The sequence below is a fragment of the Phaseolus vulgaris genome, chromosome 4 (genome assembly GCF_051622355.1).
Source record: "Phaseolus vulgaris cultivar YP4 chromosome 4, ASM5162235v1, whole genome shotgun sequence".
NCBI classification, from domain to species: Eukaryota; Viridiplantae; Streptophyta; class Magnoliopsida; order Fabales; family Fabaceae; genus Phaseolus; species Phaseolus vulgaris.
Window position 1 is genome coordinate 2,987,495 of NC_143501.1, and position 140,348 is coordinate 3,127,842.

At 32.1% G+C, this 140,348-nt stretch overlaps 18 protein-coding genes and 2 pseudogenes across 30 annotated transcripts; 4 read left to right on the forward strand and 16 right to left on the reverse strand.

Annotated features, from left to right (window-relative positions):
• The first annotated feature begins 414 nt into the window (after positions 1–414).
• AO (L-aspartate oxidase) lies at positions 415–5,705 on the forward strand. Of its 4 annotated transcripts, none has more exons than XM_068645464.2 (8): positions 415–534; positions 1,297–1,448; positions 2,021–2,360; positions 2,812–3,054; positions 3,235–3,291; positions 3,383–3,463; positions 4,026–4,087; positions 4,502–5,705. In XM_068645464.2, exons 2-8 carry the CDS (start codon positions 1,315–1,317, stop codon positions 5,550–5,552), a joined length of 1,968 nt encoding a protein of 655 aa, XP_068501565.1. In that variant the 5' UTR covers positions 415–534; positions 1,297–1,314; the 3' UTR covers positions 5,553–5,705. The 4 variants fall into 4 exon arrangements, with proteins under 4 accessions (XP_068501565.1, XP_090157445.1, XP_068501566.1 ...); XM_090301319.1 differs by having other exon boundaries at positions 420–534; positions 3,376–3,463; XM_068645465.2 differs by lacking the exon at positions 415–534 and adding an exon at positions 539–673.
• Positions 5,706–9,258: 3,553 nt separating this feature from the next.
• LOC137836746 (GDSL-like Lipase/Acylhydrolase superfamily protein) lies at positions 9,259–12,632 on the forward strand. The gene is made up of 5 exons (XM_068645467.2): positions 9,259–9,731; positions 10,436–10,636; positions 11,111–11,283; positions 11,377–11,647; positions 12,097–12,632. Exons 1-5 carry the CDS (start codon positions 9,473–9,475, stop codon positions 12,330–12,332), a joined length of 1,140 nt encoding a protein of 379 aa, XP_068501568.2. The 5' UTR covers positions 9,259–9,472; the 3' UTR covers positions 12,333–12,632.
• Positions 12,633–16,005: 3,373 nt separating this feature from the next.
• On the reverse strand, positions 16,006–19,875 carry KLCR2 (Tetratricopeptide repeat (TPR)-like superfamily protein). Of its 3 annotated transcripts, none has more exons than XM_068645460.2 (3): positions 19,543–19,875; positions 16,962–18,908; positions 16,006–16,409 (listed from the first exon to the last, which is right to left on the reverse strand). In XM_068645460.2, the coding sequence occupies exons 2-3, from the start codon at positions 18,878–18,880 to the stop codon at positions 16,193–16,195; spliced, it is 2,136 nt and encodes a 711-aa protein (XP_068501561.2). In that variant the 5' UTR covers positions 18,881–18,908; positions 19,543–19,875; the 3' UTR covers positions 16,006–16,192. The 3 variants fall into 3 exon arrangements, with proteins under 3 accessions (XP_068501561.2, XP_068501563.2, XP_068501562.2); XM_068645462.2 differs by lacking the exon at positions 19,543–19,875 and adding an exon at positions 19,353–19,534; XM_068645461.2 differs by lacking the exon at positions 19,543–19,875 and adding an exon at positions 19,001–19,131.
• An 8,322-nt stretch (positions 19,876–28,197) lies between these two features.
• On the reverse strand, positions 28,198–31,229 carry LOC137836748 (2-methylene-furan-3-one reductase). The gene is made up of 4 exons (XM_068645468.2): positions 30,797–31,229; positions 29,777–30,100; positions 29,208–29,367; positions 28,198–28,664 (listed from the first exon to the last, which is right to left on the reverse strand). Exons 1-4 carry the CDS (start codon positions 31,022–31,024, stop codon positions 28,399–28,401), a joined length of 978 nt encoding a protein of 325 aa, XP_068501569.2. The 5' UTR covers positions 31,025–31,229; the 3' UTR covers positions 28,198–28,398.
• A 1,502-nt stretch (positions 31,230–32,731) lies between these two features.
• LOC137836750 (2-methylene-furan-3-one reductase) lies at positions 32,732–35,046 on the reverse strand. The gene is made up of 4 exons (XM_068645472.2): positions 34,730–35,046; positions 34,247–34,570; positions 33,596–33,755; positions 32,732–33,174 (listed from the first exon to the last, which is right to left on the reverse strand). The coding sequence occupies exons 1-4, from the start codon at positions 34,940–34,942 to the stop codon at positions 32,906–32,908; spliced, it is 966 nt and encodes a 321-aa protein (XP_068501573.2). The 5' UTR covers positions 34,943–35,046; the 3' UTR covers positions 32,732–32,905.
• A 1,880-nt stretch (positions 35,047–36,926) lies between these two features.
• On the reverse strand, positions 36,927–41,217 carry LOC137836749 (senescence/dehydration-associated protein At4g35985, chloroplastic). 3 transcript variants are annotated; one of them, XM_068645469.2, is made up of 5 exons: positions 40,550–41,217; positions 39,080–39,192; positions 38,758–38,924; positions 38,324–38,408; positions 36,927–37,913 (listed from the first exon to the last, which is right to left on the reverse strand). In XM_068645469.2, exons 1-5 carry the CDS (start codon positions 41,090–41,092, stop codon positions 37,736–37,738), a joined length of 1,086 nt encoding a protein of 361 aa, XP_068501570.2. In that variant the 5' UTR covers positions 41,093–41,217; the 3' UTR covers positions 36,927–37,735. The 3 variants fall into 3 exon arrangements, 2 of the variants coding, with proteins under 2 accessions (XP_068501570.2, XP_068501571.2); XM_068645470.2 differs by lacking the exon at positions 38,324–38,408 and having other exon boundaries at positions 40,550–41,188; XR_016520695.1 differs by lacking the exons at positions 38,324–38,408; positions 39,080–39,192 and having other exon boundaries at positions 37,777–37,913; positions 40,550–41,186.
• Positions 41,218–42,445: 1,228 nt separating this feature from the next.
• On the reverse strand, positions 42,446–45,539 carry LOC137836751 (CASP-like protein N24). Its single transcript, XM_068645473.2, has 3 exons — positions 44,906–45,539; positions 43,638–43,773; positions 42,446–42,751 (listed from the first exon to the last, which is right to left on the reverse strand). Exons 1-3 carry the CDS (start codon positions 45,472–45,474, stop codon positions 42,569–42,571), a joined length of 888 nt encoding a protein of 295 aa, XP_068501574.2. The 5' UTR covers positions 45,475–45,539; the 3' UTR covers positions 42,446–42,568.
• Positions 45,540–50,772: 5,233 nt separating this feature from the next.
• ERA1 (Prenyltransferase family protein) lies at positions 50,773–57,090 on the reverse strand. 4 transcript variants are annotated; one of them, XM_068645475.2, is made up of 15 exons: positions 56,892–57,089; positions 56,714–56,800; positions 56,517–56,622; positions 55,141–55,176; positions 54,676–54,758; positions 54,500–54,553; positions 54,039–54,090; positions 53,670–53,734; positions 52,647–52,703; positions 52,481–52,553; positions 52,280–52,366; positions 52,068–52,209; positions 51,854–51,978; positions 51,265–51,396; positions 50,773–51,059 (listed from the first exon to the last, which is right to left on the reverse strand). In XM_068645475.2, the coding sequence occupies exons 1-15, from the start codon at positions 57,053–57,055 to the stop codon at positions 51,027–51,029; spliced, it is 1,296 nt and encodes a 431-aa protein (XP_068501576.2). In that variant the 5' UTR covers positions 57,056–57,089; the 3' UTR covers positions 50,773–51,026. The 4 variants fall into 4 exon arrangements, 3 of the variants coding, with proteins under 3 accessions (XP_068501576.2, XP_068501575.2, XP_090157756.1); XM_068645474.2 differs by having other exon boundaries at positions 50,911–51,396; positions 56,892–57,088; XR_016520531.1 differs by lacking the exon at positions 50,773–51,059 and having other exon boundaries at positions 51,369–51,396; positions 52,068–52,183; positions 56,892–57,090.
• Positions 57,091–57,778: 688 nt separating this feature from the next.
• On the reverse strand, positions 57,779–60,218 carry LOC137836753 (formate dehydrogenase, mitochondrial). The gene is made up of 6 exons (XM_068645476.2): positions 59,947–60,218; positions 59,562–59,733; positions 58,847–59,387; positions 58,507–58,631; positions 58,257–58,369; positions 57,779–58,174 (listed from the first exon to the last, which is right to left on the reverse strand). Exons 1-6 carry the CDS (start codon positions 60,187–60,189, stop codon positions 58,061–58,063), a joined length of 1,308 nt encoding a protein of 435 aa, XP_068501577.2. The 5' UTR covers positions 60,190–60,218; the 3' UTR covers positions 57,779–58,060.
• Positions 60,219–63,495: 3,277 nt separating this feature from the next.
• Positions 63,496–65,992, forward strand: LOC137836754 (formate dehydrogenase, mitochondrial-like). The gene is made up of 7 exons (XM_090301775.1): positions 63,496–63,643; positions 63,804–63,899; positions 64,033–64,204; positions 64,378–64,918; positions 65,172–65,296; positions 65,469–65,581; positions 65,663–65,992. The coding sequence occupies exons 2-7, from the start codon at positions 63,819–63,821 to the stop codon at positions 65,774–65,776; spliced, it is 1,146 nt and encodes a 381-aa protein (XP_090157901.1). The 5' UTR covers positions 63,496–63,643; positions 63,804–63,818; the 3' UTR covers positions 65,777–65,992.
• A 755-nt stretch (positions 65,993–66,747) lies between these two features.
• On the forward strand, positions 66,748–71,006 carry LOC137836755 (formate dehydrogenase 1, mitochondrial). 2 transcript variants are annotated; one of them, XM_068645478.2, is made up of 7 exons: positions 66,748–66,898; positions 67,049–67,133; positions 68,703–68,895; positions 69,176–69,716; positions 69,971–70,095; positions 70,440–70,552; positions 70,655–71,006. In XM_068645478.2, the coding sequence occupies exons 2-7, from the start codon at positions 67,059–67,061 to the stop codon at positions 70,766–70,768; spliced, it is 1,161 nt and encodes a 386-aa protein (XP_068501579.2). In that variant the 5' UTR covers positions 66,748–66,898; positions 67,049–67,058; the 3' UTR covers positions 70,769–71,006. The 2 variants fall into 2 exon arrangements, with proteins under 2 accessions (XP_068501579.2, XP_068501578.1); XM_068645477.2 differs by lacking the exons at positions 66,748–66,898; positions 67,049–67,133 and adding an exon at positions 68,257–68,558.
• Positions 71,007–75,645: 4,639 nt separating this feature from the next.
• On the reverse strand, positions 75,646–76,753 carry LOC137836577 (basic blue protein pseudogene; annotated as a pseudogene).
• A 2,756-nt stretch (positions 76,754–79,509) lies between these two features.
• On the reverse strand, positions 79,510–79,995 carry LOC137836578 (basic blue protein). Its single transcript, XM_068645241.2, has 2 exons — positions 79,833–79,995; positions 79,510–79,712 (listed from the first exon to the last, which is right to left on the reverse strand). The coding sequence occupies exons 1-2, from the start codon at positions 79,993–79,995 to the stop codon at positions 79,510–79,512; spliced, it is 366 nt and encodes a 121-aa protein (XP_068501342.2).
• Positions 79,996–83,486: 3,491 nt separating this feature from the next.
• On the reverse strand, positions 83,487–85,902 carry LOC137836580 (F-box/FBD/LRR-repeat protein At1g78750). Its single transcript, XM_090301501.1, has 3 exons — positions 85,228–85,902; positions 84,988–85,134; positions 83,487–83,969 (listed from the first exon to the last, which is right to left on the reverse strand). The coding sequence occupies exons 1-3, from the start codon at positions 85,900–85,902 to the stop codon at positions 83,487–83,489; spliced, it is 1,305 nt and encodes a 434-aa protein (XP_090157627.1).
• A 1,446-nt stretch (positions 85,903–87,348) lies between these two features.
• On the reverse strand, positions 87,349–88,528 carry LOC150027787 (F-box/FBD/LRR-repeat protein At5g53840-like). Its single transcript, XM_090301502.1, is given in 4 exon segments — positions 87,349–87,648; positions 87,736–87,882; positions 87,978–88,426; positions 88,429–88,528. Coding segments are annotated over 4 exon segments (996 nt in total).
• Positions 88,529–94,933: 6,405 nt separating this feature from the next.
• Positions 94,934–96,255, reverse strand: LOC137836589 (F-box/FBD/LRR-repeat protein At5g56420). Its single transcript, XM_090301503.1, is given in 4 exon segments — positions 94,934–95,245; positions 95,339–95,479; positions 95,574–95,988; positions 95,990–96,255. Coding segments are annotated over 4 exon segments (1,134 nt in total).
• A 22,280-nt stretch (positions 96,256–118,535) lies between these two features.
• On the reverse strand, positions 118,536–119,732 carry LOC137836582 (F-box/FBD/LRR-repeat protein At5g56420). Its single transcript, XM_090301504.1, has 2 exons — positions 119,052–119,732; positions 118,536–118,958 (listed from the first exon to the last, which is right to left on the reverse strand). Exons 1-2 carry the CDS (start codon positions 119,730–119,732, stop codon positions 118,536–118,538), a joined length of 1,104 nt encoding a protein of 367 aa, XP_090157630.1.
• A 1,591-nt stretch (positions 119,733–121,323) lies between these two features.
• LOC150027788 (putative disease resistance RPP13-like protein 1) lies at positions 121,324–122,874 on the reverse strand (annotated as a pseudogene). The gene has a single exon (XR_016520474.1). The product of XR_016520474.1 is annotated as a putative disease resistance RPP13-like protein 1 (transcript).
• On the reverse strand, positions 121,324–126,359 carry LOC137836758 (putative disease resistance RPP13-like protein 1). The gene is made up of 2 exons (XM_068645483.2): positions 122,859–126,359; positions 121,324–122,417 (listed from the first exon to the last, which is right to left on the reverse strand). Exon 1 carries the CDS (start codon positions 126,270–126,272, stop codon positions 122,901–122,903), a length of 3,372 nt encoding a protein of 1,123 aa, XP_068501584.2. The 5' UTR covers positions 126,273–126,359; the 3' UTR covers positions 121,324–122,417; positions 122,859–122,900.
• A 3,657-nt stretch (positions 126,360–130,016) lies between these two features.
• LOC137838288 (uncharacterized) lies at positions 130,017–131,964 on the reverse strand. The gene is made up of 4 exons (XM_090301505.1): positions 131,812–131,964; positions 131,312–131,724; positions 131,116–131,162; positions 130,017–130,171 (listed from the first exon to the last, which is right to left on the reverse strand). Exons 1-4 carry the CDS (start codon positions 131,962–131,964, stop codon positions 130,017–130,019), a joined length of 768 nt encoding a protein of 255 aa, XP_090157631.1.
• Positions 131,965–140,348: the final 8,384 nt, after the last annotated feature.

Sequence of the window (140,348 nt, forward strand, 5' to 3'; positions counted from 1 at the left end):
AAATAGCAGGTTTCTATATATAAGTGATTTTTTGTTTTGAATATCTAATATTTTATAAAAAAATTAGGTATCCAATAAACTATTAAGTTTTTGGTTGAAGTTCAAAATAATATTTATTTATATTTTATTTTTATTATTATATGGACTCTTTTAATTTATTCAAAATATTTTTAGAATTTTTTTCACTTTGTAGTTTATTATAACAAATGTTTGGCATCATATTATAACTTATATTCTATATGTAATTAATATAGTTAATCCAAGAGAGAGGGAACTCTTATTTAATTCTGTAATTGTTTAATGTCTACATGGAATTTAATGAATAAAAAAATAGAAAAAGTTAAAAGAAACAAAAAAAAAAAGGACCACAAAGTGAGGACTCATTTATTTATTCTATATTTTTATTCTTCAGTTAAGGAAAAACTCAGATTCTAGAAGTACTTTGAGTTTGTTTTGTGTATATTTATTTCTTATTTTCTGCAAAACAACACCACCCAGATTGTACTTTTCCTGTTTTCTTCTGTCTCTAACAAGGTACACTGATATGCTATGACTCTAAGTTAACAGTTAAATTTCACTATGATCACGAAAACGTGAACACTAGCTGCTGTGTTATCTTTGGTTTTCTCCCTCTTTGTCTTGTTTGTCAAATAAACAATTTCTTATCCCAAAGGTTGTGTTTTTTTGTGTGTTCTTTTGGTGGGATCATTTGTTTTTTTGTGTGCTGCTAACCCATTTCTCTCTTTTAGCCTCGCCCTCCAACCTTGTATGAAAAATTTGTTCTTGGTTGTTTCTGAAATCTGAATTTGTCTTACTCTGTTGGAAGTTCTGTGTCATATTTAACTTTTTTCCTGACTCCTACCATCTGGGGTGAGGGAAAGAAAGAGGGGACTTCTAGTTTGTTTTTTGAGTGGATTTTCCACATTTTACATTATTTTTAATCGTTTATTTACTATGTAAGGGTTTGCATGTGCTAAGGTTAGAATTTGGTTCTGCATGTATATCTCGTGGTTGCTAATAAATTTGAAGCATGATCAGTTTTTACATTGAGTTAGAATGTTAAAGATGGTGCTGTTTTATGCCTTTGTTAACTTTGTTCTGTAGTGTCGATGTTTTTTACCAACTGTTGCTAATTTATACTGTTTCATCATCTGATCACATTTTCCTCTCTCAAAGGAAAGTGTTCATTCTGTACTGATTAGTGCAGCAAATGTGTTTAACACCTAAAGTGAAGAGTGAAGACTTTGATGTTTGTAGTTTTCTTTAATTTTATATCTTTCTGATTTTCATATGCAGTCGCCTACTTGTATTGCAATGGCGACTTGGATACCTGCTGGAAGTGGCACACTGCAATTTAGAGTGACAAACTGCAAGGGACACAGTTGTAGAAGGACTGCTTTGGTTTCTGATGCCCCAATCGCGAGATTCTTACGAAAAGATCTTTCATGGTAAAGATTTTATTAATCCAGTATTTGTATTAATAATTTTTGAAGTCTAAAAATACAGTTCCTGTTTGCTTCTCTAGTGCTAATTGTTGGATGAAGTTTTATTTGTTAACATATCATGGTACAATTTTATAATGTTTACTTTTTGTTTTTCTCAAGGTATGTTTAGAAGATTTTGATCCAGGAATCATACTAGTAGTGTTGTCGTGTGATTGAATACCTAAACAGAAACACTTATGTTATTTGACAGAGTCTAAATTTGTTTTTGATGAAATTTTACCTGTTTGGACAAGATCATTTGATCAAGTTATCATCACGTTTTGTACTTTGTAGCACTTGCACATTTTTACTTAAATGTTTGAAGCCAAAAGTTGTGGGAGCTGGCTAGAAACCTCTCTATCAGTAAAGAAAAGAGTTGTACTAGTATATACATTAATTAGCTATTTATACTTAACTGTTTTGAAGTAGCCTCTGGAAGTTTGTTCATGAAGACTCAATAAAAATTAATGTTCACTTTCTGCTTCATTCTTAGCTGAATTAATGATTTTCCATTGTTTTGGGGTGAAAAATTTTAGGTCTAAAGCAGTATCCAAACACGTTTGTGCATTTTCTGCACCTCCACTTCAAAAGAATCAGAAACTCTTCAAAATCGTTTCCTCTTGCAAGATAGATAGTCTCACACAGTGCTTTGACTTTTCCATTATTGGGAGTGGGATTGCTGGTCTCCGCTATGCGCTTGAAGTTGCAAAATATGGATCTGTTGCAGTGATAACCAAGGCTGAGTCTCACGAATGCAATACTAATTATGCTCAAGGTGGTGTTAGTGCTGTGCTAGGCCCTTCAGATTCTGTGGAGAGTCACATGAAGGACACCATTGTAGCTGGGGCATATCTTTGTGATGAGGAAAGCGTCCGAGTATGTTCTGGTCCTATTAAGTTTACATTGTGAATCATTCTTACAACCTGATCTGTGTCGTGGTTGGTTGAACATTAAGCCAATTACATCTGAAATTCTGAATAGGCTTTAAGGAGAACGGTTCTTATAAGTTGTTTTGTGAACTGAATTTTTTGTTTTTCCCTAGTATATTTCCATTTGCTGACAGTGATTGTTCTGTACTAACAAAATTACACAATCTGGGCATTTCCAATTTAAATTTGAACTGCAATCAATTTACTTGGTTCTTTTTTAGCAATTGCTAAGCACTGAATTCTAGTGATTCCTTAAGTTATGTAACTAATCAAGATTCTGCTTGATTTCCTGGGATTTGAACATGTAAGAATTGTCATGTTTAGGTGTTCGATAATGAATTACTATGTTCTATGACTACTGTATTGAACAATTTATTAACTTTGAATCTCTCTTCTAGGTTGTCTGTACTGAAGGACCTGAAAGAGTCAGAGAATTAATTGCTATGGGTGCATCATTTGACCATGGGGAAGATGGTAACTTGCATCTTATGAGGGAGGGAGGTCATTCACATCATAGAATTGTTCATGCTGCTGATATGACTGGAAAGGAGATTGAACGTGCTCTACTGAAGGCAGTTATCAACAATCCTAATATTTTTGTGTTTGAACACCATTTTGCTATTGATCTTCTTACTTGTCAGGTTTGTTATTTCTGGGATTATATCATCTTTCCTTACATTAAATGTTTTGTATCATTTGAAAATTTAAAATTTTAGGGGGTTTTGTTCTTATGAAATTTTCATATCCAATTTTGATATTTAGAGAATTTTGAATGTTTTGATGTCTTCACTGACTAAAACATTCCACTGGTGCTGCTGCAGGATGAATCTGACATAATTTGTCTTGGTGTTGACACGCTGAACACTAAAACCCTAGAGGTGGGAACAGCAGTTATATGTGATCTTTTGAGAATAAAATCACTGCCATCAATGAATATGTTTTCTAAGATTTCATTTTTTTAGCTTCTAGGTGATAAGATTTCTTTCAAAGGCGACTTTACTTGCATCTGGTGGAGCAGGGCATATTTATCCCAAAACTACAAATCCTCTGGTAGTCCTCTTTCTTAAGGGATTGAATTCTCCTTTCTATTCTACAATTTGCTGCTTGGTTCATTTTCTATTTTAAGTATTTAAGAACACAATCATGGTGAAAATTGAAATATTTTGGCATGAGTTGATAATGCAGTTTTATTTTAACATCTAAACTCATAATGATTATAAAACAGTATTACCTCGAAGTATAAAGAATTGAAAGTAAAAGACTCCTTATTATAGTTACTAACTCATTCATAATGTCATCAATTTACTTGGACGATACACTATAATTTTATATGGATGATTAAGGTATAAATAAAAATCAATGGACAACAATACAGTCTACTTGAAACTAAAAGTTGTGTTTTTAAATTATCTGATCTACCTATTTTTTTTATATAAAAACTTTCATGTTAGACATCACTAGGCATCACTGATCTACCTATTTTAATAGTGTTCATGGTATTGTAATGAATCATCTCATTTTTGCACCCTATATGTGTCGACCTGTTTGCTGCGTAACCTGTACTATAAGGATACTCTTATTTGCATGTTAATTTGACTTTTTCTAATCACAGGTAGCCACTGGAGATGGAATTGCCATGGCTCATCGAGCTCAAGCTTTGATTTCCAACATGGAGTGAGTAGATTATTTCAAAACTGTGAATATTTACTGTTTAATGAATAACTCACGCCAATCTAGGAAATAAACAAAATGTGCCGCATGTTTAGGATATCTATGACAAGTCTTAGTGTAATTTGGATGATATTATGAGGTCCTTCATAATCATAATCAATGTAGTTACTCCTCAGTTAGAATTATATGAGCAACATAACTGCCTTCAGTGCAAAAAGTCATTTAGATAATTGCTTTGGATTTCTAGTGCCACTGAAGTATTCTTTTAAATGAATGTAAATAAGCAATATAGTTAACAATGCTTTGAAGTTAATGATCTTTGTAGTGTTCTATTATAAGCTGCACATTATCTGGCCGTGTGTACGATGGAGCTTATCAGCTTTGTATATCCTATTTCATTCAATCATTATTGTGCAGGTTTGTTCAGTTCCATCCAACTGCCTTAGCTGATGAAGGGCTTCCTATCAAACAAACCAAGCCTAGGGAAAAAGCATTTCTGATATCCGAAGCGGTTAGAGGTGATGGGGGCATCCTTTATAATTTAGGCATGGAAAGATTCATGCCCTTGTATGATGAGAGGGCAGAGCTTGCTCCAAGGGATGTTGTGGCTAGAAGCATAGATGACCAACTTAAAAAGCGTGATGAGAAGTATGTTCTTCTTGATATAAGTCACAAGCCGAAGGAGGAAATCCTCTCCCATTTTCCCAACATTTCATCTACGTGTCTCAAGTATGGTTTGGACATAACTCGTCACCCGATCCCAGTTGTTCCAGCTGCTCATTACATGTGTGGAGGAGTTCAAGCTGGTCTTCAAGGAGAGACCAATGTGAAAGGTCTGTATGTAGCTGGTGAGGTAGCATGCACAGGTTTGCACGGAGCAAACAGACTTGCTAGCAACTCATTGCTTGAGGCACTCGTTTTTGCAAGAAGAGCTGTGCAGCCCTCAGTTGATTGGATGAAGAGCTCTAGCCTTGATCTGACTGCATCAAACTTGTGGCCTCGACCTGCTGCTGCGCCTTTGTCGCTCGAAAGTAATGTCACTGACAAGATTCTGTCAATGACAAAGGAATCGAGGACAGAACTGCAATCCATCATGTGGAACTATGTAGGAATTGTTCGGTCGACGATGAGACTAGAGACAGCAAAGCAAAACATTTGCAACTTGGAGGCTAAATGGGAGGAGTGCTTGTTTGAGCATGGATGGAAGCCAACAATGGCAGGTCCTGAGATCTGTGAGATGAGAAACCTCTTTTGCTGCGCAAAGCTGGTGATCAGCAGTGCTCTTTCGAGGCACGAGAGTCGAGGACTGCATTACACAGTTGATTTTCCTCATCTTGAGGAAAGCAAGAGACTTCCAACAATCATTTTTCCAAGTTCAACTGTAAACAGTACATGGAGTTCTCGACAATTACACAAGCAGCCCATGTACCAGGAAGGCATCAAATTGTGTCACAATACATATAAATAGGTAGGTCTAATTGAAATGTAGCAAAATAAGAACCTCAAGTGAATGTCTTTTCTCTCACTTGCAGGTTTCTGATTTTTACATACACTCATTGTTTAACTATAGCAAGAGATTTATTTCCTACAATCATATACATCAGTTTCACTTGCAGTCAAATCTCAGAAATTCTAAATACTTTTGTTTTGCTTCTTATATGCTATCATGATTCTCTGCATACTTTGATGTTCATGTTTGTTAGAAATTCCACATCGACTAGAGATTAAGACATTTCATAATATATAAGTGGGTGTAACCTTGATTTTATGAGATTGAATTAGGCTTAAAGTCCAAAATGTTCATTCGCAATAAACATTAGCTCAAGAAACATTAGCAGGAGACTGATACAAGACATACTTGGCCAGCAGATAATAGGGTTTACACCATTAATAAGTGGCTTAAATAACTTTCATGATCCTAGTATATGTTTTTTTTTTTTGTTTTGAGTGAAAAATAAATTGTTTTTTGTATAAAATTTTAGTTTAAGTTCTTAAAATAGTATTTATTTTAATTTGGTCTGTACTGTTATGTTGACTTCTTTTAATTGAATCCTTAAAAGTATTTTTAGATTTTTGGTTTCTCAACTTATGCTTGATCATATAATGATGACTATATTCTATTAGTAAAAGTAATTAAAGAGGTTTAATGCATATCATTCTTCAACCATTCAAATTACATGTGGATACTAAAACTGACTTAGGTAGCACAAAAAAGTTAAAATGTTTAATTTATTAGGTACCAAAATTGAAAAAAAAAATACTTATTGGAGACTTGAAGTTTGTCAAAGTTTTCATAATCTGATTGTAAAAAACGAAACTTTTATTAATCAAAATCTCATAACTTAATGATAAATTACAAATAAATCAATTAAAAAGTTTAACTTTTCATACGGAGATAAAAAAAAATTAAAAAAAAAAACTAAGTCTAAAATGTTTTTATTAATTATTTCACTTACTACAACAATTGGTATCACCTACAAACTAATATTCCATCTACAAATATTTAGGTTAGAAAATGATAGTGTTACCTTTTTCTGTGTTCTTCTTTTTTCCTAGATTTTTCAATATTCTCTTCCACCATTCTCTTCAAAGTTCAGGTAGCCCCCATTTTCACTATTTTAATCTGAGGTTTTTCTTCTTGCACCCTTACATTTTCTTCATGCACTCCTACATTTTTCGAAATATATAAATTATCCTTAATATTTTTGGGTGATTTCGAAATAGAGAGTACTCTATAAGAAAATTTGGAAGAAGAAAAATCATTTTGAAATATCCTTTTTATAACATATTTTTTGACTTGTAAAATGATAAATTCAGAATTCGTGTTCCAAAAAGTATGTTTGGGAAATATTTCAAAAAGAATGATCTGTAAGTCATTTTTAAAAAAAAGTTTTTTTTCAAAAATAATGGAGTGTGGGGAGAAACTTGTTGGGGGTGCAGGAAGAAACACCTCCAAAATTTGATGTCCTTTCTCTCCTTTTTAATTCATTGGATCACATGATTCTTCACTCAAAAGGTAAAATAGATTGAATATAATCCTTATATAATTTTGCATTTTCTTTTGCATATAACCAATGAATTTCCAAGTGACACCCCTGCATGTAATTCGAGATAATTATAAAGCAAGGTTGTTTTATTACTAACATAATCATAAAGTGGGTAAAATTTTAAAAACATGATGATAACATATGTAAAAAAAATGAATAGTAAAATATTTGTAAATTAAAAACTTGATAGTAAACTGTGTGAAATTTTTTTTTGCTAAAGATAATATTTGAGTAATGATATGTATGAAAAAAATAAATAAGAAAATATGTTAAAAGTATTAATAGAGTAGTAAAATGTGTTTAGTAGAGTAAAATTTATAATTGAGCTTTTTTTTGTTAGATGTTGGAAACTACAGAACATTTTGTGTAGTTTTGTAGAACTCCTGAACAATTATGGTATTTCTTCTGCTTTATATAATGGACTATATTAAGCAATTTAAAATAATTTAAGCAATACATTTTCCAGAGCAGATAATCTAAAATAGATTTATTTTAATTATGCATGTAACCAAAAACTGTGTAAATTTTTTGAATTATATAGTTTAAAATATTATTCTAGATCATTGAAGCTATATTGTAGATTACATAATCTGTTTTCTTTAACATAATTCTCTTTCAGATTATATAATATCAAAATATTATTCTAAATTATGTAATTTAGAATTATATAATTTAAATATTTTTGAATTATTTAGTTTAAAATATATTATAAAAAAGGGTATATTATTTTTTTTATATATCATGAGAATGAGAAGGAAATATGAAGGTGAGGAAGAAAATATCATTTCCTCAGTGAACTGATGCATAGAATCTCTGAGCACCATTGATGCTGCTGTCTCACACTTCACCTTCAATCATTCATTCTTATCCTTCACTCTCAAGTTCTGAATCAATTTGATCATACAAGAATTAATAATTAGGTTCAATTATTTATTTGATCTTTATAATTACTTTAATTTAAATTTCAGGCCACGGTATTAAAAATAAATTTATTCTTTATATAATAAGAAAATTATAAGTTTGAATCTTTTACACAATAACAAGTGTAAGTTTCATATATACAAAAGATTATTTTTTTTCTATATATAGTGTTTAATTTAAAATATATTATTTGGATATCTGATAATTATAATACAATATTAATTTTTTAAAAATTTAAATTTATTATATAAATTTTTATTATGATTATAAAAAGTAAGAAATAATTTTTTTAATAGATAAAAAACATATTTTTATAAAAAAAAATCAAAAATACATTTACACACAAATCTTTATTAGCAATTTATATAATTTATAATTATATAATTTTGTATTCCCATAATTTATATTTTTGAAAGTTATACGTGTTGAAATTTTTATATTCGTATCGTATGAATGTTTGTATTAGTATTTGTAATTACTAATATTATATGCCATTTTCTGACCTATTACAAAAACAGTGAAAAAACTCATAACTATTTGTATAAAACATATAAAATGGGGTGACTAAATAGACCAAAAAATTGATAATTCAATCTTAAAGCTGTATAATAAACCTCAAATGCTTTGCAATGATGAAACTTAAAAAATCATTCATTTTGACACTAATATATATCACAAAAGTAAGAAGTGTAATGAAGATACTTATAGACTGATTAAAAATGTAACTTCTAATTCAAGAATCTGTATATATATATATATATATATATATATATCCTCGCATTCATAAAAAGTCACTCCCTTACCGAGGTTGCTTGTGGATTTTGTTTTCATTTCAGCAATCATAAAAAAGGAAAAAAAAATCCATTTTTCTACAAGCAAGACAGAGAGCATGAATTATGTACTTGATGAATAGAAAGGAAATAAAAATAATACAATAAGGTTTATACATTGACATAATAAAATAATTTAGGTTTGAAAGAGTTTATATCTCACTGAGTTTTATTTTGAACACTTTATACAGATTTTCTTTAAACCAATAATTTACTCTATTTTCCAAATATAAACTACCACACATGATCAAATCATATGAAATAGTACGATAAAAAAATTAGAAGTAATGAACAATATTTTTAATGAGAATTAGTTATTAATAAAGTTGACAATCTTTTCATATTTATAGAATAACTGCTATGATAAAAATGTACTGACTGCATATACTTACTGTCATGCTACAAATTTATGTGCAGATAACTTTATTGAGAAAATATTGTCGGTGATATAAATCTCTGTTGTTCAGAGTTATCATGGAATAGTCATTGCCTCACTGAGTCTGAGAAGGGCACTTCATGATCCTATTTATTGAGTTGTAAAGGACCACTTTTCTGAAACAAGTTAGAGAGATTGTTACCACAGCAAAACCATGAATTGTAGGAATCTGATTTATGCATTTGGGTGGTTCAATCTGTGTGTGGCATGTACGTTCATTCAAGTTTCATCTGGGAAAGCCTCCAACTTCAGCAAATGTTGGTTCCCAGCAATTTACAACTTTGGGGACTCAAATTCAGACACAGGAGCTGTTTCTGCAGCATTCACAGGGGTGAAGCCTCCCAATGGCATAAGCTTCTTTGGAAGCCTCTCTGGAAGGGCTTCTGATGGCCGTCTCATCATAGATTACATGAGTAAGCAAAGCATAGTCCACATTCTATATTTTTCCTCACATATTCACAACATGATAGATAATGCATTTAACCCTTTGTTTGGATACCTCTAAAAATAATTTTGATTTTGAGATATTAAAAAGTGTACTTTAAAGCTTAACTCAACTTCATAAAACTAACTTATGAGATAAAGATTGTACTTATATACTATGAAATACTTTAATTTTTAGTCGATGTGGAATTTTCAACACACCAAGAGTGACAGCTCATGAGACAATATATTATGAGTTGTCTGATAAGATAACCACCCGATAGCAAGTGGTCTGATAAGCCTAACAATCACTTGTTAGGATAAACTCGAGAATGACTCTGATAGGCAAAGGATACGAGGAATACTTCTCTTTGTCATGTTGTCTGCTACACAGTTGAAGGGTGTTTAACATTTGTTGAAAAGTTTCCTAGAAGTGTTGGTGTCCCACAAATGTATGTCTTGTTAATACGTTATTCTACAGAAGTGTTAGTGTTTCATATCTTTAAGCTTTATACCAACATACTCTTACTTATATGTGCTTTTTATTTAGTTTGTATCAATTAATAGCCACCCTTTTCACTCATCTTTGATGAGATCATTCTAGTCCTATTGGCCACTCATTTATTGGACTATTGAAGTTCTACATTTCTTATGTGCATCTCTTTTTTGTGGGGATGTGTGTGGATGTATGTAGCTGAAGAGTTGAAGCTGCCATACCTGAGTGCATATTTGGACTCAGTTGGATCAAATTACAGGCATGGTGCAAACTTTGCAGTAGGAGGCTCCTCTATTCGGCCTGGTGGCTATAGTCCATTCCCTCTTGGCCTTCAAGTAGATCAGTTTCTGCAGTTCAAGTCTCGCACAAACATTCTCTTCAATCAGCTTTCTGACAACAGTTGGTTTCTTTTCCCCTCTGCATTTTCTTTCACTTTTATGCCATTTTGTGAGCATGCTAGATGAATGTCTATAGATATTGTTTCCAAGTTCAAACTAGAATTGTGAACATCGTGAAGCATAATCAGAATTTAATACACAACATCATTAACCTCAGTTGAAAACTAAATCTTCAGAGATATTATTTAGTAAGAAATCTTTCTTAAAACCTCCTCCAATTGGTCTCATTGTCCCTCTCTATAAACCATACAATCTATTTTCATCATAGTGCTTCCAAAAACCTTCTTGTGCACACATTGAAACTATCTTAACCAATGTTTTTACATCTTTTCTTCAGTTGGTGCCATACCAATATTTCTTCATGTACAATCTTTTTTATTGTAGCCACACATTCATCTTAATGTTTCTGACTGCTCCCACCTTAATAATGTTGATACTTGGTGACATTGAAACTTAACCCTTGTGATGTTTCCAGGGATAGAGCCACCTTTCAAAAGTACTCTTCCAAGGCCTGAGGACTTTTCCAGGGCTATATACACCTTTGATATTGGACAAAATGATCTTGCCTTTGGTCTTCAGCACACTTCACAGGAACAAGTTATTCAGTCAATTCCTGACATTTTGAGCCAGTTCTTCCAAGCAGTGCAGGTAAGCAGCCCCCAAAGCATTGTTGACATTACCATATACAACAGAGCAATAAAAGTGGTTCTGGAACTAACACTTGTAATGGCTACATTTCAGCAACTATACGATGAAGGGGCAAGAGTGTTCTGGATTCATAACACTGGTCCAATTGGGTGCTTGCCCTACAGCTACATTTATTATGAGCCCAAGAAGGGTAACATAGATGCAAATGGCTGTGTGAAACCTCACAATGATCTTGCTCAGGAATTTAACAGGCAGCTCAAGGACCAAGTGTTTCAGCTAAGGACAAAGTTCCCACTTGCCAAATTTACTTATGTTGATGTTTACAGTGCTAAATATGAACTAGTCAACAATGCAAGGAGCCAAGGTAATCTTCAAGTCTTCTAAGTCTCACAGAATTTTAGGGAAATGCAATGTTTTGAATGTTGAATTTAGGATACACTAAAATATATTTTTGATCATGATCTTACTTTTTATTCCAATTTGGTTTCTTTCAGAACTTTTCACTATAGTTCTTAAAATGTTTCTGTTAGATCAAGTTGGTCCTTCTATCAATTTACCATAGTAACATGGTCAACTAGGTGACATATGATGTGTCACTCTATATCTGTCTGTCACATTAGTCCAATATAATGTTACTGCAAAAAACTGATGGAAATACCAATTTGGTTTAACATAAACACTTTAAGGAACTAAACTAAAACCTTTGAAACAAATTGAAAAGAAAAGAAAAGTTGAGAGACCCAAAATGTATTTTAGCCTTTTTGTTCTCAACTTATCATTGTTCAATCATCTTCTATGCTTGATTTATGACAGGTTTTATGAGTCCATTGGAATTCTGTTGTGGCAGTTACTATGGCTACCACATAAATTGTGGGAAGAAAGCCATAGTGAATGGAACAGTATATGGCAATCCATGCAAAAATCCTTCTCAACATGTTAGTTGGGATGGCATACACTACTCTCAAGCAGCAAATCAATGGGTTGCTAAGAGAATTCTCTATGGCTCCTTCTCTGATCCACCAATTCCAATTGGGCAAGCATGTTTCTGAGCACAGTTCATGTGTTACTAGCTAGCCACTCATATTGAGATAGAGAAAAATACATTATTGGGAGCTTCACTCTTCACATTGTTATTTCAATAAACAAGGAAATTAGTGTAAGAACAATTGGGATGGCATGCACATAACATTGCCTAATTTATGCTGTGACAAAAACTAGTGTAGCTTAGTTTCATGTGAGGTCACACTGTAACGGCTCAACTACCAGAAAATGACCATATAACTAAAGGATTGGAATTTGGAAGAGATAGTTTATTGCTCAGTGAACTTATATATTTGGATTTTAGTGCAGTGCAGGTTCCTCTTACAGTTCAGTCCAAAAGCCTTTTTTCTTCAACTGTTTCATCATTTCACTAAGTTACTCCTAAGTGATATATATTGATTAAAGAATTTGTTCTTCAAATATATTATTTTATGGATAAACCAAATAGCATATCTAATGTGACAAATACAAATATAGTGTGGCACATGATATTGATATATTTAGAAGTGTATATGGAAAAATGTTAGTTTAAAAAAATATGATTATATTTCAAAGAATAAAAAATATGTAAGCCTATAATGTATCTTATTAAAAGGATTAAAAACATGTTCAATTTTTAATTTTGTTTTGTTTTATTGTGTCCTTCCTTTTTTATTTTTAGGCAATTTCTTCCTGCACCCAATCCATTGTGATTGGCACTCGACGAACATTCTAAAAAATTCAATTATATCCTTGTCATGTTTATTTTGAAAAAGCTTGTAGGGTGCGTTGATGCCCTCATACCTTCGCGCAACAATGGACGACCTTCGCGCTCCTGGCTTCATCTTTGTTCAAGGGGTCCTTCCACTCAACACTATGCTGCCGGAGAAATGTCAACCAAGATGCGAGGATGCGAATGTAACATGTTTTCTGATAAGATTTCTAGAAAAAAATTTCTGGAACACATGATATATATTTTGGAATAAGCTGATTTTGAGAATAAAATTTCTATAATGTATATAATACATTCTGAAATGCATTTTGCATAATGAATTTTGTGAAACAAGCTTTATATACATCCAGGAAAAAACTTTCCAAAACGATAATTTTTTAGCATTCTCCTTCTCTTCGTGATGGTGCAATGGTGGCGGCAGCGGTGATGGGGTGCAATGAAGAAAAAGAAAGAATAATTCAGTCATTTCACTCAATTGTGAGGGTGCAGAAAGTAATTTCTTTGGGCTTGGCCTAATTTTCATCTGATCTACCTTTTTGGACTTTCATACAGGCCATCCCTCACCTCACAGGCAAATTCTTCCTACACCCAACATTTTTCAACCTGCACCCAACTAAATTTTGAAAATTCCAAAATAACCTTTATTCCGAAAATGAAAATCCAAAATAGAAAATAATACATTCCGGAAAAATATATCCCAAAGAAATTTTTATAATCAAAATCCTATTCCGAATAAGAAAATCCGTAATATAAAAAATAATAGATTAAGGGTATTTTTGTCTTTTTATTATAATTGGGTGCAGTGATATGGTGCAGGAAGCAATTACCCACCTCACAGGATTCGGCCCAGTTAGGCACATGTCTTTTTATTTTTATTTTAATTAAAATATCTATAACAATTAATAAAAAAGTGAGATTTTTTAATGTATTTTCTAAGATTTTATTCTTGATGTTGTACTAATTTTTTTTTATCAGCTGTGATAATTATTTTTTGAGTGTGTTAACTATGTTTGCGTTGGACAATATAAATATATTTTAACTAACGTATGTGCTTTTTAGAATAATTATATTGAAATTTATACTTAAAGTAGTTTTTAATTTTTTGATATTATAAAATATCTTAAAATTTCTAAAAAAAGGTTTTACTAAAAGGTGCAAAACCTTGTTCAAATTTTTCGAAAAAAAATAGTCCAATTGTTTTATTCCATGCATAAACATCCTAATACTACTTAATTGATGAATATAGTGATTTTTAAGCATTGTTTTTTACCTTCACAATTCACTTTCTCTTGTTCTCAACACTACCATGAAAACAAAGCATGCATATGGTAACTTGCTTCCTTTATTGATTCCAAGTTAAAGTTTCTTAATTTTTTTTCTCTGTTTCTGTCTTCAATAACCCTATTGTGTGTGCTTAGTGGAGGGCATGTTAGTGAGAAGGAAATGTAAGTGCTAGAAGACAATGTCACTTGCCACATTCTTCATTTTATTTTATTGTGTGCCACCATCACTTTCTCATGCACTAAATTTAATAGAAAGAATCACATTAATTAATTTTAAATAAAATTAAGATTAAATTGTGAATTTTTAAAATCTAGAGACTGCATAAAAAAATATATTATAATATAGAGGCCACAAAGCCTATTTAGCCTTAAAATTTATCATAACAATATAATTTTACACTTCTTAACAAAAACTTTTCACTTTTAAAAAACTTTTACTTTAAATTTTTTAACTAATATGTCTTTATTAATAATTACTAAGGGTTGATGCGTTCTATTTTGACTTGTCAAGATTAGTGTGAGGTGTGGTAATCTATATAAAATTTATGAATTAATGGGTTTAGCTCACCTTACATAATTGTAAGTTTAAGAGCCTCTCCACGACTTCACACATTTAAACAAAATTGTAAGAAAATTAACAATAAATGAACCATTAAATATTTTAAATTTACAAAACAAAAAGTAAAGCTTAAAAAAAGCTCCCTTCAAGATTAATATGAAAAAAAAAACTCTCTTCAAAACTAATTACATATTAGTAAAGATTATTAGTTTGTTCAATTACATTAATAATTAATGGATTCAAACAAAAATAAACGGAATTAAAATTATTATAATAAGACTATCATTTTTTTATTATACTAAAAACAAAATATAGAAATACTTATTATTATACCGAAGCTACTTATTCAAAATATATATATATTGAAGTGGACCATAAAATAAAATCTAGAATTATACATATAAATGAAATAATAAATAAAACTATTTAATTATATTTAATATAAACAATATTACATAATAATAAAATATTTTTAAAAAATAAGATGAGTTGGAGGATGAGATGAGCTAGTCGCATACACTTTGACCTGCTACCTGTGAAACCGATCTATGTAGACTACCGAACTTATCCTTATACACCATTTCCAAAATTAATAGTTTAGATAAGAGTTCAATTATCTGATCCAAAGGTCAATTTAACTTTTTTAATTATCCATAACATTTATCTGATACCATATTAAAAATATTAAAAAGTGAAGTTTGATCCACTTATATACTATAAAATATTATATAAAATATCTTAATTTTTTTATATGAGAATTCCAGTTAATAGTTCAGAAAATCTTTAGATAATGTTACAATTATCTAAATCCTAAGAACTTTTGTAGACGTGCATTACAAGGTAAGCATAAGATTTTGACATAAGATGTCACCTACAACAACGCTTCTGCTGTCTGCACTGTCATATTCATGGCTGTCACCTTCATTACACCCTTGACTACAACATTGGAACCTAAAAAGATGGTTGCATTGAATCTAAAACGTGGTTAGAAGCAACTCAGTTTTCTAATGGGACGTTTGATGTAGCAGCAGCACCACCACCGAAAATTAAGTTTCAACATCCATTTGTATGTATAGAATTTTCAATTTTCAATTTCCACCATTATGAACTCAATTGTACAAACAAAATTATGAATAACCCAAATTTCTCCTTTTCACTATAGAAAATAGCATACATGAAGTAACTTCTGTGAACATCCTTTGGTAACAAACAATTGGACAGTGGAACCTACTTCCACTTTGTTATTGTTTCCTTGCCACATTAGAAAACGATGATCAAAATGAACAATTGTGTTTTATATACAGACACACGGGTTTATAGGACCTTGATGCCACTGTTTTTTATGATCTGAGAGTTGGTCTCAAGAAGGGTTTCCAATGATCTTCTTGATCTTCTGTTCCTGGCCCTCCCTGCTTCTTTCAACAACTCTTCCAACCTTCGTTTCTCATCATCCACATCAGGGTTTGCTGTTCCAAGCTTCTCTTCTCTCATGCCAACCACATACTCCAAAATTTCAATGGCATCATCCACTCTGCAAAACATCACCAAATAAACAAGAAATTTAGCAATAAACAAGTGTTCTTGTAATGCAATAAGTAGGAAAGAAAGGAGAAGAAGAAAGTAAAAATGACAATTCACAAAGTAAAAGTGATAATTCACAAATTCCATCATGTTATTTGGACATGAGCTAGTACTTGGAGAGAATTTTTAAACTGTTATCCAATAAAAAAACTGTCATATATGGTATAGTAAGTATTAAGAAGTAAACTTTAATACCTAACTCAATCTCATAAAACTGGTTTATAAGGTTTATATGGTTTATAAGGTTTATAAGGTTTATAAGATTTATAAGGTTTATAAGGTGAGGTTTGTACCCACTTATGAAATATTCCAATCTCATAATCTCATTGACGTGGGATCTCCAACAGTAAGTTTGTGAAATTTTGCTTAAACCACCTTAAAAATCATGCAGACGAATACTTCTGATTGATTGATAGTGTAAAATATTTTGAACTAACAAAGCATAAAAATGAAACTCTTGTCAAATCAGAACAAGAAGAGCAATAGAGAGTGAATATGTTACCTTCCCATTGCATCATAGGTTCCTGCTAGATTGCTACAGACTCCTAAGGTGTCTGGATGATATGGACCATACTCTTTTTCCAATATAGTCTTGGCCTCTTCAAACAGATCTGCTGCCTCATTTATAGCATAACACTGCACACAGGCTAGGCCCATTTGGTTCAAAGCAATCCCAAACAAAGCATTTTTCTTCTCTCCACTGGCACGAAATTTGGCAATGGCACTTTTGAAGATGTCGTAAGAGTCAGAAAAGTTCCCCAGCATGTAATACATAACCCCCATCTGGGCCTCAATTCCTGCAACAGTGCTTTGTTGACCAGGAGCATTCACATATATCTTCAAGGCCTTTTTGAGCAACTTCAACCCCTTTTGCAAATCATTCATGGATTGATAGATGGCAGCAACATCTATTAGACCACTAGCAATCTCTTCTAAGGAGATCCCTGGCTTGATCTTCCCAAAAATTCTGAGTGCATTTTCACAGTAAGACTTAGCCTCCTTGAACTTCCCTATCTTGTTGTAGAGATCAGCCAACCTGACATAGACTGAAGCAACTGTTGGATGATTCTCTCCTTTGGTTGATTTGAACACAGTGAGTGCTTTCTGATAAGAAAACACTGCCTCATCATAGCGAGATAATGCCAAATAGGCATCACCAATGCTGCAATCCACTGAAGCCACATCTGCTTCATGGCCATTTGCAGCCATAGCCATACTTGCCAACACATAATGCTCTAGAGCAGCTTCATAATCACCCTTTGAGTCACAGATAAGCCCCATTAGTCTCCTATCTGCTGCTTCCTCAATGGAAGCAGGCTCCCCATTTCCCCTGTGAATATCAAGAGCCACTTGACACAGCTTTTCAGCATCATCAAACTGCAGTGCCTGAACATGTGCCTCAGCCACATACCGACACGTCTCACCAAATCTTGGGTCTGTTTCCCCCAAGACCTGCCCTTGAATCTCAAGACCTGCAGTGTAAAACAGTAGAGAATTCTCAATCTGCCCCATCATTGCATAAGTGTCACCCAATTGCATGCACCCTGCAAACTTTGCCAGTGCATGATCTTGGCCATCCTCCAACACAGGAATATCAATGGAACGCTCAAGAATGGGAATGGCCTCATTGTACTGTCCTAAATTACTGTATATTGTTGCCAAAACATGCAGGCACATGACCATGTCTAAATTTGGTTTTCCATCTGCACAAATCTCGAATGATTTCAAAGCTCTAAGAGCCAAATCGCGAGCTTTTCGTGGATTCTCACCTGAAGAGATCATATCTCTTGTTTGCTTGAGCAAAAATGGTCCCAAGTCAGGATTGTCTAACCCTGCAGCAATACGCTCCTCAATCTCCTTCATACCAGGGTTCCTCCTATGCTTCCTGATGTGGTAAACACCATTTGCTTTTCTGACACCCTTTTCATTCTTCCTTGGAGTTGGCTTGGATGATCCTTCAATCACCCTGGTAGTTGGAGAAGATTGGCTGTTATTTGAAGGTTCCTTGCCACGTGACACAACACCTTTCTCAGGTGTTGTGCCACTAGCATTGGCATTGAAGTCCTCTTTGTTCTCTGTAACCACCACCTCCTTTGTAATCTCCAAATCCACAATATCTCCAACTAGATGGCCCAGTTCTGAATCAATCCTAGACTCACCGTCATAGGAGTAGAAACTAGCCCTTGAAGGTGAGTGATCTGAGCTTCTCATTTCACACACATTGTGATACAATTGCTCAATTGAGGTATCCACCACCCCATCAATAGCCAAATCAATTGAATCACTCTGAGTGCTTCTTGGACTCAGTGTACTCCTTGGTGATGCTTGTTGAGCAAAGTAATCCTTATGGGGGGTATAACTCCCACTAGGTTCCTCTGCTGCACTATTTACATTGAATTCATCCATAGCAAAACCAGGCATTGAATGAACACAATAACCAGCACCCCACCTGAAATTAATAAGCCAAAAGAAGAAGAAAGTTAGAAATTGTTCAAAACAAAAATCAAAGTCTGCAATGCAACAATGTTTGGGGTCTCGTACAAAATCAAGAGCCAATTTTCACTTTTCAGGTGCAGACCCCAAAGCCAATGATGAGTTCACGGGTGCTAATAATATTTCAGTAAAAAGAATGCTCAGAAACAGAAAAAAAATAACCAAAAGCAAAAGGGAAATGAATCAAACTTTATAACCCATTACAGCAAACCAAAAAGAGAATAAAGAAAAGCCAAAAGCATCTAACTATATTCCATCTGATTGATTGCGTGACATTGCTTCTTCCCAGATGCTACATATGCACATCACATCACAATTCACAACACAGCACAAAAATCAAAATTCCATCAATGTAAGTGATCAAACTCAGCACAACAAAAAGTAATGTGAAAGAACCAACCCAATCAAGAATCAAGCCCTTTGTTGTAAATATCAGACAGCAATAAAAATTCAGCACCAAACTTCTCTTTGAGGAGAACATACACACAACAAAAGGGTGTGCCATGTCTGATGTAAGGCATTAAATACAGAACCAAAAGCAAAACAACAGAATTGAGAGACAATGAATTGGGTGTTTGTGTTACTGTTACCTATAGTACTCTCCAAAGAATATAAGCCAAAACTTTCCAAAGTCCCTTGTATGGGTGCTATGTTGTTGTGTACAGATGAAGAGATATGGGTCAACATAGCTGTACCATTTGTATTGGCATGCATTTATATATGTGCATGTGGGGTGTGGAACAAGAGGGGTGTCAGGGAATGGAATTTTGAGTAGCTTTGAAGGGCAAAATTGGATTGGAATTGAGTTGAAATTATTGAGATTTTGTAGATAATATGCATTATGATGTGTAAGAGTTGTACTTGCTCCTCAAAGTTGGAATGTTGAAGCAAAACCAAGAAGGTGACCTCTCTCCCACTCTTTTCCTTCATCTTCAACTTCAACTGCTTTATTATTCTCATAAAAGAATCCATAACTTTTCAAAGTATCAATTAAGGATTTTGCCAGATAGATAGATATCAATGCATTCTCTATTATCAATTATCAATCATGAATTAATTATTATTCATTGGTTTTTCTTAGGTCAAAAGAAATAGCTTAATTAGCAGGATCCAGACCCAAATTACACATCAAAAATAAATAATATGAATCATTGTTCCTTAAGCCTAAATTGATTACCACCATGTTTGGCATCAAAGTCAACTATATTATTCATCACACTGAGTAAATTCCAAATATTTATTGTAAGAATAAATGCTCAATAAATATTTCATAATTTACACCCAGAAAAAAAAATGCATTCTTTATATCAAATCAATAAACATAAAAACGTCTCCCACCACCAAGTATACAAATCAATTCAATTATAATGAAAATTTTCTAACTTTTACCAGTTTTAAATACAAGTCTTTGATATATTATATCTTTAAAATGAGAATTTTATTTTATACAGTAATTTAATCAACTTTAAAAACTTGGTCCTTATTTTTTTTTCTCGGATCTTAATCTCCATATTTCTTCTATTTTCTTTTACATTTTAAATAACATTTGAAAGTAGCTTAAACTATTTTGCATGGCCCTTGAAAAAATTATTTTAGAGTCAAATGTTATGGAAACTGTTAGAATTTCCTCTTTTTTTTATTTTAAGAAAATATTGTTTGGTTGACTTTTTTATTAGATAGGGATTTTCTGTTTATTTTTTTTATGGATATTTCCTATCCGTATTTCGTTATCGTTAAAAAATGAAAAAAAAAATGTTTAAGTTATTTATTTATGGGTTATAATATATATATCTATATATATATTAATTAATTAATTTATTTAACTATAGGAGTTGCAGTTGAAACGTAAGAAGCATAGGTGGAGGTATTAACGGCTTTTGGAAGCGAAAAGACCAGGGACAGCGGGGAATGGTAAAATCACTGAGCGGTTTCGTTTTACGGGGTGAAAGTTGGACCTGAAATAGCCACGTGGAGAAATTGAAAGCAATGATTGGTTGGTTTTGGAGGACTGTGAACGTCCACGTGGACCACATATCCAGCTGGTAACTGGTAAGTAGCAGTGATGGACCCCCCATACCAAGCCGCCAACATGGGCCGGGCCCGGGCCCACGGGCCCACTACCTAAAAGTTACATATTCCCTGATGAATATGACTTTTTGTTTTTGTATTTCATCCAATTTGAACACAACAAGATTGCATTATTATTACAATTTAATTTGTTTTGATTCATTTTTATAGAATATTATTAATAAATTATTTTTTAACCAAAAATAGTACATGTTAAAAGTTATTGAGATAAAATATTTTTCTCTATCATTAGGATTGGAGAAGATGGGTACCTACAATAATTATTCTTTCCTCCAATCACTAATTAATTTGGTGAGATTTAATTGAGTGAACAAAAAATTATGATTAAAGTATTAAGAATAATTTTTGAAAAATTAATATAAATTAATGGCAAATTTAATGTCAAATCAAATTAATGACTTTTCTTTAAATGATGTAGACAAGTTTTTTAAAGTATTTAGTAGCTGATGACTAATTTTTATATGAAGACCTAGTTGTTTAGTGGAGTCTCTCTTTTTCAAACACTTTTTGTCTGTGAATATTTAATGTACTGCATATTTAGGATTTGAATGTATATTTAATACAAAAAATATTATATTATAGGTTATAATGCATAGTGATTTTTTTTTAATTTTTATGATGAAACTAAATAATACATTGATATCATAAAAAGTTTTAACTGTTATCACTAGAAAATGGTCATAAAATTTAATTTTTATGATAATGATATATTACAAATAGTATAGAATGATTTTTGCTAATTAATAGTGTATTTTTTAAAAAAAAATTGAAATACATGACTATTAAACTCTTATTTTATATTTTACTCTTGATTAACAGTGTAAAATTATTTAAACTCAAAATTTATTTATACTGTTGACTAAGTTAGAATTATCTTTTAGCAATGGATCTTACACATTTGATAGTGATATAATTGGGTTAATCTTTATTTTCAGTCCTTAAAATTGTAAAAATCGATTTATTTTCCTAATTTCATATTCTATTTTAAGCTATCAATTTATAAAAAATACTTTATTTTTAATTTTAAAAATATGCTAATATAAACAAAACTTTGCAAAATCTGTTAATAAAAATACTTTTTTTGAAAGTTAAATATAAAAACGAGCCTATAATTACTTCATAAATTAAAATTACCAAGAGTTTACATGTAATTTCACTTTCAGTAAAAATTTATCAAACAACCATGATCATTAATAAGATTATCTATAGCCTAAAATATTAGCATAAATAATATTTTTAATTACATTTTTTATTTAGGAGATTCCAACTTAAATCTTATTTAAAATTGTTGGACCCAGTTGTGTTGGTACTAAATTAACCATTTATAAGTATTTAATATGATTTTTTATACATGCAAATGGGAAAAATGAGAAAAAAGAATATAAAAATTTTAGGTGAGAATTGTTGAAAAGGATGAAAGAATTTGTGTTGACAGGTAGATAACGTGTGTTTGAACATATTTTGTAATAGTTTGTGTTTCTTGCATTTCAAATTTTCAATGACATTAAAGTTTACAATTATGTAAGACTGTAACAAGGTGGACCTTTTTTGTTTATGATTTGTAAAAGGAAAAAAGTTTTATGGAACCTACATACATAAAGAGACAACTAGATTATTCACTTCCAATTTTATGCTGTTTTTTTAGATAAAATTTATTATTCAAATTATTATTGTGATAGTTTCAGTTTTGAAAAAGTAAAAAAAAAAGTTTATCTAAACTTTTGTCTGAATAATGTTATAAATGTACTATTTTAGTTTTACCTATTGCGGCAAATGGATAAGTATTATTGTAATTATGTAGATAAAGTGGGTTTATATAATATTTGGAATTGGTTGAACAATTGTTGAGATGTCGATCGATCAATCATTTTTTGATATTCTAAAACTTCTTCTTTAATTTACTGACACTGAGTTGGGGTTGATTCGCAAAAGGTACTCTGAAGATCAAGTAAGTAAGTATTCAGAGTGTATATTAAGAACTGATCCAAAACATACCTTACTCCTTTGTAAAGAGTTTATATATAATGTTTGGTCATGAATCATCTCTTATAATAGGTCGAATCTATCTTATATCAATGTTAGCTTATTTTTCGGGACGTTACTCAAATTTGGTGGGACGTGTCCCTTATTCTTAGAGAGTTTTTGCAACTGCTTTAACTGCTATTTCATTGTAACTACTTTTTAAATGTGTATTCAACTACAGTTAATAAAACTGAGTGACATGACTTGTTCGATACCCACAATATAATTATAAATGTATTTACTTGTTTGAATATGACTTGAATCATGTTATCTTAATAAAATTGAAAACCAGTAATCTCACTTCAAAAAAAATACAAAAAAGTTTTTTTTCAAGTGGAATCGAGAATTATCGCTCAAGCTATTAACTCAAGTGTTTTTCTTTTGTTTCTCTAAACATGCCTTAATTGAAATTAATTTATCCAAAGTTAGTTAATAAATACTTATTCATTTTATTATGCATAAATATGATGTAAGTTTGAGAATGTTTTGACGTAAAACCATAGAGTATGATGCGATATTTTTAAAATAACCGAAGTGGTATTATTGAGGTGAAAAGAAGTATGTTGTGTGAATAATAATTAAGAAAAAAAAATACTTAATTGATGATGTATAATGTGAGTATTATGATAGGAGATTAAATAATATTTTAAATCTAAGTTCTAGTAATACATTAATAGTAATACATTAAGTCATATAAAAAGATATCAAATAACGAGAGATGATGAAAATTTATAACATTATGTGAATATTTATGTTAAACATGGGATATAAACTAATAGGTATAATAAAATCTGACAATATCGAATAATAAAAAGACAAAATTCGTGAAAACATGGATACTAAATTTCCAAAATGATGACAATAAAGAAACTAAAACTAGAATTAAGTAATATTCTTTTTCATAAAATAATACCAAGTATTTAACTTGGATTTTAATTCTCAATAGATTTGATTTTGTTATATTATATATATTTTTTTAGTTCATTAAATGATAAACCAATCTCACACATATTATTAAATTTCAACTATTACTTAAAACACTAAATACCATGACAAAAAAATAAGTTATCTTTGTACTAATAGCAATTTGAGTGTTCCAAAAATGATGTGTCTTATACACATGGCTAAGAAAAAAAACTTCCCAACTAAGAAATAAAAGTAACTAAATAAAGAGAAATTGAAAAGGGTGTTCATTAAAAGCTATGCACAAAATGCACATTAATTATTGAAATGATGAGTGCAAATCATACACTAAAATAGGAGCTAATCTCAAATGTATGAATGACTAAACCACCTAATTGACCTAATTCACCAATATACATTACATTCCACAATGCTCCAAACCATATTATAAAAAAAGAAAGAAAAAATATTTTTCAAACCAAACATTTATAGCAACCTTGTGCTCAATTATAGAAACCATTGATATTTTATTTATTTATTTCATTATATTATATGATTAGTTGATAAGGGAGTGGACCATGCAAAGTCAAAGGAACCAAATCAAGACAAAATTGGGAAAACACCAACCCTTGTGACCCTAAGACAATTTTTTACAATAATATATTTGAGTAAAGTGTATATTATATATCTCCTTTAATATTCCATTCAAATAGTTTTTATTTTTTCAAAAGGATTATTTTAATCATCTTATTATTTTACAATAAGTGAATATATAAGCCTCTCACACTAACATTTCTCTTAAATTTTATAAAGAGGGCAAAAATTCACCTGTTCACAGATTTATTCCTTTTATTTTTTGAATTCTCTCAACTAAGAATTAAAAAAAATATAATAAAAGTCAAGGATTTATTTAAGTGACTAATCTTTTCAACAAATATTATTTACAAGCATATATATAAATATCAAATACCTAATTACATGTTAAAGAATAAAATTACCAATCAAATACAGTGTAAGATGTTTCCAAAATCATTATATATAATAATAATACAATATCAATCCAAACACTAAAAAAATTATTAAATAAAAATTAATTTTAATGACTAAAAATACTATATTAACTAAATTAGATATTATTTTAAAAAAATATTGATATTAAATTAATTTATATTATTAATACATAGTTTTTAAATTAATATTTAATTAATTACTAAAACTTTAACTACATTTTATAGTTATTAATTATTTCTATCTTTAAATTAATTTTTATTTAATAATTTTATTAGAGTAAAATTAGTTTTTTAGCATATATTTTTTCTTCTTCTCACTTCACATACTTTATCTTTATCATCCATGATCTAGGAACAAATTAAAGATAAAATTAATCATCAATACTTTCGAAAAAACAGTTATTTTTTGAAAATTTAAAACAAACAATGATTATGAGACTAAAACAACCCACAAGTTGAAATCAAATTTAACTAAAAATGAGAAACCTAAGCACATTTTACTCATTCTTTTATACACACACTGATTAGGACTACTAATTAGTGGATAATTAAGAAAGATCACAAGTTTATTAGTAAAAAAATTACAAAAGCACTTTGAAGTGGCCCCCATTAGGGTTATGTCACAGATATGAATGTTAATTGAAGTTAAATAAAGACAAGAAAACACCCACCAGACATGAAAGGAATCTTCTGCTACTTTTATTTTTTTATTTATTTCATAATAGTATTTTTTTTTCTTCTTCTTTTTGAATGAGTTGTGATCTTAAAGAAATAAACAAAGGGTATGAAGAAGCAAAGAAATTGTTGTGTTTTGATGAGGAAGAAGACGTAGGATCCACCAATTCCACAGGGAATCTTAAAAATGATACACCAACAAACAATCTTTCATTATTTTCTTGTTCATATTTAACCTAATTTCTTTTAATGTCTTTAATGGGATGCTTCCTCCATAACCACTACCAAACAAGCCTTTACCTACTATTTTGCAACACAAACTTAGCAATGAAATCTTTGCAAAAATATATTAATATGTGTATACTTTTGTAGTACTAGATAATATTTTGGGGTAGAGCTTTGTCGTGATACTAATTTTATATCACTCAAATAATATTATATTAAAAAATTATTAAATAGAATTTAATTTTAAAGAGAAAAATAATTATTATATTGATTAAATTAGATATTATTTTTAAAGATTACACAAAATTATTATTGGTATATTAGTTTTTATTATTGATTAATATTTTTTAATTGGTATCTAAATTATTATTTGATAGTTAAAATATTAGTAACTAATTAGATATCAATTTAAAAATTATTAATTAATAATATAAATTAATTTAAATATCAATAATTTTTTTAGTATTGATTAGGTTAATATAATAATTAAATATTTTTATTTTTAAAATTAATTTTTATTCAATAATTTTCTAGTAATGGTATTTTTAATTGAAAAATATGTGGTTTATAAAAAAATAGTTGTGTACAAAATTCTTCAATGATACAACTATTTATAATATGAAAAGAGCTTCTTAAAACTTTTTGAGGGATAAGAAATTGATTAAATCAAACCATGTATTTGTTTTGATTACCAAAAATTTATAATAATTTTCTTAAGATATATAAAAAATAAAAAATAAATATTATGTATTTAAAATAATTTAATTAAAAAGTATATGCGTTTCCCATTCATGATATTAGATTGTGACATATATATATATATATATATATTTGACCATCATAATCAGTCAAACTTCTAGACCTGTCATAAGAAAATAAACACTTCAATTTCTCCAAACATAGAAATGACAACAAAATTATTAGGTCATTTTTACTATTTTAATCAACAATTTAAAGAATGACAATGATTGATCCACAGATCTTTGTGGAGCGTTAAACTTCATTTATACAAAAGAAAATAAATAAAAATTATCAAAATAGAAGGAAAAAATGACGAATTTAGTTTTTAAAATCCTACAAGTTCTTAAAATTATTATTATTTATTTTATTTCTTAATACGAAGACTTATATAATTATAATTATAATAATAATAATAACATATGCTTAAAAATCAAATAAATAGTGACATAAATTTTAAAAATATAAACCAAATTTGAAAGAGTTTTAGTGATTATATGAAGCCTTTTTAGGCGTAAAAAATTAACATGACAGTGAAAATGTATTGAAAACAATATGATACGTTGGAATACAATTTTAGGAACTAATTGACCATTTATTCTTTATTATGATTACTCAATAAATCGACTTACCATTTATCGGCCTTAAGCCCAACTAGGCCCATTTTAATGTATTATAGGCCGAAAACCTTTTTCAATTTTTTTGTTTTTTTCTGCATGATTGCGATTTTTTTTATTAGGCCTAGTTTACAGTAGGCCCTAAATGGAGTTATTTTTGCTAAATATTGCATGATACAATTCAAAGCAAACACTTTCTTTTTGAGAAAATTAACCCTAATACATTAATTCAAAATTGATATTTTATGATTTATTTTGTTTTTTAACCAATATTTTTAAAAAATAGAAACAAAATTCATGAGACCAATAATTGAAGTAGGTTTACCTCACACTACAATAAAATTATTAAATAAAAATAAATTTTAGATATTGACTAAACTATTTATTACACTACAAGAAAATCATGAAATAGAAACAAATTTTTAGAGACCAAAATAATTAGTTGCAATAGTAACTAAATTAGAGACAATTTTAAAACTAACAAAAAAATTGGTTTCTAAATTAGTTTCTATTATTGTTAAATAGTTTATAAATTGGTATCTAATTAGCCACCAAGATTTTTGCTACCAAATAGATACTAAATAATTGGTAATTAAAACTTTGGTTGCTAGATACCAATTTAGAAACTATTTAACAATGATAGAAACTAATTTAGAAACCATTTTTTTTTAGTTTTTAAAATGATCTCTAATTTAGTTACTATTGCAACTGATTATTTTGGTTTCTAAAAATTAGTTTCTATTTCATGATTTTCTTATAGTATTATTAGAAAAACTAAAAAAGATATCAGTATCTAATTTTTTATTAATAATAAAAACTAATTTTGAAACAAATTATTTTTTAGTCTTTAAAATAGTATCCAATTTAATTAATATATAGTGATTAATTATTATTTTTATTTAAAATTAATTTTTATTTAACATTTTTCTTGTAGTATAATCTAATATACAAAAACAAAGTCATTCTCTTTAAACATAACCAGAAAGATCTAATCTAATATTAAAGAAACTATAGACATGCATTATCAATCTTTATTTTTCTGCAGCAAGGTTACTTTGCATACATAATCACAGTAATGCAAAACTTAACTAACTTAGCACACAGTTGAAAATGTTCATCACTGTTATCATTAACCATAGCTAGATGATGAGTTTATGATATGATATGATCAGGGTATGGGATAAATAACCACTTTCCCTGTGGCTCTTGAAGTTTCTAAGTAGGAAATGGCTTCAACAAGCTGAGAAAATGGCAATGGAGTCTTGGCATCAAGTATTGGCTTCACTTGACCACTCTCAAAGTAAGGTCTCAATTTCTCTAAGATTGATCCTTTGGAAGTTAACACAAAAGTGATTGCTGGTGGATATCCAGGTGGTACTATTGTCACAACTTTTCCATCTTCTTTGATGGCCTTGAAGGCTCTATCAGCTTGCCCTATAATGTACAAAAGTATTTGTTTTTGGTAAGCAATAATTAGGGTTTCATGAGAAGGAATCAAGATAATAGATCATCATTTTTTAAGAGAGTAAAGTATTTTTAGTTTTTCATTGTTTTTATATATGTGTGTGTGTGTATATGTGAAATTTCAAAAATAAAATTTTCCAAATAAGAATAGGAAAGTTAGTAAAGAATTCAATTAAACCTATTTTTTTATTAGTTAATATGATTTAATGACATATCTTAACACCAAACTATTATCATTTTTCTAATTTTAAATTAAGTTTTTTTTTTCAAAACTAACCTTTTGAGTTTTCACATATTCTAATACAATATGTAGACAAGTTTTAAAAAATAAAGTAATAAAAATAAATTTTGGTCAATAATTTTGTCACATATTTTATTAATAATTTCGATTACTATTCAAAAAATCTTAGTGTTATAAATATTAGCCTAAGCAAAAATATATTGTATCTCATTTCTTTTTATATTATACAGTAGTTTAAACCAAATATAAGTTCATTGGCTCAAAAGTCTCACCTACTGTATCATACACAAGATCATATTTTTCTGGAAGTTCTTCAAAGTTGTGCTTTGTATAATCAATAGCCAAGTCAACTCCTAACTCCCTTAAAACTTCAAGTTTTCCAGTGCTTGCTGTTGCTGCTATCACAGATGCCTTATAAACATGTTTGGCTAGCTGCAACCAAAACATAAGCAATTCATCTCAGTAAAGATGTTCATATAAGTTTTCTGACAGAGATTAATCATAAAGTAACAGATATTTTACACTAATGTCATGTTAATGAAAAAATGATAACAAATATAAACATGTTTGGCTAGTTGCAACCAAAACATACACACATAACAATTCATCGTGTCTGTTAAAAATATAATTTAAGTTTAACTCAACCTCGTAAAACTAGTTAAATGAAATTTACATTCACTAGTGAATATAAAATGTTCTAATTTTTAATTCATAAGATATCTTTAACAATAAAGATGATCACATAAGTCTTTTTGACAGATTAATAAGTAACAGACACTAATGTCATGATAATGAAAAATGATAAGAAAATCCCTTTGAACTGATTCATATGTTGATGTACCTGAATGGCATAGCTTCCAACTCCACCAGCTCCTCCCAAAACAAGGATAGATTTGGCAGCAGAAAACTGAGCATGCTCAAAACCTTCAAAGGCAGTCTCAAGTGCCAAAGGAATGCTAGCAGCTTCAATGAAGCTTAAATTGGATGGTTTGTGAGCCAATAGTCTCTCTTCTGCAACAGTATACTCTGACAAAGTCCCAAGAATCTTAAGATTCGACAACCCTTGCTCGTTGATATCACCATACACTTCATCTCCAACATTAAATTTCCTTACTTCTCCTCCCACTCTCACCACTATGCCAGCAACATCAAAACCAGGCACAATCTTCTCACACCATTCAAAATGTTTTAGATTCAGATATTAGTCTTTCAGTTCCATTATATGTATAAAGACAGTAAGTTTTAAAATTTAAAAGTGATATATTTCAGAAACTAAACTCAAATTTAAAGAATTTATTTGATATTTTTTTTAAATAAAGTTTTCATGTTCGACATTGCTATGTAATTTGACATTTCAGTTATGTTGACACTTCAAGTAACAACAATAATCTGTCATCACATGAAAAAAATATAATTAAAAAAAATATTTTTTTTTTGAAAAATTAGACCAAAATTCATATATTAACAAAAACGATGCATTAATAGATTATACGTATTTATAAAGAATTCTAAAAACAGACTAAAAAGAAGTCTATTATATCACTGAAATGATTCTCCATGAATAAATAATAAATTAGTCAACTTATCAGTACACACATCCTCTTCACGAAAAATGAGTAAACATAAACCTGATTTTGCCACAGTAATTAAAACAAGTATGTCATCAATTACGAAACATGCACAATATATTACTCCTATCAATAAATGCAACACAAACCAAAGCAGAATCACATTCAAGCCATCCACTAGTAAGCTTCATCATTCTATTTGATATTCTGAATCTTAGAATCTTTTATAAGGAGGAATGAAATGAATTATTATAAAAAAAAGAGAGAGAGTAATAGAGGTGTTTTGTACATACAGGTAGATAAGGGTCTGTGTCCTTGAACACCCCATGTATCCTCTTGTAATCAACAGGATTAAGGGATACTGCTATGACCTTGATGAGCACTTGATCATCTTTGAGCTGTGGTAAGGGCCAATTGGGATCAAACTTTAGAACATCACCTGGTCTACCATGTTCAGAGTAGTACCAAGCTTTTGTGTGGGTTGGAATAGTAGAATCAGTGCTTGATGCAGCTTCTGCCATATATTAGATGTTTGCAGTGATTAGTAAGAGACTAGGAAGAGATTAAGAGAACAAGGAGGGATGGAGATGAAGTGCATAAAGGCAAACTTTATAGGTTCTATTTTGATTGAAAATTAGGAAATCATCATATATATATATATATATATATATAATTCATGAATATTCCTATTGGAGAATTTGTTTTCTCTTGTATTTGATATTTTGTGATTTTTCTTGTAGTAATCATTATTATTTATGAGTTAACTAGCTTAGTATTTGATTGTTAAAAAAATATTTGTTCAATGATCTTGTAGGAATCCACAAAAGAATAATTACGCGACAGTGAAAGTTGCAATGAATATTTTTAACTAGTTTTTTTATTTATTAATACTTTTACTTCTTAAATATTAATGTATTCATTTTTTAAAATATGAAAAACTTTATGGTGGATGATCATATTTTAGTTAATTTAATATATAGCAGCCGGATTAAAAGATATAATAATCTCTGTAGTGCCTGTAATCTACCTACCCATTTTTATTATAGTAATCCTAGCCACCACATTATTTAATTAGTAAATACTTTAATGCGTGACTAATAGTTAATTTTTTTAATAAAAGAAGTTTGCCACAAACCCTTAAAAAAAATTAGAAAATTTTATAAGGATTTTGTGATGATGTAGTTGTCAACAAAATTTGTAATAAAAAATAAGATCAAACTTATTATTACACAGACTGATTTTTATGTCACAAAAATATTGGAAAAGATCCTAACATTTCACATCGTTGTTAATTATGATGAGAAGCTTTATCACAAAATATTCGTTAAAAGGAGTGTTTAATGGGACTCTACTTGAGACAAAAATATTTTTATTTAACATTTTTTTTCAATAAAAAGCATAACCAATAGTTATTTTTTAAAATGTTAATTAAGTAAAAAAGTATTCATTTTTAGTTTCAAAAAACTTGTCATTGAAGTGACCAAAATTGGCATTATTATAAATATTTTATAAGTAATATATATTTGTAAGATAATTTTTCTTTATGTAATATATTGAGTATATATGTCTATTAGTGTATTTTTTTCATTATTATATACAATGATATCTACTGATTTTTTTTTGCAACTTTAAAAGCACAGGTCAAAGGAGTGGTAATTGAAAAAGGGTCATAGCATCATGAACCTTGCCAACAAAACCTCTACATGCATGCTGAAAAATTAGTGACCAAGAAGAAAGTCAAAATTGCATTACAGATAAAATAAAAAATAAAACTATAAAGTAGGTACCAGATTTCATGTCCAATCTCTGTTCTTCTGAATATAATTCATAGAATCAGGACATACATAACCTTCCTTGTGAGCTCTGCTTACAGCATGTAGTTTTAGCTTTTTCCTTGTCTTCACTATGTAAGAATTACTGTACATTATTAATTTTTATAGAAAATTAATAAGAAAAACTCTATTACATGCATATATTATTTATATTGCAATCAGTGTTGTCAAGATCGCGATCTAGATTGTCCATAAAACAAGTCAGATCGTGAGGTGGATCAGTATATAATCAGATCGGAGCTATCCGACGATTCATGAGTCAGATGGGAAGATCTCTATGTTATGTATAGTAGTAACTCGAATAGTAATTGTTCTGAATGGAGTTACAATCTTCAAGTTATGAGCTTTCATACTCTTTCCTATTCTTTTCCTGAATTACGAGTTTAACAACATTGATTGCAACCAAAACACAGCCAAAATATCTTATTCTCACAACCACATTTCTGAAATATTTATCATCAAATTCCACATTTTCTCTAATCTAACACACCAACAACTTGTACAGTTGAGGAGTTCAGTACATTTCTTCAGAAGTTTGGTTGAGTTCATCAATTTTGTGGACTTTTATCCTCATGGGATGGGATGTATGACCACTTTTCCAATGGCTCTATTAGTCTTCAAGTGTGCAAATGCCTCCACAGTCTGAGAAAACGAAAAGGGACTCTTAGGGTCAAGTATTGGCTTCACCTTCCCACTCTCTAAGTAAGGTTGTAGTTTCTCCAACACACCACCATCTGAAATGCGTTTTACAAAGATAGCTGAAGTTCCAATTGCTGCTACTGTCACAACTTTCCCACTTTCTTTAACAGCCTTCGATGCTCTCTCAATCTCACCCCGCCCTGATTTTGGAAAAGCAAAATATACAAGTTTTCAATAGAATGTTATACACATGAAATAATTTATACAACATTGTTTTTTGGTTTATAATGTGCAGAAGAAAGATATAAAAAAATTGTTGTTATACATGTAACATTTACTGTATAATTGCACACAGTTGAATCAGAGGTTTAAGGTTTAGACCGTCTAACAGGTTTTGTTGAATCAGAGGTTTAGACCGTCCTATAAGGGTCTTTGTATATCCATGAGGATTAAGCTTTCTGTTTTTCAGTAAATCAAGTTTATCCAAAATTCATGTATTATCTATATAAGTTTCGTGTGTTGCCTACAACATAAAAAATATTTTGAAAGCTACAACTTGCTGTGGTACAAGCATAAAATACAATGCAGAACAAAAATATAGGTTCAGTTTCAAAATCTCACCTACTGTATCGTACACTACATCAAACTTTTCTTCCAGCTCTTCAAACTTCTCCTTTGTATAATCAATGGCTAAGTCTGCTCCCAAGTTCCTCAACAAATCCAGTTTCCCAGTACTGGCTGTGGCTGCAACCTTTGATGCCCCAAAAACGTGTTTGGCGAGCTACATCATCAAAAACATGCATTACAAATCATTTGGGCATGCTCTGAATTTATTTATGTGGATAATGTGCAATGATATATTGTTTCACTATCCCTTTTGACTTCATCAATTGGAGTTTTGAACTTAATAAAGGTTAAATAGTAGACATGGTTAAATCTAAGAGAGAGCATTTCCGATTCTCTTTTTATGATTAGTCTATTAATTGTGTAGCTTGTCTTCACTTATCTTTCTAATTAGCTATGCAAGATGCAAGATTTCTTTAGATGGATTAGAATATCCAATTCTCTGTTTGATTGATAAAGGTTTTACCAAAGAAGACCAAAGATGATTAAACATATAATGCACTTTGAAAGAATGAGATGTATTAAGGGTTTAGACTCACTTATATACTATGAAATGTCTTAATCTCTCTGGTCATGTTTGATCTACAACAAAATGAAATAAAAAATATCACTTGGCAAACAAACCAAGAGAGATGGAATGTATCAAACCTGAATAACAAGGGATCCAACTCCACCAGCACCTCCAAGAACAAGTACAGATTGGCCAGCAGAAAACTCAACTCTTTCTAGTCCTTGATAAGCAGTGATGATGGCTAAAGGAAGGGAAGCAGCTTCAACTAAGCTCAAATTGGAAGGTTTGTGAGCCAATAACTTTTCTTCAACAGCAGTATACTCTGCCAAAGATCCAACAGTTTTTGGATTGTCCAGAGGATCCTCATTGATATCACCATAAACCTCATCCCCAACCTTGAACTTTCTCACTTGACTTCCCACACTCACCACCACACCAGCAACATCATACCCCGGAACAGTCTTAGTTCCCAGCAGCACCAGATACAAGATTTATCAACACAAAACAAAAAATAAAAGACATTTTTAGATGGTACAAAATGAAAAATCTGTCTATAATCCCATGCAAATGAGGTCTTAAAACCATGCATACAACTAAAGAGAATAAAATCATATTCTTACAGGCAAGGGAGAGTCAGTGTTCTTGAAAAAGCCAAGAGCCCTCTTATAATCTATAGGATTAAGGGCTGCAGCCACAACCTTGATGAGCACATGGTCTTCCTTGATCTGTGGTATAGGTATGTTTGATTCAAATTTGAGAATGTCTTCTGTGTTTCCATATTCAGAATAAACCCAAGCTTTTATGTGTGATGGAATGCTTGGAGTAGTTGCCATTGTGAGAGTGGCTTGAAGGGAAAAGAGTAAGAGGATGTTAGAATTAATTCCTAGGTTTTAGGTGAAATCAGTTCTGTGGATACTATGATGCTGCAACACCAACCATTCACTTATGTACCATCATAAATTTACTATTTTTTTTTAAATAAAAAAAATATAATTTATATAATTCTTGATGTAATAAATTTAAAAATAAATATATATAATAAAAATAAATTTGTAATTAAATAAAAAAATATTAAAATAATAGTATTAGATGTTGTAATGTATTTGTATAAAAGAATTGAAGTTGTCGATGTATATTTAAAAAAAAAATTTGTCAAATTATAATTTTTCTTCATTTATGTAGAGAAAAGATGGAATCACTTGGTTTTCTTTCATTGAGAAAAATTTTGTTAACACTATAAACAATCAATAACATACATTTGAAACTGTTTATAATAATATAATAATATTTTAAAATTAAAAAATATTAATTTATTAAGATATGAAATATATGTTTTTACTATTAGAAACTTTTTCATTTCCTTCTTTGTCAATGGCTAATAATTTTCTTGCCAAACTCTGCAGGAGTTCATGATGACAATTTTCTGGCAAGATTCATTCTGTAATGTATAACATCTTCAATCCATGGCTATATTCATCATTTTGTAAGAAACTTTTTGTTGAAATATATTGATGTGATAGGTTTGAGTTATAAATACAATTTTGAATATTAAAACTAAAAAGTATCTTTTAAATTTAATAAAATAATTAAATTAATGTTTTAAATTTTTAAAATTTGAAAGGAAAAATAAAATATAGATTTTTTTTACACCTTTGTAATAAAATAAAACTTGTAAGATGGTTTTAAAAATTATGTAAATAAGTGATATCTATTTAGAGTAAATAAGATTTCTTGAATATGTTTATGGGTTTGGATTTTTTAACATATTTTTTAATTCTGATAATCTTTATTTAGAATGCATTTTCAGATTTTGTGTTTTGAATTATTTTTTAAAATGTATTTTTTACATTATGGATTTACTTTTTTGGAGTGCAGTTTTGATTTTCAAATTATATTTTTTTAAATCTGAAAAAATCTAAAATAAAAGATAATTTTGAAAATTTTGAAAGGTGATAGGGTTCACATTCAAATTCTTATGCTAATTTGTCTCAAATGTATATGCTACCTAACACTTAATCCTCCTTTATTTGACCCATTAATTATTTTTTACTTTAAGTTTAAACCATGGGGGAAAAAAATTTAATGAGAGAAAACGATGGTTGATCAATAATGCTGTATCTGAACGGATTCAAGGTTCTATACATAGAAAAAATTGAAAAACATGAAAGTGCGTTTACACACCTAAGTAAAATTCTGCAGATAAAATTGTTTTTTCAATCGCAGGGAAGCAATAGTAATGCCTTCATAAATTTTAAACGTATATAAGATAAATAATTTTTTAAAGATAATTTTGTTCTATATAAAAAAAAATAGATCACTAAAATTAATTCCTGAACTAGTTAGTGAAAATATAATACGTTATCACAGTATCTATATGAATGTGTATGACATAAAACACAGTAATAAATTGTGCTTGTGTGTGTGACAAACAAGTGTTTCTTTAATTTATGCCTCTAGTAATAAAACGAGTGTTCCCTCTAATTGTTGTGCCAAATAACAATTGTTAAAATGGTTTCTGTCTTGGGTTTATTAGCTGTTTCTGTTTTGGGGCTTTTCTGGCTTGGCCCATTCCCTTTTTTGTTATTTCTTTTTGGCTAATTCTCCTTGCACCACATCAATTGTGATCAGCACTCATTTTTTGTTTTTTAAAACTCCAAATTGCCTTGCCACCTTTGATGGATTTTCTCATCAAAAATGAGAAAAAAAAGCTTTCAGATCTTAGCGTCCAGAAGGTATGTGCTGTGGATGGTCATATCCGAAAAACACATCAGAATTTGCATATCCAGAACTTCCTTATTTTTGTTACGGAAATGGATATCCAAAAATGTAAAACTAAAATATACATTTTTTGTGTAGATGTTGAGTACAAATCACAATTGATCTGGTGTGTACAAATACCTAGCCAAATGACAAAACAATAAAACTTACAAATAATAGCCAAACAACAAAGCAATAAAGGTAACAAATAAAGAACAAAAAAGATAAAAAAATAAATAAAAAATACATAATTACTGTGCAAACTGAATATCTCTTCACTCAAGACCTTGTATAATCCAACCCTTCAGAATGAAGTGTGAAATTTCCAACTTGATCCAATGGTGAACAAATCTGTAGTAGCAGTTTTACAGTTGCAGCACTGTGAAACTTCAAGAATGACTTTCTCTCAAAAAAAATGCTAGTGTTTTGAGTGACTTCAGAGCTTTTCTCTTACTCTCTTCCTGACTTCAAACCCCTTTCTACTTAGTTAAATGAAACATCAAGTGAGCTTCTCAATTTAGACTTTTTCTCTACATAGGAAAGGAGTCCAATACCCAACACACAGAGCCATATTAAATTAATAACTGACATCAAGTTACTACAATAGTCCTATAAACTTTAGAATGATTTTACTATAACGCTCTCTTACTTACATTTGGGAGTTTTTTCATGTAAACACTTCACATAGTTTGGTTCTTCTATGGTTTGCCTACGGATGACCAATTGATACAACAATATTTGTGTCTTTTATCAGAACAACAATACTTATATAACAACTAAAAAGATTACATATATATATATATATATATATATAGTTATGTTTGGTTTTCACTTCACCTATGTGAAACAGAAAGCAACATGGTTAGATTTTATAATGAAGCCTTTCTTCTTTTCTTGACAGAATTTTTTAGTGCACCAGCAGCATTTGCAGAAGAGGCTGCAGGATTGATGACTTTCCAAATCTTAGAGACATTCCTAGCAGTGTTAACAGCTTGTCCTGCACTTGCCAACACATGCTCAGTAGCCTCTCCCGCTTCTTCCCCAAACCTGTTGCCAAACCATCCATTTTAGCTAAGCTTACATTTATGTATCCACAACATAGGTGTTAAACATGGTGTGTGTTTATTTTTCCATTTAAAGTGTTCAAAACTAAAAGCTTAAAAGTGTAGTTTCTCTCACAACTGTGCTTTAGTAAGTGTGCACCATGGAAGCAAATCATATCCAATGACGCAGATAGTTTTTAACACTATTTTCAATGCACACTTTTCGGTTGGTTGAAATTAATGCAGATAATCTATTAGTTTGGGAATGACACTCACTTAGTATTGTCATCATCAGAATGGAGAAAAAGTGTTGTCCAAGTTACTTAGAGTTCACTTTCAGGCATAAATTGTCAATGCCTGGTTCAACTATAAATTTCGGGTATATAAGCAATATAATAATAATAACACTATTACCTGTTGGAAACCATTCTGGTTGCAGCTTTGGAGGTGGCAGAAAAGGTTTGTTTTTCAGCAGCTTCAGCTGCTTCAAAAACTCTATCTGTGCATTAAACACAGAAATCAAGTTGATGGTGCTTGTTTAAAAGAATGAGATTAGCTTATGGTGCTTATTTAGGTATCCAACATAACAACAATAAGATTGGTATATGAGTTTTTAAAGACCAAGTAGTGTATGCACCATTAATGTAGTTTTACATTTATATTCAATTGTGACATAAGAAAAATGTCTTGGACTTTTATAATAATTATCTTTCACACTATATTTGTACTACTTATATGATTTTTGACAATGCAAAACATTTTCTTAAAATGTCAGAAAATTTGATAATGAGGAACGTGCTATCCTTATAGGATCTTAAACTTTGGTTTGTTTGAGAAGTGTTACTTACTGACTGCATCAAGGGAAGCCAATAGCACCTCTCCAGGGAGCATCTTTAGGAATGTCTGTCCTGGTTGGGATTTAATAACACGAGCCATCACTGATCCACTCATTGTTCCAACACCATCATGCAACGAATTGGTTAACTTTTCTGTCATATTTGTCAGTTTTCTCACACTAGATTGCAAACATGGAAAAAAATCCAAGTTAGTTTGTAATTGTACATATCCTCTTAAAAGTTAAGACAATGTATGAAAATGAAAAATTCTTATAGTCAATAATCTAGTCCTTAAACATGAACTCAAATTCAATCTCATCACATGTTTCAATACCGTTTGAGGTTTTCATTCATTCCACTGTTCTTTGTGGCATCATTCCTGTTGTTCATGTTAGCATTGTTCTTTTCTGCAGCACTATTTAGGATCGCTTCCCCTCCTTTTTGGATCTGCTTTTCATAACAGGTTTTTGATGAAAAGCATAATGATTTATTTGTTTCTTTTCAAATGAGGGGGAAAAACTAAAAAGAGAAAGCATGACTCAAATTTTATTATGTTAGATTATAAAATAAGATACAATCACATAATTTTGATGTGTTTATCTATCTTTATCACTATTTGCACTCATTTATATACTATGAAATGTCCTTGTCTATAGTCGAGATAGGGTCCGATCAAGGATGACCTAATAAGACCAACAAACTCTCGCTAGGATATATTCTACATGGTTATGATACCATAGTACAAATGAGACTTTAAACCTAACTCAACCTTATAAAATTAGTTTATGTTGCACCCATTTATATATTATGAAATGTCCATATATCTAATCGACGTGGTGGGATCTCCAACAATCTCTTTATTTATTACATTTCAAATTTTTTACTCCGTTTTCTTTCTTAACTATATAAATTGTTCGATGATAAACATTTCTCTTATAAAGGCTTTTCTTATAAGAGGAACAAACCGTTCAGTAACTCAAGCATCTCATGCCAGAAAGTTTCTCTTTTTTGACAATAATCTGTAAGCCAAGCTGTTGACTGAGAATCTCATACATATTTTTTTCATATATAAGACCTTGATGCACCATACTCACAACTCAGAAGTCTGACATTGCAATTTGACTTTAAGACAACATAGTCAATGTTTCAATCTCACTCAATTTTCCCAACATCAAGATTTCATATTGTAAGAACTAAAGAGTAATATAAGAGAATTTGTTTATTCATGTTGGATTATTAATAATCACGTTATAGTATCAACTACTGAATTGATTCTAAATCTAAATTGGTTTCACATGTATGATCCGTTTCATCATAAACTGGTAAGAATATATAGATATATATTAGTTATTGCTGAGTAAAATTGATTTTGCCTTCAATCCTCAATTTGACCAAACGGGATATTCACTGAATTCAAAAATTTACAATAAATTTTACATCGAACTTACTTTCAAGGTAAGAAAATTCAAAAGATAATTCCCTTGACTTCATAATTTTTTAACCAAAACTAGTAGTTCATTCAAAATCAGTTTTTCAAATATTTTTCCAAAGCCCCACTTGAGCTGTTTTTTTTCATTGAATGAAAAAACTATACTGAATTATGCTATTAACCTACTTTTAAACTAAACCCATTTAAACATAAATCATTTCAATTCAAAATCAATTTTAACCCTAATGATGTATTGATAACTTGAAAGAAAGCAAACCAATGGAACTTTAAACCTAACTTAATGAGATTAGCAACCACTTATTAATTATTAATTGATGTGATAATGTTAGATCTCCAACATAAACCAAACTAAACCTGGTTAGTGTAAGCATTGCTGCAAATGAAGATACCCTTAACAATCTGACCAGTCCCTCCTGCAATGGCCCTGGCAATAAAGTGGTTGTAATCCTCAACCCGTGGGGCAAAGTCCTCCCAATCAAGGTCACTCTTCTTGCTCCTTTCCAACCCAGAAAAGCAACAGTGCTCCTTCAGAAAAGAATCCAGCATCCCCATGTTCCCATCACACTCTTCTGGAAAGGTCACACCATAGCTAAGAGGGTCACCACCATTTTTGACAGGCAGAGAGAAGAGGTAGTGAAGAGCATCCACCTTCACCACTGGCTCGTCCTTTGTCAAGGGCCACTGAACACTGCTTCCAACTTTTACGACTGTTGCCAGTGCCACATTCTGGTCCATGACCCTCGTGATTGTGAAATGCCCTTGAGCCAGTTGAAGGGCTTCTCCTTGTTCCATGAGATGAAGTTTGCATCCTGGGATCTGCAGCAGAAGCTGTTGTGTGGGAGTTTTGGGTTTTTGCAAGTGTTGAAAACCCATCTCTGATTTTGCTCTGTTTGCCATGTTCTTTCTTTGGGGTGTTAATGGAGATAGATCGATCAACAACACAAAGGTTTTTGCATACAGTTTAACCCTTCATCTTCCGAATTTTTGTTTTAATTTTTTTTAAAAAAAAGATGAGTTTTAATATTATTCATTTCGTTTGTCCGTTGGATTAAAAACAAGAGCAAGCTGATGTCACATCATCAAAAAGCACTATAACTTAATTATAAAAAAATTCCACGTAAGTGCTATGCAATTCTAGTATATTGAAGTATGGTTCTTTTTAATTAAGTGGGGGCAATTCTTTCCCTTTCTTTTAATAAAAAAATTATGAATTTGAATTATTCCTAAGTGGGTTTAATTCTTTCCCTTTCTTTTTAATAAAAAAATTATGAATTTGAATTAATCGTACAAAATATGATTTTAATGTAATAAAATTGTATTATGGTGAGACGATTTTTGAGTAAACTTAATACGATTTTTATCATGTCAAAATCGTATTAAGTTTACTCAACTTTTATATTGAAAATATAGTTATGTAATTACTATAACTTTTCTTTTTAACTAGAGTTATATCTAGTGACATGATTTTCAATTCAAACCATGTTACACTGAAGTTAGTCATGTCATCCTTAGACAACTTATGTATAACATGTTTTAAACTGAAGTCATATCACATTGGTATGACTTTTGTTGTTCTATAAAATGAGACTTGTTTTGCAATTTCTTTTGGTTAGTTAATGTTCATTTTTATGTAATGGGTAAGACATCAATTTCCCAAAATAATATATTGTTCAATTTGAATTTTTTTTTTCTATTAGACTCAATATAATATTATAAACTCTATAAAACGTCCTATCTTCAACACTTCTCTCACGCTGAAGTTATCAATTTGTATGTGGAACTATATATTACGAGTGATCGAATGACTTGATAAACCCAAAAAATACTTGTTAGGATAGATTTTAAATAACTCTAATACTATGTCAAGAAATGGTAAACCTAACTTAACCTCATAAAACTCTAGTCGATATGAGATTTTCAACCATATACATTCATACCAAAATTCAATACTCACACAGTTTGCATGTAGTTAATTTTATAAAGTTAATTTCAATTAGAAATAATATATATATATATATATAACTAGTTAAATTTATAATTAATTTTACTTTTAAAATCAATTTTTCAATGGAAAACTAAACATATGAACATATTTACTTTAAATCATGTTAATGAAAAACTTGTGTGTTCCTCTGTCTCCCATATACAAAATTGAAACGTGTAGTAAAATTTCATTTTCTTCTTAAGCCAGAAAGCAGAAAAAAACATCTCATCATAACGAATCTTGCTTTTGAAAATCTGAGCAGTTGATAATCAAGAAGTGATAAAACTTCATCAATGTTCACAGATATGCAGCTTATTTTTTGTGTACTTGACACTACATGATAATATATAATGTTATTGAAGAATGTTGCATAGATAGATAAAGACAAACTAGTTGAATCTGCAGAAAGCTGAAACAAGAGAAGAAGATGCAAAGGCCAGAAACGCTACGAAGGATAAAGCAACAGATGCTTTGGCAATTTCCATGAACTTGTCTTCTAAAAGAACAATTGACAAATTATGAGTTGTGGTGGCAGCTGAAGATGATGCTGATATTAGAAGATATGCCATGACCTGAAATTTTTCAAGCCATCAAACACCTTGCTTAGTATGCAATATATAAAATATATGCCATGATGCATGAATTAGGTTATTTATATTATTTTTGTCCATAAAAAAATCGTCATGTCGATATGTTAAAAGGCCAAAAAGTCGAAAGAAGAAAAGAATAAAAATGACGTAAGTGGAAATCTTAAGTGAAAAGACATGTTAAAAGGCCAAAAAGTCGAAAGAAGAAAAGAATAAAAATGACGTAAGTGGAAATCTTAAGTGAAAAGACATACATGTGTCAGTTTTAATAAGAGACGCGTATAAAAGACAGATAGAGTTAGTTAAGTATTAAAGACAGAATTATAAAATAGAAAATCAATTAATAAAGGATAAATATAAGATTCAATATGATGTGACAGATCCAATAGACTCATTAACAAGTATTATAAATAGATGAGTATTTAATTCAGTAGTTTAGTTTTTTTTAAGAGTGATTAACACACAAAGACTAATTTAAGCTTTGAAGAATTCCTGCAGGTATAACACCTGATACGAAAAACCGAAAGGTAATTCCAGAAACACAAATGATTGAGAGAAGAAATTGCCAGAGAAAAGGACAAACAAGAAGGACAAGACAATGACGAATTTTTGAAAACACTCGTAAAATTTATGTACAAATTAAAAACTAAACATATATAGGTACCTTTTCAGCCAATGGGAACTGAGGTGGAAGAATATCACTAACATGCATGCATTACCACAATAGGCATCAGAACTTTTTCCATGATTAAGATATAGGAGATTTATTAAACAACTAATGACATGAATAATGAATAAAACTATGTACTAAATTTGTTTATTGTATATATAACTGATAGAATGAAAATCCCTGAAGTGTGAAAAAGTTTACCTGATCCATAGCAAAGTTGAAGTAACCACGTAGTTTGGGATTCACTGTGTGTCTTTTAGTAATGAAATATTTGACCAGATCAAATATTTGCAATGCCGAATACACAAATCCAATCACATTCACTGAGAAACAGTACCTGAACAATAACACCCAAAGCATTACCAAGACCTTCACAAATGCTAGTAAACAATGGCAGTTGCACCAAGCAGAAGCAATGATAATAAAATTATGTGAAAATTTTCATTGGATAATCTCAAAAGCCCCATTATTTGATTAATGTGATAAAAGAAGAATAGTTTAGGAAAAAAATTGTTGTTCTGCATGAAAAAGCAATTCCAAATTAAACTATTTTTATGCACTTTTCTAGTAGTTAATAGTTAAATAGGTTGAAGCATATATATCACATTTATAATAGTTAAGTGATTTTCTTAAATAAATAATTAAAAAAATTAAAAAATAAATTAAGGAAATGAAATAAAATTACTTTATAAATTAAAATCAATCAAGTACTTGCTCAACTATTTTATAAGTTTTTTATTTTAACTTCTAAATATCTCAACTTTATTTACCTTACAGAACCCCTTAGCAAAAGAATTCTACAATTGAAAAGCTACAATAACCTAGAAGTTGAAAGTTTGGACTTAAGTTTTATTTTCTTTTTTTATTTCAAAAATGTAAATTTATCTCCACTTTACTTTTTTATGTTTTTACATTTTTTGTGCAAAGAACACTGAAAATGTTTTTTTACTATTTTTTTTTCACTATTTCCTACATTAAAAATAAGAAACAAAGTAAGAACTCGAAAATAGAGGATTTGTTCTTCAAAAAGGAGTTTAGGTGATTCTAAACTATATGACTCAAACAATGTGTTACTAGGCACATTAAAAGATAGAAATAGAAGATAAATCATATATAAATATGATAATTAAATACATATATATATATATATATATATGGTTTCATATTAAATTAAATCATGTAGAATATCAGGTTGAAATATCAGTTGAAGTAGGTTTAGATAAATTTTCATCATATTCTCATTTCTTGCTGAAAAATTGATTCAGCATCCAAAATCGATGCCAAATGAAGCAATTTTAAGTATTTTCTGTGTTGGAAAAGTTTACAAAGATTCACTACTAATTTGTCTTTGTAATAAAAACAACCAAACATAACTTATATAACTTCAAAATCAATGTCACATAAACTAAGTTTTTCAATGCTATAAACAAAAATATATGAATGGGAGAGAGATAGTAAGTGCAACTTACTTGAATTCCTGTAAGTAATACCAATGAATTTGAAAGTCTTGTAGAGATGATGCTTCATCGTGGGAAACAACCCAATTTGATTCATAGTCGGAACCAATCCAATTTGGTGATGCTTCATGCAGTTTTTCCCTTCTATCAGAAGCCAACACAGAGAATGCAATCATGCAAAACACAAAAGCAGCAATTCTCAGACTCAGCACAACAATGTGCCAATTACTCACTTTCTTGGACACTCCATCACGTGCCCCTTCTTCAACATCTTCCACATCCATCACTGTCACACTCTTCTTGTTCACTTCCTTGATGGCACCATCGCTGATGGACTGAGAGTGGCTGGCCACCACCCTCTGAAGGTCCCCTTCGCTCACAGAGTGGTGGCTGTGAGAGTTGTTGAACGAGTCTCGAAGGGTTGGAGCTGAAGGAGGTTTTGAAATTGGGTGGTGGTGGTGGCTTTGTTCTTTCTCCTTTGAGGGTTTTAGTTCTTCTTCTTCTTCTGTCTTCTCTGAGTGCTTTTTCATTCTGTCACCTTTCTTTTCTTGAGATGGAGTTTCAGTTTTGGTTGTGGTCATGGTGAATGTGTGATCAAGAGTTCTTTTGAATTAGATGCACTACAACACTGAAAATGCTGTTGTTTGATGCATGATAAATATATCACTTGTGAATGCTACTTGATAATTATTTAATTCATCAATAATAATAATAATAATAATAATATAATATATATATATATATATATATATATATATATATGACGTTGACAATCATATATCATACACTAAAAAAATAATGAAATGAAAACTAATATTAGATAAAAAAATAATAATGAAATGAAAATTAATTTTAGAGAAAAAAATAATTAGTAATTAGAGAATATTTTAGAAATAAAAAAAATTGGTTTCTAAATTAGTTTTCATTATTAAATAGTTTTTAAATTAGTATCTAATTAGTTTAGCAAAGTTTTAACTACCAATTATTTGATTTTTAAATTTGGTAGTAAAAACTTTGATAACTAATTAGATACTAATTTAGAAACCATTTAACAATAATAAAAATTAATTTAGAAACTATTTTTTTTTAGTCTCTGGTATCTAATTTAGTCACCAACTAATTATTTTGGTATCTAAAATTAGTTTTTATTTCATGATTTTCTTGTAATGATATTACAACTACCATAAAATTTATGAAATTTTACTGAAATTAAGCAAATCAAAGTTATAAGATATAATTCAATTTATAAACTTGTGAAAGTAACATATATATATATATAATTTGGTGAATAGCTAAGTAATTTGAAAAGGTTAATTTTATATGACTTTAAATCTTACTAGCAAGTTTCATGAGATTGATCCAATATAAGTTATTGATCTTGAAAATGTTAAATAATCAAAGAGAAATGATTTTGTAGTTTATATATAATGGTACTTTTCTGCTCAAGTTTTTATTTGAAATTACTGTTAGCTTGATGGTTTAATTGTGTGATTATAATATTTATTTTGATGATAATAATAATAATTGGTGAATGGAAAGAAATAAAAATTGATTAAATCGTTCTTGTTTCATTAAGCATATACAAATTTATCTCAAAATCAAATTTAAAATTTTAGAACAAAGAAAGAATGAGATAAAAAGTTTTTTTTTCAAATTTTTTTATCAGAAAAATAAAATAATATATATATATATATATAAATTATCAATTTTATTTATTATGATTAATTATAAAATAAAATATGCAACTATACATTTTAACATTATTTTAGAAATTTAGCCACTTTATGTTTATTTCTCACACATAATAATTATATTTTCAATTTTACGTATTTGAACTCTTTTATTATTAAGTTCCTCTTCAGAATTTCATAATAGTGAAATCACAAAATTAATAATAGCCGATTAATATAATACGGAATTAAACTTAAACAAATATGAAGTTCAATATTTTTTTCTTACAAAATTAATATATAATTAAGTGCTATGAATCAATCTTTCTATGAAAAGTTTTTTAGGAAGTTTTTTTAAACTAATAAAATCTAACTTAATTTTTAATTTTACTCATTCTATATTTTTTTAGTGAAACTACAAGAGAGCAAAGTAATCCATTAACACTAATCACCATTAACAATTAATCTTCTGATCTGACCTTTGGAATAAGTGAAATTGCTTAAAAGCAATGCATGCCATTTTTGCATAAAATACAGATCCTGGGAGCTTCTGGTTCATATGTAATCACACTGCAAATTATTGGTTAAACTTAAATTAAATCATTAATATGCCCTTCTCTTCCATTAAAATGTTATTTCTACCTTTAACAAGTAATTAAAAAAATAATGATGCTTTGCTTTTTTTTTTCTTCTTCTTCACATTCTTTGTAAATAAAACAACATTTCACAGATATATCTATATACCTTTACACGGTTTTAACATATATTTTTATCACTTTAAGTTCATGTAAGTTTCCTATAGTAAAATTCATTTATGATAACAATACATATTATTATTTTTTTAATATTTTAATCTCTAGTAATGTAAGATTTTTAAGGATATTCATTTACAAGAGTCGTAATTTTGTGTCCAAATCTTTTGCTAAATGTACACCAATTATTGCAACAATTTCTATGATAACTATTGGTCATAAGTAAGAGACAAAATCAGCAATTGACATCATGATGAAGCCAACAAAATTGTGATTGAGAGAAATGTGTTTTTTGATCATGGCTTTTCTTCTGCTTCAAACAGTGAAGTTTCAAACTGATGGTTTCTACGAAATGTTAGTTTATTATTGATTCTAAACAACCTTTTCTAGCACAACTATAAGCCACAAGCAAGGGACCAAATTTTTTGTTTATGCCATGAACTCTATAAGATTGAACCACTATAGGTAAACTATCTAATACTATCTAATACAACTGTGTTTTGGCAAAGTAAAACACACACTACAATAAAATAAAATAGAAATTAATTTTAGATAAAAAATAATTAGTTATTATAGTAACTAAACTAAAGATCATTTTAAAGATTAAAAAAAATATTAATTTTTAAATTAGTTTTTATTATTGTTATCTAATTAGCTATCAAGATTTTAACTACCAATTATTTAAATTTTAAATTTGGTAACAAACTAATTAGATACCAATTTAAAAACCATTTAACAATAATTAGGAATGGCAAAGTAGGGCGCGCCGCGGCACGCGCTAAAAACACGGGACGGGCTGACGTTTTCAACCCACTGACCCGCATTAGCCCACCCCGCATAACCCGCGGCCCGCACGGGCCAGCATGGAACGGGCTGGCCCGCTAGCCCAAAAAAATACAAAAATACAAAAATTAATTGACTTGACAGCAATTGTCCAGTAGGAGAGTAGGAGTGACAGCTTGAGTGAAAGAAAATTAGGTTTTCATTCAAAACACAACGCAGTTACGTTGTTCCAAAAATCGCACATAACACACAACGCACTCTCCTTTGCAGCATCGCTCGCTCCGCTTGCGACTCCGCCTGCAACGGTTGCGCGCTGCTGCCGCTCCAATGCTGCACACCGCTATTGCCTCCACTCATCCTTTACGTTCAAAAAAAAAAAAACAAACCAACCCACATGTAAGGCGGGTCATGAAAACCAGCCTCCATTTTGTATGCAGGGTGGGCCTATGCGGTGTGGAGCGGCCTGCTTTGCCACCCCTAACAATAATAGAAACTAATTTAACAACCAAAATTTTTTTTAGTCTCTAAAATGGTCTCTAATTTAGTCAATATAGTAACTAATTATTTTATGTCTTTATAATTAGTTTATATTTAATAATTTTCTACATGTTTTCTACATGTATCAACAAGTCAAGCAGCCAAACCTTAATATCAATAGGGTGGACTATATTTTTTTTTTTTGGGAGAACTGTGTAGTTAAGCTATGATGGCAAGTTAGTTGTCCTAAGGACATTATTTTGTAGGGTAATTTTTTTGAAGGGTCTACCTTTCCCATATTGGGAAAGCTTTCCACAATATATACACGATTTTGTAATTGGATTGGGATATCATGTACTCCTTTTATTTTTTTTTTTTTTTTCTGATTACAAAAAATATTAATAAAATTCAATCTACATACATGACTAAAGTTTGCTATACAACTGATATTATAATTCAAAGTTCACAACTTTAAGTTAAATAATATGTCGATAGAAAGTCTTATATATAAAGAAACTCCTATGAGAGAGTTTATATCTCTTCATTAAACACATATAAATACCTCATTGTAATTGGTATTTTCAAGATAAGAAAATTTAAATTCTCTCTTTTTCTTCTCACCCCTTCCTTTAATAGAGGAACAACAATCTTGATTTATCATACAATCTTCAATTATCATACAATATCATACATTAGTATTATTGAATCAATCTTCACATATTATATATTGAAAAAGATTTGGTGATGATTCTTTTTTTCTTGTAAAGTCCCACAAGTTGCATGTTTTTGAGTGGGCTAACGGTGATGTGAATGTGGAATATGCAAGTGAGGACACATACGATGAAAGCCAACTTCTAGTGCACAGAAATAAGCAAAAGATGAATATCTTTATTTCAATATAAGTCCTAAACTCTAAACCTATAAATAAAATCAATTTATAATATATAACAGAAATAAAATCAATTTAAAACATATTAGTAAGAGCAAACTTAAAGTAAAGTTTAGCCCCACTTATCATAAATTGACTTTATTTGTATCAATATAAGTTCTCTAACCCGAACTAAAGAAGAAACTTTGTACTCACAAGGAAATGCATTTTTATAGATGAGTCTTATGGTTACTTGTGGGTCAATGTTAGGGATAATGGTTGTCATATTGGACTGTTTCTTCCTGCACCTTCATAGATTCTTCTGGCACTCCATACACAACGTAAAAATACCTTTTTAACCTTCTTGTGCCACTCCCATAAAGTAATTTTCAGATTATGTAATCCAGACACACATTTCAAAAAAGACTTCCAAATTATGTAATTGAGTGTGAGAGTCAAATGAATCTAAAGATTCATGTTGGGTTCGGGAAGAGATCATAGACATTTTTAAATGGATGAAAAAAGAGTCTACTTTTATTAAGTAATTTATTAGATAATCGAAAATAGAAAATATGGAGAACTATTCAAAACTCAGAAGAATTACAGGAAGGGACCATTGAACGGATTACATAATCTGAAAACTAATCATGTATCTGTAAAAAAGGCTTCGAGATAGCTTCCAGATTATGTAATCCGAAAGCTAATTACAAATTTGAAAAAAGACTTATGGATTACATAATCCAGAATATTACAAAGGTTATTTTTGGAAATATGAAATGTATGGAGGTGAGGGAAGAATATATGGAGGTGCAGGAAGAAGTGATTTGTCTCAGTCTTGTTCATTACTTTTAGAGTTTGTAATTTGTTTTATATGCTAAGTCGTGTTATGAATTTATCTAAATGATTGCCATTTTCAGTGAAAAAAAGGGAGCATTTGGGTGTTCACATGTTATAAGGATGAATCACCATTGAGAACACTAAATTTAGTATTAGTGGATATTTAATAGCAAAATTAGGGACACAATGAAAACAAATATGGAAACAACCCTTTTGTTCTATCATAATTTGACATAGAAGAAACCACATTATACCGAAGTGATCATCTCAATCTGTTTGGCAAATACTATGCATCAAAAGAAATAAAGGGGTCACACCACAAAATTGTTTGCATCAATCAGCCAATTTAATTCACTCTCACATAAAATTTAGGACAGGTTTGCGTATATGCTTAATTATTAAAAAAAAAAGTGCTTATTGAATTTCTTACTCAGTCTCAACCAACTTTTAAATAAGAAATAATTGGAACTATCAATAAATGAGAAAAAAAAATCAATAAAACTCAGTCACGTAACAATAGATTGAAGAGTTCACAATACTCTTAGACCATATGATGATTTCTTCTTTTGAACGTAACAGAGTAGACATCTTTCTGTTCTATGAAAGATATCCAATCCATACCAAATCATCAAAACCCAGACACAAAATCCGAGCAATCCAGTGCTCTTTTACACTTAAATATGCAATGTTCCAGTGAATTTATTTTACATTGATATCAAGTGCTGATGATCCAAAATGGGGGGAAGTCAATATTCCACAATCACGGATCCCAGAAATTCCTACGCAACAGCACTGGTAAGGTAGCTATTTAACAACACTGATTTTACATTATACAGATAAATAAGCTGTTGGTAGCTAAAGACCAGATCAGTGGTCATGACTCTCAGTAAAGAAGAATTCATAAGCTTCACGATATCGTTCCAAGACAACATTAAAGAGAGGATGAATAGGTTCTAGTAGATTAGAGTAGGGGCCCAACACTACCTTAGGAAGAGGTGGAGAATCTGGGTGCTTTGACAAGCTATATTGACACAATGAGAGCCCACTTAAACAGTAACATGTGTGATAGTGATCTCTACGTTTACCTGGTTTGTCTCTCAGTCCACCTTCTTGCTCCTACATCAAGTAAAATAGTAATGCAAATTTCAAAAAGAATGAAGCTAATGATGGAAGTGCAAAGGTAGAATTTGTTTAACAAAGGATATCAATCAAATGTCAAAAAATGGAGGATGCTCTAATCAGGAAAAAATATCAGTTACCAAAAGCTTAAACTTCATTTTTCGACCATCCGAAATGAAGTCAACCCCTTTTTGTTTTGGCAAAAAGTCAAATGATTCAATTAAGATTTTGATTATGTTAAAGTTCACACAGATATTTAAAATCTTTAATTGTCATACGTCTTTGTAAACGTTTACAAAGACGGATCAAAATTTCAAATGTTCAAATTAATGGAGATGAAAACATACAAAACTGAATTTTCATTTAAAGCTTTCAGGGAATTGACAAGGTATATCTAAGCGAGAAATTAGAAATATGAGGATTAAGATATGAAACAAGAAAATAAACTGCAGACCTGGGCACACAAGAGAATATACTGCTGTAAAGCAATACTGTGAAAAAGTGGTTCTTGTGCTCTCCACTCATTAATGAATTTATAAGCAATGCTTTTAATATCAGTTGAACCAGATTCAATAGTGCCTGCGAGAATTAGAATTTAAAGAAGTATTAATATCATGAGAAATGAAATTAGCTATATGGAATATAGATATTAAAGTCAACACATGTACCATGGTGAGTAGCATGACTAGACATTCCATCCAAACTTTCTTTATCTTCAGATACATTAGATATCGTAAAAATCTGTGAGGTCTCTTCCATTTGTTTGTCGACAATAGAATATAATCTTTGCAATAGTGCAACAGCACCTCCCTGATTACATTCAAGTTTCAATCCAACTATATTACAAAGATTGATTTAGAAAATGTAAATTTTCAATCACCTGCCAAAAGGAATAGCATCCATCCACTAACTTATTTGTTCTTCCCTGGAATCCACATTCCTTACCTTGCCGAAATACCACCCAGTCCTAATATAAAGCCACAGATAATTAAATCATTCATATAGCATCAACTGTGGGAACCTTCAAAAGTTCATAGGAATAATTGGAAGCTAATAAACGGGAAAGAAACAATTCTCTTACAATTAAACGGGGCAGATCCAAGCGATTAGCCTCACCAATCAGAATCATTGCAGCTAATCCACAGAAGGTGTACCTGATATACAAATTGTCAAAAATAAGAATGCTTCGCATACCTCCTTTTTGTTTTAATTCCACCTATCTTGGTGAAGAGTATGATGATACATACCCACCATGAGCCTCAGAACCAGGCTCACCTCCAATGCCACCCTCATATGTTTGACAGCTGCAGAAAAGCACCAGATTATAAAAATGTATTTACATAACTTTTCATAACAATTACATAAGAAGTAATTAATTATGGAGAACATTAACAATTGTCAATCTAAAGTAAAAATTTGTATGGATAGTGTTACCAGTGCCCTACTACAATGATTTCCGATGAAACCCACCATGATTTTCAATAAAATTCCATTTATAGATTATGGATAATGTTAATAACAATTGCATTTAAGACTTCGGTTAAAAAATCAAAAGTATAAAATTATTGATAGGTGTGTTACCAATGAGCTACTACTGTGATTTCCAATGTACCCCACCATGAATTTGAACAAAAATTTATGTCTTGATTCCTTAACCAGTACTCAGAAGACATTCAACAGTAGAACCCATTAATTATTTCATTTTTAGCTGACCATGGAACTGATAATGCCATCAGATAGATGGATGAGTAACCCATCTAAACAATGTCTAATATAAAAATTGCCAAAGGAATTTTAAAGCATTAAAATATGGAGAGAATTTCGTAACCATGGCATAACATACCACTGTCATCATTGTGACTACTGGGACTTTCATGTTTCAAAAAATACAAGTGGCAATCCCATTTAAGGGAAGTGACACTTAAAGAAGCAATCATAAAAGAGTTTTCATTAATGCTAAAAGACATTGAGAGAACCAACAGAACAGAAAAAATGGAGAAAATTCAGTAATAACATTTTGACCAATGCAGCTTTCAATTATTACCAGTGGCTGTACTTGAAGTCACATGTGAGACCACACATAATTAATGAAGATATAACAAAAACAGTTTGCTTCAATGCAAGCATATTTTGAATGCTTGCAAATTGATCTTAAGGAAACCAAAGTCATGACTTTAAGTTGTAAGATGTTTCTATGCTATACATTGCCCTCCAAGCTGGAAGCATACAGTTTAGTGCCAAAATTGATGTTATTGCTTCGTGACGCTAACCTTAAAATGTAGTCTCCAACATTCTGGATCAGCTCATCATCCAAAATGTTCAAAATACTTGCAACCTGTATCCAACAAGATGATTTCTGTTACGCATACATACTGTTTTATATTATACCAGTTCTAACAATAAAACGCCCCTCCCACGATAAAGATAATGTATGCCATGATGGCAGTAAAAAAGGTCTTATTAGCCAGCAGCTTGTTTTTTAACACCCAGTCATTATTACTTAATAATATACTATATAAGCCATATCTAATAAAATGAAATGTCCGTCGACATAAGAACTATTAGTTATACTTATATACAGAGTAAAGTGTGGCATTCACACACACAAGCACATGTGAAATAGAGAGATACCAACTTACAGAGATTGCAGTGTAGCAAGCTCGAATATCAATTTCTCCATCATCATGCATCCTGAATAAAGTATTTGATGATTGAAAAGAAAAGATTGATTAGAAAAATAAGGTTTCCCAAACAACTCTAACAACAAAGAGAATAGACCGCATCAAAGAAATGTTTTCAACACAGCAGATGAATTTACACCCTTCAGACAAGTGTGCAGTGGCAGATTGATTTCTGCACACAGGGGCTCCCCAAGCACAAGAAAACAAAATCTGTCACCATTCATAGTGTGAATGGTGGTGCATTGCATTTGGGAACAGAGTGCAAATAGATGGATTTGTAAGCATAACCACAAAAAGTTATCCATTACTTTATAAAAACTTTAGAGAATAGCTATCAGAGACAATTAAAAATGGGTACACGATATCAGTATAATTTCTTATTGTTAATTGATGTAACAGAGATGAATAAGATATCAAACCTGAATCCCCCATTTGACTGTTTCATCCGTCGCAGAAACCCATGCAATTTATCTCTGAGAATAATATGTTCAATGTACCAAACCAATCAGTCCCACACAAATGAAAACTAGCTCTGTCAAATAATTAATGGAACATAATATGATAAAAACTTAAGTTGAGCACATAAACTGACCACCTATTAATTGATGCCAGGGATTTCTGACCACCCAAAGTAATAAGTGTATTAACTGCAGCATATGTTGTGGCAATATGAGGCATCTGTGGAGAACATTCCAAGGATATAAATAATTCATTATGCTTCTCCAACACTAAAGAATAGAAGTACAACGTAAACCTAAAATTATTCAACTTATTTGTTCCAACTCAAACAGTTCAAGTGTACCACACAACCCCCTTTGACATGTTCTCTCTACCTTTGTAAAAGCAGAAGGAATATACTAGACATAATTATAGAAGCATATTTTACATCATAACAAACCAAAGAATTAGTTTTCTATTTGTACGCATTAGAGTTGCAGCAAGAGACACCATAAGATGAAGTTTTAGAAAGAGGAGAAGGAGAAGGTAAGAATAAAACTCAATGAAACCATATTCAGTAATCAAGTAGAAATCAACAAAAGAATTAAGAATAGTCACTTACTTGGCCTGGTCCTCCAGCATATCCACCATCTGGATCCTGTTAGTGTACAGAGAAGAAATCTATAAACGGGATGGGATGGGAAAAAATGGTCAAGCAAGAAATCCAGTCATAAATCACATAAAACATGATATTTTTGTTAGTTTATCTTTCTGTTTTAAATTAAATAAAACCCTATTTCTCAGGGTAGAACTAGTTTAGCAGTTAGCTATTTTTTAGGTGTGCATAGGTGTACGTGTCCTACTTTGTAGCCATAGCCATGTACTAGAATTAGTTTTCAACTTCATGTAAAGGACTTATAAAAGTCTGGTTGCTTCAATTGAATAAACATGCAGTATTTTCACTTTCACATATACTACACAAGTACTATTTTAAGTTTTATAACAATTTTTGGGTTGCCAAACAACAACAAATGGTTTAAACTCAGTAATACAGTGTTTTATAGTGCATAATTGTAATTTTTAAGCTATAAATTATACATATATGATATATCCAGCATCCAACGTATGCAGGCAATGAAATGGGTAGACATAGTGTCAATACTGAAGACAAAACAAGAAAACGTATTAATAGCGTACATCAAACTCATCTATCTAAGATCAAGGTTTTATTGTTCTAGGAAATTAATACTATGATTCTGTTGTAAATTTGTAATTATTAGCAAAAACATAACTGGAATATGAAAGCAAATAATAAGCCAAACACCAGCTCAATTTTTACATCAACTATCTACTCCTATATTATAAATTAGAATTAGAATACACCAGTTGGAAAGTAAAGTTCTCACACTCCGGATTCTCTCAAATAGACATTATCAATACTTTCTCACTTCTCTCCGTTGGAAATGAATTTCACACACTACTCTCCTTCTAAACCATGTCAAACTACTCCCAACGGCACAAACAACTCTCCCTCAATTTATTCTCATTTTATATGTATATCCTATATTCAATATTTTTAACCATATCTCCCCTTTAATCTATGGTCTTTTTCTGTCTGCATAGAATTCAATACTTTCATAAAAGAAATGGTAACTCGTTCAAAACAACTTCATATTTATTTATTATGAATTTTGATTGTAATATGATTTATATAGAAAGAAAACAGTTTGAAATCGTTATCCAATCACAAATCACTGGAAGCCTACTGAATTTTACAATTGATATCTTCGGAGTCGTACCAACCCTGATTTCAGATTGGCTGACAGTACCCAACTCATTTATATATTCAAAATTATTTACTTGTGATGAAATTAGTTATATGCAAAACAATTATACTTAAGGTCAGCTAAAATACTAGTTTACAACAAATACTGGAAGAGAGAGAGAAAAAAAAAAAGCAATGCAAGGAAAATAAGAATTAGAATCACAATCAAAAACCTGACAACGGCTAAGAAATTCGATAGTGTTATCTTCGAGTTCATCTTCGACGGATTCTCCCAATAAAGCAATGGAATGGAAGATCCAGTAGCACAGCCACGGTCGACTGCGTAACCACAAAGTTTAACTCAATCGGAACACAACAACAGAAATTGCGATTTAAACAACAACAACAAAACACACACACACAGAGTTACTTTGAGTCCAATACAGAAAACGCGGAACTGAGGTGACGAAGTCCTTTGGAGATAAACTGCATGTGATTCTCGCGTTGCAGCTCCAACCTGCAAAGAGAAGAAGAAAAAACTTTTGAGAAGAAGAAATTCAAAAAGGAGAATGAAGAAAATAGAACAGGCGTTGAAGTGAATGACATACATGAGCGTTTGGGCGTTGGGAGGAATGGTGGCGAAGAGGTGATAAATCTGAAACACCTGTGATTCTACCATCCATTGGTCCCGCTGCGTCACCGTCGGACACGGTGGCGCCGCCTCGGTCGCCGGCGGATTCGTCTTTTTTTTTTTTTCGCTCACGTCACTCATGGTGTCGCCAGAAACTGCTAGAAGTGACGGAAAGCAGAGCTCCTTCATTTTGCATTTTTTGTATTGGGCTTCCTGGCCCGTAACTGGTTAGTATTTTAGCCCAAACTTACACGGATCAAAGCCCAAATAACCTCGCCTCAAGTAGCTTCTTTTTGTCACCTAAACATTTTTCTCTCAAACTAAATATAATATTTTGTTATCAGAAAATAATATTAATAGAACAAGCACTCTAAATTGTCATTTGTTTTGTAAATTTTTGTTTTCACATATGAATTTAAAAACTGATGATTTGATTTTTTTTTTTTAAATAAATATTTTAAAGACTAAATTGAAGAGATAATTGAATTTACATTTTTTTTTCTAAAGTTGAAAGATCAAATCATCATATATCATAAGTTGGAAAAACTTCTAAATTTTAGTGAAAACTGTACTAAAATTTTTAAGGAATAGCATGATTTTAGTTGATTTAAACCAAACTTCAATATCTCAACTAACTTTTATAAAGGTTAAAGTATATATTTATGTATACCTTGTTTAAAAAGGTTAAAGTATATATTTATGTATACCTTGTTTAAAGTAAATCTTATATGAAAATAGCTTTTTAAAAAATATCACTTCATGCAAATATTATGCTAGTTCTTTTCTGTTTTTTGATTGGTTTAGTACAAAAATATTGCTATTCCAACGTAAGATTGATGAATTTAAAAATAATGTTAATAAGAATTGATCATCAAAGCTTGGTCAATTTTTTATTCATTAATTTGCAATAACTTTTTTGTTAACAACACATACTAAGTTTCTTGGGCATTACAAGTAGCACATTCAAATTTGAAAACTCAAAATGGAACATTGAGAGTGTTCCTTACATTCTTATTTCTTTTATCAATCAAAAACAACTTCAAAGACAACAAAACACATACATAAGAAAAGTGTTCTCTGGATCATTATTTGTTCATATGTTGGTCTTAAATGGAAGTTCCTAAGACCACATTAATGCAGAGTACTTCAACGATATTGGGGTGCAAGTTGACCCTCCTTCACAATGTAGTTTTGTTCTGGAAAATCTTCACCCCTGAAGTGCCTATCCAACATGTCTTTCACACCAGCAGCATAACGTAACTGAACAAGTTTCATTATTATGAACATTAGCGTTACACAGAGTGAAACAAACAACCTAAGTTACTATCAAAACTCATAATACCTGTGCATCTATGGTGGTCCCAGAAATATGAGGAGTCATGGCATGGTTTGGCATGAACCGCCATGGATGATCCTTTGGAGCTGGTTGTACAGGCCAAACATCCCCACCATAACCTACAAAACATCAATTGTTCATCACAAAATCATTAGTTGGTTGCATTTCAAGAGTCAGATGTTGAGAGAATCATCAATTGCTGTTATGAACACATGGGTGGTGGAAACAACTTTCTGTGAATTGGTTTTAGAATTACCTGCAACATGACCACTGGTGCATGCATCAGCAATTGCCTGTGTGTCCATAATTGCCCCTCGAGCATTGTTAACAATCACCACACCTTTCTTGCACTTAGCAATTCTGTTCTTGTCAAATAATCCTCTGAAACACAATAACCTTTGGTCACTACTCATCTCTAGGCTCAAAGAATCTGAATATTAATGCATAATTTATACTACACAAACCATGGAATATACTTATGCATAGTGCATAATACAAACCAAAAGACCTATCATTCTTAAGTTCTATTAGTTATCAATTAATCCCTTGTGATAGTTACAGAAATTATGCATACCATGAGATTTCAAAATATATACCTTGTCTGCTCAGTGAGAGGCATGTTGATAACAATTACATCACACTTAGGAAGCATTGCATCAAGATCCTCCTCAAACTTTGCTCCAATCTCTTTCTCCAATTCAGGATTCATCTTAAGGCGATCATAGTACAAAAGATTGCAGTTAAAAGGCTTCAACCTCTGTAGTAAAAGCTTCCCAATTCGTCCAGCACCAACAGTTCCTATTGTCTTGCCTTCAAGATCATAAGCTCTGTGTGCAATGCCAGCAACATTCCATTCTCCATTAACAGCTTGATGGTACCCTGGCAAGAAATTCCTCACTAGAACAAGGATTCTCAGGAGTTCATCCTCAGCAACCGACACCACATTGCTTCCAGTTATCTCTGCCACTGTTAAACCAGCTTCAGCCGCAGCCTTGAGATCAACATGATCAGAACCAATGCCAGCAGTCAAAAGCAGTTCTAGATTCTTGGCCTTCTTTATTCTTTCAGCAGTGACATAGGCAGGATGAAATGGAGTGGAAATGAGGACATGTGCATCAGGTAGGTGTTTATCAAGTTCTGCATCAAGGTAACACACAAATACAACCATTTAGAACTATTCTCATATTTTTTTCATGACTTCACTGTGATGATGATTATTCTGATACCCTTGTTTGGAACATTACTTAGAACATGTTTTCTTATAATAATATTATATAAATTTAGATAATTTCAACATAGTAAGACACTAACCAGAATTGGAGCCTTCTTTGTCATCAGTAACAATATATTGATGACCCTTTGATTCCAACCACTCACGAATACCCAATGCTCCTTCAACACATCCCACGAAATTGGGATTCAGTTTAGCATACTCATTCCCTTTGTAGAACACTCCCACAATCTTCTTCCTCTCAGCTGGAGCCTATTCTCAACCATAAGAAAAAACATATATTCACAATCATCATAATCCAATGTTGAAGAACTAAATATTATCCATGATCTTTCCAAAGAAAAATTAATCATGGTCATCATCTGAATGAATAATTTAGTATTTTCACTGCACATTTTTATTTTGATGCAAAAGTAAAACTGTGTGGGTGATTAAAATTGATGGTAAGCTTGAAAGCCTACTTACATGAAGGTTTCTGGAGAAGGTGGAAGAAGAGGAAGAAAGCAGAGAACGAGTTGCAGAGGAAGCAGCACGTTTCATGGCCATGGTGATGATGGAAACGTAATTCACCAAACAGAACTGAAATTGTAAGAACAGAGAACAAAGAGAGGAAGAGAAGTGTGTGAAGAAATAGAGGAGTGTGTGAGGCTTACATAGAACAAAATAAAGAAAGAAAATGAGAGAGATAAATAAAATATCCGCAGACATAACAGAATGAAGATGAAACCATACAGCCCGAGACAGAGCATCTAGGGAAGGAAAGAACTAACGTAAGTAGCCGCCATTATGTTCTGTCCTCATACACGTATATTTTGTTTTATGGTAATTTTTAAAAAAATATATATATATATTTATGTACAATTTTTTTTAAAATTTTGAATCTCAAGTCAAGAAAAATTCAAGAAATGTAAGTTTGATTTTTCTAAAATATATTATTTGTACTTCTTTTAATAAGAACTATAAGCAGACTTTTAGATAAAATTATATATCTTTTTCTAAAAACAAATTTTTTAACATGGGGATCGATTTATTCAAACTAAAAATTTTAATCTAGTTCTTAGGAATTAATTTAAGTCTTCTTTAATAACATCATCTTATATTTTTGGAAATTTCTAATTTATTATATCACATATCGTAATATATAAGTGGACTTAATTTTATTATTTTCATAAATTAATATTTATAAGATTGAGATAGAGTTAAAAAATCACTTTTTAATACCATATATGTCGTTGCTTGCTCGTAGTTCTTCCCCTCCTATCATCAACATATAGTGATGTTTGAAGATATACTACTTCATTGCAAATAGAGTTAGATCTATAAAAGTTAGGACAAACGAAAAATGAATCATATTATGTTGCCAATATAAAAGCATACAAAAATTATTACATCATTTATACTTCACTTGTCATTAACTTAATTAAATTTCTTATAAAGATTTTGATAGAATTTCCTATGATACAGAGAAAAAAAAAATCATATTTTAAATATTTAAAGTGTCATATTTTTTCAAAAGTTAATATTTCTTAGTTATTAATAATGAAATTGATTCTCTTAAAGGAGATAAAACTTTTTTTAACTAATATTTCTCTTAGTTGTAAAAGTATAAACACTAAATGGGTTTTTAAGAAAACATTAAGAATTGGTGGATATATAGATAAATTTAACATCAACCTTATTGATGTTGGTTGCTAAGAAATAGGTGTACATTGCTTTTATATATATCCACCAAATTCTAAAGTTATTGTTGTTAGAATTTTAATTGTTTATGTTTTTATTTTTAACTTAGAAATTTATCAAATGAAATTCATTTAAATAGTTATCATATTACTCATGTCAGAATTTATTGACATTCACATTAAGCGTAATTGTTTGTGTATTGATTCGAATTTAGAGATTTGCACATGTCATACTATAAACATAACTATGTGATATCAAATCACCTCATATGACAAGTTAATTCATATGACTTGCCAATGAATATCTTCATCTATATGATTCAAATATATTAGTAGAGTCAAGATATCTTCTTTTAGATGAATCTCTAATCAATGCACATCCTAACCAATTTCAACATGATATTTCATTTTCTAAGAATATTATGACACATCCTAACCAATAGTAGACTCATTTTAAAACCTATTTTTTTAAGTAAAAATCAAGCTTAAACTTCATAATTCATACTGCAATCAATTTAAATCATCACTCACTTATCCAATTGTTTTAAATTTTCAATAATTTTCATAAATTAACATTTATTTCAAACAAATCCCACCCTGCAAATTTTTTTTGAAACTTGTGATTACGTCACCTTCCCATTTAGATCTTCTAACCTAAAGTTCAATTGAAAGAGAATATGAACTTCTTTTACCTAAAATTCTTTCTCTCCATAACGACCTCCCAAAATCTAAGTAAAAAATGCTATAGATAATCTATGGACCTCAAACAAATTATCCAAACATCATCGAAATTCAATACAAGGTTAATAAGATTAAGAGTAACACTTTTCTCAACTAATTTCTATCTAGATTGATAATAAAATTATAGAAAAAACTAAAAATAAATAAATCTTAAGGGTTAAAAGAAACTTATTTATTTTGAAATTCTGATAAGATAAGATTAATTCCTAATTCATGAGCTATGATTCTCACGGTAAATGAGATTCGGAAAAAAGTAGATTAAAAAAAAGGAAAAGAGTTTAAAAAGGAGAGAGAGAAGAGAGGGGAGTTCTTGGTTCTTGTTTAGTGTTTAAAAAGTAAATTGAACAAATTGCTCATTAGTGTTAAAAATTACGCTTGTAAAAAATAATTGGATAATATTATAATACCAATTGAAGATTCATTGTTTCAAAGAAGAAACAAATTGAAGATTTGACTGTAATGGTGACTAAAATATCATTATTTTAGTCCAGATGAATTAGCTTTAAATAAAATAATACTTGTTAAATTAAACTTGAGATTAAAAACAGGATTATATGGTGACAGATGAGTAATTATCGAAGTTTAATTAAATATATAAAGTCAAAATAAAAAGAATGGCACCTGGGAATTGAAAGGCACACTTCATAATTTAAAACTTTTAAATCGGATTTTAAGAAAACGAAATTTGAATTTATAAATTTTTATTGCTTTTCAAATTTCTCAAAAAGAATTCACAACTAAATTTTATTTACGAGAAATGAAAATTTTAGATTTTGACACTGAATTTAAATCTTAATTTAATCTTCTCAATAATTAGTAAAATATAAAAATATATCCAAAAAGTGATGCAGTAATCAAGCACGTCTCTGTCACATCAAGGAACACCACTAGAGGACTCAACTCAGCCACCGACAGCATCATTTGCTTTTAAAACCTACCATTTCTAACTATCATCTACATAAAAATTAAAATAAATAATTTAATAATTATTTTTTTATTTTCTAAAACCCGAAACAGGTTTTTATTCTTTAAATTTTAAAAAATATTATAATTTCTCAAACTTTAAAAATACAACTTATAATCACCAAATACTAAATTTAAAGGACAAAGTTTGTTTTAGACTCTAATAATAGAAAATAACTATTCTACAACTTTTTTAAGAATACAATCTTATATTATAATAAAAGAATAATTTATATAAATTTCAAGAATATAAAATGGTGTAAAATATAATTAAATTTAAAAGACTGAAATAATCTTAGACTTTTAAAAACTTAAACCATATTACTCTAAAATAGAGGCATTAATCGATTTTCTAAAATCTGGAATATTAAAAATCAATTCATTTTGAACTTTATGAATGTGGTGACAATGACTATAAGAATTATAAATTTAATTGTTTATTACTTTGCTGGTTTCATGAACCACATTATTATTTTGAAGGAGAAAACATGTGTTACTTCTTTTTGTAGTAAATATGTGAGTGTGGGGTTACAGAGCTTATCATGATGAAGACTTTGATGATATCAATTCATGGAGAAAAGATTTGATGCAGCAGTGATGCTTTTTATGATGTTCTTCTACTCTGCAATTCAGTGTACAATGGCTTATCATCTAACATAACTACAATTTAAAATGAAAGCAAAGGTGGCACGTAGTTGAAAGCACACACGTGTATGAGGGACAGAACATAATGGCGGCTACTTACGTTAGTTCTTCCCTTCCCTAGATGCTCTGTCTCGGTATGTATGGTTTCATCTTCCTACTACTGTTATGTCTGCGGATATTTTATTTATCTCTATCAGTTTCTTTGTTTATTTTATTCTATATAAGCCTCACACACTGCACTATTTCTTCACACACTTCTCTTTCTCTCTTTGTTCTCTGTTCGTACAATTTCAGTTCTTTTTCGTCACCATGGCCATGAAACGTGCTGCTTCCTCTGTAACTCGTTCTCTGCTTTCTTCCTCTTCTTCCACCTTCTCCAGAAACCTTCATGTAAGTAGGCTTCCAAATATCTTCATCTTCCTTTTCTCATTTTAATCACTCTTTTTTGTTTAAAATTTTTAGCAGTTCTTCAACTTTGAATTATGCATGACCGTGATTAATATTGTTTTTTCCTTGAGAATAGGCTCCAGCTGAGAGGAAGAAGATTGTGGGAGTGTTCTACAAAGGGAATGAGTATGCTAAACTGAATCCCAATTTTGTGGGATGTGTTGAAGGAGCATTGGGTATTCGTGAGTGGTTGGAATCAAAGGGTCATCAATATATTGTTACTGATGACAAAGAAGGCTCCAATTCTGGTTAGTTTCTTACTATGTTGAAATTATCTAAATTTAGATAATATTATTCTAAGAAAACATGCTCTAAGTAATCTTCCAAACAAGGGTATCAGAATAATCATCATCACAGTAAAATCATGAAAAGATAGGAGAATAGTTCTAAATGGTTGTGTTTGTGTGTTACCTTGATGCAGAACTTGATAAACACCTACCTGATGCACATGTCCTCATTTCCACTCCATTTCATCCTGCGTATGTCACTGCTGAAAGAATAAAGAAGGCCAAGAATCTAGAACTGCTTTTGACTGCTGGCATTGGTTCTGATCATGTTGATCTCAAGGCTGCGGCTGAAGCTGGTTTAACAGTGGCAGAGATAACTGGAAGCAATGTGGTGTCGGTTGCTGAGGATGAACTCCTGAGAATCCTTGTTCTAGTGAGGAATTTCTTGCCAGGGTACCATCAAGCTGTTAATGGGGAATGGAATGTTGCTGGCATTGCACACAGAGCTTATGATCTTGAAGGCAAGACAATAGGAACTGTTGGTGCTGGACGAATTGGGAAGCTTTTACTGCAGAGGTTGAAGCCTTTTAACTGTAATCTTTTGTACTATGATCGCCTCAAGATGAATCCTGAATTGGAGAAAGAGATTGGAGCAAAGTTTGAGGAGGATCTTGATGCAATGCTTCCTAAGTGTGATGTAATTGTTATCAACATGCCTCTCACTGAGCAGACAAGGTATATATACTTAGTATCTATATCAGTCAAAATTCTCATTTTATTTTACACTTGAAATCTCATGGTATGCATAATCTAACTCTCAGAAGGGATTAATTGATAAGTAAAAGAACTTAAGAATGATAGGTGTTTTGGTTTGCATTATGCACTATGCATAAGTATATTCCATGGTTTGTGTTGTATAAGTTATGCATTAATATTCAGATTCTTTGAGCCTAGAGATGAGTAGTGACCAAAGGTTATTGTGTTTCAGAGGATTATTTGACAAGAACAGAATTGCTAAGTGCAAGAAAGGTGTGGTGATTGTTAACAATGCTCGAGGGGCAATTATGGACACACAGGCAATTGCTGATGCATGCACTAGTGGCCATGTTGCAGGTAATTCTAGAACCAATTCACAGAAAGTTGTTTCCACCACCAAAACATGAAACTAAGGATGATTACTTATGATGCATGTGTTCATAACAGCAATTGATGATTCTCTCAACATCTGACATTCTGAAATGCAACCAACTAATGATTTTGTGATGAACAATTGATATTTGTGTAGGTTATGGTGGGGATGTTTGGCCTGTACAACCAGCTCCAAAGGATCATCCATGGCGGTTCATGCCAAACCATGCCATGACTCCTCATATTTCTGGGACCACCATAGATGCACAGGTATTATGAGTTTTGATAGTACTTAGGTTGTTTGTTTCACTCTGTGTAACACTAATGTTCATAATAATGAAACTTGTGCAGTTACGTTATGCTGCTGGTGTGAAAGACATGTTGGATAGGCACTTCAGGGGTGAAGATTTTCCAGAACAAAACTACATTGTGAAGGAGGGTCAACTTGCACCCCAATATCGTTGAAGAATCAATTCAGTGTTAGAAACTTCCATTTTCAAGGCCAACAAATGAGCAAATAAACATCTAATGGGAACTTTAATGATATCAAGTACTTGCTTTGTAGAATTTGAACTAAATCTTATTAAGAAATAAAATACTCCATGATCCATTTTATGGAGTCTTTGTACTACTTATCATGCAAGAAAATTATAATGTAAGGTTGAGAAATTTATGTGCAAAGTATTTTGATTTTATATTTTAGATTTTAGATTTTAAAGTGAAGTAAAAATTATTAAGTGGTGTAATTGGGAAGCCATTCAAATAAACATTAAAATTTGAATTTAATTAAGATCAAGAGATGAGCAATTGCATCATTTATAGCATTAAAAGATAAAATCAAATCACTAAAACTAAAGAGCAAGTAATCAATGTACATAATGGATTATAAAAGAGTTTGATAAATTAAAACTTCAATCCAACAAAATTGAAGATCAGAAGCTCATAGTGGTGAGAGCAACCTCAAGCATAAGATCAAGAACAAAAAATGCTGAAAAAAATAAAAATATTTTTTTTACAACTTATTATAATAATAATATTTTAAATTAAAAAATAAAACAAATATAACACAAATGTTAATTCTAGAAATCTTCTATTTCTTTCCTATTCTTTTTTTATTTGCTAGTTTGAAAAAAATGGTATAACTTCAAATTTCTAATTTAGCTTTGGATAATTGTCTTTATCCAATTTCATCCATAATTTTGCATAGTAGATTTCCAAATGTAATAAATTAATTTTTGTTTTTTTTCACTCCTTTAAAAATTTTACTCTCATACCACAATCAAAATATTTAGTATCAAGCACAAAAACTAACCATTCTAATATCTAACATATTTTTTTATTTTTTTTTACTTTCAAACTAAACAAAACTTTAAGAAAATTAATTTAAAATCACATATTTTCTAAAACAAATATGATAAGGACAAATAACTAGGGTTGAACCTTGGGAAGATAAGGGAGAAAGTACAAAGATAAGAGAAAAATAAAATAGTGGCACGTGGGAATGTAAGAGGCACACGTGTGTAACAGTGAACAAATTGAGAAAGAAAGCGAACAGGCATAGAGAGAGTCGAGCAAAGGTCGCAACTGGTGATTGCTTCATCCCTTCCCAACTTCTAACCTTTTTACTCTTTCATCTTCCATTTTCTTCTTCTTTTCTTCTTATTCTTATTTATTTTATTATTATAATAATAATTAGTTGCAATTTTAATCTTATTTTGGTGAATCGAATTTTCACAGACAAATCACCATGGCTATGAAACGTGCTGCGGCTTCCTCTGCGTTTCGCTCTCTGCTTTCTTCCACCTTCTTCCGAAACCTTCATGTAAGTCGGATTAATTTTTATCTCTGATGCACGTGATTCTGCGTTAAGTGTGTTGTTTTGGCATTTTTGTTCTTGTTCTTGCATAGATGGAGGTGAGATCTGGCTTTGTTGTTGTTTGTGTGTGTTGCATGCGTGATCCGTCACCATCACGTGATGCTAAAGTTTGTTTCTCACTCTGCTATGTGCGTTTCTGATCACTTCCCTTGTCATCTTTGTGCTCGATGGATTTTTCCACAGTCGCCACGAATAGTTTTTGAGAAATATTTTCTCTGTTCATCATTTTCTTAGTTTTGGAATATTATATATATATAATATATATATATATATATTAAATATTAAAATTAATTTAATTAAATAAAAAATTATATGCTTTTTTAGATGATATAAGTATATAGTAATATTATAATTTAAAGAATAATACTTATTAATTAAATTTTAATTATTAATTATTAATAATAATTAAGTCATTTAATATATCTTAAATTATATAATTAATGATATTAATTAATTAGTTAATTAAATTTATTTTTTTAAAACTGCACATATTTTTAAATGTGAAAAACTGATTGTATGAGATGAGTCTCTCCTGTACTTGATTGTTGTATTTGGTGGACCAGAGACCAAGAACAACAAGGATTGACATCATTTGTAGCCCCACCTCTTCTCATCTAGATGTTAAAATAAATAACTTTTATATTTTAGGAAAATTAGATTACAACAAAGTAGAAAAGGAAGATAGAAAGTAGTTTGATCATTTTTTGAAGTTTACATTATCATGCAACTTTTACTGAAATTTTTTTATATTCTCAACCCACTAATAAAATAAATATTTAAAATAGGAAATTAATTAAAAATAATGTAAAACTTTGGAAAATTATGGGTAAAAAACAGATAATATAAAGACAAAAATAAAGGGGTCCAAACCAAGAATTATAGTGTGACAAAGTCGGTAAAAAATTTATTAAATAAAAAGATGAATTCCCATATTTTTGTACTTTTTAATAAATATCACTCAATAACAGTTGTATTAATTAAAGATATTATTCTCATTTGTCTTGATTATCTATGTCAGCAATTTTAATTTTGTTGATGTATTTTGCTGAGGCCAAGCTGAAACTTGTTCATCATGCAGAGGCCTAGACACCGTGTATGATCTACGTGTCTTAACCAAGCAACCCCACTTTTCTATATAATACACTCTTCTCTTCTCTCTCACACACACCAGCAGCAAATCTTTCACTTGCATCTCTTCTTAGTTCTCCCTTGCATCATTTGTTTGTTATCCTGTTTTAAACTTCTCTCTCAACCATGAGTGATAACACACAAGAATACCTTGTTCAAGTCCACACAACAACAACTCAAAATACCATTGTTACCCCACTCGAAGAAGTTGTTACCCCACTCGACAACACATCCTCAAAAAATGTGTGTTAGTGAATGTTTAATTATTTATGCTGCTGACCACGATTAATTTTGCTCATGCAACACCATGATTAATATTGCATTCTTCAACTCTGTTTATGCATGATTGTGATTCATTTGTTTATTTTTCCCTGTGATTGAGAATAGGTGTCTGGTGAAGGGCGCAAGGTTGTCAGTGAAAAGAAGAAGATTGTGGGGGTGTTCTACAAAGGGAATGAGTATGCAAAACTGAATCCTGATTTTGTGGGGTGTGTCGAAGGAGCATTGGGTATACGCGAGTGGCTGGAATCGCAGGGTCATCAGTATATTGTCACTGATGACAAAGAAGGACCAGATTCTGGTTAATAACTTGCTTACTCGATTCAAGTTTATATAATATTATCTATCTTGAAATTTGAGTATAGGTTAATGAATTAGTCCTGGCCAATTTCCATATAACAAGTTATTAATTTCTTTTTTATTAAAATGTGGTTATGTATCAGTGAAGATAAGTAGGTCTCATAATTTTTTCTCAAACATCATGGTAATCAACACCATAATATCATGGAAGGTAGATCTAGTTATCTCTTCAAGTTTTTAATTGGTTGAACTCATGGCTATTTGTTGTTTTTCTGTTGTAGAACTTGAGAGAAATCTTCCTGATGCACATGTTGTCATATCTACTCCATTTCACCCTGCCTATGTCACTGCTGAAAGAATAAAGAAAGCAAAAAATTTAGAGCTGCTTTTGACTGCTGGCATTGGTTCAGATCACATTGATCTCAAGGCTGCATCTGCAGCTGGTATAACTGTGGCAGAGGTCACTGGAAGCAATGTGGTGTCAGTTGCTGAGGATGAACTCATGAGAATCCTAATTCTAATTAGGAATTTCCTTCCAGGGTACCATCAGTCTGTTAATGGGGAATGGAATGTTGCTGGCATTGCTCACCGAGCTTATGATCTTGAAGGCAAGACAGTAGGAACCGTAGGTGCGGGACGAATTGGGAAACTTTTACTCCAAAGGTTGAAACCTTTCAACTGTAATCTTCTGTATTTTGATCGAATTAGGATGGATCCTGGATTAGAGAAAGAGATTGGAGCAAATTTTGAGGAGGACCTTGATGCCATGCTTCCAAAGTGTGATGTTATTGTTATCAACACGCCTCTTACTGAGCAGACAAGGTATACTCTCAATATCTCAGTCAATACAAAAAATCATTTCATTCTTGAAGTTTCAAGCCATGTATTAATTTCCAAAGCTTTTATGATAAGAATTTATCACAATAAATTAATTCATAATCCAACTTAGTAATGACAAATATTTGGTTTATATAAAGTATATGTATATTGCATGCTAACATAAGTTCTGTATGAATATTGAAATTCTTTAAGCATTTTATAGTGAGGAGTAGTGACCAATGTTTTTTGTGATACAGGGGATTGTTTGACAAAGATAAAATTTCCAAGTGCAAGAAAGGTGTCTTGATTGTTAACAATGCTAGAGGGGCTATTATGGATACCCAAGCAGTTGCTGATGCTTGCTCAAATGGCCATGTGGCAGGTAATTCTAAAACCAGCTCACAAAAAATTGTTTACACTAGCTAAACATGAAAAATAGTACTGTAAGTTGATGATATTTTTACACATTCATGGTTCTAATATGTGTATATAATATCAAAATATCAACTGCTGATTTTTTTACCAAAACCAAAAGTACTATGTTACTCTGGAAAATGGAAAGTAAGCTGTTCTGTTATGTCTCTAAGTGACAACTTCTGGAGATAGTTATTCATGACAATACTATCTGAGAATAGACAATTTAGACTGTGGTTGGTTATTATTCCTTGTTGAATTGTCCTTGCTAATTAAACTTTCAACCTCTTTCCAAATATCTTAATTGTATAGGTTACAGTGGTGATGTTTGGTTCCCACAACCAGCTCCAAAGGATCATCCATGGCGCTACATGCCAAACCATGCCATGACTCCTCATGTTTCTGGCACTACCATAGATGCACAGGTATTTTAACTTTTGTCTATAGCATTAGCTTATCCTTTTGTGTCTAAGTCTGAGTTCTTTCACTTCGATAACCCTAAATGATAATAAACCAAACTTGTTCAGTTACGTTATGCTGCTGGTGTGAAAGACATGCTTGATAGGCACTTTAGGGGTGAAGACTTCCCAGAACAGAACTACATTGTGAAGGAGGGTCAACTTGCAAGCCAATATAGGTGAAGGGTATCAATGTGTTCTTAGAAACTTTCATTTCTAAGGCTATAATGGAAGAACAGAGAAAAATAAAGATTTAGAGGGCACTCTAATTTTGCTATGTACTTGTTTTGTTGAATGTACTTGTTTTGTTGAATGAGAACTCCTTTAGTTAATCTCAGAAATAAAATTGTAAGGACTCTATGTTCCATGCATGGATCTTGTGTTTTTGGAATTTAAATGTATTACTTGAAATTAGGACTTATTTGCATGATCTACACATGAGAGGATGCAATAGAACCAAAATTCTAGTTGTCTTTTATGTTTATTTTTTATTATCTTAAACTTAATTTTTTTACTATATTTTTGTTTTGAAGTTTCAAATAAGCTTTTAAATATACTCTCAGGCTTTACCGGTCAAAATCATTAATTATAAAACATCAGTATGACAAAAATAGACATAGAGAGAATTATCATTATAATTAACTACGGGAACACAGGCACTCACGTGCCTTTTTATCCGCATTTTTTATTTTTATATAATTGTGAGTGCCTTTTTATCCGCATTTTTTATTTTTATATAATTATTGAGTGTCTCTGTATTCGCATTTTTTATTTTTATATAATTATGTTTAATAGTAAAATTGAATAAATAATATTATTATTTACACATTATTAGTAAAAGTGAAAATAAAATACAAAATAATTCAGAGCAAATATCATTCACCTTTTTCACCCTCTCTTTCAACATTACTGTTAATTTTATTACTTCTATTCTCATTGCTAACATGAACCAATATTTTAGAATGAAGTTCCATTTAACCAAAAGTTTGGTCTTCTCATCTTCTTTATTATTTCCAATGGACAAATGCACACTCATCACCATGTGATTGTAAAATAATAATCCAAAAATATATAGGAACACACAATTCTCCAAAGGAGACTCAAGGCAAAACCCCTTTAATGGAAAAAAACAATGCCCAAAGAATCATTATTGTTGTTGTTTTGTTGAGTTTCTTTACACCAGAGACTCTTAAAAGTATCTACCTTTTTCGACCGTGTAACTCTTGCACCCTGTGAAGGCAAAATGGGAGCACTTCAATTCTGAAAACACAAATGTCCTCATCTGGAGTAAAGTGTCACCATTCATTGGTTTATGATTTTTCCACATTCCCATGAGTCTTTGACCTTGGTCTTTGTAACATGGATAGGAAAAATTGACTCTGGGGAGATAAGGGAGTGAAACACCAATGATTAATTTGAGAGAGTTATAAATGTTCACGAAACAAAAAATGGAGAATCTTTTTAATGGAATGGTTTTGGTAATTATTATAAGAAACACAAAACAATAATTATATACATACTTACGAATTTGCAAGAGTCAACTGTGTAGAAGTCATTGAAAAACACTACTTACTGGTAGATTTGATTTCGTGGTTCTTGAAAAACTAATATTTTGAATAAGAAAATAGAAAACGAAAAAGATATTTGATGGGTTTATAAAGCCTTCAGTTTAGATTTAAATTTAAAATTTTAAAAATTTTAAAAATTTTGAAATTTGAAAATTCTGAAATATGAAAATTTTGAAAATTTAAAATTTAAAGATTTTTTGGGTTTAAAAAATTTAAATTTTTTGAAAATTTAAGAATTTTTAAAATTTAAAATTTTTTGAAGTGTTTTTAATTTAGGGTTTGAAATTTTGAAAAATTGAAATTTTTTGAAATTTAAAAATTTCGCAAATTTAAAATTTTGAAAATTTAAAATTTTGAAAAGTTTCAAATTTAAAAAGTTTGAAAAAATTTGAAACCTGAAGGATTTTACACAGTGGCAGCAGTTTCTAAATGGAATCCTTGTAATTGAAAACCAACTACCATTATGAATCCACTCTGCCACAATTCTACACCGGTGGCCCATCGAACAACTCTCTCCTTGCCTATGTCTGCGGTGAGTCAATCAAAATCGCCGACTTCGTTACTACCGTCATCCGTTCCACACTCGATGTTGAGTTGGAATCCATTACCGCCATGGCACTGAACCTGACAATTGCAGCGGTACGTTCTTTCCCTTTCAATGTTTTATGTATTAGCACAATAAGAATAATATTATTATCAATAAATAAAACATAAAAAATAAAAAATAAAAGTAAATTCATACAATGCAATTTCATCTTCTATTTTATAATTGAAAGATTACTGGTTGGGTTCCTGGGTTCGTGGTCATATTTTGAATATGAATTTGAATATGAAGACGAAAAGATCGTTTGATGAGAGAAAATAATGGGAGAAAAAGATATGTTTAGTTTTGATTTTTAAAAATAATGTTATCTCTTCTGTTATATATTTCTGTTATACATTTAAAACTGTTAAAAAAATGAAATAATATATTTTTAATTTTTTAAAATAATGAAATAAAATATAAATCTAAGAATAAAATTAAAATAATATTATATGACAGTTAGAGGGGGAATCCCCTTTATATATAGGTATAGATATTATTAAATAAATTATAAATTGATGTTTGATACTGTATTTTTATGATATTGCTATAAATCGTTCTCTTTTTTTTTTCAATTTTATTTCATAATGCTAATCAAGTGGATTATATTTAAATTTATATTGGCGAACAAATATTTAGTAGTATATTTTTTTTAAATTCGTAATTTGGGTTATGAATTTTTTAACTATCTCTTAGTTTTTAATTATAATTATAATTAACATTATTAATTATTAATTATTAATTTTTAGTTATATAACTAATTAGTTGTGTTTGAAACGATAATTTGAAAACTAAATTAATATATAATCTCATTAAAAAATGAAAGATTAAAAATATTTTTAAACATTATTAAACTAAATTTGGTTGTAAATCTTTATAGTTGTTATTATTTTGAATCGTGTAACAAAAAAAAGTGAGTATCATGCTTACAAAAAGTCGAAAAACACTTTTCAAACTCTTATATTTAAAAGAACTAACTGAATTTAAATAAGTTTTAAATGAAAACAATGTAAGCTTAATCCATGTCTCCATGCACTTTTAAATAATAATATAGTCTTAAAAAATTATAAATAATAATGAATGATATATATATATATATATTTTTTTTCTAATTTATTTTAAAGTAAATTAATATATTTATCAAAAGGACCATTCCATCAACTTTGTTCTCGTTTATAAGTTCTCTAACATAACAAATGTGAACTATTTTTATTTTGTTTAATTATTTTTTTTTCTAAAATGGGCCAATTTTAATTAATACATTTTAAGAAAATCATGAAATAGAAACCAATTTTTAGATACAAAATAATTAGTTACAATAGTAACTAAATTAGAGACCATTTTATAAACTAAATAAAAAATTGGTTTTTAAATTAGTTTCTATTATTGTTAAATAATTTAGGATTTAGGGTTTTTAAATTAGTTCCTAATTGGTATGTAACTAGCAACCAAGGTTTTAGAGACCAAATTTAGAAACTAAATAATTGGTTTCTATTTCATGATTTTCTTGTAGTGATATGCAAATGCATTTGATACCATCACTATTATTTTATATATATATATATATATATATATATATATATATATATATATTAATAACAGTAATATTTAATTTGATACCATCACTATTATTTATATATATATATATATATTAATAACAGTAATATTTAAAATATATATATGATAATTATAAATAATTCATATTTAATAATTGAGAATTTGGATTTTATATATAAAAATAAATGTAGTATTTAAAAAAAAATGATGTATCTATTTTGTTATTTATATGCCTCAATAAATTTTAAAACATCCAAATCGAGGTGTTCATGACTAGCTACCACATTTTCTCATTGCACCAAACTTAATCCATATCTCCATTTCATTACTATAACTATACAAACACCGAAATCTAAGGCATAATCTATGAAATGGATGGTCATTATTATTCCAGCAGTGATAATTGTTGCTGTGTAATAATTGTGTATAATCGCCTACATTTAAGAAATAATTTAAATATTAGTAAAATGATGTTCTATTATTTATATTAATGTAAAATTAAATGATCATTGTCCAATTAGAATCTAAAGAAAGGAAAATACGTTTGAGAAGGAGAATTGAGAAATAAGGAGGTCACATAAGTATAAAGCTGGAATTAAGAGAAAGACATAATATGGAATTTAAAGAAATTAAGTTATCAAATTGTAAGAATTTATAATAATAGGAGAAATTAAAATGTGAATTTACAGTTTTAGTATTCAATTTAAATTAATTAAAATGAAAATAAATTTTTATCAACTGGTATTAAACCGTAAACATGAAATTAGCTTTTTAAAATGTCTATAGTATTTTATATCAAATTTGCAAAAAATTATGATATATATTACAATTTTCTTTTCTCACTAATTTTTATTTATTTATTTTTAAGTACTCCTTTTACTTACTATATTGATATTCTTTACTCAATTATTATTTTCCTTAATTTTTTCATATTTTAATTTTTAATAATTTTAATATAGGAAGTTTTTTTTTTTAATTATATCAAATATTAAGTAAAAAAATAATACTGCTTCAATTCAATTTTAACCCTTTTATCAATTTACTAATTAAATCCTTTAAATTACATTTACTCAACTTTATCATCAATAAAATTCACTTTAACCCTTACACATTTAAATAACTTTATCATTTTATTAAATTAAAATTTAATATCTATATTAACATTTTATATTTAAAGTTTACAAAAATAATATTATTTATCCAATAAATATTTCATTAATCATTATATATGGTTATAGAAAACAAAGAGAAGTCTTTATATATGTTTTATATTTTTGTAAATGTAAAAATATTGATGAAGGAAGATGAATGAAAAGACATAAATATGTTATTAATTAGTGATGGAAAATGAACTATGATAAATTTAAGATTGAAATTCTCATTCCTCTCTTACAGTCATCATTCATGGTGGAGATGAAACGAAATAGTCCCAAATTGGGAAGTTGAATCCTATCATGTCCTGTTTTGTACACTCTTGAATATCTTGGATCCTTTGGAACTTCACATGTTTTGTATGCTCTCTCATCCACATACACCACATTGTGCAATGAACTATTGTAATTGAATACTGCAATCACAATAACAATATCATTTGTTTGTAATATGTTTTTCCTTTATAAAAATTCTCAATATTATGCATATTATTCACATTTAAGTTAAGATTTTAAGTTAAGTTAGAGTAACACCTCAGATAATAATAATCTTCTCCAAATAATATGAATAACATTAAGAATATAATAAATTACTTACATAAATTTTAATTTTAAAATACAATACCATATCAACTAAGAATATTTAATAATTTTAAATTAAAATAAAATGAGAATTTCAAGTTAATTCTAGTATTTTAGTTAAAATGAAGACAAATTAGAATATATTCAACCAAGAAAATATATTTGTATATAAAATATGAAATTTTAAGTGTTTAGGGAGAGTTTATACAAAATTAAATGTTCTTTAAAAATAATAACATATACAATAAACTACGTCAAAACCATTTTAAATACAAATATTTACAATAATTTACATATTTATAATTTTTAATGAAGTGTATATGTAGGGTAAAAAATTGTAATAATATAAAACACTAGTACATTTGTATTTGTGTCTTGAGACTCATTAAGAAAAATCAAGTAAATTATTAGTAAAGTTTGATGAATTTAACTAATCTATCATATTGCAAGAGAAACTTTAGATGAAATAATAATTTTAATAAACTCTTTAAAAATGAATTATGTAACAAATAAAATTGATAAATAAATACTGATATAATATAGAGAGAAAAAACACTAACCAAGCACATCACCACCAAAAATGGTCTTGTGATTAGGCCAATCAGTGACATTAAAGGTCCAACAAATCTTCTCTGAGCATGAACCATCTGCTTTTCCAACAACATAGGTTCTTGCATCAACCATATCAGAAAAAACCACCAACATGCCTAAAACCACCATCACTGCAACAACTTCTTTTCTCTCTGCCATTTTTTCAGATATGTTATGAACAACACAAGTTCAAGAGTTTTTATAGTTGCAGAGACTCAACTGTGGTGATGTTTGAATGTTTGAATATATTCTCAACATTAAATAATTGGTTTGAGTAATGTTATTCATAAACATGGCTATTCAAATTCATCAATGTAAATAAATATTTCTTCCAGTTTTTTTTTTTTTACTCCCATCCGTTTTAATCAATCAATAGTAATAATCATACATATTAACTGCAGTTTTTAGTAATAATGGTAATTAAAAAATTATAAGAATAATTGATGATATCTTAACTTTTTTCTTTCTATTTTATTCTCAAATTAAATTAATATATTTATCAAAAGGGCCAGTCCATCATCTTTGTTCTCATTTATAAGTTCTCTAATATAACAAATGTGAACTATTTTTTTTTTAATTATTATTATTTTTTCTAAAATGGACCAATATAAATAAATATATTAATAACAGTGACATTTTAAAAAAATATATACGGTAATTTATAAATAATTCATATTGAATAATTGTGGATTCGGATTATATATATATAAAAAAGTATTATTTAAAAAAATGTAGTATTTAAAAAAATGATGTATTTATTGCTATTTGTATGCCTTAATAAATTTTAAATTGCATTCATTGCGGGATGGAGAGAACAATATTGGTTTTTTGTTTACAAGATTTATTGTTTCTGTTTTTAAAGTGTAAAATAAAATAATATTAATTATATTTTTGTTAATTCCTTTTTTATTTTAATTTATATAGAGAGATACAATAACTATTCGGATATAAGAAAATCTTATTACAATTCTTCATTTTAATTTAAATATCTAAAATACAAATAAAAACGAACAAAGTAGTTAAAACAAAACTTGATTCATTCTATTCATAAAGATAACTAATAAAATTTATTTAATGAAAATAAATACTCCTTCCTTCGTTTTTTTTTTTAATCTTTTTTACTCCCTTTGTAATATTAAATAGATTTAATTAAGTTTTAATATTTTTCATAACTTAAATATTTTTAATTAAGTTTTTATTAAATATAATAATATTAAATAGACTTAATTAGGTGTTAATGTCTTTCATAAATATAAATATTTTCAGTTAAATTTCTATTAAATTTGATTGATTTATCAAATATTCAAAAAATTATATTTGTCAATTGAGTAATTTACTTTTTTTATGATGTGACTATTATTTTGGTGGTATATAATTATGTTATATTATTCATTAATCTTACTTAGATGTCTCTAAGTATAAAGAAATGTAAGATTTTGTGGTTGTATAGTAGATAATGACATTGTTAATGTAAAATAAGAAGTAATTTTTATTGTTTTTATTCAAAAATGTGTTGGACAACTATTTAGTCGTGCTTCCAATGACTTTCACATTATAATGATCGATAAATTTTTATTGTCATCACCATTTTAGGTGACAGGTTATCATACACTATAAGAAAATTTAAAAAACAATCAAATTTAGGGATAAAAAATAATTAATCACTATATTGATTAATTTAGATACTATTTTATAGACTACAAAATTATTGGTATCAAAAGTGATTTTTATTATTAATAAAATATAAAATAGTTTCTAAATTGGTTACTAAATTAGCTAACTAGGTTTTACCAACTAATATTTTAGATTTTAAATTAGTTTCTAAAAAACTAACAAAGACTAATTTAGAATGTAAAGTAATTAATAGTTAAAACCTTTGTAGCGGATAGTTAAATACTAATTTAAATATGCAAGTACGGCCAGTTTTAATATTTCATGTGGTTGTGATTATCATAATAGTCTAAAAATGTATATTTGATTAGGTTAGTATGTGGTGTAATGTTTACTCTATAAGGGTTGGAACACAGACATCCCTAAAATGTCTTATTTTATTTTATTTATTATTAAAAAACTTTATAAATTTTTATTAATAATATAAATTACTTTAAATATCAATAATTTTTTTAGTTCATAAAATTATTTTTAATTATTTTTGTCTCTAAAATTAATTTATATTTAATGATTAGCCTAAACCATAAACCCTAAGATAACAATCATGCATACTAAGATAACAATCATGGCAACAAGAGACAAATTAAACTATACGAACTCAATGATTCATTATTATTATTTTATTAATTTTAATTATAATAATTACTATTACTAATTAGAGTAAAAATATTAATTACTAATTATCAATTATAATTGTCATTCTTATAATTATTTTATTATTAGTATTACCACTATTATAACTAATTAGTGTTATTATAAATAATACTCAGATTAGGTTTTGTAACCCATATTTAGTGTATACTTTATTTTTTATATTTTATTTTGAATCTGATTACTTTTGCGAAAAGTAATTCAAGAATTACTTCTGAGTTGAAGGGTTATGGAGGTTATTTTTAATTTAATAAGTAAAACTGTCTAATTAAAACAAATAGAGTGTAAGTGCTGAGTTTCTATTATATCAAAACAATAGAATAAGTAAAATTATCTAATTGAGATATGACTCAAAAGAACAAATGAAAACTGGACAAAAAAACTATGAATGATTTTATATAATAATATAAATTATTATTTTAAGAAACCCTATGTGAACAAACTAATGGATATAATAGTTTTGTTACACTACTATAATCAAAATCTCCAATATGTAAAGAGTTTTTCAACATTATTATACTCCAAGAATCAAACTCAGAGCCACATATATGATCAAGTTATAAGGGTAAATTATTTTGCTGGAATAATTGCAACTTTCATCCCTTTTTTGCAGAGACCATTAAGACTGCAAATGTAGTAACTTGGTCCCTCTGGAACTTGAATATAATCATGTCCTGTCCTATAAATTATAGGATTTTTTCCAGGTTTGCATGTTCTGTATCCTTCTTCATCCACAAGAGTAACATCACGAACATAAGGACTGTAATTGAATTCTGCATTTTCAAAACAATGAAAGCAACACAAACTTATGTAAATACTGTGTTTGTGACATATAAATTAACCAACCGATTTAAGAAAACACTTCAGAAATGTTCAGATGATACGATACTTACCAAGAACATCACCAGCTACAATAGTCTTGTTCTTAGGCCAATCAGTGAGTCCAGTGGTCCAACATATCTCTTGTAAGCATGTAAATTCTTTTCTCCCAACAGCAAACACTTTTCCATAAACCATCTCAGTGGAAACCACCAACATGGCAACAACAAGAACCATTATTGCAGCAAAACTTTGTCTTCTCTCTTCCATTTTTTTTATCTGTGATTTTCAAACACAACCAGGTATCAGTTTTATAGCTGAGGAGGTTCTCATTGTGGTTGATTAATGTTTGAATATTTCTTATCTGTTTATTGTCAGCATTGAATAATTGCTTGAATAGTGTTAATAAACATGGCTCTTAAACATATTATTCGATGGAAATAAATACTATAATTCCAGTTTCTTTTTTACTCCTTCGGTTTTTGTGATTGGTGATTATTATTCATAAAAAATCATAAATGTATGATGTCGATGGTAATAATTAATCATAAAAAATGATAAATGTATCATAATAATATCATGTTACAATTTATACCTAATATTATGGAAATGTAGGAAAGGTTTTTGGTGGAGAATGAGATCATACTTTCCCTAATTTTATTCAATTTTTTGGTATATATGTATAATTTTGAATAGTTTTGTATGTAGGTTGAAGTAGTACAAATGCAATAAGTGTTTATTTATTTATCGATAAAAAATACACAATATTATTAGATATAACTTTTCTAAGTTCATTAAGTTAAAATTAAAATCTGTTTTTTTTTAAGTCACTGTTGAACTTGGTTTAGTGCACTGGTCTAGTTTTTCTGTAGGTGTAGAATTGTCTAGCTTGTATAGTCTAAGTGTTACGAATGGATGAAGTTGGCATCTACATATCATTAGGAGCCAAAAAAGTATTTTGTTAATTTCAAGTTGAGTGGGATCAAAGAAAGTGTTAATGATATTTGAAATTGTGTAGAGATAACAGTTATAAAAGAATTATAAAAGTACATTAATAAAAGGATTTTTAAAAGGCATGTAAACTTGGAAAAAATCTAATAGTATATCAGAAAGTACATGATTATATTCAAGTTGCAAAGGGACTAAATTACTACATTTGCAATCTTAATTTTCTTGTTGTGGTGTTTAAAATTTAAATCTTACAAAGTTTTTCATAAAAATTTGCTAATAGAACATAAAATTTAAGATCACAAATTTTAAAAAAATTCTATATGAAAAAAATAATATTCTATGATATAATAATATGTTGATGTAAATTTTATTTATATATTAATCGTTATGAGATAGTAATGTGATAAGATAACATGTTACCCTTAATGTTAAGGGTGACCTAATGATAGTGAGTTTTTGTGTTTCTGTTTTAGTCTTTCAATAAATAGTTAAAAAAATTTAGTTGAAATTATTAACCACACATATAATTTAACACAAATTATTATTACATTCTCCCACGTCTTTTGATACTATACTTTTGTTTCTAATAAGTCACACAAATAGGAAGATACTAAACAACTTTCCTCTTTATCTTGAACCATTAAAATAACTTCTTGAGATATTGAAATATGATAGTTATTCCTGGTATAAATTAAAACATTGTTATAACTTTTATTTTCTATTTCTTTTATATTAATTTAATGCTAAAAATATAAATTGTTGTTTAATAATTAAATAGTATTTTTAATTTAGATAATTAATTTTAAGTCTATATAATTTATTAAGTAATATACTTTTATTTAATCAGAATAAGACAAACTAGTTATATTTTTATTCAATAATTTACTTTTAATATTGTATTTTTATTCAAAAACAATTTTAGTTTACCAACATATTTATAATATTTTAAAATTATATAAAAGAATCATTATTTCCATTTTCTGTGTTTCCACAATATAAAACTAATTCAAAATTATTTATTCCAAATATATTAATTTAAAATTATTTATTCAAAATATATTAGTTTTATTTTTTTATGTATTCAACTAAATTGTTCAAAATAAATAATTAACATTAAATAAAATATTAATACATTTAATTTTCATTTAAAATAAATGACTAAATCATTTAAAATAGATGATTAAGTCATTCAAAATAAATGATTAAATATTATATATAGTTCATATATTTGTTCATAATAGTAGTGAAACAACATTCAAATTATTTTATTTTCTAGAATTAATAAAAAAATAAAACAATTTCAAAATGAAAAGTTTTTAAAATATATATTAATTTAAAATCTAAAATAATTACTTTAATTAATATTAAATATTAATTTATATATTTCAATTAATAAATACTAATAATTTTTTTAATTTATAAAATAATATATAAATTAATTAATATATAAATTAATTTTTTAATTAGTTTTTATTTATTAATTTTTTTAAGAAATAATGATAAAACCACGTTACCTATTTATTCCCCAATATAAAACTAGTTGAAAATTATGCTTAAATAAGTTTGGTCTTCATTATCGAAATCTAAAGAGGAAACTAAAGGTTTCCAGCGTTTGGATCTAAGTTTGTTATTCATTGTCAGAGAGTAAAGTAAATCCAACTTATAAAGGAATGTACCAAAAGTTATTATAATTTAATTCATAATTTAAACAATCTAATTCCTAACTTATTGTTCTACATTAATTTTGCACTCACCTTTGTATTTTATTGACCCTATGACCTTTAATTTTAAATTTAAATTAAGAGAGTAAAATAAAAGAGGTCTCTGTGATAAAGTCCGGTTAGTTAGCACAATTAAATTATGTTAATACAAGAAAATCAATAAATAAAAAGTAATTAATTGTTATAATAACTAAATTAAATATTATTTTAGATATAAAAAATGTATTAATATTTAAATTAGTTTATATTATTAATAAATAATTTCTAAATTTGTTTAACTACAAACTGATCCTCATCCACCTTAACTTTCAACACCACACAGATTCTTTCTAGACACCTATCTCACCGACCGTCCAAAGACAGAGAGAATAACCTAGGATACACCTAGGATACATGGTACATAGATTATATATGTCCATCCTGCTTCATCACCCTCACAACATACTTTTGATAAGTCTCTCCACCACCAAGATTGAAGTTTCATCTGGCTCTGCCTTCGACCTAATTCCAACCCATATTTTGGGACTACAATTTCTCTCCACTTCCCTTGTTCATTACTCACTAACCGCCATTTCCATTTGGCAAGAATAGCATTGTTTAAAATTCTTATATCCTTAATCCCTAGCCCACCCCTCCAAAGGTTTGCAAACGTTCTCTCATTTTACCCAAGATATATATCTTGTGTCTCTTCCCCACCTCCATAGGAACCTCCTTTGAATGCTAACAATTCTCTTGTACATTGATGTCGGGAACCTTATAGAAAAACATATAGAAGAGAGGTAAGACAGTTATTACCAATTTAATCAAACAAATTCTTCCTGTTAGAGACAAAAACTTCTCTCTCCAAGCACTGAGTCTATCACTTATCTTATTCAGAATTAGCTCCCAAAATTGCTTCTTTCTTAAATTTCCTCCTACTTCTAACCCCAGGTATTTAAATGTTACCCCATTATAGTACAATTTAAGGATTTTGCATAAATTTCAAGGGCATTACTTTCAACATTTATACCAGCCAACTTTGAATTGTGGAAGTTGATTTTCAAATTAGAAGCAAGTTCATAGCACCTTAGAATTGCTTTCATAGACATAACATTTGTAGGCATCTTCACATATAAATAAAGTGTCAACAACAAATTGTAGTTTAGAAGCTTCAACCTCGTTCCTCACCACCTTCACACCTTTGAGTAGGTTCGCCTTGATTGCTTGTCTTACTAGCCCAACGAAGCCTTCAGCTACTATTAAGAAAAACAACAGGTTAAGGGATCTCCTTGCCTCAACCCCTTTTGATGGTTGAAATTCCGTCGTAGGACTTCTATTAACCAAAACAGATACCGATGCAGACTTCAAGCAACCTTTTACCCACATAATCCATTTATTGTGAAAGCCCAACTTGTGTAACATATCGAATAAGAAATCCCATCTTATTGAATCGTACACCTTTTCATAGTTCACCTTTAAGCACAAACTTCTCCTCCCGTACCTCCTTAACTCCTCAACAACCTTATTGACCACCAAGACAGTGTCTAACAAACCTTTGTCCTTTAAAAATGTCTATTGGCTATCATCAATTATCATATGTCCTTGGGGTACAACTTTAATCATAATGGATGCTTGGAAAATGCAGTAGATAGCAAGGAGGCAAAGTCTTTCTTTTGAGTTGATACGCCTATAGTCTGGAATTTGATTAAGTTACAGGATTCCTTGATAACTATTTTGGTTTATGTATTGACATCTTGTTGTTTTTAAAGAGGTTAAGATTAGCAGATATATGTGTAGAATATGTCTATGTTTAGGCATGTTATTTGGAAACCTCTTTTCTCTAGTATAAGGAATTGTGTAAATGGGTTGGAGTACCCCTAGTACTTCTATTTATTCAATCTTTATTGCTGATTAAAAAAAATTATCATATGTAAAACATTCTTAATACAACATGATAAAGCCTTGGTTATGATTTTATACAAAGCGCCCACAAGAGAGATATATCCTAATCGAGTTTAGTGAAATCTCTCACTAAAGTGTATCTCATCCACGTATAAATCATTGCAATTTATATATGAAAAATCCTAAAACAACACAAAACCACGTTCATTAATTGAAGAAAAGTACCTTATTTGATAAGCAAAACCTCATTCTTGCAGTTAATAAAGGAAATAGTCAGGTCTTAACCTATTCAAATGAAAGTGTACAAGTATCTGAAATGTATGAGGATAAATCTCTTTTAATACAAGGATTCATCCAAAAAGTTTTCCTAGTATCACCGTGAAAGCAGAATTTCATGACCTGTAGAAATTTTGCGTTCTGCAAAATATATTTTGCAAATAGTAACTCAACTCCAGAACGTCTGTAAATGTTGAAACAACAAGTTTTAAGGTGTGATGAAATGCATGTAGGAACAGATTGTAGGTATAGCAAAACTGCTCGTTCATCCTCTTCAGAAAGTAGACAATAAGTGAAAAAACTGTACTGTTAAAAACAATTACAAAATTATATTAATACTATTATGTTTGAAGAAAAGATAACAAGAATATTCATACTTGAAAAGCTTAAATCATCAAACCTCATCAATTCCAATGACAAGAGTTTGAAGCTTTGGACAATGTTTGAGCACTTCCAAGATCTCAACGCATTGCTTACTAAGGTTTACATGTGTCAACTCGAGTTGAACTAAATTCTGAAGATCAAAAACCAGATCTTTTGGACATATCTGCAAGAGATACAATGTATATTAAAACATCAAAAATTCAACTTTTTCCCTTAAAATGGAAAGTAAAGGAGAAACAAATTTTACACAAATTACCCAGTCTGTGACCAAAACTTGAACGTTCTTAACATTTTCCAATGGAACTAAATGTACATCGATGTTAGCTCTGACCAACCTGGCCAACCTGGGAAATCTGATTAACTTTTCTGCACCATTAGCAATGAAATTCTTGACTTTCAAGTCCTCAACATTAGGACTCCCAGAAAGAAACTGTTGAAGATCTTGATCTTCCGAGAAAGAAACAGAATTCAAGTGCAAGATTTTCAGCAAAGGGAAATCAACAAAGGAAATATTTTTCAGTACTAAGTTGGCCAACTTGAGCACTACAAGAGTTTTGCAGCTAAACACTTCAGAAGGCACATGTCCATGCAGATTGAGGTCAAGGTGTTCAAGACTACCAATTCTGCTCATTGCAGCCTTAATGCATCTCTCGAACCTATAATCATTAGGGATAGAGCAACATCTAAAGCGTAATCTACGGAAGGGTTGGTCCATATCACGCCAAAGCAGAAAAGAGTGCAATGAGAGAAGAAGGCCCAATTGTCCATATTTAAATCTGTCTTCGAAATCAAAATCCAAAGAGGGGACTGAACGCCATAGACGTTTCCAGCGCTTGGAGAGAACACTGGTTGCAACAACAAGTTTGGTTGGAAGAAAAGAGAGAATGTAACAAAGGATTGAATCTGAAAAACCACTGATAATATCAGCCATGATTGAGAATGCAAAGTGAATAAGGATCCTAAACCCTAAACGAGTGAAAGGACAATCTTAGAGAATTTCAATAGTTCTCATTTTAGAGTGTATTTTGTATTATTTTTTTCTGGATTATGCTCTCTTAGATATCTTTTTACACAATTTTTAGGTAAATTCATATTTTTATTAATTTTTTATTTGATAAGTAACAAAAATATATTTTTAATATAATGGTTTTAAATTTTTAATACTCAAGAGTTTTTTTTTGTTTTATTTTTATATTATGTCAACATATTTTAATGAGAAGATCTTATAAAATCTTAAGTTTTATTTTCTTTTTTGTTAAGATATTGTAGTGAGAGAAATCTTATAAAATTCAGATGTTAATATTATTATTTTTGGAATAAAAATATTCTTAAAGCTATATTTATTATTTGTTACTTTTTGGTAAATAAGTTTTTAATAGTTTGTAATGTTTTAATTTTTTTTATTTATAGTTTTTTAATTTTTTTAGAGTATAAGCTTTTTTTTATATAAAAGATAAAATTTCATTTATAATATATAATTATACTATTTTAATCTTTTTACGGAAAGTAAAAATCTTTATCTTTTAATAAATAAGATAGTTGTGAAGCCCATAAACTCCTATTATTTCTCTTTCCATAAGACTTTAAAAATTGTGGTTTTTAAAAGTCTTGATCACTTTCTAGCTAAATATTCTGCATTCTTATTGTAACGAAAGTTCTATGACTTATTCTTTTTAGTATTTTTTTTAATGAACTTATTGAAGAGCTTTAAAACAGAACTCGTTTAAGATAAAGTGTTTTACGTTTAACCAGCAACAAAAGAAAATATCAATGAAACATTTTAAAATTGGTAGTGGTGAGAAAATAACGGCAAAAAGTATGGAGAAGTATAATTTCATTAGTTTGAATCCAGAAAAGATAATAAATGAAAAAAAAAAAACAAAGTTTTTGATCTTCATATTTTGTATTATGTTTTAGGTTTAATTGTGTATCGTCTAGTTTTTTCTAATTTACTTAGCTACGAACATATTTACATGAATTTCTTTTACAAATATTTATTGTTTATAATTGAATGATAGAAGATAAATACTGTCATGTGAATAATACTTTTTGAATTATGATTCTTTGCAATGAATTTCTTTACATTAACAGTATCCAAGATGTCACCAAAATTATACAGGCCTAAGATAAACATATTTTCATGGAAAAATAAATACTTTAATATAAAGAAAATTTAATACAAATTACTGCATCTCATACACAGAAATTCTAATAAATATCATTCCAAAATACTTATAATATATGAAAAATACATAAAACAACACAAATTTCTGGATAAAACCGATAATGTGCCGCAAACATTAATAATTGAAGAAAAGTACATCAATTTGATAAACATAACCACATTCTTGCAGTTACTAAAGGAAATAGTTAGGCATTAACTCATAAAGAAAAAAAGTTCACAAGTATCTGAACTCTTCACGCATGAGAATAAATCTCTTCTGATACGATCATTCATCCAAAAAGTTTCATAAGTAACAACGTTAATGAAGAATTTCATGACGTGTAAAAATTTTGCATTCTGCAAAATATATTTTGCAAATAGTAACTCATCTCCAGAACCCTTGTAATTGTTAAGAACACATGTTTTAAGATGTAATGAGATGCATGTAGGAACAGGTTGTGGGTAAGGCAAAACTGCTGCTTCGTGGCCTTCAGAAAGTAGATAATAATTGACCTGTTAAAAACAAATATTATATCAATACTTATGATTGAAGAAAACATAACAAGAAGATTCATACTTAAAAAGCTTAAATCATTAAACCTCATAAATGCCAATGGCAAGAGTTTGAAGCTTTGGACAATGCTGGAGCACTTCTAAGACCTCAAACCATTGCTTACTTAGGCGCACATGTGTCAACTCAAGTTGAACTAAATTCTGAAGATCAAAAACCAGATCTTTTGGACATATCTGCAAGAGATACAACATATATATCAAAACATCAGACATTCAACTTTTTCCCTTAAAATGGAAAATAAATGAGAAACAAATTTTACACGTATTACCCTATCTGTGATCAAAACTTGAACGTTCTTAACATTTTCCAATGGAACTAAATGTGCATCGATGTTAGCTCTGACCAACCTGGGAAATCTGTTGAACTTTTCTGCAGCATTAGCATTGAAATTCTTGACTTCCAAGTTCTCAAGATTAGGACTCCCAGAAAGAAACTGTTGAAGAAAATCTAGATCTTCTGAGAAAGAAACAGAATTCAAGTGCAAGATTTTCAGCAGGGGCAAATCAACAAAAGAAATATTTTTCAGTGCTAAGTTAACCAACTTGAGCACTAGAAGAGTTTTGCAGCTAAACACCAAAGAGGGCACCACGATGCTCGAATGCAGACTGAGGTCGAGGTGTTCAAGTCCACCACTTGTCACTGCATCCTTAATGCATGTCTCGGTACTATAGTGATTGTAGGAAACGCAACATCTAAGGCGAAATCTATGGAGGGGTTTTTGGAAAGAACACTGGTTGACACAACTACTTGTTTGGTTGGGAGAAAAGAGAGAATGTAACAAAGGATTGAGTCTGGAAAACCGCTTATGATATCAGCCATTGTTATTGTAACTCAGAGAGAGAAAATGAAAGGTTATCATATTAACTGATGTGTATTACAATGTGTTGATAAAGCAGTAATTTATACACAGGGTAACTCATGGGTACCCTTAACACCCCCCCTTAAACTCATGGTTGGATTGGCCATAATCATGAGTTTATCCCGTACATGCAGAAACAATATGCCAGAAACAGGCTTGGTAAGGGGATCAGCAACTTGAAAGCGTGCTGGAAGATGAAGAAGCTGAATTTTTTGATTCCGAACTTGATCACGAACAAAGTGGAGGTCCAGTTCAAAATGTTTCGTTCTAGAGTGCATAACAGGATTTGCACTTAGCAGAACAGCTCCAAGATTATCCGAATACAGCTTTGGTTTGGAACCTTGGATGCGCAACTCAGAAAGAAGAGATTGAATCCACACAATTTCAGCAACGAGAGCTGCAACTGCTCGGTATTCTGCTTCCGTACTACTTCTGGAAACTGTTTTCTGTTTGTGAGATGACCAGGAAACAAGATTAGACCCCATGTAAATACAGTATCCAGTTGTGGATTTGCGGTCGTCAACGTCAGCACCCCAATCTGCATCCGCAAAGCCAATAAGAGAGGTCGTCGAGTTGGGGCGAAGAAGCAATCCATGTGTAATGGTGCCAGCTAGATAACGAAGAATTCTCTTCACAGCTTGCCAATGGTGAAGTTTCGGATCATGCATAAAATGACAAACACGATTAACAGAGTAAGAGAGTTCAGGCCCAGTTATAAGAAGATATTGAAGTGTACCAACAACTGACCTATACAGGGAGGGATCATTGAATGATTCAGAAGAATCTTGTTGAAGACGCGAAGAGGATGTCATAGGCGTGGGTTGAGGTTTAGCATGGAGCATATTTGTTTTCTGTAACAGCTCACGTATGTACTGGTCCTGAGAGAGATGCATGTCACCAGTAGATGTTCGAGAAACTTGAATTCCTAAAAAATGATGAAGACTACCTAAATCTTTTAATGCAAAAGAAGAACGCAAAGTGGTAATGAGGTTAGTAATTTCAGTAGGTGAAGATGCAGTGATGATTATATCATCAACATAAACTAGGACAAACATAGTATAAGACGACGTGAATTTAGTAAACACAGAGGTATCACTTACTGTAGGACAAAACCCAAGATCACATAAAGTTGTGCTAAGTTTAGAAAACCAGGACCTGGGTGCTTGCTTAAGGCCATATATAGCCTTGTGTAATTGACATACAAGAGTGGGATCATGAGAGATAAAACCTGGTGGTTGCTGCATATACACACGTTCATTGAGATCACCATGGAGGAACGCATTATCAATGTCCACTTGACGAATAGCCCAGTTATTTGTAACAGCATGCGAAAGAACAATACGAATCGTGGTGGGTTTGACTACAGGACTGAAGGTCTCACTGTAGTCAAGTCCCTCAGTTTGATTGAAGCCTTTGGCAACAAGGCGTGCCTTGCAACGTTGAAAAGAACCATCTGCATGCAATTTGGTTTTAAAAATCCATTTACAACCTACCAGAGAGGCATTGGACGGGAGAGCAGTGAGAGTCCACGTTTTGTTCTTGAGGAGAGCTTGATACTCATCAGTCATTGCTTGGGACCATACAGGAGAAGCCATAGCTTCCTTGACAGAAGAAGGAGGAGAAGGAATAGTAGAAACAGCAGTATAAATTTTGGGTTTAAGGATGCCTACCTTGGCACGAGTGGTCATGGGATGAGTGTTAGTAGGGGGAGGGACAGAAGGAAGAAAATCAATATTACCAGTTGCAGAAGCACCAATGTCAGGAACAGAATTGCCAATGGTACCAGTTGCAGAAGCACCAATGTCAGGAGTGGAATTGCTATAAGAAACAACATGCTCATTAACAGAATCAGTATTGGTATGAACAACAGTCAAAGTGGGGGAAATATCATGTGTGTGCTTATGAGAAACAGCAGGCATAACAAAATTATTCGAGTCTTCATTATATGGAAAAGTAGTTTCATCAAAACGAACATGACGAGAAACAATAGTCTTACCAGTGGGCAGGAGACAGATATAACCTCTATTAGTTGGACTGTATCCAAGAAAGAGAGAACACTGTGATCTAAAATCAAACTTATTAGTATTATAGGGACGTAAATTTGGATAACAAGCACAGCCAAACACTTTGAAAACATTATAATCAGGTTGGCGTTTAAACAACCTAGCATAAGGGTTATCACCATTCAACACAGGGGTGGGAAGAGCATTGATAATGTGGGTGGAAGTGATGAAGGCTTCAGCCCAAAAACGACGTGGCAAAGAGGCAGTGGCAAGAAGCGTTAGGCCCATATCAACAATATGTCTGTGCTTTCGTTCAACAGATCCATTTTGTTCATGGGTGTAGGGACATGTAAGTCTATGGTGAATGCCACAATTTTCAAGGAAAGGTTTAAGACAAAGAAATTCTTTGGCATTATCAGTTTGAATAGAGCAAAGTTTAGAATTTGTTTGGTTTTCAGCAAAACTTTTGAATTTTTTAAACACAGAGAAAACCTGAGATTTAGTATGCAGAACATATATCCATGTATATTTGGTGTAAGCATCAAGGAAAGAGATGTAATACCTTGCACCATTGGAAGCAGGTATAGGAGCAGGACCCCAAACATCAGCAAACACAAGTTCCAAAGGACGAGAATAAATGGTAATAGAAGAAGTAAAAGGAAGCTGTTTATTTTTACCAAGCATACAAGCAGAGCAAAATTTGATATCAGAAGAACAACGTATATTACAATGCTGTAAAATCTGTTTTAATGTGCCATAATGACAATGACCAAAACGTTCATGCTAGATATTGGCGGTGAGTTTATTATCTACAAAAGAAGTATGAAAAACAGAGGACATATGAGGAGTGTGCATGGTTGGAAAGGTGTAGAGGCCATCCTTAAGAATGCCGCGAAGAAGAACTTTGTTCGTAGCCTGATCAACAACACAGCAATGGTTAGCATGGAATTGAAAATACACATGATTGTCATGAGCAAACTGAGAAACACTAAGTAAGTTCTTGGTTATCAGCGGAACATGTAATAGATTGCGCAATAATAAGGGTTTATCCGTGAGAGAAGAACGAAAAATTGCAGACCCAGTATTAGCAATAAACAAACCTGAGCCATTACCCATTTTAACAGTTTCAGTGCCGTTGTAAGGTTGCTTGGTTGTGTAGACAGTGGGATCTTTCGTTACATGATGTGTAGCACCACTGTCAGGGTACCAAAGGGGATCCTCAGTGGTGGAATGAATGCCCAGAAGAGACGTATCGCTGGGTTCAGGATCTGAGATCGAAACTTGAGAAAAATTAGCACGAGGAGGTGGATTGGGTTTGTGGTCATACCATTGCCAACACTGGAGAGCCGCATGACCATATTTGCCACAAACTTGACACGTTGGTTTGGGAGAGGTCCAAGAACCACGAGCTGGAGAACGGGAAAAGCGAGAACCACGTGCAAAATTTTGGGAGCGAGAAAACCCACGACCACCACGATTGCTATGGAACTTGAAATTGGCTCTGTCATTGGTGGGATTCGAAGGCGTCCAAGTTGAGAGAGCGGCAGTGGCCGGAAAACTGAGAGGATCGAGGTGATGATGGCGTTCAAGACGTTCTTCTTGTACCAGAAGCAGAGCTTCAATCTCTGCAACCTTGTAAGGATCAGTTCTAGACAGAATGGAAGCAACAAAGGGATCAAAATCAGGAGGAAGACCATCAAGAATGGTTTCGATGTGATCTTCAACAGAGATTGGGGCACCAACTGCAGCCAGCGCATCCACCGCGCGTTTGATATCCAAAACATATGCTGAAATAGAACGATCTTTCTTTGGATTCTTTAAGAGGAGTTTCAATTTCTTGATCTGGGCTCGAGTATGAGAGGAAAAATATGTGTTTAGGGTTTGCCAAATCTGTGTTGCAGAGGTAAGACCCACCATTTGGGTTAAAATCGGAGTGGTCATGGACGCCAGAAGCCACGCAATCAGCAAATTATCTTGTTGCTTGTAAGAGAGGAATGCAAGATTGGGAGTGAGGGTGCCATCGGCCGCAGAAAGACAGCGCGGAGGAACGTTAGTTCCGTCAAGAAACCGGAGAGCAGCAACCCATCAACGGTGGCCAGAACCTGTTGTTTCCACAACAGAAAATTTTCGTCATCTAGTTTGAGCGGAATAGGAGTGGTAAGGTGATGTAGGGAGACGGAGGAGGAACTCTTGGTGGAGATAACCTGGGTGGACGAAGATGATGATGTAGAAGAAGAGGAGGAAGAAGGATCGGAAGCCATGAAAGAAAAAGGGAAAAAAAAAAAAAAACTCTAGCTAATGATACCATGTTATTGTAACTCAGAGAGAGAAAATGAAAGGTTATCATATTAACTGATGTGTATTACAATGTGTTGATAAAGCAGTAATTTATACACAGGGTAACTCATGGGTACCCTTAACAGCCATGTTTGAGAATGCAAAGTGTGAATGGATGCTTCATTTTCTTACAGGAATAACTCATAGTGTCAAATGGCTTAAAGAGACTTTATGTTTGCATTGGAATTGATGTGCATGCCATGGAAAATCTAAACCTTGGGAAGTGAAAGGACAAGCTTAGAGAACTTCAATAGGTCTCATTCTGAACTTTATTAATTTTTTCTGGATTATTCTCTGTTAGATTTGTTTTAATATCATTTTACACAATTTTTACTCAAATAAGTAAATTCATATTTTTATTAATGTTTTATTTCATAAGTAAGAAAAATGTATTTTTAATATAATGGTTGTATATTTTTACAACTCAACTTTTCTTTTTATTATGTGAACATATTTTAATGAGAAGGTCTTATAATCTTAAGTTTTATTTTCTTTTCTGTTAAGATATTTTAGTGAGAGAAATCTTATAAAATTCAGATGTTGATATTATTATTTTGGAATTAAAAATATTCTTAAATCTATATTTACTATTTATTACTAATGTTTGATAAACAAGTTTTTAATACTTTGTAATGTTTTAAAAATTTTATTTGTTGTTCTTCTTTTATATATAAGATACAATTTTTTTTATTCATTTATAATATATGATTTACTATTTTTGACGGAAAGTAATATTTTTTTATCCTTTTAATAAATGAGATATTTCTGAAGTCTATAGCAAGAGGAAGTTCAACCCCCTAATCGTCCTTCTTCCTAATTTTTTTTTCTCCAAATCTCACCTTATGATAGTAACATACAATACTTGAGGAAACAATGATCAATTTTATCTATCATAATTTCAAACTAAATAAGTTACTTTTTATTCTAAGGATTCATTATATATTTTATATTTTCTTTTCATGATTTTATCATCAAAATGAACAGTGTGAGTGTGTTCCTCTTAACCTAATTAATTTTATATTGAAATTTGATGATATTTAGATTTTAGAGTGATTTTACTATTTGAATTAAAATTTCTATTGAAATAAAGAATTTGAAAATAATCAAATAGAAACCAATTTTTAAAAACCAAAATAATTAGTTGCAATAGTAACTAAATTAGAGACCATTTTAGAAACTAAAACAAAAATGAGTTTCTAAATTAGTTTCTATTATTGTTAAATAGTTTCTAGATAAATATCTAATTAACAACCAATGTTTTAACTACCAATTATTTAGTTTCTAAATTTGGTCCCTAAAATCTTGGTTGCTAATTAGATACCAATTTACAAACTATTTAAAAATAATATAAACTAATTTAGAAATCAATTTTTGTTTTAGTTTTTAAAATGGTCTCTAATTTAGTTATTATTGCAACTAATTATTTTTGTCTCTAAAAATTGATTTCTATTTCATGATTTTCTTGTAGTGTGATCTCAAATTGTAAAATTTTATTACATGATTTAATTTGTTAATTGGAATCACAAAAAAAACACTGTTAGCTACCAGATACCAGAAGTACCACAATAGAAATAGTGTTTGTCAAACCTACACTACACAGTCACAAAGAAAGTAGTGTGTGGGTCAATTGCTTAAGAGAGTGACATCAACCTCATTAATCCATATAATATAAAGGGTTACATTCAGTTGTTTATAATTGAGTGAGGTAAATACTTTAATGGAGAGAATACTTTCTATAATATTAATTACCTAAAATTGCAATACTGAAATATGATTCGTTATAAGGAATATCTTTACATTGAAAGTTATTCATAGATATTAACCTATGAAAATGAAAAGTACAGGCACCATATGAGAGAGAGAGAAAATTCATTACAAATTATTGTATCTCATCCACATAAATTCTTCTACATATCTTTCCAACACGTATAATAAAGATCATTGCATTGCAAATTAGATATATAAAAAATTCCTAAAACAACACAAAACAGGTATAATGTGCGCAAAACATCCACATTCTTGCCGTTACACATCGAAATAATCAGACCTTAACTTCTCAAAACAAAGTGTACAAGCATCTGAACTCTTCTTGTATGGGGATATACCTCTTATCATATCATGTCTGCTCAAAAGACTATCATAAGCACCACTGTTAATGCAGAATTTCATGGTCTGTAAATACTTTGCATTCTGCATAATATACCTTGCAAATTCAAATTCAACTCCATAACCGCTGTAATTGTCAAGACAAAAGGTTTTAAGGTGTAATGAAATGCATGTAGGAACAGGTTGTGAGTGTAAAAATGTTTCTTCATCATATTCAAGCAGCACATTGTCCTGTAAAAAAACAATTATAAAATTATATTAACCACAATGTTTCAAGAAAAATAACAAGATTCATATATATTTGAGAAACTTAAATCATTAAACCTTGCCAAGGACAAGAGTTTGAAGCTTTGGACAATGCCTCAGCACTTCCAAGACCTTATTCCATTCCTTATGAATGTTCATATGGTTCAATTCAAATTGAACTAAATTCTGAAAATCAAAATCCAAGTTATATTGATATATCTGCAAGGATACAAAATAATATCAAAACATCAGAAATCCAATTTTTTTTCGCTTAAAATGGAAAGTAACAAGAAACAAATTTTACACACATTACCCAAAATGTGACCAAAACTTCAACGTTCTTAACAATTTCCAATGGAACTACAAGAAGATCGATGTTAGCTCTGACCAACTTGGGCAATATGTGGAATTTTTCTGCAGTATTATCACCAAAAGTTTTGACTAACAAGTCCTCTAGATTAGGACTGCCAGAAAGAAAGTGTTGAAGAAGATCGTCACATTTTGTGAGTATAACAGAATTCAAATGCAAGATTTTAAGCAAGGGCAAATGAACAAAAGAAATATTGCTCAGCATTAAGTGGGACAATTTGAGAACTACTAGAGTTTTGCAGCTAAACACAACAGAGGGCACCGCAAGGAACAAATCCAGATTGAGGTCGGGGTGTTTAAGTTTACCACTTCTTCTCATTGCAGCCTTAATCCATGTCTGAACTCTATAATGATTAGAAAGAACAACATCTAAGGCGTAATCTATGGAGGGGTTGGTCCATATCACGCCAAAGCAGAATAGAATACACTGGGACAAGAAAGCGAGAGCAGGCATCTTTGTCAAAATCCATTCGGTCATGATGATCGAAATCCATTGAGGTAACTGAACGCCATAGAAGTTTCCAACGCTTGGAGAGAACACTGGTTGCAACAACATCTTTGGTTGGGAGAAAAGAGAGAATGTAGCAAAGGATTGAGTCTGGGAAACTACTCATGATATCAGCCATGGTTGAGAATGCAAAGTGTGCTTGGATGCTTCACTCTCTTATAAGAATAACTCATCGTTCAACGGATCAAATCGCTTAATAAGACTTTATGTTTGCATTGGAATTGATGTGCATGCCATGGCAAATCTAATCCTTGGGAAGTGAAAGGACAAGTTTAGAGAATTTCAATAGTAGGTGTCATTATACATAACATTAATTTGTATAAAAATGTTGTTTGAGATACTCCTCCCTATAAATATTAATATTAGTATTTTAATTATTTATAATTTTTTTTTTAATTTTGAAATATTTTGCATTTTTGCATTGGGTTTACTCTGCGTACCCTTCATTCTTAATCCATCACCAACTTTGCGAGTTCAACATGCATAAAATGGTAGTTTTTGGGACTGAATATGCTTGTTCATCTTGAGCAGACTTCTTCTCGCCCTTAATTTCCTCTTTAGTGAATAAACAAGGGTTCTTTTCTGATGATAGCAGGTACCTTAGAATACGATCCTTTTGTCCTATTTGCACTTAGGGTCTCCCCTCCCTCTCCTCCTCTGATCGGCGGTCTACCCCTCCAACCATGACCTCCGCCTCACCGCTTGACACCGACTGTGCCGTTTCCTCAACGTAGGTCTCTGATGAAGAGACGCTATCGGAGGAATAAAACAATTTCGATGGCACATACACTGACCTCAAATTTTGTAGGGTGTTCTTCTTCAATGTAGATGCTTAGCATTTGGCCATTAATCCTCATACTTTTAATCCTCATACTTTTAGTCACTTTAGCATTACAATTTTTGAGCAAGCGAACTTGGAGTCTCGCATACTCTAGGTTTTCCCACAGCGCCTCGATTCATCTATGGATACTAAGGTTGCTACCTCACCTACCACCTTCGAAAAGCAATTCATATTCCATAATGTTATAGGAAGCCCATAACATCTCACCCACACAACTTTGTGGCTCGCAACATGCTCCGCCGACCATGGTTCGATGTTCTGGAAAACACTCTCAAACCATTCTTTATTGAGGTTAATCAGCTCCTCGATTCTTTATTGAGGTTAATCAGCTACTCGATGTTATTCCCTTCTTATAGAGTAAGAAGGACAAGGTTATCCCCCTTATACCTCATCCTAACCTTGCACATGCCTCCTTTCACAAATTCGTCACCCAGTTGTTCATAGTCCAGCTCATCTCTAAACTGCCCAATCACACTGCCCAATCACATTGTATTCCATCCAAGGTAAAACGTATTTTGTTAATTTCAAGTTGGGTGGAATCAAAGAAAGTGTTAATGAAATTTGGAGTTGTGTGTGAGGATTTTTAAAAGGGACAAACTAGATCATAATGAGATATCAATACAGTTAAACTTGGAACTTATACCTCACCTACCGAAACTTGTGAAATTCCGCCCTAATTTCTGCAATTTCATTCCGGGTCCATATTGCGCTGAAAAAAATTCACACAAGTACTTTCATATGTTGTTTGCACCCAGGTAAGGAGGCACATCCATAAACAAATCACAAAAAGAAGATACGGGGAAGAAAAGCCAGGACATTTTGTTTTCGGTAAACTAGTTTTGTTCACTCTCGGTCTGCGACTTACTACGGCTTGCTCCTTGGGTATTTTGGTCTGAAATTTTTACCAGACATTTGTCGCCGTGTCTATTGAGTTCTGGCTGAGATTTGAGCCCCAGATTCGTCCCACAAGACTGAAAATAATTTTTTTATTCATCACTGCCCCGACTGATAGGAAGGTTCGTTTGTGTGTGAAACTGTTTTATTTTTTTTCCTAGGTGAATACTCATTCGTTTGACCTGAGATCTGTCCTGTTTTCTCCCAAATTCAGTCGAGATTCTTACGTGGAATTTCAGGAAAAAACTATTTCGGGAGAATTTTTCAGAAATTTTGTGCAAACCAAGACTATCCTCTACCAAAACTTGTGAAATTTCGCCCTACTTTCTGCAATTTTATTCTGGGTCCATATTGCCCTAAAAAAATTATCACAAGTACTTTCATATGTTTTTTGCACCAAGGTAAGGAGGCACGTCCATAAACAGATCAGAAAGAGAAGATACGGGGAAGAAAAGCTAGGACGTTTTGTTTTCGGAAAATCGGTTTTACTCACTCTCGGTCTGGGACTTATTACGCCTTACTCCATGGGTATTTTGGTATGTAATTTTTACCAGACATTCATCATCATGTCTATTGAGTTTTGGCTGAGATGTCAGTCCCAGTTTCGTCCCACAAGATTCACCATAAAAATTTTATTCATCACTGCCCCGGCTGATAGAAAGGTTCGTTTGTGTGTGAAACTGTTTTATTTTTTTCCTAGGTGAATACTTATTCGTTTGACTTGAAATATGTCCCGTTTTCACCCAAATTCAGTCAAGATTCTTACGTAGAATTTCATGAAAAAACTATTTCGGGAAAATTTTTCAGAAAATTTCTGAAAACCAAAGCTATCCTCTAGCAAAACTTGTGAAATTTCACCCTACTTTCTGCAATTTTATTCTGGGTCTGTATTGCGTTGAAAAAATTCACACATGTACTTTCATACGTTGTTTGCACCCAAGAAATGAGGCACGTCCATAAACAGATCACAAAGAGAAGATATGGGTTAGAAAAGCCAGGACGTTTTGTTTTCGGAAAACTGGTTTTGTTCACTCCCGGTCTGCGACTTATTACGCCTTACTCCTTGGGTATTTTGGTCCGAAATTTTTACCAGACATTCGTCATCGTGTCTATTGAGTTTTGGCTTAGATTTGAGCTCCAGATTCGTCCCACAAGATTCGCAATAAGTTTTTTACTCATCACTGCCCAGACTGATAGGAAGGTTCGTTTGTGTGTGAAAGTAGGGCAAAATTTCAAAAGTTTTGGTAGAGGATGCCTTGGTTTGCAAAAAATTTCTGAAAAATTCTCCCGAAATAGTTTTTTCCTGAAATTCCACGTAAGAATCTTGACTGAATTTGGGACACAACGCGAAAGATTTCAGGTCAAACGGATGAGTATTCACCTAAGAAAAAAATAAAAATGTTTCACACACAAACGAACATTCCTATCAGCCCGAGCAGTGATGAATAAAAAATTTGTTGTGAATCTTGTGGAACGAATCTGGGTTGAAATCTCAGCCAAAACTCAATACACACGATGACGAATGTCTGGTAAAAATTTCAGACCAAAATACCCAAGGAGTAAGGCATAGTAAGTCCCTGACCGAGAGTGAACGAAACCGGTTTTCCAAAAACAATACGTCATGATTATTCTTCACCGTATATTCTCTTTGTGATTTGTTTATGAACGTGCCTCCTTACCTGGGTGCAAACAACATATGAAACTACTTGTGTGAATTTTTTCAGCGCAATACGGACCCAGAATAAAATTGCAAAAAGTAGGGTGAAATTTCACAAGTTTTGGTAGAGGATAGCCTTGGTTTGCAAAAAATTTCTGAAAAATTCTCCCAAAATAGTTTTTTCCTGAAATCCCACTTAAGAATCTCGACAGAATTTGGGACACAACGCGAAAGATTTCAGATCAAAAAAATGAGTATTTACCTAAGAAAAAAATAAAACAGTTTCACACACAAACAAACCATCCTATCAGCTCGAGCAGTGATGAATAAAAAAGTTATTGCGAATCTTGTGGAACGAATCTGGGGTTGAAATCTCAGCCAAAACTCAATACACACGATGACGAATGTCTGGTAAAAATTTCAGACCAAAATACTCAAGGAGTAAGGCGTAGTAAGTCTTAGACCGAGAGTGAACAAAACCGGTTTTCCGAAAACAATACATCATGGCTTTTCATCCCCGTATCTACTCATTGTGATCTGTTTATGGAGGTACCTCCTTACTTGGGTGCAAACAACATATGAAAATACTTGTGTGAATTTTTTCAACGCAATACGGACCCAAAATAAAATTGCAAAAAGTAGGGCGAAATTTCACAAGTTTTGGTAGAGGATAGCCTTGTTTTCACAAAATTTATGAAATTTTTTTCGAAAATAGTTTTTTCCTGAAATTCCACGTAAGAATCTCCACTAAATTTGGGACAAAGGTGACGGATTTAAGGTAAAATGGATGAGTATTCACCTAGGAAAAAAATAAAACAGTTTCACACACAAACGAACATTCATATCACCCCGGGCAGTGATGAATAAAAAATTTATTGCGAATCTTGTGGGACAAATCATAGGCTGAAATCTCAGCCAAAACTCCGTAGACACGATGAAGGAGTAAGGCGTAGTAAGTCCCAGACCGAGAATGAACAAAACCGGTTTTCCGATAAGTAAACATCCTGACTTCTCTTTGTGATCTGTTTATGGACGTGGTGCAAACAACATATGAAAGTACTTGTGTGAATTTTTTCAGCGCAATACGGACTCAAAATAAAATTGCAGAAAGTAGGCCGAAATTTCACAAGTTTTGGTAGAGGATAGCCTTGGTTTGCACAAAATTTCTGAAAAATTCTCTCGAAATATATTTTTCGTAAAATTCCACGTAAGAATCTCTACCGAACTTGGGAAAAAACACGTCAGATTTCAGGTCAAAGGGATGAGTATTCATTTAGGAAAAAAATAAAACAGTTTCACTCTCAAACGAACCTTCCTATCATCCCGGGCAGTGATGAATAAAAAATTTATTGCGAATCTTGTGGGACGATTCTGGGGCTGAGATGTCAGTCAAAACATAATTGACACGATGAAGAATGTCTGGTAAAAATTTCAGACCAAAATACCCAAGGAGTAAGGCGTAGTAAGTCCCAGACTGAGAGTGAACGAAATCAGTGTTCCGAAAAAAGTACGTCATGACTTTTCTGCCCCGTATCTTCTCTCTGTGATCTGTTTATGGACATGCTTCCTTACCTGGGTGTAAACAGCATATGAAAGTACGTGTGTGAATTTTTTCAGTGCAATACGGACCCAGAATAAAATACCCAAAAAGTAGGGTGATATTTCACAAGTTTTGGTAGAGGATAGCCTTGGTTTGCACAAAATTTCTGAAAAATTCTTCCGAAATTGTTTTTTCCTGAAATTCCATGCAAGAATATCGACTGAATTTGGGACAAAATGCAATACATTTCAGGTCAAACGAATGAGTATTCACCTAGAAAAAATAAAACAGTTTCACACACAAACGAACCTTCTTATCAGCCTGGGCAATGATGAATAACAAATTTATTGCAAATCTTGTGGGACGGATCTGGGGCTAAAATCTCAGCCAAAACTCAATTGACACGATGAAGAATGTCTGGTAAAAATTTCAGACCAAAATACCCAAGGAGTAAGGCGTAATAAATCCCAGACCGAGAGTTAACGAAAGCGGTTTTCCGAAAACGTAACTTCTCTTTGTGATCTGTTTATGGACGTGCCTCCTTCCCTGGTGCAAACAACATATGAAAGTACTTGTGTGAATTTTTACAGCGCAAAACGGACCCAGAATAAAATTGCATAAAGTAGGGCGAAATTTCACAAGTTTTAATAGAGGCTAGTCTTGGTTTGCGCAAAATTTCTGAAAAATTCTCCCGAAATAGTTTTTTCCTAAAATTCCACGTAATAATCTACACTGAATTTGGGACAAAACGCGACAAATTTCAGGTCAACCGGATGAGTATTCACCCACGAAAAAAATCAAACAGTTTCGCACTACGAACCTTCCTTTCAGCCCTTGCAGTGATGAATAAAAATTTTATTGCCAGTCTTGTGAGACGAATCTGGGGCTCAAATCTCAGCCAAAACTCAATAGACACAGTGACGAATATCTGGTAAAAATTTCAGACCAAAATACCCAAGGAGCAAGCCGTAGTAAGTCGCAGACCGAGAGTGAACAAAACTGGTTTTCCGAAAACAAAACGTCCTGGATTTTCTTCCCCGTATCTTCTTTTTGTGATTTGGTTATGGACGTGCCTCCTTACCTGGGTGCAAACACCATATGAAAGTACTTATGTTAATTTTTTACAGCACAATACGAACTTGGAATGAAATTGCAGAAATTAGGGGGGAATTTCACAAGTTTCGGTAGAGGATACCCTTGGTTTGCTCAAAATTTCTAAAAAATTCTCCCGAAATAGTTTTTTCCTGAAATTCCACGTAAGAATCTCCACTGAATTTGGGACAAAACGCGACAAATTTCAGGTCAAACGGATGAGTATTCACCCACAAAAAAAATCAAACAGTTTCGCACACAGACGAACCTTCCTTTCAGCCCTGGCAGTGATGAATAAAAATTTATTGCCGGTCTTTTGGGATGAATCTGGGGCTCAAATGTCAGCCAAAACTCAACAGACACAATGACGAATGTCTGGTAAAAATTTCAGAGCAAAATACCCAAGGAGCAAGCCGTAGTAAGTTGCAGACCGAGAGCGAACAAAACTGGTTTTCCAAAAAATAAATTTCCTGGCTTTTCTTCCCCGTATCTTCTTTTTGTGATTTGGTTATGGACGTGCCTCCTTACTTGGGTGTAAACAACATATGAAAGTACTTGTGTGAATATTTTTCAGGGCAATACGGATCCGGAAAGAAATTGCAGAAATTAGGGCGGAATTTCACAAGTTTCGGTAGAGGATAGCCTTGGTTTGCACAAAATTTCTGAAAAATTCTCCCGAAATAGTTTTTTCCTGAAATTCCACGTAAGAATCTCCACTGAATTTGGGACAAAACGCGGTAAATTTCAGGTCAAACGGATAAGTATTCACCCTCGAAAAAAATCAAACAGTTTCGCACACAAACGAGCCTTCCTTTCAGCCCTAGCAGTGATGAATAAAAAATTTATTGCCAGTCTTTTGGGACGAATCTGGGGCTCAAATCTCAGCCAAAACTCAACAGACACACTGACGAATGTCTGGTAAAAATTTCAGAGCAAAATACCCAAGGAGCAAGCCGTAGTAAGTTGCAGACCGAGAGCGAACAAAATTGGTTTTCCAAAAACAAAATATCCTGGCTTTACTTCCCCGTATCTTCTTTTTGTGATTTGGTTATGGACGTGCCTCCAAACCTGGGTGTAAACAACATATGAAAGTACTTGTGTGAATTTTTTTAAGGGCAATACGAATCCGGAAAGAAATTGCAGAAATTAGGGCGAAATTTCACAAGTTTCGGTAGAGGATAGCCTTGGTTTGCACAAAATTTCTGAAAATTCTCCCAAAATAGTTTTTTCCTGAAACTCCACGTAAGAATCTCCACTGAATTTGAGACAAAACGCAACAAATTTCAAGTCAAACGGATGTGTATTCACCCACGAAAAAAATCAAACAGTTTCGCATACGAAAGAACCTTCCTTTTCGCCATGGCGGTGATGAATAAAAAATTTATTGCCAGTCTTTTGGGACGAATCTGGGTGCTCAAATCTCAGCCAAACCTCAATAGACACAGTGACGAATGTCTGGTAAAAATTTCAGACCAAAATACCCAAGGAGCAAGCCGTAGTAAGTCGCAGATCAAGAGTGAGCAAAACTGGTTTTCCGAAAAAAAAAGGTCCTGGATTTTCTTCCCCGTATCTTCTTTTCGTGATTTGTTTATGGACGTGCCTCCTTACCTGGGTTTAAAAAACATATGAAAGTACTTGTGTGAATTCTTTTCGGCCCAATACGGACACGGAATGAAATTGCAGAAATTAGGGCGGAATTTCACAAGTTTCGGTAGAGAATAGCCTTGGTTTGTACAAAATTTATGAAAAAGTCTCCCGAAATAGTTTTTTCCTGAAATTCCACGCAAGTATCTCCACTGAATTTGGGACAAAACGCGACAAATTTCATGTCAAACGGATGAGTATTCATCCACGAAAAAAATCAAACAGTTTCGCACACAGACGAACCTTCCTTTCAGCTCTGGCAGTGATGAATAAAAAATTTATTGCCAGTCTTGTGGGACGAATATGGAGCCCAAATCTCAGCCAAAACTCAATAGACACAGTGACGAATGTCTCGTAAAAATTTCAGACCAAAATACCCAAGGAGCAAGCCGTAGTAAGTCGCAGATCGAGGGTGAACAAAATTGGTTTTCCGAAAACAAAACGTCCTGGCTTTTCTTCCCCGTATCTTCTTTTTGTGACTTGTTTATGGACGTGCCTCCTAACCTGGGTGCAAACAACATATGAAAGTACTTGTGTGAATTCTTTTCAGCGCAATACGAACACAGAATGAAATTGCCGAAATTAAGGCAGAATTTCACAAGTTTCGGTAGAGGATTGCCTTGGTTTGCACAAAATTTCTGAAAAATTCTCCCGAAATAGTTTTTTCCTGAAATTCCACGTATGAATCTCCACTGAATTTGGGACAACACGCGACAAATTTCAGGTCAAACGGATGAGTATTCACCCACGAAAATAGTTAAATAGTTTCGCAGACAAACGAACCTTCCTTCAGCCCTGGCAGTGATGAATAAAAAATTTATTGCCGGTCATGTGGCACGAATCTGGGGCTCAAATCTCAGTCAAAACTCAATAGACACAGTGACGAATGTCTGGAAAAAATTTCAGACCAAAATACCCAAGGAGCAAGCCGTAGTAAGTCGCAGACCGAGAGTGAACAAAACTGGTTTTCCGAAAACAAAATGTCCTGGCTTTTCTTCCCCGAATCTTCGTGTTGGGATTTGTTTATGGACGCTCCTCTTTACCTGGGTGCAAACAACATATGAAAGTACTTGTGTGGATTTTTTTGCAGCGCAATACAGACACGGAATGAAATTCCATAAATTAAGGCGGAATTTCACAAGTTTCGGTTGAGGATAGCCTTGGTTTGCACAAAATTTTTGAAAAATTCTTCTGAAATAGTTTTTTCCTGAAATTCCACGTAGGAATCTCCACTGAATTTGGGATAAAACGCGACAAATTTCAGGTCAAACGGATGAGTATTCACCCACGAAAAAAATCAAACAGTTCCGCACACAGACGAACCTTGTTGGATAAAAAAATCAAACAGTTTCGCAGTGATGAATAAAAAAATTATTGCCAGTTTTGTTGGAAGAATCTGGGTCTCAAATCTCAACCAAAACTCAATAGACACAGTGACAAATGTCTGGTAGAAATTGCATTCCAAAATACCCAAGGAGCAAGCCGTAGTAAGTCGCAGACCGAGAGTGAAAAAAACTGGTTTTCCGAAAACAAAACGTCCTGGCTTTTCTTCCCTGTATCTTGTTTTTGTGATTTGTTTTTAGACGTGCCTCCTTACCTGGGTGCAAACAACATATGAAAGTACTTGTGTGAATTCTTTTCAGCGCAATAAGGACGCGGAATGAAATTGCATAAATTAGGGCGAAATTTCACAAGTTTCGGTAGAGAATAGCCTTGGTTTGCACAAAATTTATGAAAAATTCTCCCGAAATAGTTTTTTCCTGAAATTCCACGTAAGAATCTCCACTGAATTTGGGACAAAATGCGACAAATTTCAGATCAAACGGATGAGTATTCACCCACGAAAAAAATCAAACAGTTTCACACACAGACGAACCTTCCTTTCAGCCCTGGCAGTGATGAATAAAAAATTTATTGTCGGTCTTGTGGGACGAATCTGGGGCTCAAATCTCAACCAAAACTCAATAGACACAGTGACGAATGTCTGGTAAAAATTTCAGACCAAAATACCCAAGGAGCAAGCCGTAGTAAGTCGCAGACCGAGAGTGAACAAAACTGGTTTTCTGAAAACAAAACGTCCTGGCTTTTCTTCCCCGTATCTTCTTTTTGTGATTTGGTTATGGACGTGCCTCCTTACCTGGGTGCAAACAACATATGAAAGTACTTGTGTGAATTCCTTTCAGCGCAATACGAAACCGAAATGAAATTGCAGAAATTAAGACGGAATTTCACAAGTTTTGGTAGAGGATAGCCTTCGTTTGCACAAAATTTCTGAAAAATTCTCCTAAAATAGTTTTTTCCTGAAATTCCACGTAAGAATCTCCACTTAATTTGGGACAAAACGCGACAAATTACAGGTCAATCGGATGAGTATTCACCCACGAAAAAATCAAACAGTTTCGCACACAGACGAACCTTCCTTTCAGCCCTGGCACTGATGAATAAAAAATTTATTGCCGGTCTTGTGGCACGAATCTAGGGCTCAAATCTCAGCCAAAACTCAATAGACACAGTGACGAATGTCTGGTAAAACTATCAAACCAAAATACCAAAGGAGCAAGCCGTAGTAAGTCGCAGACCGAGAGTGAACAAAACTGGTTTTCCGAAAACAAAACGTCCTGGCTTTTCTTCCCCGTATCTTCTCTTTGTGATTTCTTTATGGTCGTGCCTCCTTACTTGGGTGTAAACAACGTATGAAAATACTTGTGTGAATTTTTTTCAGCGCAATACGGACCCGGAATGAAATTGCAGAAATTAGGGTGGAATTTCACAAGTTTCGGTAGAGGATAGCCTTGGTTTGCACAAAATTTCTGAAAAATTCTCCCGAAATAGTTTTTTCCTGAAATTCCACGTAAGAATGAATTTGGGACAAAACGCGACAAATTTCAGGTCAAACGGATGAGTATTGACCCACGAAAAAAATCAAACAGTTTCGCACAGAGACGAACCTTCCTTTCAGCCCTGGCAATGATTAATAAAAAATTTATTGCCGGTGTTGGGGGACGAATCTGGGGCTCAATGCTCAGCCAAAACTCAATAGACACAGTGACAAATGTCTGGTAAAAATTTCATACCAAAATACCCAACGAACAAGTCGTAGTGTGTCGAAGACCGATAGTGAACAAAACTGGTTTTTCGAAAACAAAACGTCCTGGCTTTTCTTCCCCGTATCTTCTTTTTGTGATTTGGTTATGGACGTGCCTCCTTACCTGGGTGCAAACAACATATGAAAGTACTTGTGTGAATTTTTTTTAGCGCAATACGGACCCAGAATGAAATTGCAGAAATTAGGGTGGAATTTCACAAGTTTCGGTTGAGGATAGCCTTGCTTTGCTCAAAATTTCTAAAAAATTCTCCCGAAATAGTTTTTTCCTGAAATTCCATGTAAGAATCTCCACTGAATTTGGGACAAGACGTGCCAAATTTCAGGTCAAACGGATGAGTATTCACCAATGAAAAACGTCAAACTGTTTCGCACACAAACGAACCTTCCTTTAAGCCCGTGTAGTGATGAATAAAAAATTTATTGCCGGTCTTGTGGCAAGAATCTGGGGCTCAAAACTCAGTCAAAACTGAATAGACACAGTGACGAATGTCTGGTAAAAATTTCATACCAAAATACCCAAGGAGCAAGCCGTAGTAAATCGCAGACTGAGAGTGAATAAAACTGGTTTTCCGAAAACAAAACGTCTTGGCTTTTCTTCCCCGTATCTTCTTTTTGTGATTTGGTTATGGACGTGCCTCCTTACCTGGGTGCAAACACCATACGAAGGTACTTGTGTGAATTTTTTTCAGCGCAATACGGACCCGGAATGAAATTGCATAAATTAGTGCGGAATTTCACAAGTTTCGGTAGAGGATACCCTTGGTTTGCACAAAATTTCTGAAAAATTCTCCCGAAATAGTTTTTTCTTGAAATTCCACGTAAGAATCTCCACTGAATTTGGGAGAAAACGCGACAAATTTCAGGTCAAACGGATGAGTATTCACCCACGAAAAACGTCAAACAGTTTCGCACACAGATGAAACTTCCTTCAGCCCTGGCAGTGATGAATAAAAAATTTAATGCCGGTCTTGTGGCACGAATCTGGGGCTCAAATCTCAACCAAAACTCAATAGACACAGTGACGAATGTCTGGTAAAAATTTCAGACGAAAATACCCAAGGAGCAAGCCGTAGTAAGTTGCAGACTGAGAGTGAACAAAACTGGTTTTCCGAAAACAAAACGTCCTGGCTTTTCTTCCGCGTATCTTCTTTTTTGAATTGTTTATGGACGTGCCTCCTTACCTGGGTGCAAACAACATATGAAAGTACTTGTGTTAATTTTTTTCAGCGTAATACGGACCAGGAATGAAATTGCAGAAATTAGGGCGGAATTTCACAAGTTTCGGTAGAGCATAGCCTTGGTTTGCACAAAATTTCTGAGAAATTATCCCGAAATAGTTTTTCCTGAAATTCCACGTAAGTATCTCCATTGAATTTGGGGCAAAACGCGACAAATTTCAGGTCAAACGAATGAGTATTCACCCATGAAAAAAATCAAACAGTTTCGCACACAGACCAACCTTCCTTTCAGCTCTGGCAGTGATGAATAAAAAATTTATTGTCGGTCTTGTGGCACCAATCTGGGGCTCAAATCTCAGCCAAAACGCAATAGACACAGTGACGAATGTCTGGTAAAAATTTCAGACCAAAATACCAAAGGAGCAAGCCGTAGTAAGTCGCAGATCGAGAGTGAATAAAACTGTTTTTCCGAAAACAAAACGTCCTGGCTTTTCTTCCCCATATCTTCTTTTTGTGATTTGGTTATGGACGTGCCTCCTTACCTGGGTTCAAACACCATACGAAGGTACTTGTGTGAATTTTTTTCAGTGCAATACGGACCCGGAATGAAATTGTAGAAATTAGGGCGGAATTTCACAAGTTTCGGTAAAGGATACCCTTGGTTTGTACAAAATTTCTGAAAAATTCTCCCGAAATAGTTTTTGCTTGAAATTCCACGTAACAATCTCCACTGAATTTGGGACAAAACGCGACAAATTTCAGGTCAAACGGATGAGTATTCACCCACGAAAAAAGTTAAACAGTTTCGCACACAGACGAACCTTCCTTCAGCCCTGGCAGTGATGAATAAAAAATTTATTGTCGGTCTTGTGGCACGAATGTTGGGCTCAAATCTCAGCCAAAACTCAATAGACACAGTGACGAATGTCTGGAAAAAATTTCAGACCAAAATACTCAAGGAGCAAGCCGTAGTAAGTCGCAGAACGAGAGTGAACAAAACTGGTTTTCCGAAAACAAAACGTCCTGGCTTTTCTTTCCCGAATCTTCTTGTTGGGATTTGTTTATGGACGCGCCTCCTTACCTGGGTGCAAACAACATATGAAAGTACTTGTGTGGATTTTTTTGCAGCGCAATACAGACACGGAATGAAATTCCATAAATTAAGGCGGAATTTCACAAGTTTCGGTTGTGGATAGCCTTGGTTTGTACAAAATTTTTGAAAAATTCCCCCGAAATAGTTTTTTCCTGAAAGTCCACGTAAGAATCTCCACTGAATTTGGGAAAAAGCACGATCAATCTCAGGTCAAACGGATAAGTATTCACCCACGAAAGAAATCAAACAGTTTAGTACACAAACGAACCTTCCTTTCAGCCCTGGCAGTGATGAATAAAAAATTTATTGCCAGTCTTGTGGGACGAATCTGGTGCTCAAATCTCAGCCAAAACTCAATAGACACACTAACGAATGTCTGGTAAAAATTTCATACCAAAATACCCAAGAAGCAAGCCGTAGTAAGTCGCAGACCGAGAGTGAACAAAACTGGTTTTCCGAAAACAAAACGTCCTGGCTTTTCTTCCCCGAATCTTCTTGTTGGGATTTGTTTATGGACGTGCCTCCTTACCTGGGTGCAAACAACATATGAAAGTACTTGTGTGAATTTTTTTTGCAGCGCAATACGGACCCGGAATGAAATTGCAGAAATAATGGCGCAATTTCACAAGTTTCGGTAGAGGATAGCCTTGGTTTGCACAAAATTTCTGAAAAATTCTCCTGAAATAGGTTTTTCGTGAAATTCCACGTAAGAATCTCCACTGAATTTGGGACAAAACTCGACAAATTTCAGGTCAAACGGATGAGTATTCCTCACAAAAAAATCAAACAGTTTGGCACACAAACGAACCTTCCTTTCAGTCGTGTGGGTTGAATCTGGGGCTCAAATCTCGGCCAAAACTCAATAGACACAGTGACGAATGTCTGGTAAAAATTTCAGAGCAAGATATCCAAGGAGCAAGGCGTAGTAAGTCGCAGACCGAGAGTGAAAAAAACTGGTTTTCCGGAAAAAAAACGTCCTTGCTTTTCTTCCCCGTATCTTCTTTTTGTGATTTGTTTATGGATGTGCCTCCTTACCTGGGACTACATATGAAAGTACTTGTGTGAATTTTTTCAGTGCAATACGGACCCGGAATGAAATTGCTTAAATTAGGGCGGAATTTCACAAGTTTCGGTAGATGATAGCCTTGGTTTGCACAAAATTTCTGAAAAATTCTCCCGAAATAGTTTTTTCCTGAAATTCCACGTCAGAACCTCCACTGAATTTGGGACAAAACGCGACAAATTTCAGGTCAAACGGATGAGTAGTCACCCACGAAAAAAAATCAAACAGTTTCGCACACAAACGAACATTCCTTTCAGCCCTGGAAGTGATGAATAAAAAATTTATTGCCACTCTTGTGGGACGAATCATGGTTTCAAATATCTGCCAAAACTCAATAGACACAGTAACGAATGTCTGCTAAAAATTTCATACCAAAATACCCCAGGAGCAAGCCTTAGTAAGTCGCAGACCGAGAGTGAACAAAACTTGTTTTCCAAAAACAAAACGTCCTGGCTTTTCTTCCCCGTATCTTCTTTTTGTGATTTGTTTATGGACGTGCCTCCTTACCTGGGTGCAAACAACATATGAAAGTACTTGTGTGAATTTTTTCAGCGCAATACGGACCCAGAATGAAATTGCAGAAATTAGGGCGGAATTTCACAAGTGTTGGTAGAGGAAAGCCTTGGTTTGCACAAAATTTCTGAAAAATTCTCCCGAAATAGTTTTTTCCTAAAATTCCACGTCAGAACCTCCACTGAATTTGGGACAAAACGCCACAAATTTCAGGTCAAACGGATGAGTAGTCACCCACGAAAAAAATCAAACAGTTTCGCACACAAACGAACATTCCTTTCAGCCTTGGCAGTGATGAATAAAAAATTTATTGCCGGTCTTGTGGGACGAATCTGGGGCTCAAATCTCAGCCAAAACTCAATAGACACAGTGACGAATGTCTTGTAAAAATTTCATACCAAAATACCCAAGGAGCAAGCCATAGTAAGTCGCAGACCTAGAGTGAAAAAAACTGGTTTTTCGAAAACAAAACATTTTTGCTTTTCTTCCCCGTATCTTCTTTTTGTGATTTGGTTATGGACGTGCCTCCTTACCTGGGTAAAACAACATATGAAAGTACTTGGGTGAATTTTTTCAACGCAATACAGACCCGGAATGAAATTGTAGAAATTTGGGCGAAATTTCACAATTTTCGGTTAAGGGGTTTGTGCACCAATATCTGCCATAAAAGGTCCTAACCATAGTAGGTGAGAAGCTATACGGCTTAACTCCAACATGATTACTCGGATATAGCTGACTCTTTTAGGTACTTGAATATTTCCCAACTGTTCAGGTCCATTTACAGTTATTGCTTCTGTGAACATAGTAGCTAAATAGTCCCAACGTGTTACATAAGGCAGATATTGTATAATTGTTCGGTTTTCCGCTATTTTTTCCATTCCTCTGTGTAAATTACCCAATATCGGTTCACAATCAATAACATCCTCACCATCTAGAGTAACAATAAGTCTAAGAACATCGTGCATTGAGGGGTGGTGAGGACCCATATTGACTATTATGAAGTCCTTTCTTATAGTTGAGATATTCATTGGTTTTTGCTCGATTTATTCTTTTATGAATCGCTTAAAAAATAAAAGTTCATTAAAATTCAAGATCTAATAAATTGAGTAATTTTTGAAAATTACTCTTCAATTTAACGAATTTGTGACTGTCGAATATCAAACTTCTCAGCAAAATACACCATTTTGTGGTAGAGAAGTTGGTGTCCCATGCACTCACGGATACCTGCATAAAACCAAGGTTATACTGCTCCCTACTATTTTAAAACAGCAAATCCTTGCATATAACACATTTCCTCTTATAAATTCTGCAGACTACCACCTATTTCATCCCACATTCTTTAATATTATTCAGGGTTCTATTTCATATCGAGAGTCTTAAATTTTATATTATTTAATATATTTAAGTTTTTTATTGATTTTAAACCTGTGACTTTTGCAATGAAATTAAGTGATACATTAATGATTGATGACCACTACTAAGTTTCCTTATAATTTGTTTTATTTCAGTATTGGCATATTGATCAACTATTCATATGTCAAGAATAAAAAGGATTAACATGTTATTTTAAAAATTAATCAATATGATCCAAACTAACATAATTTTCCTTCAGTTACATTTTGCATCCCTTTCAATATTCCTTATTTAAGTGGTAAATAAAAAGAAAATGCTTTTGTATGTTTTTAATGTTCACTTGCTTGAAAAACTGGTTAAGTATTAAATATCAATTATGAACAAACATGGTGTTTCTTTATGAGTTGATGATAATAATGAGAATCCCTGTAGAAAGAATAGTGTTTGATTGAGAGAAAAGATGGAACTATGAGTCATGGTTAAGAATCCAAAATATGCAAAGCTGCTTCAGTTTATTGTAGGAATATCTCACCACCCAACTTATTAAATCGTGTAAAAATATTTTATTTTATCATTGGAAATTAAATTGATGTGCATACCATGAGAAACCTACACCTTGGGAACTGAAAGGAAAAGTTTAGGGCTATATTCCCTATATGATAGTATTATTTATTATTATTAATGGTAGTTTAAATAAGTTCCATTTTCGTTTGTTATAAAATATTTTAATTTTTTTTATGTAAGATATAATTTTATTATTTTATTTTTTATTCATATATTTATATAAACTACCAGAAAATCATTAAATAAAAACCAAATTTAGAAGAGAAAAAATAGATACTAATTTCTAAAAAATTATTCACATGTGGTTTTTATTATTAATAAAAAATTAAAAAATAGTTTTTAAATTAGTTACTCAACTTTTGGCTATTAATATTTTAGATTTTAAATTAGCATATACAAGACTAATAGATATTAATTTAGAATATAAAGTAGTAAATTATTAAAATCTTGGTAGCTAATAGTTGGATACGAATTTAAGAACTATTATTAATAATATAAACTAGTTTAGATACCAATAATTTTTTTTAGTTTATAAAATGATATCTAATTTAATTAAATAATAATTAATTATTTTGGGAAGGCGTTTGGGTAGCGGTATTATGGAATATTTGGAGTCAAAGGAATAATGTTGTTTTCAGGGAGGAGAAAGTGAATACTGAAGAAATTTTTAACCTAGCAAGCTACAGGCTTAGTCATCGATGAGGAGGAAAATTAAATCCTTTAACTGTGCATACAGGGACTGGGTTTCAAGGTAGTGGTATTGTTGTGGTTAATCTTTGCAAGTATGTTATACAAGGGTAAGTGTGTATATGTGCAGGATAAACGCAAGGTTGCAGGAGTATCTTATGTAGAGGAAGACTTCGAATATCAAGTAACATTGGGAAGCCGAACACGAGGTGCATATAAGTGCAACATCATGGGCTCGGTCAATGATATGGTTGAAGTTAGAAGGAGAATTTTGAAGGAGGATGTTAGGCGAGATGTTGGGAAAGGAAAGAGAGCTTAAGATGCATAACTCGGCAACATGCTTGATGACTGTTTGTAAAGTTCTTTTGTAGGTATGATTTTGCTTTTGTTTTGTCTTAAGGATTATGAGTGTTATTTTGCAGGTTTCTTTTATCTGTAGTGTTTAACATGTTTAAATAACAGCAAAATGGTTCTCTATAATATAATCTAAAACAGAATTTAAAACACTCATAAATGAGCTAGGTTAGTTGTTTTTATCTTTTATGAATAGCCTAATAGATTGGCAATGATCTTGGCTAGAAGCTAGGAAGGTTTGTTGTCTATCTCAAATGCAGGGAGAGCTGGAATGCCAGGAATTTTTTGGAGAAGCCTCTTTGAAGTTTTACCCCTAAAAGATGATGCAAAAATCTGTAGAAAAGGAACCATGTGCAGAATGTCATCCAGGAGTAGAAAGAGGACTTAGTACATGATACAGGGATGAGGAAGTTAGCACATCACAACAAATTACTTCTGAGGAATATCCTGCATCTGTTGTGGAAGCTCTTTCACTCAATCGAAGCACTTTTCCACATGACTTCGTTTTCGGGAATATGTACTCTTTCACTCAATGGAAGTTTTGTGATGAGAGTATAGCAGGAGAATATGTACAAAGGCAATACTGCTGTCTTATGCTTTTATGCTGCATAATCTGCATAAATTCTGCAGATTTGGTGCATAAGGCACCAATGCTGTCTTATGTAAAAACTGCAGTTTTGGTACATAATTGATGCAAGTTTGTGGAGCCTAGGCAATGGTGTACTTATGTCCAGCAGCTTCTAACGCACTGGTAGATTTAGTTTTGCCTAGTTTTTAGGCGGAAGAAAGGAATGCACGAAAGTGGATGTTCTTTATGATTGCTGCAACCCATAGTAAGTACAAAGGCACCACTGCTGTCCTAGGTTTTTTTCTGCTGCATAATCTGCAGTGTTGGTGCATAATTGGTGCAAGATATGGAGCCTAGGAATTGCTGAATCTTTGTCCAGCAGCTGGTTCTAATAGCATAGCTTCATGCCATTTGTTTTTTAGGAGCACTCCTTGACTTAAGATACAATTATGTTACGTTAAAGCAAGTGTCTAAGCCTACGCTTTTGTGCTTGTTATTTTGTTCGGTTTGGGATATTATTTCCCTATTAATTCATTTATTAATTGCTAATTATCCATTGCGCATACCAATTATTAGTAACAAATGCATCATAGTTAAAAGATTTCACTGTTCACAATGACAGAAAAGTAGGATCACATTGGAATTCTACGCCAACCAAATCAAAGTAGATTCATTTGATAAGCAAAACCACATTCTTGCAGTTACTACAGAAAATAAAAACAAAAATAAACCATCACTTGCTCAGACCTTAACTACTCAAACGAAAGCGTACAAGTATCAGAACTCTTCATGCATGAGGATATATGACTAGTCAAATCATGTCTTCTCAAAGAATTAGAAGCATAGCGGAACTTCATGGTCCGTAAATAATTTGCATTCTTCATAATGTATTCAGCAAATTGAAGATGGACTACAGAACCCTTGAACCTGTTAAGACGACAGGTTTTAAGGTGTAATGAAATGCATGTAGGAACAGGATCGGGGCATGGCAAAAGCGCTTTTTCATCGCCTTCAGCAACTAATTTTTTTTTCTGTTAAAAACAATTATAAAACTATATTAATCCTAACGTTTTAAGAAAAGATAACAAGAAGATTAATAATTGAAAAACTTAAATCATTAAACCTCATAAATGTCAATGACAAGAGCTTTGAGTTTTGGACAATGCTTGAGCAATTTCAAGACCTCAAACCATTTCGTACTCAGATTGAAACGGGTCAACTCAAGTTGAAGTAAATTATGAAGATCAAAGACAAGGTCATCTTTATATATCTGCAAGAGATACAAAATAATATCAAAACATCAGATGTTTTTTCCTTAAAAATGAAAAGTAAATAATAAAGAAAGTTTACACGGATTACCCTATCTGTGACCAAAACTTCAACATTCTTATTTAACTCCAATGGAACTAAATGTGTATGGATGTTAGCTCTTATCAACTTGAGCAATTTTGGAAACTTTTCTGAAGTATTAGCAGCCGATTTCGGGGCTAATCCAGACCCAACTTCCAAACCATCTAGATTAAGACACCCAGAAAGAAAATTTTGAAGATCTTCACATTTAAATGAACGAACAGATTTCAAATGCAAGATATTAAGCAAGGGCAAATCAACTAAAGAAATATTTTTCGGTGCTATGATGGCCAACTTGAGAACTACAAGAGTTTTGCAGCTAAACACTGCAGAGGGCAGCTGAACAAACCAATCCAGATTGATATCGAGGTGTTCAAGTCTACCACTTATTTTCAATGCAGTCTTAATGCATGTCTCCATACTAAGAAAATCGTATAAACCGCAACTTGTAAAGCGTAATCTATGGAGGGGTTGATAAGTTTCACAGAAATTTAAAAAATAGTACACTGAGAAAATAAGGGAAGAGGAGATCAATTTTCGTAAGTCACAATCCATATAATCCATATATGGCGTACCGAAGTGGAAATCCAAAGAGGGAACAAAACGCCATAGAAGTTTCCAGCGCTTGGAGAGAACACTGGTTGCAACAACTTGTTTGGTTGGGAGAAAAGAGAGAATGAAACAAAGGATTGAGTCTGGAAAATTACTGATGATATCAACCATGGTTGAGATGCAAAGTATGCAAGGATGCTTCACTTTCTTATAGGAATAACTCATTGCTGAACGTGTCAAATGGGTTAACGAGACTTTATGTGTGCATTGGAATTGATGTGGATGCCATGGGAAATCTAATCCTTGGGGAGTGAAAGGAAAAGCTTTGAGAATTTCAATAGTCTCACTCTATATTGTATTAATTTGTATTCATTTTTTCTGGATTACGCTCTGATAGATTTCTATTAATATTTTTTACACATTTTTTTTTACTCAAATAGGTAAATTCATATTTTTATTCGTGTTTTATTTGATAGGTAACAAATATATATTTTTAACATAATTCAAGGCCCTATTTAATATCTAGAGTCTTAAATTTTAAACTTATGACTTCTACAGTGAAATTAGTTTTTTATCAGTAAAAAATAAAATAACTTGACTACTTTTTTTAAGTGATACATTAACTATTGATGAAGACTAATACGAATATTTTCTTTTAATAAATTTGTATGTCGTGTTTTTGGTCCTAAATAAAATTTTCAAATTTCCTTATAATTTTTATTTATTTCAGTGTTGACATATTTTAAGTGATAAACATAATTTTCCTTCAGTTACATTTTGCATCCATTACCTTTTAATATTCCTTATTTAAGTGGTAAATGAAAGAATAAAAAGAAAATGTATTGGGTATGTTTTTAATGGTTAAGTAAATTTCAGTTATTATGAACCAGTAATATAAATTTAGAATATAAAGAGTGGCTAGAAAATTCAGTTTCTTATAGGAATAACTCATGGTTTGATAATGCATTGGAATTGATGTGCATGCCATAGAAACCTAAAGTTTGGGAAGTGTAAGGAAAAGCTTAGATATAATTATAAGATTAACGTTAAATATACAATATAAAAATATATAGCAATTGAAAACTAAAATAAATATAATTAAAATAATATATCCAAAAATAAAAGGTTGATTAAATATGATTTCTATCATATTGAAGTTGAGGTTGTTTATGTTCCTTAATAGTATTTTTTTCTGCTTTTGTCCTTAGTAAAATATTTTTGTTTTGGTTTCATTTACATTACTTTTTGGTTTTATTATACTTTACTTTTAAAGCATCTTTGTCATTTTTCTACAATTGAAAAAAATTTAATAAGACTTATACTCTAATTAATATATTATTTGGTGGTTGAATTAACTTGTGAACAGATTTTCAATTGTTATACAAAAGAATCCAGATTCTCATTGTTTCTGGACAATAATTAAGTTAGATTAATATCTTTTATTTAGGTATAAAATTTGTTATTGCTCATTGCCCATTGTGCTTACCCATTGTTTATGTGTTGTATTAGTCTAATTGTTATCCATCTAAGAGGTTTTTAGAACTGGTTCATAGACATTTTTTTTTTGTTAGGAATAACCTCATAACAGCAAAGCCAGTGTGTGCATTCTGTTCTGCATAATTCTGCAGACTAACTAGCCACTCTTAGTAGTGATTTTGTTGGGGTCTGAACTAAGATTTGAAAATGTTTAATGCAGTTAGCTAAATGGATATGACATTTGGGGTTGGAATATTTTGGAAAATGGAAAGATATTCTAGAATCTAAATATGGAGGAATGTAGTGGATAATAAAGCTATTAAGGATTCTTGGAAAGACATTAAGGTGATAAGATCATCTTCGTTCTTCACTTTCCCTCTTCTTTAGAGTTCTTCTGTTCGTGCTCTTTTTCTTACTCTGTTTACAGAGAGCATTTCACAGTGTTGTGTGCTTGGTCTTTTCGTTTGCTAAGGGTGTTTTCATCATTCTTCACACACGGTTCTTCATCATAGATCCATCACAGCAATTGTATTAAGATATATTATAATTCTAACTTGACAATATTGTAATTGAGTGATAGTAGGTAAATAGTTTCATGGGGATTGTACTACTTTCTATAATAATTACCACAAAATAACCAATACTAATTACTATTTTTCCAATGATTTTCTTTTACATTTTACAGTTATTCATAGAATTTAAACTTTTCAGGAATGAAAACTACACACTCATGATATCATCTACTAATCTGTAAGAAAATTACGAAACAGAAACTAAACTAAATTTAGAAACATTTGACAAACTTTAATTAGGTGAAAAAAAGTAGATTAATTTAATAAACATTCACAAATATAAAAGTAAAACATTAACTTTTCAGAACTTTTCAAATGAAAGTGTACAAGCATCTGAACTCTTACTGCATGATAATAAATCTCTTATCATATCATGTCTTCTCAAAAGATTCTTATATTTAATACTGCGAATGCGGAATTTCATGATCTGTAAATAATTTGCATTCAGCATAATATATTCTGCAAATTGAAACTCAAATGCAGAACCACGGTAGTATTTAAGGCAACAGGTTTTAAAGTGCAATGAAATGCATGTAGGAACAGTAAGTGGGTATGGCAAAACTGATTCTTCTTCATTGCCTTCAATGCAAATGACAAGATTTTGAAGCTTTGGACAACGCCTGAACACTTCCAAGACGTGAAGCCATCCCTCACTATACTCCAAGGTGGCAAACTCAAGTTGAACTAAATTCTGAAATTCACAAACCAGGTCTTCTTTACATATCTGCAAGAGAAACAAAATAATATCTAAACATCATAAATCACATTTTTTCCCTATAAATGGAAAGTAAATAAGAAACAAATTTTATAGAATTACTCTATCTGTGACCAAAAATTCAACATTCTTAACAACTTCCAATGGAACTGAACATGAATCGATTTTAGCTCTGACCAACTTGGGAAAACTGTGGAATTTTTCTCGAGTCTCATAACCCACACACTCGACTTCCAAGTCCTCGACATTAAGACACCCAGAAAGACACTGTTGAAGAAGATCACAGTGAACTAAAATAAGAGAATACAAATGCAAAATTTTAAGCAAGGGCAAATCAACAAAAGAAATATTTTCCAGTAATGATGTGTCCAACTTGAGAACTACAAGAGTTTTGCAGATAAAAACCACTGAGGGCACCGCAGTGAACCAACCCATTTGGATGTGGATGTGTTCAAGACTAGAACTTCTTCTCAATACATCCTCAATGCATATCTCGATACCAGTATGTCTATCCAAAGCATCGAAAGGATCGAAAGAGGAATATCTAAAGCGTAAGCTATGGAGGGTTTGGTCCATATCACGACCACGCAGAAAAAAGTTCACAGAGAGAAGGTGAGAAACGATCTCATTATTTTGGAACTCGAAATCCAAAGAGGGAACTGAACGCCATAGAAGCTTCCAACGCTTGGAGAGAGAACTGGTTGCAACAACTTGTTTGGTTGGGAGAAAAGAGAGAATGTAACAAAGAACTGAGTCTGGAAAATCACTGATGATATCAGCCATGGTTGAGAATGCAAAGTGTGCATGGATGCTTCCCTTTCTTATAGGATTAACTCATCGTTCAACGTATCAAATTAACGAGACTTTATGTTTGCATTGGAATTGATGTGCATGCCATGCCAAATCTGAACCTTGGGAACTGAAAGGACAAGCTTAGAGAATTTCAACAGGTATCATATTCAATAGTGTATTAATTTGTATACATTTTTTCAGCATTTTGCTCTGTTAGATTTCTTTTAATATCTTTAAATATAATGATTTTTTGTAATTCAATATTTTTGTGTTATTTTTTATATTGGGTTATATTTCTTTTAATATATTTTTTCACAACTTTTACTCAAACAGGTAAATTCAAATTTTTATTTATGTTTTAATAAATTACAAGTTACTAACTACTTATACGTCTAATAAAGATCATTGCAAATTAGTTATGTGAAAATACCTAAAGAAAACCGATAATGTGCAGCAAACTTTCATTAGATGGAAAAAAGTAGATTAATTTGATAAACACAACCACATTCTTCTAATATGTCAATTTGTCTGCCACTTCAACAGGTTCTAATTCTGCACAATATCTTTGTACCTTTTCGATTACAATTTTCTTAGTTGCAAACGGTAACCCTATTATTGCTGATAATAAATAAATAAATAACAAGTCTTCTAATAATATTATGATAAGCTTTAATGCAGATTTTCATGATCCGTAAATATTTTGCATTCTGGATAATATATTAAGCAAATTAAAACTCAACTACAGAACCACTGTATTTTTTAAGACAACAGTTTTTTTTTTTTTTTAATCAGCAATAAGACAACAGCTTTTAAGTTGTAATGAAATGCATGTAGGAACAGCTTGTGGTATGACAAAATTGCTCCTTCAACATCGCCTTCAGAATCTTAGTGAAAAGAGACCTGTGAAAAACCAATTATAAAAATATATTAATCATAATATTAACAAGAGGATTCAAACTTCATACTTGAAAAGCTTAAATCATTAAACCTTGCCCATGACAAGAGTTTGAAGCTTTGGACAATGCCTGAAGACCTCAACCCATTTCTTATTATGCACGCGGTTCAACTCAAGTTGAACTAAATGATAAAGATCAAAAACCAGATCTTGTAGTTATTTCTGCAAGAGATACAAAATAATATCAAAACATTAGAAATCACATTTTCTCCCCTTAAAAATGGAAAGTAAATAAGAAACTCTTTTTTGAAACTTGTTAACTAAACTATAAACTAGCTTTTCTCACTTGAACTTTTCCTCTTCTTAAAAAGCTTTATGCACACTCAACACTCAAAGTTCTGTTTGGAAACATTGTCCTTTTCTTAGTTCTCCAACTACTGATGAACGACCTAATTTTAAAAAAGGGGTGAAATTGAACTAATGAGGTAAATGGAAGGTAAAGAGAAGTTTTAGAGAGGAAAAAAAGGAATTTGCAAGAGAGTGATAATTGAGAGGATGAATAAATTGAGAGAAAAAAGGGTTCATACCTAAAGGGTGATATTTTATTTTATTTGAAATTTAAGTATAAATATTATAAGATATAATATAAGATTAACAAAATACATATTTCTGGTCAAGAATTAGCACCTCTTGAAGTGGCAGAGAAATGGAAATAGATCTGCATCTAATTTTGAACTTGTGTCTCATCTTATTACTGAACATCCAGTGAGCAATCTTTCCCCAGCCGAGATGAATTTGGGCAGACCCTCCGCTGGTAAGCATTCAAGGCTGGGACAATCATAAAGTGCGAGAGAGGAGAGGTGGCAAAGACCCTTGTAGTCCAACGTTTTAAGATTTGGGCAATCATAGATGTGTACAGAGGTGAGAGAGCTTGGAAACTACGTCCAAATTTTCAATAGACAAGCGTTCAAGACATGTGTTGGAGTCCAAGGCCTCTCTCAGGGAAGCAATAAGTTTAAAACTTGAAAGACACAAATGTTTTACATTTAATGGCAAACCTTCATCTAGGTACATCTCCACTTTTGGACAATCAACTATCCCCAGCAGAGTAAGGGACGGAAACAGGACTTGCATGAGTTTCAGCAACAACTTTAAATTCTCAGCTCCCACTAATGATGCAGATGATCCTTCACTCAGGAATGATTCAAATTGAGGGCAATGAACAATAAATAGTTCCATGAGATGATTTATGAGTCTGCTCCTGTGAAATTCTTCTTAGGTTTTGGCACCTTACAAGTTCAAGTGGATGGAGCTTTGGAAAGAAATCTAGCGGAAAGATTGTGAGAGAGTCGCAACCACCCTCAATCTTCACATATTCAAGGAAATCGCAATGAATTATGGGAATATTCACAAGGGGACATAAATGAAACTTCAAGCGACGATGTGTTTCCGCTAATCACGAGCTTATCACAGAAATAAATTTGTAGATCCTTTAAATGAAGAAGTTGGTCTGACAGGCATTTCAGCTTTTGACACTGAGTAATACAAAGACGCTGAAGACGTGGAAAAGAAGTGGTTTTACATTCCTATTCTTCCCATTCCTTCATCTTGTCGAATTCCAATCTCTTCAATGATGGAAATGAAGAGTTGCTCCCATAAAATTCAGCGCCAATGCTCACTATTTCATCCAATCCTATAATATCTAGGGACTTCAAAGATGAAAAAAGTCCAAGGGGAGGCCAACATAGGCAGTATTTACAATCCCCTGCAAGTCTACAGTCCTGCAAGTGTAGCATGGAACTGTAGAAACATGAAATAAGAAGATAGAAGAAAAAATGTGGCTACGAAAACAAATATACTCAGAAAGCTAGATAAATGAAGATGATGCCGCCATAACTTCCAACTACAGAATACTCTGTTCGGAATGGATGTCAAATGCCAGACCACCTTCACGATTTTCACAGTATTCTAAAAATAGGAAACACATTTGGTTGGAATTTAATTTCAACAGAAGAATTGAAAGAATTTTGCACGAAAATAAGAATAAAATAAAAGTAATTGATTCATGAAAAATGTAGCTGAGCCATCCTCCTTTAATAAATATCATGAGTTTAAGTATAACATGTGCTACTCTTGTTGGAAAATGGCAATTATAGGGTTACCGTTTGCAACTAAGAAAAATGTAATCGAAAAGGAACAAAGATATAGTGGAGAATTCGAACCTGTTGAGGTGGCAGACAAATTTGAACTTGTGACTCATCGTATCACCAAACATCTAGATTTTGGATGTGAGCAATCTTTTCCCAGTCTTCTCCATCTGGACTCCGACAACGCTCCCTCAGCAATGGACAATTCGAGATTGTAAGAGAAGAGATGGATTTGGGGAGACCCTCCGCTGGTAAGCATTCAAGGCTGGGACATTCAGAAAGTGTGAGAGAGGAGAGGTGGCAAAGACCCTTGTAGTGCATCTTTCTAAGATTTGGGCAACATTGGATTTCTAGAGAGGTGAGAGAGCTTGGCAGCAAAACTTCATCGGGAATACACTCCATGTCCGAATTTTGAATAAGCATGGTTTCAAGACATGTGTTGGGATCCAAGGTCTCTCTCAAGGAGGCGATAAGTTTTAAACATGAAAGAGTCATATCTTTTATATTTAATGGCAAACCTCCATCTGGAAACAACTCCACCTGTGGACAATTAGTTATGTGCAGCCCGGTAAGGGACGAAAACAGGATTTGCATGGGTTTGGGAAATAGGAATGATTCCAATTGAGGGCAATCATCAATATCTAGATACATGAGATGATTATGAGCGTATTCCTGTGAAATTCTTCTTATGTTTTGGCATCTTTTCAGTTCAAGAGAACGGAGCTTTGGAAAGAAATCTAGCCGAAAGATTGTAAGAGAGTCACCTTCTCCATCAATATGTTGGATTTCAAGCGGCGATGTGTTCATACTGTTTCCGCTAATTGTGAGCTTATCACTAACAACTTCTTCCTTTAAATGAGTACCTTTCAGTTTGGGACATTCATCCACATAAAGCCATTTAAGACGTGGAAAAGAAGTAGTTTCACACTCCCATTCTTCCCATTCCTTCATATTGGAGAATGCCAGATTCTCCAAGCATGCAAATGAAGAGTTGCTCCCATAAAATTCAGCACCAATGCTCACTATTCCATCAAACCCTACAATTTTGAGGGTCTTCAGTAATGACAAAAGTCCAAGGGGAGGAAAACATAGGCAGGATTTACAGTCCTCCAACTTTAAGAACACTAGATTTGATAACGAATTATTGAATAGCCAATTTGGGAATTCTGTACCGCTGTAGTTCCTGATTGACAAACACTCCAAGTGATTGGAAGGTTGTAGATTCTCAAGTACTTCCCTTTCTTTCCTTGGATCATCAGGGATGTTGTCCGACTTCCATTCTAACTCTAGCTTCACAAGGTGTTGTTTAGTTTTCAAATTTGCTTCTAATGCATCCAAAGGATTCACAATATTCTGCACCTCCTTAATTGATAGACTTCCATGAAGATTAAGTCCTCCAATCTGCTTAGTACTTAGCTCACTATTTCTATCGATGAAAAACATACTCAATACTTGAAGATTCTTCAATTGTCCAAAAAGCATTGGCATCTTTGTCAGTTTCGTATGTTTAAATTCCAGGCAACGCAATTTGGTAAGTTTATGAAAATTTAAGGGCAACTCCTTTAACCTTAAACAATAGTTCAACTTCAGTATTAGTAAGTTATAGAGCAAACATATAGAGTCTGGTAGTTTTTGTATATTAGTATACGAAAGATCTAATGAGTGGAGATGTTTAAGATCACCTATAGAATCTGGGACCTCTCGAAGATTTGAACAAAAAGAAAAAGATAAGACGCGTAAAAACTTAATCTTGGAGAATAAATCATGTATTGAAATCTTGAAATGCCATTGAGATCTCTCATATTGTGAGATAGGAAGAAATGAACGAAGTCTTTTAGCATCAATTAAACCCTCAAAACCATAAAAACTTTTGGCATCACATAATTCAAATGAAAAATTACGGGTTGTTTTCGGTATACATTGGCCTTTATCAATATTCAACCTGAAGCAGAAATCTGAAAAGACATATTTTGCCAAATCATTCAGAAGGTCATGCATTACGAAAATCCCTACGAAACTTGATTGTTGAAAAAAAGACCTTGACAATAGATCATTGAAATACTGTTCACCAACTTCTTCTGGATGTCTAATCTGTTGTGGACTCTGTAGAAAATTTTGCGCCATCCACAACAAAATTAACTCCTCCTTCACAAATCCATAATCTTTGGGGAATAAGGCACAATAAGCAAAGCACTTTTTAAGATGAGAAGGAAGATAGCGATAACTCATAAATAGGGCTGGAATAATTTCATTTTTTTCTTTTGGTAACTCCCATATCTCACTTTCCAATATGCTTTTCCAATCTGAAATTGATGACTTTGTGCGTAAAAGACATCCAATTGTTTTCAAAGCTAAAGGTAATCCCTTGCACTTCTCAACTATCCTTCTACCAATCTCCTTTAGCTCATCATTCAATTCAAGATCATTATCCTTTAATGCGTGATTTTCAAAAACATTCCAGCATTCATCCTCTCCTAATTGCTCTAGAAGATGCACTTTAGACCTCATGTTAGAAGCAACGTTCTCACCCCGAGTTGTGACAAGAATTCTACTTCCTGGATCCCCATAGCTAAGAGGAGTTCGCACAACTTCCCATTCTTCTCGTCTTTCGTTCCAAACATCATCTAAAACAAGAAAAATTTTTCTTCCTGACAATCTTTCTTTCAGTTTTTTGTGAACCATTTCTAAGTTCTCACTATCATCTTTTTGATTTGTGATTGCCTCAAGAATTGTTCTTGTCACAGTCAAAACATGAAAATGATCAGAAACACATACCCATGCTTTGATATCAAATTTTGCATCGTGGATCTTTGGGTCATTGTACACATGCTGGGCGAGTGTGGTCTTACCCAAGCCACCCATGCCCACAATGGAAAGTATTGATGGCTGCTTAGAATTGTGAGTTTCAGATTTGAGCCAATTAATGATTATATCTTTGTCAGCATCTCTGCCATAAATAACACTTTCAACCATCAAAGAAGATGATGGCAATTTCTGTGGAACTTTACTACCAAATCCATCACCAGAATAAGTACCCTCCTTCAAACCAAGAGCACCCTTTTGCTTTGCAAGATATTCTAGTTTCTCCAATACTTCTTTCATCTCTGATTCAATTTTCTTGTTAAATGAAGTGAAAGTAGAGTTGAAGAAATTTGATACCTTGGAAGTAAAGGTTTGAGGTTCGGATTGAGCTTCCACTTGGCATCTGGTGAGTTCATAGTCTATTTCACCCAAAAGATCCTCTGCATCAAAGACAGCCTCTTTGACAGCAAAAAGCCATGCTTTGACGTGTGGATCTGTGAACTGCTTTAGTTCAGCATCATCCGCGAGAGCATTGATGGAGTGCAACATGATGTTCAAATTGCCAAGCAGCTTCTCATCAAGTTTTCTTCCATGAAAGAAGTCCAGAAATTGAGGAGAAGCGAGCCTTTCGAATGCAACCTGAAGAAAGGCCGAAAGAAGAGAACCACCAACAAGTTCTGCTGCCATGGTAATGATGGGAAGAATGGTAAAGAGTAAGTTGAAATGCAGTTTGTGACAACTATTCAGCCGATGGATGCAATATGTATTGATAGGATGAGTTGACTTTATAAGGATGGTGGAACATACTTTTCTTTGAATCTTTTTTAAAGCTTAATTCCACAATTATTCGTTGCATTCACACATTCATCCAATCATAAAGAGTGATTGATGGTTGGGTTTTAAACATTCGATTACATATTTTATGTTTGATTAGTTTTATATTCAATGGTTTTGGTGAGTTGAATAAGGTCGATAGACCCAAAGTGAAGCAATAATTGTTTATTTTCTGATATGATATCACAAACTTATTTAATGAATAAAAGTCTGATAATAATGGTGTGTCATACGTCGTTATTTATTGTTTTATCTGTAGCTTCAATCAGTGGAAAGATATACCCTAAAATATCGATAAAATTTTTAACAGTTTTTTTTTTATGAATTTCAAGTTTTAAAATATTACTTCTGGATCAGAAATACAATTTTTTTAACAATGTATACAGACTTTTAACATAAATCAATGTTTAGTTGTACATCAATCATAATAAAAGACTCATTCCTTCTATAAGAGTTATTGGAAATTTGAGGATCCATGGTGGAAGAGAATAACGCCACAAAGTATCAATATTGACAGTGCAACAATGAGTTGAAATTGTCAATTGCATGAACTGATTTCTCCTGTTAAGAGTCCAAGAGGTGACAGTTTGAATATGCAAGATTTTTAGAAAGGTGTTGGCTCCCAAGAATACCCTTTTATCTCCCAAGAATACCCTTGAAATGAAATTATGAACAGTTAAATGTGTAAATGTGTCAATGCTGACAACACAACCATTCAGTCTCAAACCACATGCAACACTCAGAACCACCCATAGATTCAATTAACAGTTGCACTTTGTCCCACCATCTTGGCACTAGTTTCCTCTTTATCCTCTGTATGAGGAAGGGACTGATATCTAAGCTTAAGAAGTGGAATGGATGGTTGTTGATATTTCTCGGCAAGTGTACCGAATCAACTGTAATATAGTACTCTTTAAAGTACGAATGTCGAATCCACAGAGAACAATTCTAATTAAGATATTCTGTTTTAAAACTCATCAAGTATAGAAAATAATTATGATTGTTGAGAACTTGTTCATTACCAAATTAAAGATTTCACAAGTAACTAAGAGATATAGGGTTTGATTCAACCAAATACAAAACTAACTTATCAATTATAGAAAAAGATACTTGGGATTGAATTGCGTCTATCTCAATCATTTGTATTTTGGAATAATATAATACATAATACTCAAAACTACTTATTCTTGATGCTTAATTTAAAGTCATTCATCTTGATTCCTCATAGATGAAATTCATAAGATAATTTCTCAAACACTGATTCCTCAGATATTTAACAAATCATCCAGCTTTAGGAACAGAATTATAATGCAATCAATAACCTGGAATCTATTCCTAGCATTACAAGTTATCAAGTATTTTCGTTTATTTCAGATCCTTAAAGGTACTTTTCAGTTAAATTTAAGGATCAAAATCAAGACTCTATTGATCAGACAGAATCAAGCAATAAGCATAAAATGAAAATACCAAAAACAAGTAGAAAAGAGAATATATATATCACCAAGAATACATTTGATCAAGGTAAATTACATTCAATCCCAAGTTAGAAAGAACTTAGCCACTCATGACAGCTCCTCCAATCTTCATTCTTGATCTGGATTGCATAAGAAGGGCTGATCTGAGCAAGTTCTTCTCCTAAGAACAGAGGTTTCTTCTCTTTCTCTCACTAGTCTCTCTCTATAAAAACCCAATCTTTTTCCACCGCTTCCTTTTGAGTTGTGTTTCAAATTTATATAATGAACTTTAGCTCAAGCTAGCCAATTTAGCTTAAGCTAGATCAGTACTGCACCTTTAATCAACTCTGGACAGTTTTAGCTTGAGCTAGCGATTTTAGCCTGGTCTAGATCAGTACTGCACCTTTAATCAACTCTGGACAGTTTTAGCTTGAGCTAAATCCTCTAGCTTGAGCTAAATCCTCTAGCTTGAGCTAAATCTTCTTGTGATCCAATTAAGTTTTTACTTTTTTTCTTTCAATGCCAGCTTGAATACATTCTTTCAATGCTTCATATTCATCTGCAATTTACACAAAAATTGAGATTAAATTTCTTCATTTGTTTCTTGGTTCAAAATATATAATCAGATTCAATAATTATCAGATTAGGGTAATTTTCTTACATTAAGCAACAATTAAGTTCCAAAGTGTTCAATTTTCTCAATCATAAAAACTACACATTGACACTTATCAAATTCCCCCCAACCTAGAATCTTGCTTGTCCTCAAGCAAAGTAATTGAATCCCAAAAAAATAAGAGTTCATTCCTCCCCAAAATCCTTAGAAATCAAATCTATAGTTTAATATCAGAACAACTTCATGGAAAGAGCACAAGATTATTCAACAAAAAATTATGGTGTTTCCTATCAATTCAAACCAAGACATGATAAGAAAGTATTCAATTTCCAAGGTAAACAATTGTTAATCTTCACTGAGAATCAAACTAAGGAATTTCTCTCTTCATTCCTCATTGGTGAGTGTTTTCCCTCTCTTTTCACTGATTTCCAAGCTAATTTAAGACTGCCCTTCATTTCCAGTTGATTACAAACACTTTCACAAACATAAATCTTGAGGTCTTTTACAGGTTGTAATGAGGTTGGGTTACAAAGAAAATTTGGTTTTTCCAGGATAACTAAATGCACACTTAACAAAAGATTAGCATATTTGCAATTCAATTTCTAATTGTGTTATCTATTATCCCTTCCATAAGATTCATCCACATTGCTTCTTTTTCTATTCTTGTAATCCCTTTTGCTTTTCTTTTTCTTTTTTTAGAAAAGAGAATGAGAATTTGGATAATTTTGTCATTCCCTTTTTTTCTTTTTCTTTTTTTTTCTCTTTTTTTTCATTCTCAAAATCCCAGCAGCCACACCAAACCCGATTCTTTTAATTATAGAAATTTGAATTGCACCTATGCTCTCCTTTTGTTAGCATACCACAAGGTAGGATAATATATGTATATCAGAAGCTAGGGTGCAATAAAACAAATTTGGCTCAAAAAGGGTTATTTTTCTGCACATTTCATCATATATTGCAAAGGTTAGCTGTTTGGTTCTGAGTTTTCTCACCTCCAACTCTATTAAACATGCCTCCATCATCTCCATATTTGATTTTGTGATGCAAATTAACTAGAAAATTAGGCAACCTCAATTAACTCTTCACTAGTGAAAGTCCCTCAAACTGTTTAAAGGTTTCACACTCTCACTTGGTTGGCTAATTTCAATTGCTCATTTGTTCTCAGACATTGCTTTTAACTATTTACCTTGTTCCAACTTTTACACATTACTATCCTTTCTCAATTTGAGTGATGGTTCCAACCACAAATTCTTTTTTCAAATTAAGTCCCTGATCAATCCATTTGGTTGTTCTAATTTAGAACTATGGTTTGATTTCTTTTTCCAAAAAATTATACCATCATCTATCTATATACAAGATTTCACAAAATATGAAAACATCAACCACTATACTAACTTAAGCTTGCCATCAACAAAAGCTAAAGTAAGAAATATTAAACTAAACTGCTAAAGTCAATTTACTAAATTAAACTGAAAGTAAAGTTAAACAAAAAGATAAAACTAGTTTTTTGTTCATTGTGCATGATAAGTATCAATCTCCTCTTGTGATTTTGTTCTGCTCTGTGCCAACATCATCATTCTGAACTTGGTTTGAATGTTCATCATCTGTTGCTGCTCTAGTTGTTCCAGCTGCTATTTCTGGTGTCTCTTCAACTCTAATCCCAACTCCAAACTCTCCTGCCTCCCCTGAAAAATTGTGCATGTCCACATGCCAAGATAGATAATCATCAAATTCAGTGGGTGTCAACGACAGATTATTTAATACCAGCTGTGGATTTGGTGCAACTCATTTTTCTGCACAAGTAAGAATAAACATTCCTCAAATCAAAGTGTTTTATTTGATTGGCATTTCAACAAACACTTGATATGCAATGTATAAAATGAAATTGAATGAGTACTTTTTGTTTTGGTATTTTATCCATAGAAACCGTACTTAACTTTGATTATCCTATTCCAAAATCCTATTCAACATCAAGACATTGAAATTTCAAAAAATTGAATCTTTCAATTTAAAAACGAAACTGTGAAATGGAAGCAGAAACACGCATGACTGGACTTGGTTGAATGAAAATGGCAATGAAAATGATTATGGAGATGAGTAATTACTTACCTTGATAATGACAATGTAGATGAAATGTTTGTTTGAGAATGATTATGTAGATGGAAGCTTTGGGATTTTTTATGAACAGAGGGGGCTTCTGAAACTGAGTTAGGGTGTAGGGTTTTCAAAATGTGATTTTTATAAAATGCTCCAGTTTTTCTTTTTTTTTTTTAGAAATCTCACTAGCTTAGGCTAGAGCTTCTTAGCTCAAGCTAAAATTTGGTAGGGAGCAACAGATTTGTTCTAGCTCAAGCTAGCTCATTTTAGCTCAGGCTAAAATTTGGCAGAGAGCAACAAAGTTTGTTTAGCTCAGGCTAGACCGTTTAAGCTCAAGCTAAAGTTTGGCCGAGAGCAACAAAGTTTTCTAGCTCTAGCTAGCCTAGTTTAGCTCAAGCGAAAGTTGCAGAACAATTTTTTTTTCTTTTTCTGCATATCTAGCTTAGGCTAAAAGTTTTAGCTTAAGCTAAAATTACCCTGCAATGAAATTTTCTTGAAAATTTTCATTTTGTCTTTGCCAAAAGTTTCAAACCTTTCCAAGCTTTCTTCCATCCATTCATTTCACCTAACATTTCAAACCTACATGACCATTTCACATATCAAACTGGTTTTAAAGACAAATATTAAAACATACTACTAAATCAAAACAAAAATTAAAGACTCATTTCAAAACAAAACACTGGGTTGCCTCCCAGCAAGCGCTCGTTTAACGTCATATAACTTGATGCCTGATTAACATCATTGAAGGTTCAACAACATTCATATCCACTCTAAAACACTCTTTATGATCATTTGAATACTTCTTTGCTTCAAAAACATTAAAGCTTACTTCTTTATCTAGAACACAAACCTTCAATTTTCCTTTGTCTACATCAATTATAACTTTGGCAGTTTTTATGAATAGTCTTCCCAATATCAAAGGTACTTCAACATCTTCTTCAATATCCATTACAACAAAATCTACTAGGAATAGAAATTTATCTACCTTTACCAATAGATCTTCAACTATTCCATGTGGATATTTGATTGATCTATTAGCCAACTGCAAAGTCATTCTTGTTGGTTTTACTTCTACATCTCCAATTTTCTTCAGCATTGATGAAGACATCAAATTAATACTAGCTCCAAGATCCAATAATTCCTTTCAACCAGTTATATTTCCTATGGTAACTGGCAAAGTGAAACTCCCAGGATCTCTGGATTTCTTTGGTAATGATTTTTAAATTACAGCACTGCATCCAGCTTCCAATTCAACTATCTTCTGGTCATTGATTTTTCTTTTCTTTGTCAATAATTCCTTCATGAATTTAGCATATGTAGGCATCTGCTTTAAAGCTTCAGTAAATGGAATGTTAATTTGCAATCTTTTGAGAATATCCATAAATCTTGCAAATTGTCTTTCCTTGCATTTCTTTGTAGGAGCATGTGGATAAGGTACATCTTTTATAGGACACTCCTCTCTTGTTTTTCACTTTTTCTGATTTTTTTCTATTTTCTCTCCAATATGTACAACATCTTCCTTATTCGTGGGTGAATACTCATCCGTTTGATCTGAAATTTGTCACGTTTTGCCCCAAATTCAGTGGAGATTCTTATGTGAAATTTCAGGAAAAAACTATTTCGGGAGAATTTTTCAAAAATTTTGTGCAAACCAAGAATATCATCTACCGAAACTTGTGAAATTTCGCCCTAATTTCTGCAATATCATTCTGGGTCCGTATTGCGCTGAAAAAATTCACACAAGTACTTTCATATGTTGTTTGCACCCAGGTAAGGAGGCACGTCCATAAACAAATCACCAAAAGAAGATACGGGGAAGAAAAGCCAGGACGTTTTGTTTTTCAGAAAACCAGTTTTGTTCACTCTCGGTCTGGGACTTAATACGACTTGCTCCTTGGGTATTTCGGTCTGAAATTTTTACCAGACATTTGTCACTATGACTATTGAGTTTTGGCTAAGATTTGAGCCTCAGATTCGTCCCAGAAGACTGGCAATAAATTTTTTATTCATCACTGCCAGGGCTGAAAGGAAGGTTCGTTTGTGTGCGAAATTGTTAGATTTTTTTCGTGGGTGAATACTCATCCGTTTAACCTGAAATTTGTCGCGTTTTGTCCCAAATTCAATGGAGATTCTTACGTGGAATTTCAGGAAAAAATTATTTCGGGAGAATTTTTCAGAAATTTTGTGCAAACCAAGGTTATCCTCTACCGAAACTTGTGAAATTCCGCACTAATTTTTGCAATTTCATTCCGGGTCCGTATTGCGCTGAAAAAATTCACAAAAATACTTTCATATATTTTTTGCACCCAGGTAAGGAGGCACGTCCATAAACAAATCACAAAAAGAAGATACGGGGAAGAAAAGCAAGGACGTTTTGTTTTCGGAAAACCAGTTTTTTTCACTCTCGGTCTGGGACTTACTACGGCTTCCTCCTTGAGTATTTTGGTCTGAAAATTTTACCAAACATTCGTCAGTGTATATTGAGTTTTGGCTGAGATTTGAGCCCCAGATTCGTCCCACAAGACTGGCAATAAATTGTTTATTCGTCACTGCCAGTTCTGAAAGGAAGGTTCGTTTGTGTGCGAAACTCTTTGATTTTTTTCGTGGGTGAATACTCAGCCGTTTGACCTGAAAATTGTCGCGTTTTGACCCAAATTCAGTGGATATTCTTACGTGGAATTTCAGCAAAAAACTATTTCGGGAGAATTTTTCAGAAATTTTGTGTAAGCCAAGGCTTTCATCTACCGAAAATGTTGAAATTCCGCCCTAATTTCTGCAATTTCATTTCGCGTCCGTATTGCGCTGAAAAAATTCACACAAGTACTTTCATATGTTCTTTGCACCCAGGTAAGGAGGCACGTCCATAAACAAATCACAAAAAGAACATACGGGAAAGAAAAGCCAGGACGTTTTTTTTTTTCCGGAAAACCAGTTTTGTTCACTCTCGGTCTGGGTCTTACAACATCTTGCTCCTTGGGTAGTTTGGTCTGAAACTTTTACCAGACATTCGTCACTGTGTCTATTGAATTTTGGGTAAGATTTGAGCCCCAGATTCGTCCCATAAGACTGGCAATAAATTTTTTAATCATCACTGCCAAGGCTAAAAGGAAGGTTCTTTTGTGTGTAAAACTGTTTGATTTTTTTCGTTGGTGAATACTCATCCGTTTAACCTTAAATTTGTCGCGTTTTGTCCCAAATTCAGTGGAGATTCTTACGTGGAATTACAGGAAAAAACTATTTCGAGAGAATTTTTCAGAAATTTCAAGGCTATCCTCTACCAAAACTTGTGAAATTCCGCCCTAATTTCTGCAATTTCATTCCGGGTCCGTATTGCGCTGAAAAAATTCACACAAGTACTTTCATATTTTGTTTGCACCCAGGTAAGGAGGCACGTCCATAAACAAATCACGAAAAGAAGATACGGGGAAGAAAAGCCAGGACGTTTTGTTTTCGGAAAACCAGTTCTGTTCAATCTCGGTCTGGGAATTACTACGACTTGCTCCTTGGGTATTTTGGTCTAAAATTTATACCAGACATTCGTTACTGTTTCTGTTGTGTTTTGGCTGAGATTTGAGCCCCAGATTCGTCCCACAAGACTGGCAATAAATTTTTTATTCATCACTACCAGGGCTGAAAGGAAGGTTCGTTTGTGTGCGAAACTGTTTGATTTTTTTCGTCGGTGAATACTCATCCGTTTGACCTGAAATTTGTTGCGTTTTGTCCCAAATTCAGGTGAGATTCTTACGTGAAAATGCAGGAAAAAACTATTTCGGGAGAATTTCTCAGAAATTTTGTGCAACCCAAGGCTATCCTCTATCGAAACTTGTGAAATTCCGCCCTAATTTTCTGCAATTTCATTCCGGGTCCGTATTACGCTGAAAATATTCACACAAGTACTTTCATATGTTGTTTTCACCTGGGTAAGGAGGCACGTCCACAAACAAATCACGAAAAGATGATATGGGGAGGAAAACCCAGGACGTTTTGTTTTCGAAAAACCAGTTTTGTTCACTCTCGGTCTGGGACTTACTACGACTTGCTCCTTGGTTATTTTGTTCTGAAATTTTTACTAGACATTCGTCACTGTGTCTATTGAGTTTTGACTGAGATTTCAGTCCCAGATCCATCCCACAAGATTGGCAATAAATTTTTTATTCATCACTGCCAGGGCCGAAAAGAAGGTTTGTTTAAACTGTTTGATTTTTTTCGTGGGTGAATACTCATCCGTTTGACCTTAAATTTGTCGCCTTTTGTCCCAAATTCAGTGGAGATTCTTACGTGGAATTTCAGGAAAAACTATTTTGGCAGAATTTTTCAGAAATTTTGTGCAAACCAAGGCTATCATCCTTTACCGAAACTTGTCAAATTCCGCCCTAATTTCAGCATTTTCATTGCGGGTCCGTATGGCGCTGAAAAAGTTCACACAAGTACTTTCATATGTTCTTTGCACCCAGGAATGGAGGCACGTCCATAAACAAATCACGAAAAGAAGATACGGGGAAGAAAAGGCAGGACGTTTAGTTTTCAGAAAAACAGTTTTGTTTACTCTCGGTCTTGGACTTACTACGGCGTGCTCCTTGGGTATTATCGTCTGAAATTTTTACCAGACATTCGTCACTATGTCTATTGATTTTTTGCTGAGATTTGAGCCCCAGATTCGTCTCACAAGACTGGCAATAAATTTTTTATTCATCACTGCCAGGGCTGAAAGGAAGGTTCGTTTGTGTGCGAAACTGTTTGATTTTTTTCGTGGGTGAATTCTCATCCGTTTGACCTGAAATTTGTCGCGTTTTGTCCCAAATTCAGTGGAGATTCTTACGTGGAATTTCAGGAAAAAACTATTTCGGGAGAACTTTTAAGAAATTTTGTGCAAACCAAGGCTATCTTCTACCGAAACTTGTGAAATTCCGCCCTAATTTCTGCAATTTCATTCCGGGTCCGTATTGCGCTGAAAAAATTCACACAAGTACTTTCATATGTTGTTTTTACCTGGGTAAGGAGGCACGTCCATAAAAAAATCACGAAAAGATGATACGGGGAGGAAATGCCAGGACGTTTGTTTTCGAAAAACTAGTTTTGTTCACTCTCGGTCTGGGACTTACTACGGTTTGCTCCTTGGTTATTTTGTTCTGAAATTTTTACCAGACAGTCGTCACTGTGTCTATTGAGTTTTGAATGAGATTTGAGCCCCAGATTCATCCCACAAGATTGGAAATAAATTTTTTATTCATCACTGCCAGGGCCGAAAGGAAGGTTTGTTTGTGTGCGAAATTGTTTGATTTTTTTCGTGGGTGAACACTCATCTGTTTGACCTTAAATTTGTCGCGCTTTGTCCCAAATTCAGTGGAGATTCTTACGTGGAATTTCAGGAAAAAACTATTTCGGGAGAATTTTTCAAAAATTTTGTGGAAACCAAGGCTATCCTCTACCGAAACTTGTGAAATTCCGCCTTAATTTCTGCAATTTCATTCCGGGTCCGTTTGGCGCTGAAAAAGTTCACACAAGTACTTTCATATGTTGTTTGCACCCAGGTCAGGAGGCACGTCCATAAACAAATCACGAAAAGAAGATATGGGGAAGAAAAGGCAGGATGTTTAGGTTTCGGAAAGCCAGTTTTGTTCACTCTCGGTCTTGGACTTAGAACGGCTTGCTCCTTGGGTATTTTGGTGTGAAATTTTTACCAGACATTCGTCACTGTGTCTATTGATTTTTTACTGAGATTTGAGCCCCAGATTCGTCTCACAAGGCTGGCAATAAAATTTTTATTCATCACTGCCAGGGCTGAAAGGAAGGTTCGTTTGTGTGTGAAACTGTTTGATTCTTTTCGTGGGTGAATACTCATCCGTTTGACCTGAAATTTGCCGCCTTTTGTCCCAAATTTAATGGAAATTCTTACGTGGAATTTCAGGAAAAATCTATTTCGGGAGAATTTTTCAGAAATTTTGTGCAAACCAAGGCTATCTTCTACCGAAAATTGTGAAATTCCGCCCTAATTTCTGCAATTTCATTCCGGGTCTGTATTGCGCTGAACAAATTCACACAAGTACTTCCATATGATGTTTGCACCCATGGAAGGAGGCACGTCCATAAACAAATCACGAAAAGAAGATACGGGGAAGATAAGCCAGGACGTTTTGTTTTCGGAAAACTAGTTTTGTTCACTCTCGGTCTGGGACTTACTACGGCTTGCTCCTTGGGTATTTTGGTCTGAAATTTTTACCAGACATTCGTCACTTTGTCTATTGAGTTTTAGCTGAGATTTGAACCCTAGATTCGTCCCACAAGACTGGCAATAAATTTTTTATTCATCACTGCCAGGGCTGAAAGGTAGGTTCGTTTGTTTGCGAAACTGTTTGATTTTTTTCGTGGGTGAATACTCATCCGTTTCACCTGAAATTTGTCGCATTTGGTCCCAAATTCAGGTGAGATTCTTAAATGAAAATGCAGGAAAAACCTATTTCGGGAGAATTTTTCAGAAATTTTGTGCAACCCAAGGCTATCCTCTACCGAAACTTGTGAAATTCCGCCCTAATTTCTGCAATTTCATTCCGGGTCCGTATTGCGCTGAAAAAATTCACAAAAGTACTTTCATATTTTGTTTTTACCTGGGTATGGAGGGAGGTCCACAAACAAATCACGAAAAGATGATACGGGGAGGAAAAGCCAGGACGTTTTGTTTTCGAAAAACCAGTTTTGTTCACTCTCGGTCTGGGACTTACTACGACTTGCTCCTTGGTTATTTTGTTCTGAAATTTTTAGTAGCCATTTGTCACTGTGTCTATTGAGTTTTGACTAAGATTTGAGCCCCAGATTCATCCCACAAGATTGGCAATAAATTTTTTATTCATCACTGCCAGGGCCGAAAGGAAGGTTTGTTTGTGTGCGAAACTGTTTGATTTTTTTCGTGGATGAATACTCATCCGTTTGACCTGAAATTTGTCGCGTTTTGTCGCAAATTCAGGTGAGATTCTTACATGAAAATGCAGGAAAAAACTATTTCGGGAGAATTTTTCAGAAATTTTGTGCAACCCAAGGCTATCCTCTATCGAAACTTGTGAAATTCCGCCCTAATTTCTGCAATTTCATTCCGGGTCCGTATGGTGCTGAAAAAGTTCACAGAAGTACATTCATATGTTGTTTGTGTTGAAGATGGTTGCTGCCCCTTCAACATTGTGTTTGATAAAGGCTTATATGTTGTGTTTGATGAAGACTTATATGTACATTTCATTTGTACTTTGCTTTGCTTTAAGTATGTCTTAGGTAGTGTTTAGAGGTTGTCTAAGAGTGGGCTTTTTGCTGAGTAACTCACCTCATAACCACTGGCCATGTGATAAGAACAAGCATAAGTTTTCTTAAACTGTTTTTCACATGTTTTACAAAAAACAAGTTTACTGCAGAAAAATAAATCTGTTCTTTTCTAAATAAACAGATTCATTTTTACACTGATGCCTTGGCTATGTCTTGTGAAAATTAGATCTTGTGCATTAGGTATTTTGACTAAGTCTTCTTCTTTTCAAAACGACTGAGTTTTAAATAGTTAAACTTTCTCTGTTTTCGTTTTGAAAAATAAATCTGTTCATCTGTAAATGAATAGATTCTTTTTGTCTCTGGTGCCATGTCAAGCTTAAACGTTTTCAGTTTTATCTCTGCACCAGAATGGTTGACTAAGTCTCCTCACTTAACAGATTCTCTAACTGCTTTTTGAAAATAAATCTGTTCATTTTATTTTCAATCTGTTCATTTTATAACAGCTTTAACTGTTTTTCAAAAAATCTGTTATAAGCTGGTTTTCTATAAAATGCAAACTTGTTTTCTGAGTTTAATATCAATTCAACAGTTCATACATTTGTAAAAACGAGTTTTACAGCAGAGAATCAAAGGTTTACAAAGGATTTGCATCTGTTCTTCAAAGATTTCAAAAATCACAAAGTGCTTGTTCTTGGTTTGGTTCCAAAAGCTTGGTGTGAGGTGCAGCTACTGTTCTAGCAATCTTGCCTACTGGTTTAAGGCTGATCTTTGTTACCTCAATCAGGTGTAGTCGTTTCACTTCTTATTACTTGTAATAGTTTGGTTGATCCCTCTTCTTGATAGGTGTTCTTGGAGAGTGGATGTGTGTGTGTGCTGAAATAGGTTTTTTCAGCAAGAGTACCTAAGTTCTTGTAGGTTTCAAGAACAGTGGGAAGTGTACTTGATTGTACTGTGTTTTAGTGATTTCCACCTGTTGTTGGTGAAGACTGGATGTAGCTCAGGTTGAGTGAACCAGTATAACTGCTTGTGTTCATTCTCTCTCACTCTCTGCAATTTCGTTTCTGCATAATTGGTAAAACAGCAAAGAAATAAATTTGTTCAATTGAAAATAAATCTGTTCTTTCTGGGCACTGTGCATACTGTTCTTGATTTCTGAAAAAGCTGTTTGAATCTGATAAGAACATATATAATCTGCTAAAAGCCATTGAAACACACTGACCGTAATAGGCTGCTCAAGAAACTGTTAAAGCTATTAATTGAACCTTAAACAATTGCTGAAAGTTGAAGCTTGCTGTTCTGTGATTCACTGTTTTTAATTTCTGGAAAATTGCTTGACATCAAGAAGAACACTCATAATCTGTTAAAAGCCACTGGAACAGGTTGTTGGCAAAGGTCACTCAATTAATTAGTATACTATCAATTGAACATTAATCATTTGCTTGAAATTAATGTTTGTTGTTTTGTGTTTCACTGTTTTTCAAATCTGATATTTGTGTGTGTGCTGCTGGAAATTCTCACTGCATGATCTTGTGATTAACCTTGATGAATTAAAAGCTTTTCAAACAAAAACAGTGCTGAAATAAATCTGTTCATTTTCACATAAATCGATTTATTTTCTGTAAAAACTGTGTTAAACACTGTTTCTGCGAGAAAGTTTTAAAAGGTCAATTCACCCCCCCTCTTGAACTTTGGCACTATTAAACCCAACAGTTTGCACCCAAGTAAGGAGGCTCGTCCATAAAAAAATCACGAAAAGAAGATACAGGGAAGAAAAGGCAGGGCGTTTCGTTTTCGGAAAACCAGTTTTTTTCACTCTCGGTCTAGACTTACAACGGCTTGCTCCTTGGGTATTTTGGTATGAAATTTTTACCAGACATTCGTCACTGTGTCTATTGATTTTTTGCTGAGATTTGAGCCCCAGATTGGTCTCACAAGACTGGCAATAAATTTTTTATTCGTCAATGCCAGGGCTGAAAGGAAGGTTCATTTGTGTGCGAAATTGTTTGATTTTTTTCGTGGGTGAATAATCATCTGTTTGACCTGAAATTTGTCGCATTTTGTCCCAAATTCCGTGGAGATTCTTACCTGGAATTTCAGGAAAAAACTATTTCGGGAAAATTTTTCAGAAATTTTGTGCAAACCAAGGTCTATCGAAACTTGTGAAATTCCGCCCTAATTTTTGAAATTTCATACCGGGTCCGTTTTACGCTGAAAAAATTCACACAAGTACTTTCATATGTTGTTTGCACCCAGGTAAGGAGACACGTCCATAAACAAATCACGAAAAGAAGATACGGGGAGGAAAAGCCAGGACGTCTTGTTTTCGGAAAACCAGTTTTGTTCACTCTCGGTCTGGGACTTACTACGGCTTGCTCCTTGGGTATTTTGGTCTGAAATTTTTAACAGACATTCGTCACTATTTCTGTTGAGTTTTGGCTAAGATTTGAGCCCCAGATTCGTCCCACAAAACTGACAATAAATTTTTAATCATCACTGCCAGGGCTGAAAGGAAGGTTC

Excerpts from the sequence above, each read along its gene's own strand:
- ERA1 (XM_068645474.2), bottom strand. The coding sequence starts at position 57,055 with ATGAGTGACGTGAGCGAAAAAAAAAAAAAGACGAATCCGCCGGCGACC. Across the intron at positions 52,704-53,669 it reads GTTGGAGACTACATTTTAAG|CTGTCAAACATATGAGGGTG; the intron begins GTTAGCGTCACG and ends GCTTTTCTGCAG. Across the intron at positions 52,210-52,279 it reads GATGCTATTCCTTTTGGCAG|GGAGGTGCTGTTGCACTATT; the intron begins GTGATTGAAAAT and ends GAATGTAATCAG.
- LOC137836582 (XM_090301504.1), bottom strand. The coding sequence starts at position 119,732 with ATGGCTGATATCATCAGTGATTTTCCAGACTCAGTTCTTTGTTACATT. Across the intron at positions 118,959-119,051 it reads AATTTTTGGTCACAGATAGA|ATATGTAAAGAAGACCTGGT; the intron begins GTAATTCTATAA and ends TTTCTCTTGCAG.
- LOC137836748 (XM_068645468.2), bottom strand. The coding sequence starts at position 31,024 with ATGGCAGAAGCTGCATCAAGCACTGATTCTACTATTCCAACCCACACA. Across the intron at positions 30,101-30,796 it reads ACACAGACCCTTATCTACCT|ATTGTGCCTGGTTTTGATGT; the intron begins GTATGTACAAAA and ends TGGTGTGAGAAG. Across the intron at positions 28,665-29,207 it reads TCTTGTGTATGATACAGTAG|GGCAAGCTGATAGAGCCTTC; the intron begins GTGAGACTTTTG and ends TGTACATTATAG.
- LOC137836755 (XM_068645477.2), top strand. The coding sequence starts at position 68,442 with ATGAGTGATAACACACAAGAATACCTTGTTCAAGTCCACACAACAACA. Across the intron at positions 68,559-68,702 it reads ACAACACATCCTCAAAAAAT|GTGTCTGGTGAAGGGCGCAA; the intron begins GTGTGTTAGTGA and ends GATTGAGAATAG. Across the intron at positions 69,717-69,970 it reads CCTCTTACTGAGCAGACAAG|GGGATTGTTTGACAAAGATA; the intron begins GTATACTCTCAA and ends TTTGTGATACAG.
- LOC137836580 (XM_090301501.1), bottom strand. The coding sequence starts at position 85,902 with ATGGCTGATATTATCAGTGGTTTTTCAGATTCAATCCTTTGTTACATT. Across the intron at positions 85,135-85,227 it reads AAGTTTTGGTCACAGACTGG|ATATGTCCAAAAGATCTGGT; the intron begins GTAATTTGTGTA and ends TATCTCTTGCAG. Across the intron at positions 83,970-84,987 it reads TTGTCATTGGAATTGATGAG|GACAAAGGTTTGTTAGACAC; the intron begins GTTTGATGATTT and ends ACATTTTTAAAG.
- KLCR2 (XM_068645460.2), bottom strand. The coding sequence starts at position 18,880 with ATGCCTGGTTTTGCTATGGATGAATTCAATGTAAATAGTGCAGCAGAG. Across the intron at positions 16,410-16,961 it reads ACCTATGATGCAATGGGAAG|AGTGGATGATGCCATTGAAA; the intron begins GTAACATATTCA and ends GATGTTTTGCAG.
- LOC137836578 (XM_068645241.2), bottom strand. The coding sequence starts at position 79,995 with ATGGTTCTTGTTGTTGCCATGTTGGTGGTTTCCACTGAGATGGTTTAT. Across the intron at positions 79,713-79,832 it reads TGTAGCTGGTGATGTTCTTG|AATTCAATTACAGTCCTTAT; the intron begins GTAAGTATCGTA and ends TTGAAAATGCAG.
- LOC137836754 (XM_090301775.1), top strand. The coding sequence starts at position 63,819 with ATGGCCATGAAACGTGCTGCTTCCTCTGTAACTCGTTCTCTGCTTTCT. Across the intron at positions 64,205-64,377 it reads CAAAGAAGGCTCCAATTCTG|AACTTGATAAACACCTACCT; the intron begins GTTAGTTTCTTA and ends ACCTTGATGCAG. Across the intron at positions 65,582-65,662 it reads GGACCACCATAGATGCACAG|TTACGTTATGCTGCTGGTGT; the intron begins GTATTATGAGTT and ends AAACTTGTGCAG.
- LOC137836749 (XM_068645469.2), bottom strand. The coding sequence starts at position 41,092 with ATGGCAAACAGAGCAAAATCAGAGATGGGTTTTCAACACTTGCAAAAA. Across the intron at positions 39,193-40,549 it reads GCAATGCTTACACTAACCAG|ATCCAAAAAGGAGGGGAAGC; the intron begins GTTTAGTTTGGT and ends TATGAAAAGCAG. Across the intron at positions 38,925-39,079 it reads ATGAATGAAAACCTCAAACG|TGTGAGAAAACTGACAAATA; the intron begins GTATTGAAACAT and ends TTTGCAATCTAG.
- LOC137836753 (XM_068645476.2), bottom strand. The coding sequence starts at position 60,189 with ATGTCTGCGGATATTTTATTTATCTCTCTCATTTTCTTTCTTTATTTT. Across the intron at positions 59,734-59,946 it reads CCTTCTCCAGAAACCTTCAT|GCTCCAGCTGAGAGGAAGAA; the intron begins GTAAGTAGGCTT and ends GGTTGAGAATAG. Across the intron at positions 59,388-59,561 it reads CAAAGAAGGCTCCAATTCTG|AACTTGATAAACACCTACCT; the intron begins GTTAGTGTCTTA and ends ACCTTGATGCAG.
- LOC137838288 (XM_090301505.1), bottom strand. The coding sequence starts at position 131,964 with ATGGATATTCTCAAAAGATTGCAAATTAACATTCCATTTACTGAAGCT. Across the intron at positions 131,725-131,811 it reads TGGAAGCTGGATGCAGTGCT|GAATTATTGGATCTTGGAGC; the intron begins GTAATTTAAAAA and ends ACTGGTTGAAAG. Across the intron at positions 131,163-131,311 it reads CCTTCAATGATGTTAATCAG|GTTTGAAATGTTAGGTGAAA; the intron begins GCATCAAGTTAT and ends ATGGTCATGTAG.
- LOC137836758 (XM_068645483.2), bottom strand. The coding sequence starts at position 126,272 with ATGGCAGCAGAACTTGTTGGTGGTTCTCTTCTTTCGGCCTTTCTTCAG.
- LOC137836751 (XM_068645473.2), bottom strand. The coding sequence starts at position 45,474 with ATGACCACAACCAAAACTGAAACTCCATCTCAAGAAAAGAAAGGTGAC. Across the intron at positions 43,774-44,905 it reads TATTACTTACAGGAATTCAA|GTACTGTTTCTCAGTGAATG; the intron begins GTAAGTTGCACT and ends GTTATTGTTCAG. Across the intron at positions 42,752-43,637 it reads TCAACTTTGCTATGGATCAG|GTCATGGCATATCTTCTAAT; the intron begins GTAAACTTTTTC and ends GAAAAATTTCAG.
- AO (XM_068645464.2), top strand. The coding sequence starts at position 1,315 with ATGGCGACTTGGATACCTGCTGGAAGTGGCACACTGCAATTTAGAGTG. Across the intron at positions 1,449-2,020 it reads TTACGAAAAGATCTTTCATG|GTCTAAAGCAGTATCCAAAC; the intron begins GTAAAGATTTTA and ends GAAAAATTTTAG. Across the intron at positions 3,292-3,382 it reads TGAACACTAAAACCCTAGAG|GTGATAAGATTTCTTTCAAA; the intron begins GTGGGAACAGCA and ends TTTAGCTTCTAG.
- LOC137836750 (XM_068645472.2), bottom strand. The coding sequence starts at position 34,942 with ATGGCAACTACTCCAAGCATTCCATCACACATAAAAGCTTGGGTTTAT. Across the intron at positions 33,756-34,246 it reads TTGGATCCCTTGTTATTCAG|CTCGCCAAACACGTTTTTGG; the intron begins GTTTGATACATT and ends TTGATGATGTAG. Across the intron at positions 33,175-33,595 it reads TGTAGTGTACGATACAGTAG|GGCGGGGTGAGATTGAGAGA; the intron begins GTGAGATTTTGA and ends TTCCAAAATCAG.
- LOC137836746 (XM_068645467.2), top strand. The coding sequence starts at position 9,473 with ATGAATTGTAGGAATCTGATTTATGCATTTGGGTGGTTCAATCTGTGT. Across the intron at positions 11,284-11,376 it reads AGTTCTTCCAAGCAGTGCAG|CAACTATACGATGAAGGGGC; the intron begins GTAAGCAGCCCC and ends GCTACATTTCAG. Across the intron at positions 11,648-12,096 it reads CAACAATGCAAGGAGCCAAG|GTTTTATGAGTCCATTGGAA; the intron begins GTAATCTTCAAG and ends GATTTATGACAG.